Source organism: Sylvia atricapilla, chromosome 7 (assembly GCF_009819655.1).
Source record: "Sylvia atricapilla isolate bSylAtr1 chromosome 7, bSylAtr1.pri, whole genome shotgun sequence".
Classification (NCBI taxonomy): domain Eukaryota; kingdom Metazoa; phylum Chordata; class Aves; order Passeriformes; family Sylviidae; genus Sylvia; species Sylvia atricapilla.
The window spans coordinates 2,769,052-2,912,867 of NC_089146.1; the positions used below are offsets into that span (position 1 = coordinate 2,769,052).

A 143,816-nucleotide genomic window follows, 5' to 3' on the forward strand; every position below is an offset into this window, starting at 1 on the left:
TCAGTCAGAATTAGGAAGTTCCAGGAAGCTCCAGAGTTCCAGGTACTGGGTTTTCCATCCCTAACTACAAATGTGGTCATGTTTTCTTCAGACTGGGCCTTTGTCAGCCAAAGATCATGGGGAAGACAGCCTGAATTTTGAGATTTTGTTTCTCAGAGTTGTGCTGTTCAAAGCACCTTCTGTTCTTGATTTACATTGGCTCAGGGCTCAGGTTTGTGTCTTCTCCTTTACCTAGAACCACTTGTTTTCTGCAAATGAGGACTGCAAGGTTGGGACTTAGGAATAAGCTTTAAATGGTGCTGTTATAAACAGGTTTCATACTGGTTTTCATATGGATTATTGCCTTCTGCAGGAAATGGTTCAGGTTTCGTAGGAATCTCGCTGTTCCTGGATGAGGGGCAGTCCCAAACTGAACTTGTGTAGATTGGAGGGAGGCTTGTGTCCTGTGAGGTGTGCTCAAGGGAAAGCAGCTCTCAGGATCCATGGAGTGTGGTGAGCTGGGAGACTGTTACTCGTGCAGAGAAACTGTGGAAGGAAGCAAAAAGGCAGATCTCAGGGGTAGAAAGGACTTGGGGCTGAGGACCACTGAGCACTTTGTGTCTCAGGAAGGCACTGAGCTGGATGGAAAACAAGCTGCAGGCAAGAGTACAGTGGGCAGCTAGGAGCACTGTTCTGGCCTCGTCACTTGGAATTATTTCCATCTAAACAAAAAAAGTAATCTGAGTTTATATTGAATCATTCCTGGCACAATCATGTGAGTTAGTAAGATTGAATCAAAAAGCAGCACCTGAATCTGAAGATCTGCTAAGAACCTCTCCTGTTAAAATTTAAAATACCCTTTTCTCCAGACCTTCTCTAAAATAAAACAAACTCTGTGGAAAGACGCCCATTTTCTGGTTGTGACTTAATCAACAGAATTTAGGAGAGCTGAGGGGTAAGACTTGTACTTGGTTCTTATTCCTTTCAGTTTGTCTCTGTATACACAGGTGAAGATCATCCTTAGTTTTGAAATTCTCACCTTGTGTTGCTTTGCCATTTTTTAAACATTGTAGGGTTTTCTTGAAATGCTTCATTTGATCTGGGATTGGATCAAAGCAGCCTTCTCTCCTGCAGCAATCCAAGAGGACTGGGTGATGAGGGATGTCTGCATGCTGTTAGTTCATTTGCATGTGAACAAGAGAACTTTGTTTATTCCCCTGCTACATACTGCAGAAAAAGTAAATTATTGTCTCTGAGGTAATGGGGTTTGATCAGAAATTGCTACGTAGTTCTGCAGCGATCTCTCTTGATAAACTAATGCCTGATTAGGAAATACATGGGAAATCTCAATATTTTTAGGGTGCTTTTGAAACTCTTCATTATAAGTGTCTTGGGAAGCAAGTGGAGCTTGCCTTGAAATCGAAGAGAGGGCTTCAAAATAATTTTGAGGGATTTTGTGTGAGCTGTAGAGGTGGAGGAGAATATTTGTCTTCTTCTTAGTGGTGGCAGAGAATTGCAGTTTTTCTGGAACCTTCAACAATTCTGCTTTTCCAGTCAATATTTTTCAAATGTAATTTAGTGGAGACAAGACAGGCTGGTCAGAAATCAGGCACAATCTGACATATGGCAGGAGGGATTTCTAAAAGTATCTGAAGGACATATGGAGGGATAAAGCTTTTCTCTGATCTCACCCATAAGAAATAGAGTCCAATCAATTGATGTGGGCTGCTTGTTACACTTATCCCAATCAAGGGGAGGGTCTTATGCCACTTGAAGCTCCACTGAGCTGAAGGCAATTACTTGGGACTTGCACTGATGTGGATCTGGCCCAACAGCTTCACAAATTGGCCCTGATCTCTTGCCCCTTAAGCAAAATTGGAACTGTTTTGTGCATTTTTCAAGAAAACTTGAAAAACCTTGCATGGCTTGGTTGCTTAAAGCAGAGCTTTCCAGCTGTGACAAATGGCTTTTAGGTGCTTCCATTTTGGGGCACCACTTCTGAGGCATCTAAGCAGAGCCCCATCTGGTCTGAGCCCTTCTCTTCTTAAGACCAAACACTTTGTTTCAAACCTCTGAAAATGTGGGTACCTAGCATTCTTTCAATCTCTTTTCCCTGGGGATTTGCAAAGCCACAGATTACTGATTTTGTTTCATTTTTATGATCCAGTGGGGCTGTGTGATGAATTTTGTTTCTGGGGTTTTCCACTTGTAAATAGTAACAAAAGGTTCCTCCTTCTTCTCTCCTTCCCCCAGTTCCTCTCTCTGTACAACAGTGTAGCAGAATATGAAGCAAAAGTCACTCTGCCTTTCTGTAAACACCAAGACATGGTAAGGAAGGCAGAATTGCAATTTCCCACCTTTCTCCCCCAGTACGTGGACTGTTCTTGTCTTGAGTGAATCTTCTGCCATTCTCTGATTTCCTTCCTCCAGAGCTCTTGCTCAAACTTTCTGGAGGGATGCTACAGCTGGAAGTCATGTACCAGCTGGCAAGTTCTAAGCTTAGGCAGTGTGGTTACATTTTCATAAAGCCATGTGCCTCTGCTCTTTTCCCACCATTCTATGGTTGATTTCTTTTTCCTTATTGATTCCCTCTCTTTGAGATTCTGCTTTTTCTGGTCTTTATGTTAAGCGAAGAGCATACTTCAAATCTACCCAAACCACAGAAGGCCTGTTTGTGTGTTTACAGGTTTTTCAGAGCTGAGGCTTCTTTAGGGAGTACAATTTATATTTTCTGGCCTTAAGGTGTCAATAGTTTGTGACCTTTTCTTTAGCACGTTTGCAGTGAGACAAATAGCTTGGATTTTTTTTCTCCTGGTTTTGGCAGAGGGAAATTCCTTCATCTTGGGGGAGGCTTTAAGACTCTTATACTGAAGGTACAACGTTCCTAACCTCAGGAGGTCTGAGGTGGGCTTAATAAACTTTGATAATAAAACATGCATGAGAATAGGGAAGACAGCAGGGTCAAATATAAAGCAGTAGTCAGTGGAACATCCTTGCTCTGAAGGTGATAAAGGAAACTAATTTTTACCTGTGATTCACCCATTTAATCCTTACCAGACAGCTGCCACATTAGGTCTGTATGTGTGCAGCAGATCCCTGACACACTGAACACAGTGCCTATGTGCTAATGCAGCTGTTTGCACCTGCAAGATGCCACTCTGCCAAAAGGCATGGTCCATTTTTACCTTGTGTCCTGTCTTCATGGATGGCCTCCTGGTGGAAGGAAGGGGGTGAGTTTTTATGTGGATCCATCAGCTTCATGATGCTGGTAGAAGAGGGAAGTTAGGGACTAGCAGTTAGGGTGCTGAAACTGCCAGCATGGTTTGATTCTGGCTCAAACATGTATCCCAGGGCCCAAAGTCACTCCCTGATGTTGGCAGAGAGCAAAATGGAGCGTGGAATTTCCTGTTCAGTATGGCCATAACAAATAACTTTCCAAATGTTGTGTATTGAACTCATGGCAGTTTAAAACTAACATAATGTGAAATGTGACTTTGGAAGAAAGCTGTTTCCTGAGCTACATGTGTGAGCTCACATGTTTTTGTATATTAAGATGACCTTTCTTTTGCAGTCCAGTCACTTATAAGCATGGCTTTGGCTTCTGCATCACTACAGATTAGAGCCAAACAAATGGAGGAAGAACTAACAAAACCATTTTCCAGTCCCCTGTATTTATTTGGTTTTTGTTTGCTTGCGAAAAGCAACATCTGTGACTCTCAGGGTCCTTCAGTGGATCAGAATGATGGTCAGATATATTCTTGTAGGAAGAATGATTATGTCCTAAACCACAGTGAAGGTGTCAGGAACTGTTCTTGGCTTGCTTCTCCCACCTCTGCACACCTTGGTGCAGCAGTGAACTTCTCTAAACCCACTCTGTCTTCTACCCTGTCTCTGTCTGTCTCTTTCAGTCATCTGGATTTGGGCCTTTTCTATGTGTTTCTCATTCAAATATCCATAAAGCTTTTCATGTCATCCAGGGTAGCCAAACCCTTTGCCCTCTCTACTTTCAATCTTTTGTGATGTCCATGACTCTTCAACTTGGTGAATATATAATAAACTGCACAGGAAATATTTTTATGTGGTATTGTGAATTTAGGCTAGTCTCAAACCATGTATAAAAAGAAGTCATGACTGCTACTGCCACTGATTAAGTCATCTAAATCCTTTACAGCAGAATGTGTCCAGCTTCACAAAAAAAATCTCTGTGTACATTGCTTTAAGCTAATTAAAACTTTAATCCCCTGGGTTTCAAAAAGATGCCTCTTCTTTTTAGTTCTTGAGGAATAATAAATGGGCATAATTCTCCCCCAGCTTTTGTCTTAATGAGGTGTTTTCATCTCTGGGTAATGAGGAGTATTATTCTTTATGAAGACTGTAGTGTTATAGGCAAAATATTATGGTCACAAAGATCTGTAGTTAGGGAAAAATATCTGGAAATTTTCACCTTATTTCATGTGTTGACCATTGAAATGTTACCAAGAGATGTTCTTCTTTGGCAGCCTTTTTCTTGTTGTTGTTGTGAAAAATTTAATTTTTCATTTAGTTGAGGACAGACAGCACTTTGGAACCTGTGCTAGTGCATACTGTCCAAACACAGAATAAAGATTTCATCTTTCCATGGAGTTTGGTCTTCCTGCTTCACATCCTTTAGCACAATGTGCTTGTAGCAGCCACAGGCTTTCCCACCAGGCAGTGTGCAGACCCCACCTTTGATAGCTCTCAAAACCACACTGGGAACAGCCTGGCCCCTGTGCTGTTCAGAATCATAGAATGGTTTGGGTTGGGAAGGGATGTTGAGGGTCATCCAGTTTCACCCCCTGCCACAGGCAGGGACACCTTCCACTAGGTCACATTGCTCCAAGCCCTGTCCAATGTGTCCTTGAACTCTGCCAGGGGTGGGACAGCCACAGCTTCTCTGGGTAACCTGTGCCAGGGCCTCACCACCTTCCCAGGGAAGAACTTCTTCCGGATATTTAATCCAAACCTGCTCTCTTTCCCCCTTGTCCTGCCACTGCATGCCCTGGTATTCTTGGGGTGATTTCTCTTTCAGGCTTTGCATTCTTCCAGATGGGTCTGGCCTGTGTTAAAACCCCTGTGAGAGTGCTCAGAGACCAGCCTGAGGAGAAGTGTTGCAAGGGTGCCTAAGCAAGCACCCCTGAGGAGGGGTGGGAGGAGGTGGGGCTGCACCTGGGACTTTTAATGGCAGAATAAATGGGGAGGTGGAGGGCAGTGCTGTACAGTCAGTTCAGTGAGCCTGCTGTGCCTCTGTTCTCTCCCCTTGTGATCTCCAGGAGTATACTGTCAGCACCTAATCTTGAAGAAATACGTACAAGCAGATTTTTGTTTTCTCTTTTGTTCTTTAAACTTTAGTTACCCGTCGGCAGCTTTCGAGATGACGAGAATTTTGACAGCTTGCAAAGTGGTGAAGACTTTGAAAGGCAGATTGAAGTTTTGCAATGTGTCTGCTGATCACTGGAGTTGCTCAAGGACAGGCACCAGACTGTTGAGCATCAAGGTAATAGTGACTGAATACTGTTCTTTAAAGATGTGTTTGGCAGGCAGAGATAACTGGCTGCAGATAACAGGGCTTACCTGGAGACATGAACCAGAGGAAATTTGTCTGAACCCTAAGCAAGGGGGTTGCTTGTCTAAGTGGTTTTATTAGCTAAGCAAACATACTTTTTGTCTAGTCTGGAATGGAAGTTATAGGGTAAATTACACCAAAAGGTGGAAGTTCAGGGTTTCAGCTAATTATTATATGGTATTTTCTTTAGAAACACCTCACCCTTCTATAGGACTGATAGCTAACAGAACAGATCTTTCAGTCCATATGAAAATGAATTGGCTGAATATTTAAAATCATATATCACTTGAGGCATGTAATTAATCCTATCGAATCCATACAGAATCCATTTTTAGTATATTAGAAACTATAATGGCTCTGAGATTAACTGGAGAGGTAGACAACTCTTGTGGACACATCAGTGTTGCATCAAGATGCTCTTGATTTACTGGGGCTGGGCCACTCAGTTGATTTCCCCAGCTTTCTCGTTCTCTTTGCTACAGGAGCTGGAGTAAATGGGTGAAATGGGACTTTCTGTGGGAGTTCTGTAGCACTGAAGTGCTGTGGGAGTTCTGTCAGCACGCACTTTGGATTGAAAAGGCACTTTTGTATAGGTGTTGTGTTGAAGGAAGATGGAATAGAATAGCAGCTGGAGGAGTGGTGTTTCAGAGAGTGCTAGGGAAGAGAATTGAGATGCTTGGACTGCAGTTGCTGCCTAACCTGGCAGGGTGGTCTAGAAGGCTGATTTCTGTCCACTGAGGACTAGGGTAAATTGGGAAATGATTTTATTTTCACAGGGTTTCTCTTACCTGTCCCACAGCCGCTCATTTTTCAGAATTTCTCCTTGCAACAGTTACTTGACAGGACAAAGGGGCAATGGATTCCAACTGACAGAGAATAAATGGACTAGATATTAGCAAAATATTCTTTACTGTGAAGGTGGTGAGGCACTGGAAACAGGTTGCCCAGAGAAGCTGAGGCTGCCATGTCGCTGGAGGTGTTGAAGGCCAGGTTGGACAGGGCTCTGAGCAACCTTTGAGTGGAAGGTGTCTGTGTTCATGGCAAGGGGATTGGAACACAGTGATCTTTAAGGTCCCTTCCAACCCAAACAATTCTATGATACTATGATACTTTTAAACCAAACATTCCTCTGCAGAGGAATTCAGCATAAGGCAAGAAGTGTTCCAGTTTATTCTCCTTCCATCAGCACATGAGTCCCCAGTTTCTTTGCAGCAGAGTGTGGAAGTTCAGTCTGGCTGTGAGGCAAGTGACCAAGTAGCGAATGGCTGGCTTTGGTGTTCCAACCAGCACTAGTGGTAATGGGTATTTATGGGAAATTTGAGGAAAGAGTGAAATGCAACATAATTAAAGTCATGACCCCAAGCATGCTAGAATTCAAGAAACATTTGGACAATACTCTCAGGCACATGGTGGGATTCTTGGGGTTGTCCTGTGCAGGGACAGGAATTGGATGAATTTGATGAGCCTTGTGGATCCTTTCCAGCTCGGGACATTTTATGATCCATGATGCTGTGTGTGGAGTAATGGCAGTTTTAGGTAATGTTCTCATTCTTCTGTTATTGCAGGCTTAAATGAGCATTTAGTTGCCTTTAATTGCTTTTTCTCGCTGAGCTATTTTAGGAAACATAACAAAATGCAGTGGAAACATCTGACCTATGTATAATTAAAGTATTAGACAGCATGAGGAAGAGGTGGTAGTTTTAGAAGAAGGCCTAATAATGCTTCTCCCAAGTCTATATTCTGTCTAGTTAAACTTACCCTGTGTGGGGAAACAGCACTGTAGGTGAGTAGTGTTTGATGTGGGGACTCTCAGGTCCATATTTCCCTATTACATCTCACCCTTTCATTCTAGACAAGAGATGGGCATCCATGAGGGAAAGAGGGGCAGAGAGCAGACCCCTCAGGGCTCTCAGAAGGGATGTTTAGCATCACTGGTTTCAGGTTAATCAAGACTGTTAAAAATTCAGGAATAGGCAGAGAGACTGTGGTTTGAAGCTCTTCTTGTTTAATGCTCTTCCGAGGCCAATGTAATTAAATGGGTATGTAAAGGTAGTAGGAGCAATAAATAGTGGCTTGTAACATTATAGCTGGCTCAGTAAGGAGAGGTTTGGGAGAGCTATGAAAAACACCAAGAATGAGCTAAAAATGTAGTCAGAAATGAGAGGGAGATGAGGAGAATTTTGTAGAGTGCTGGCTTTAGAAGCTATTTCAGATTACTGTGAAAGGACTCTTCAAATTTATTTGAGGCAGGTGGAAAGAAATGGGACAGAGTACAGGGAGAGTAGAGAGATGGGTGAAGAAGTTAAAGATGAGTCACAAGGTACTCCACTCCTTGTTTTGGAGGTGAAGGGGATGTAAAATGGGGCCCATTCCCCTAGAGATGGAGGAACTTGGTGAACCGCTCCTGTGGTGGGGGAAGGGGTGCTCATTTCCATGATCCTCAGTGGCTTGTGCCAGGTGCCTCATCTGGCTTGGTTCACTCTTCTCCTTTGAGTTTTGTGATGGACAGATGTTTGTGGCATCATTGTGAACAGCCTTGAGAACAGTTCAAGCTGTAGGAACCATGACTTTTCTACCATAGTGCCTGTGTTGCTTTTCTTTGGGTTTGTCTTGGATGATAAAGGAATTAATCCAGTGCTTCTCCCCCCAAAATATCCTAAGTCTGAAGCTTCTTTGGTGTATCCCAAGACTCACCTTGACTCATTTTTTTTTCTTGCCCTGTGTTCTTCTCTCAATGTTTGCCAGAAGCAAATGTGCCAGAGCAAAATCAGATAGATAGATATATATATACGCAGGGTTGGCAAAGAAAGTCTTGACTGTCAGCCATGTCCAGATGGATTTCCAGCCTGTGAAGGTGTAGTGCTCACAAGAAGAGTAGGAATCAGTTTGATTTTTCTGTCATAGAGAAAGCTACTCCTTTGTTGCTGGCTGTTTGGTCTTGGGAGAGTGAAATGCAGCTCAGACCTGGCACCAGCGTTTTATTGTAGAAGGAATCTTGCAGCTTTTGGATTCTTCTCTGCTTCTGGTATGTCAGCTGTTCTGTGCCAGCCAGATGTGAGCCAAGAAATATGGTAGAGACTGTAGTGCTGTGTGGAATTAACTGCAGATCTTTTGAGGTTTTGCAGATCTTTATCATCCACTTTTTAGATGGGAATGGCTGCTACAGCAGGGAACTAACTGGATCCAATTTCATCTGCTTTCTTGCTGGGTTTAGGTTTGTTTTTCTTTTAACTTCCTAAGTGCTTTCTTTACTAGATGTGTGAAGATCTTAGTGAAGTGGGACCTGAACTGTTGACTCTTCAAGCTGCTTTGACAAAATACACAAAATCTGTCAACACGACATCAACAGCATGACCCTTTCTGTTAGCCATCTTCATCCTCAAAGCTCTTGAAGAGTACTGCAGCCTCTCTAGAGCACAGGGCCCTCTGCTAAAGGTGAAGCTACTGATGTGTAGGAAGAAGAAATCAGATTGCAAATGGAATATCTTACGTTGGGGGTGTGTGGCAGAAATAATTTAGTTGAGATTGCAACAGAGATTTATCTGAGGCTGTGTGAGGATGCTTTTGAGAAGGGTGAAGACAAAAGGACCTATGGAAGCTCTGGGGTGTTGTTTATTTCTTGCTTGTTCTTTTTTTGAAAGTAAGTATTTCTCCCACCTGATCCCTGATTGAGCCAACAGGCCTTCTCTGTAGCTGTAAATCACTTTTCACCTTAAAAACAAAACTGAAAAAACAAGGTACACTGGGAGCTTAGGGATATGGTAACACCTCCACTGGAAATGTAAGCAAGAATAATTGCTCTGAGAATGCTCAGTGAGCCAACCACTTAATTAAGAATAATAAATCAAGGAAGGGAGGGAAACATTTGAACATCTATCCCCTGCTACAGCTGAACTTGCAGGCAAGTTATGGCTGCTCAGGGACATTTTTCTGCATTACTTGAACACTGTGTAGGGGCTCTAATAGTATAATAAGGGCTTCTGTTCAACAGAAATGATTTCTGTGCTGTCTGGTATGGAAAGGAGGTGGGCTGTGGTGGGAGGAAGGCCATGCAGATCCCTGTCAAGTACTGTTGTGAGGGTGAGGCTCTGAACCTCACAGTGATTGCTCTGGGGTTTGGCCTTCAGCACTTGGACGAATCTTAAATTTTCTGGTCATTCCACCATTTTGGACTTTGTTTCCTGAAGGATTCTGCCAGGGTTGGTGGCAGTCAGGACCACGGTTCAGCCTGTGCCCAGTGGTGGGACATGGAGTTGCTGTTTGTGTGGCCTCCAATCTGTGTCCTGCTGGGGGAAGGCATCCCAGCCTTTAACACCGAGACTGGCAGAACTGTATCCAGCAGTCAGTGTTCCATGTGGGCAGAGTAGCTTGGGCTTTCACCAGGCTCTGGAAAGGGCAGAGGTCCTGTCCAAAGCCCAGCCAGAGGCACCCACACCACCTCTGTGCTGTGCAGTGCTTTGAGCATCTGGCAGTTCTTTGCAGTGAGAGGCACTGGGGCATGAGGGAGGCCCACCAACCTGGCATTTTAATTTGGTCTAAACCTAGGGGATTTAGCCATAAAAATTCTGTTTATACCTAAGGAGGGAGGAGATTTTGGTGGTGCTGACTGAATTGTCCAATGGTATGGGAAGGTTCCAAAACTTATGGTTAAATCTTTGGAGAATGATTGGGTGTTTGACATTATTGAGGAAAAAATGGCCAGGCTAAAATCATCCCAGATGCACAGAATTCAATTACTTGGCAGTGCAGTTTGATTTTTAGTGTATTTTGCAGTACATTAGTAATTGATCTGTGTGGTATTTGCAGCTACAGAGGGGCTCTAAATGAGTGTTTGTCATGATGGTTACAAAATGTTCAATACTGAGAATGAAATTTCTCCTTGCTGTGATTGTTCATCTGATTTACAGCTAATGGAAAGTAGCTCCCCAGCTCCTTTCTGCAGCAAATTGATCTTGATTTTTCTTTTAAAATTCCCAGTAAGAGGAATAGTTCTGTAAAAGATACCAGTATGAAGCTAAATCACGATGAGAGCTGCTTCCCGTGGACAAGCTTGGCACATTCCCTGTGGCACACACCACTGGGATTTTTGTGTTGGTGGTCACTCTGCCTTGTGCTTAGGAAACAGCACTGCTTGCCTTCCAGAAGTGGAGGTTTTTTCAGGGCCCTGGGAGTTTGTTGTCCAAATTCTTTTAAGCCCAGAAATTAATTGGTAAATCTATTTACAGCTTTGCTTACTCTTCCTCTGCGTGTCACCAGTGATCCTGCTCTCAGAGGGAATCTCCCAATTCATTCTGTCATTTCTGCTGTGCATGTTGTCATTATTTATTTATTAGAAAGTGGAGTTCTCTGGTGATTTCCCATCCAGTGCCTGGACAGGGTAGAGAAAGGTTCGGTTTCCAAGTGGGGCCAAAGAGGGTGGTACATTAGTCTTACATGTGCAGACACCCAGTTGTGACAATGAATCTCTTAAGGACTTCTGTAAAACTCACCCTGTCCCATTTGCCTTTGCTGTAAAATAGCAAATGAAGCCTGTAAGGCACCCCACAGTTAGTGTGGGACTCAGTTCTGCTAGACACTCTCTGGGAGAAGTATGGTTTCCTCTAGGCTGTTCTTTCACAGCAGCTTCCTCCAGGACAATTTATACCTATCCCTGAGGTCGCTGAGACCATGAGCATCCATCTGATCCATGAGTTCCTCTGCTCTGGTGTCCTACAGCAGAACAGATTGGTATTTTGAATTTTGCTGTCTGACACCAGTTCAGCTAAACACACTCTTGCTGTATGGTTGCACCAGAAGTTAAGCTCCTATCGAGGTCAGAGCTGGATGAGAGCCAGCAAAATCAGCAGCAGGCCTTGAGCAGACATTGAGGAGGCAACGATCCTTTCCCTACAGGCTTATGATGTTGGTAAATTCAAGATGTCATATGTGGAAAAATGAACTAAGGGATAGGGAAGGGTGATCCCACAGTAATAGCAGCACATGCTCTGCTTGCAGTGAGGTTTGCCAGCTCATTAGGATAACAATGTTTCTTAAATGTTAGAAAGAAAAAACCTATCAGACTATTCAGAGAGATGTCTTGGCAGCTGGGAGTGGGAGAAGGACAGGAATACTTACAGTGTTAGACATGCAAGGTATCCTAGGTGTTACCTGTATAAACATCACGCCTTTCCTCCTGTATGTGAGTCTCTTCATGTGCCTTTCTCCAGGTGCAGGCAGCTAACTTGGTGCTGGAAGATGGGATGAAGATGAAAGGCTATTCTTTTGGCTATCCGTCCTCCACAGCAGGGGAAGTCGTATTCAACACGGGCCTCTCTGGGTAAGGCAACAGCAAATGACATATAAGCATCAGTACTTCTCTGGAAGCTTGCTGATGTGTGAAAGCTGCTTTTTCCAAGCCCCTAGGGTCCTGATCCAAGCAGATAGTTTTCTGTATAAGGCTACATTGTAGTCCAGAGATACAGAGAGAGAGAGAGAAAATTAATGAAGATGTCTCAGGCAGACCTCTTGTGCCAAAGCATTTGTGGTGATAAGCATCTTTAAAGACTAATCTAATGATGATAATGAGATATAAAGGGTTCTGATCCTACTGAATTGCTGAGTCAGAACAGAGAAGCTCTGTTCTCCCTCCAGTGCCCAGATCAACTACAGAGGTTTGAAGCCTCTTCAGCCTTCTTGGTAACGGAACTTGGCTTCTGAGTGCAAAATTTTTAAACTCCAAGTTGGTCACCTTTATGACCCACCTCTTATGTAATTTGTTGGCTCATACCACAGGTAAGGACGCTTTTGCATTCTGTGTCCTTTCCAGCTAAAGGGCAGGATCAGGTTCCTGCCTAACCCAGCAGGATTCTCTGTCCTCTTGAGTGGTAGAAGCTATGGCTGACTTAGCTTGGCAGCCAAATGCTGCTGGTGCTTTTGTTGGACAGCTTAAGCAGAGGGAATCTGACCAGAGGAATGGGGATTTTGGTAAGGACAGGGGCATGTCCTTGGGGAGATAAAACATCCCTGAAGTTGTTGATACTTGAGCTTTTTCTGCAGTCATTCATAGCTGTCTCTGCTCATCTGCATTGTGTTCCACGAATTCTGCTCTCCTTTGGAGATCTCAGTACTCACAGGATGAATTTTTAAATTATATCATTGGTGAAAGTGTTAAATTGCTGCAGAGGGGAATCAGCTTGCAGTTTTGCATTAGGAGACAATTATTTAAGCATTTCAACAGCACTAATTACTGGCTGTGTTAATATACCTGCCAACAAGGCACTGTTTAATATAGATCAGAATGATGGAGGGCACCAGAGTTCTCTTCTCATTTATAGATTATGGGCCATAAATCTTGGCACATCACAAAAGTCAAGGAGGACCTGAAGGATTAATTTCCTCTCCACCTGTTACTGTGGCAGTAGAAGTTGTGTTTGTTCACTGTCTAATCATTTGGAGAGGATGCTGTGACAGAGATCTCTTCTATGCTGGGGAGCATATGGGCATGGAGAAAACATTCAAAATGTAAGGTGGTATCCTCAGAGCCCCCTGTACAGAACATGACCTGCTTGATTCAGAGAAATGGAAGACAAGGATTTGCAGCATTGTTGCAGAACATAAAAGGGGCAGATTTCCTAGCGGTCCTGGAGCTGCTGTCCATTGAAAGGAACCCTGTAGCTGTACACAGGGTTCTGATCGCAGAGCTCGAGATCTGTGTATCCAGAAGAACCCAGCTGTCCCTTTTCCATGACACAGGAGGAGGCTGTGCCAGGGTGAAGGAGGTGCCCAGGCTGCTGTTTGTCACAACAGGGAGCCAGAGGTTAGTGCAGGGGTGCTGATGAGCCTCAGACCTGCTTTCTGTGAAGTGGCTGTTCCTAGGTGCTGACTGGGGTCAGCATGGGCTGCCCTGGGGTGATTAACAGGCTGCTCTGCACCGTGTCTCCTCATCTGGACTCCCACGTTCTGATTAATGTTGGAGAAATGGGAGGCAGAGCACTTTATGTGCATACAGCTCTCAGGCTGGAAGCAGCTGAAGCTTGCTGAAATGTTGACATATTCCTCTGGAATAGGAGTATTCCAAAGAGCGCTCTTTTAGGGGTGAAATGTTGAATATTTGATAGAAAAGCGTGAGGATGAACTTTTCAGAAGCATTTGCTGAACAAAACCTACTGTTACAGCCACCTGTTTAGTAAAGGAACAAAAGGAGGGGATTTCCAATTAAGAAAGAAGAGTTACAATCCATAAAATGTCCTATGTTTGAAATGGCTCCAGAATGGTGTTTATCTCTAATAAATGTGTGTGTTTCCATGATATTCTAGTGAGAGAATGGGTTGACAGGAGTTTACTGAAATCAGGCAGACCTTTGGGCAGGCACAGCCAGGATTAGTCCTTGCAGCTCATTTGGAGCTGGTGTTTCTATCTGCTCCTCTGTGCTCCACACAGCATTGTTCCTGCTTCAAGAGCGTTGTCCAAGCTCTGCCTGCACACCCCACCCAGACCCAGTGGCTCTCTGTCCTTGTTTGCTGATGACAAATGACATGCTAAGGTTAATTACATTAGCTTTGTCAGTAACAAGGAGTCTTTTGGAAGCATAACCAATTAGCTGAGAAGGGGAGAACAATGCCAAGCATTCATGTGCCATGTGCCTGGTTCCTACTGCAATTCTGGGATCACACTGCGCTCTGTGTGGTTGGTTACCTGCAGCAGCAAATAAAGATTTGAACATCAGGAGAGGCTTACCTGAAAATATTTCCTGACTATTGTTTATTGGACCTGTCATTTCTCAGGGCTGGCTGGTGTGCTGCCTTGTCTGTATCTGCCGGCAACCAGTCCTGCTTTTGGGAAGAGTTTCCCAATATTTGACAATTATTCCTCTGGCAGTAAGTCTGGTGTTCCATAAAAATGTCTCTTGTCACTTGCTGATGTCTGCTAGATGGCTGGAGTTGCCAGCGAAGTATTGTTTAAACAATAATGACAATAATAAATTATGTTTTGTATAGGGCAGATTCATCCTGAAGTGTCTTTATGCATTTGGCTCAATATTCGTGGGGATAACTTCATCTGTAGCTAAATTGCAGCTGGTTTTGGGTTGAAATTGTAATTGTTTAAGGGATATTTGCAATAGTATACTACAGGATAAGGGCAAAAATGAAGGACTGTCTGTTAATTTGAAGCTGAAGAACAGGAGCATATAGACCATATTTACCCTGTCCCCCTGTATGTTGTTGAAAGTGAGACTGGATCTACTAGGTCCAGAGATGATGCTTTGTGGAATCCTAGGTTTGGTGCTCTGCTGCAGAATAATGTTCCAATGTGCTTTTAGATCTGTCCTTGCAGAGAAGGCCATTCAGGCAAGTGCTTAACAAACTGCCAGGGCTAATCACAGGACATGCTCTGGGGCCTTGTGACCAGAGCTGGAATGCTGAATCCCAAAGCACTGGCTGCAGCTTGCCTTCTTCAGGGGTACACAAACCAGCTTCCAAGTCTTGTCAGGTGAAATGAATGGTGCTCTGTGGGTGGGAATGTGGAGATTGCCTAGAAGAGACTCCAGGCCTCTGCTGGGAGAAACTACAGAAGTGAGACCGTGGCAGGGTTTGTTCACAGAGCAGGTGAGAGGGAAGGAGCCAGAGTAGTGATGAGGAATCCCAAGGACTTGTCTGTGTCCTCCCCCACAGAAACAGCAGTTACAGCCCTGAACATCCCAAGATGTGCAAGCTCCAGAGTGTGGAAGGGACAAAGCCTGGGCAAACAGCTCTGTTGTCTGCTGGCTTTTCAGCTGGAGCCTTCTGATGCCACTGAGAGGGAAAGCTCTTGCAGGGGTGGAGGGCAGGGCACAGCAAGGGCAAAGCACTGCCCAGGAGTGTGCCCAGGGACAGGCCAGGCCAAGCTGTTATCAGAGGCTGCAGGGCTGAGATCTCCCTGCCCTCTCTTCACTTGTTCTTGTGTTAAATCGAAGGACCCTGAGTTTGTTGGTGGTTTCTGTGCTTAAATGAAACATGAGCAGCCAAAGTCTTTCCTTGGCCTCCATGTCAAATGTTTAACCAAAAATAGCGAAGTCAGGGCATATTCACAGATGTGTTTGCTTTTATTCTGAGAATATCTTCATATGAATACCATTTCTATCTTTTTGTCCTATGGGAATTCAGGTCTGTCTGGTTTTCACTAGGTCTTTTGTTTTCCTTTTGACTCCAGACCAATGTACTTTTCTTCTACTGTTTCCTCACCTAGATACACCGAAGCCTTGACAGATCCCAGCTACAAAGGCCAGATTCTTGCCCTGGCTAACCCCATAGTTGGGAATGGTGGAGTTCCTGACACAGCTGCTTTGGATGAAATGGGCCTCAGGAGATTCCTGGAGTCTGATGGGATCAAGGTAACAGTGGGAGAAGCAGTGCTGATCAAAGGGTTGTACCCTGCAGCCTGAGAGTGTAAGAGTTTACTGCTCCCTCGTAGAAGGAATCAGTCATATTCAACCTTTCTTCTTCTTCTTCTGGATATTGTCTTTTGTAGGAATGGTGGCAAATATTACTCCATCTTGATTTCTGTACTAAGCCATGTGCCTTGTTGGAAGTGTCTGTTCTGAGGTGAAATGACTTTTATACACAAAATCCATTGAAAAATGGAGCTGACTTTTGAAACTAAATGTTACTTAAAAGTGAAAAGTTTTCTTACTATTAAAAAATAATCAAAATAAAACATTTGGTCTTGTCTTAAAATTCCATTTTTTTTCTTTTGACAAGAAGTGTTTTGTAGCTCAGTGCAATTTGCAGCTTTGGTTATCAGGCCACATTCTTCTGTGGATTTCCTGGTCAAAATGCCCAGTCATGAGCTAGCCTGAAGTCTGTCCATTATATGGTTTATGGTGAATGAATAGTGAAATTTGAAGGTGTCAGATAAGTACAAGGGTGATCCTACAGTGCAAAATGATGTTTCTTCTCTCTGCAGGTTTCAGGTTTACTGGTGCAGGATTACAGCAATGAGTACAGCCACTGGCAGGCTACTAGGAGCCTGGGAGAGTGGTTGCAAGAGGAACAGGTGAGCAGTTTAGATGTAATGACACAATGAGAACTGACCTGGATGGAAAGATGAGCTCTTTATTTTGTGCTTTTGGGAGCAGAAACTAGAGTGGAGCAACTCAGCTCTTTATGAGTGGGAATAAGGAGGAGCAGGGAAGAAGTGCAGTGAGGCAGCCTTGGTAAGACTGCTGCTGAGAGCCTGAGCTCCTAACTCAAGGCCAGGCTGGATGGGGCTGGGAGCAGCCCGGTCTATGGAAGGTGTCCCTGCTGTGGCAAGGGGTTGGCATGAGATGAGCTTTAAGATGTCTGCCAAACAAACCATTCTATGGTTCTGTGACATGTTCTCATGAAAGTGATCTGGCCGCTGTCTTCTTTCCATTTGTTTAGCTGCTTGTTCTCTAACTTATCCTTGGGTTTTCTTCAGGTGCCTGCACTGTATGGGATTGATACCAGAATGTTGTCCAAATTAATTCGTGACAAGGTATGATCTGCTTCCCTTGATCCAGTTGCATTAACCTTGCTGATGCTGGGCCCTTTCCTGGTTCAGCAAACCTGGGGTAGCATTGGGACTGCTGGGCTGCCTTGACTTCGGCTGCTGTTCAGATCCATATGCTCTTCCAAAGGCTTCTGTACTGCTGGGCAGTGCTCTGATTCCACGGATCCCTCTCTCCCTGGCTCTGCTCTGGGTTTCCCGTCCTACATAAGTGAGCCAGCACAAGGTGATGTGAATGAGAGGCCTCAGGCAGTGTCAGACACTACAGGTGCTAGTATCAAGTGCATATTAACTCAGAAACAGCCAATGAGATCAACAAGTCTGTGAGATATTGTGGATATTGGTTTGCAGACAGTGACACTTTTGGTCAGTGGAAATTCTCCTGCTGCTCTGAGACAAATGAATGCCTACAGTCATCTAAGATGGATTCCTAACCTGGTTTCCTTTGGCTGAAGCCTGGTATTGTTTTCAATAGTCATTACTTTCCTCTGTTTTCCAAGAGCTGACAGTTGAAGGTCATGGGTAGGATTATATTATAGAGTGAAGGTTAATGTGAAGGTACACTTCACTCTGGCTGAAACAGTGATCAAAGCCCATCTGAATGCAAATTTCCCTTGGAGGCTCTTCTTTTCTAATGGATTATTTGAAGCTGCTCTTTTCTTTAGGTGATCAATTTTCAGTCTGCTGCCCAACCCTATGCCCTCTTTCATTCCACCAAACAAAACAGGAATGGCCCAGGTTGAATAGAGGAATATTTGTAGAAATGAATTATTGTAGGAAGATTTGGCATTGTTCTGCTCTTAAAGGTAGCATACAAATACAACTTAATACAATAGAAAAATGGCAATATGTTCTCTGCTTTCTTAAGACATAAAAGATCACTGTTCCTTTTATCCAAAGTTAATGCTTTCAGTGTTTGTCCTATGACTTAGCAGTGTATGGTAGTGAGTCCCATTATACCATGCCTTTTAGTGGTATTGGTGTATGGCTTTTCAAAAAGTGCACAATATCATTTCTTCATCCAGAAAAAAACCTACTTAGTATTTATTACTCCCTATCTCTATAAAAATTGGGGTGAGAAGGGGGCTTCCTTATGATAAATGCAGAAACAAGCAATGACTTGTTAAACTGGACTAGAAGTAAAGGCAGGGCACCATTTGGCTGCAAGCAAGGGCTTTAAGAGCTTTGCCATCAGCATCTGTGGAACTCACTCCATGGTGGCACTCAGAACCATGGCTCTCAAGCACCACTCAAGACCCTTGTTTCCAAGAACAGGGCTCGTTGAAGATGATATTCTTCTGCTTCATGTGAGGCAGCTTGGAGCAGCTTCTGGTGTAAGGTGCTACTCAAGAAGACACAGGATGTCAGCCCCTGTTAGGGGCAGAACTCTGTCCTTAAAACTTGCTCTTATTAGTGTGCATGGCAGTGCAAGATATTGGCTGCTGCTTTCCCTAGGGAAATGGCAAGGATACTTCAGGTATGGCAAGCCAGGGAAGTGTCTCAGGGGAGAATCACTAAATCCAAGGAGCAATCCCAGTGTGAGTGCTGGGGTAATATCCACAGAGCAAGCTGAGTTTAACATTTTTGATCATGAAAATGGGATGTGATAAATTTACCACAAAACATTGTCTTCCTCTTTTTTACTTTCCCCTTCCATCCTTGAAAACTTCTGTGCTGCACTCCTTGTTCCCATGCTGAGAAGAGGTTAACCCTAGATTAATCCCACTTACTCCAGGAGTGAGGCAAACCAAAGCAGGGTTTTTTTTTTCCACTGAGAACTTCAATGAGAAGAAGGATATGCTGCTGGCAGAACAAGAGTGTCCTAGCTTCTGCCAGGTGGTAGCAGCAATATAGACTAGGGCTTGCTGGAGGTGATTTTTATTTTTAACAGCTTATTCAGAAAACAGCTGGGCTGACCTGCCTCCTACATAGCTTTGCCTTTTTGCCTTACACCAGTTCTGCTGCCTTGTAGCTATCCACAGGAGGCAGCTGAAAACCTCACAGTGGGTTTCCACAAACCAAAAGATCTTCAAACTGCTTTGTGGATTACTCCCAGATCTACATGACAGTTATATGGGGATCTGAATTCTGATCTTCTTGGAAGACAACTCAATTTATTGTCACAACACAGCTTGCCAGACTGCCTATTAACAAATATTACTGCTGATAATGTCTCTCCCTGAATGAAGGGGTTTAAATAGATCTTTTATATCAAGGAAGGCTCATAAACTTCTGAAAAGGCTAAAAATGGGTATAAACAGCCATAAAAACATCTTTAAACAGCTGTTGCAGTTGCTGGGCCTGTCAACACCTCGTCCCAGTGTTCACAGCTTCTCCTTTGCTCATGCTTTGTGTTTTGGTGTATTTCCACAGGGCACGGTTCTCGGGAAGATTGAATTTGAAGGTCAGCCTGTGGAGTTTGCAGACCCAAATAAGCAAAACTTAATTGCAGAAGTTTCAACAAAGGTGAGAAGTTCTTCTGTAGTATTAGGTCTGTTCACTCCAGGTAGTAACTGCTCCTCATTTGCTCTGGGGATCTAACAGTTTTTCTAAACAAACAAATTAGAGACATTTTCTAAACCATGCACCTTTCTAGACCTTTGGAGGACTGTTTTTTCTATACCCCCGTGGCTCCTTAGGTGCAGTGTTGGAGATAAAAAATTGTGTTGAGCTGAATGTGGTCTGAACCACACTCTGATTAGAGGATTGTGTGTTACAAAGACAGAGAAGTACTGGGGATACAGTTAGACCTGGTATATGTTGGATGTTTTCAAACATAAAAAGAATTAATAAAAAGAATGGTTGCTTTCCTTAAAAAAATTCTAGGAAACATCAGTATACCATTTGGTAATCTGTATTTAGGCTTGATTTTGTTGGGGTAATTCCAGAAGAGATTTCTAGATGACAAAATCAGAGCAAATTAGGAATCTCCTGCATTTAGTATTACTGGAATTGGCTGCTGTGCTCATGGATCTGAACAGACCAGCAGTGAAGTTTTTATACTGTTAGCTGGGCATGCAAACTATGTTCAACTACCACCTGAGAAGAATGCTAGAAATCATGTGCATGTAGGAAACCAGGCCCATACTAAAAATAGTAACTATTATTCCAATGCAAGGGTCAACGTCTTAAATTGTGGCCTCTTTGGGGATTTAACTGGGGGATAAAGAGTGCCCTGGGTGCTTAATCCCATTGACTGGAGTGAGAACAGAGTGTATGAGTCCCTTTTGCAAATTCCATGCTTGCTATGGTGTTTGCAGTTCCTTCAAGGTCAGTGAGGCTCTGGAAGAGCTCTGCAAATAGTTGTTTGTGTACTGTTCTGCACACAAGCTGGTATGTTCATGGCATGGGTGAAAAGCAGTCCTGAACAGACTAGTCAGCAAGCAAGGGGGAGTTTGGAGCACTCTCCATCCAGGCTTGGATTTTCAGTAGTAACTGGCACCTTGGGATGCCATTGCAGTACAAATGCCACCTTGCAAATCTCACTGTGGGGAATCTCCCCAGCTCATGCCAGCACTTCCACTGTGTTTGAGTCTTGTTGCCACACAGAAGGATGGCAATTGCTTGCTGAGGTTGTGATCTAGGATTGCAAGGTGCAGGTGGAGCCATTTCAAGTCAGTGTCTCAGAAACAGGTAAGATTGCTGATGCTAAACTTTGCAATTACTGAGACAGAATTACTGTAAAGATGCTGGAAATAGCTTCTTAAAGGGAGATATAATAAGATTAACAGCACTTTAGTGGCCTCGTTATGTTTATAACTTCATTTTATAGGCTTAAAAAACAACATCACATATAAAGCTGTAAATGAGGGAAGCTGTTTAATGTTGGTAATTACTGGACATGATAATCTATCTGTTGCCAAATGGTGATTTTCATGTAAATCAGCATACAGTATGATGTGGAATCTGCTTATCTATTGTACACTAGGAGTGATTGATTTTCTTATTATATTCTACCCACCCCCTGCCACCTTGATTAAACGCTGGTGATACAGACTGTGCTTGCTAATATTGCCTACCCAGGGCAAGGAATGTAGAAAACTGCAAGTGTTTTGCAAGCACTTTTGTTGGAGATTTTCTTTGGTGCGTGTGATTGCCAGGGTCACAGAGCAGATGAGAGATAATTCACCAGTCCAAGTTAAAAGGTCTCACCTCTTCACACATGTGCTGATTTTGTTGTCAGCACTCGTGCTAGCAGGAGCTTTTACTCTGCCTAACCACTGGTTTGCAGCCCTCCCACATAATCCTTTCGGACTGGGACCATTTTTTATGGGCTGTGCCATGAACAGCTGAGGGAAATAATCTGGCTTTAGAAGGAATGTGTGTTAACAGTTCTCTGATCCAGCTCCGAGTCTAGTTTCTGTCTAAACACACTCTTGCCCAGATGCAGGGGACAGGTCAAGTCTCCTTAGCACAGAGTGTGACAAGTGGGTTGTGAAGAGAGCAACGTCAAAAATCAGTCTTGCTGCTGAAGAAAGTGTTGTAACAAATCATACCTAATTAATTTGCGTGGGAAGATTTTTGAAAGTAAAGTTAATTTAAGTACCTTGAAGTAGTGTTGCCCCACAATTCCCTCTGGTCATGAGAACAGCTAAGGAGAACCTTCGAAGGAGGTCTTTGCTTTGTAATATTTTGTTATTTTTTCAAGTATGGATATTATGAGAAATTGAGGGATGTTCAAAAGCCCCTTTGGAAAAGGACAGTGAATTTTTCTTAGGAGTCTCTGACACAGGACAGTAAGGTAGTTTCTATGAGAACCAAACACCTTAATGTTCTTGGGATTTTTGAAACCCAGCCCCCAGAAGCTTGAAGGACAGCAGGTAGAAGACCCATAAAATTCCTGTGCAGTGATACAGTTCCACTATGGACTGTTGGAACCTGAGTCCACTTGTGTATCAGTAACTGTGAAGATACCATGATATGTTGTCAGGCATGGCTTCTTATCAGAAGCCTGGAGTGATCCGTCAAGATCCCAGTTCAGTATGATTCTACTCATTCTGAAAAAGGGTTCTGGGATACTTTGCCATCTGATTATGTAATGTGAACTACAAGATTCCTTCCCATACAAAAGCCTCCTTTCTTTATCACACACTAAGGGTCACAGCAGCAGTGGTAACACTACTGGCTCGGGCTGAGACACATCTTCAGATATGGGATAGGGATCACTGGTGATTCAAGTGCAGCAGCTTGAAGCTTTTTAGTGAATGGAGGTGCTCCTTGCACTCCATCTCTTGCACCCTTGCTCCTGACATGGAAGTAAGTCTCTCCTGATGATGATGATCAGAGCTGTCCTCACACAGGACACACTCTTGCATTCTAGTGATGCCTGAAACATTCTAGTGGCTATCTGAAACAGAGGCTAGACAAGATTAAAAAAATAAAAGCAGGTATTTATCAAAAGGCATCATTTACCTCCTAAATACACCTTGGGCAGTCAGAAGCCTCCAAGAGGCTACCCAAAATGGATAATGGTCTCGAGTTTTTTATACAGATATAAGTTTGGTCCATTTACATATCAGGGGTTAATTCTCCAATTAAAGCTTCAGGTACTGAAGTTGTATACCTCCAGTTTGCTCCCCAACTCACTTTTTTAAAAACCTTTTGGGGCCTGAGACAGTAAGGTGTCCTTGAGAGGAATTGTTTCATCTGAATAAAACGGGAGAACAGTAGCTGACAGGCTATGGAGTTTAGGTTTTGTATACTAAAGGAGTACAGGTTCTGAGAAATATAAAAGCTAAATCCTAAGGCATCACTAGAAACCTCTGCATTTCAATCTCTGCAAAGATAAAAGTTTAGACAAGAACTGAGCTAGGGTAACACACGGGGAGGAGTTGCAATATTCTGCTGACAAACTTTATCTTGAATTATCTGCTGAGGGAATGCCTTGCCTTCTGGCTGGCCATATTTCTCCTTTTAAAAAAATCAGTTTGTCACCCTGCACCAGCCATATTCGACATGGATTTTAGTATCTTTTCATAAGGAGGCCCAGATGTGAAATATGTATGCCAAGGAAGCTGATTAAAAGGGAGTTACTTAATCTAAAAGAGAAAAAAAAGAAAGAAAGAAAAAAAAGACTTGTTTTTTCCATGATGCCCAAGAGAAAAGCCACTTTGGGCAAAATACATTTGTCAATATCAGCTTTCAGAAGCTGAGTGAAACTGAAGGTAAGCCGAGTTTGTTTTTAGGAGGAAGAAGGCAGCCTTATTTGCTTATTGATGAATAACATCAATAACTGCTACCTGCAGTCATGTAGCAAGTAAAATAATACAGCAAACTTCATAAAGAAGCTGTCCATAAATAACCTTACATCAGTGCTGGAACTGTCTGACAGTGAGTCTGCAATGGCACAGTATCAAGGCCATAGAACATACAGAGGTTTGACCTCACTTTCTTCCATTCTGGCTGTGACCAGTAGATAACTGGGTGTACAAAGCATGATGATCCAGAGTTGGGACTGGTGACAATTTATTTTGTGGAATGGGTTAAGGAACAGCAGATGGAAGAGGAGAAGTTGTGAGATAAAGCTGCCATAGGAGCATGGGCCATGTTCAGTGACAGGCCTGTCCTGGTCTGTACTGCCATGGTGCGCAGCAGGTCACTCACAGGCTGTCCCCAGCTGTGCTGTGCTTTGTTCTTACTGGGACTGGAGGGTTGGTATGGTGTTTCATGTGATGGAGCTGTAGCTGCTGTGAAGCAGGCATCAGCAGGATGACTGCACTTCAGCTGAAAATCTCTCACTGGTTATCTGGCCTGTTTCTCTTGGGCTGCAATAACCTGTGAGAACTGGCTTTTTGCTTCATTGCTGATGGAGTGACGCACAGGAAAAAAGCTTGCCATTAGCTGCGGAAACAAGTGATTGCTTAGGAATTGCATTAGTGCTGTAATCAACAGTATATAAAAACAACATTATAACTTTTACTTCCACAGAAAGATGAAGGAAGCACTAATGTCTGCAGTATTCCTGGAGATTTCCACATAAATGGGTTGTTAAGTACCAGTTGCTGCACATTGGTGAAAAGTTATTCTGCTGCCCATCTTCTCTGTGCTTTGGGGACAGGGTGTGACCTGTCATTTACAACATGGATTGTCTTTTGATAGGAAGTCAAGATTTATGGCAGAGGGAATCCCATTAAAGTTGTAGCTGTTGACTGTGGGCTGAAGCACAACGTTATCCGTCTGCTGGTAAAGGTAGGTCAGTGCCTCATATCCCTTGTCACTTGTTTTGCTTTGGCAAGAGCTTCATCATTGTGAGGGACTCTAATTAATAGGAAGTCAGAGCAAACGACACATCTCAGCCAATGTGGCTGCCATGTTGTTCTCCAGTTTATATAACCGACAGTGAGTTATATAGATTCACCACACAGTTTACAATTACAGGGCACACAAAGAATGCAAACAAGCCTTATTTATCTTAGTCTTAAGGTGGCTGAAGTGTCAGAGCTACAATTCTATATTTAGAAACCCGTTGTTCCCTGGGGCACCTTAATGTGCAATGTGAATTTCTGCTGTGCCATAGCTGTGAATTTTTGCTGTGTCACTGCGGCCTGCAGGCCAAATGGCCCAGTCTGGAATTGCTCAACCCTCAATTAATCATGTCCTCACTCTCTGCAACAGGGATGTTTGTCTCAGTTTTGATGTGTAGGACTACTTCTGGCATGTCACAAAAGAAGGCTGTGAAGCCCTAATTTAGCAGTTAAGTTGAATGCATTCTGTAAAATAAACATACATTATGTCTGTATGTACACACTTATTTTGCTTTCCATTAGGAAGTTTTGATCTCATAAGTGAATTTCAGAGTAATTTTACAAACACTGGGGTGGCTCAAAGGAGCCAAGTCTACCAGGTCTGTGAAAGTAATATGGTCAGACAGAGGAGATAAGCTGCATCATGGGCAAAGGAGATAACTGATGACTGAAATACAAACTCAAGCTCTGGGACATGACAGCACAGGAAGAACCTCCTTACAAAAATTCATCTGTTTTCTTCTTCCCTTTATTTGGTTGGTTTTTTTTTTTTTTTTTTTTTTTTTTTTTGTTTTTTTGTTGTTGTTGTTTTTTTTGGTTTTTTTTTTTTTTTTTTAGCGAGGTGCAGAAGTCCATTTGGTTCCGTGGGACCATGATTTCACTGACATGGATTATGATGGACTCATAATTTCTGGAGGTCCAGGAGATCCCATGAAGGCCCAGGAAGTGATTCAGAATGTCAGAAAGGTACAGTGCAATGCCTATAGGTTGGTTATACTTTTTTTATGTGCCTTCTTTTCAAGTGCTTAAAGTAGCAGTTGGTTGTACTAACCTGTTATGTTATTCAGATGTTGTTCAGACATTTCAGCTGTCTGGAATATTCCTCATGTTGCTCTGATGGGATTTGTCTCCAGCCCAATAGTTACAGCAAGGCTCTATAGACATGGCAAACATGATGACCACAATTACCATACCCGTGCCTTGAAGTACCCTGTGCTCTTTCAGGTCCACTGTGACCTTGGGAAAGAACAGCACTGATTTCAGAGGTCCCACTTGGAATAATGTCACACACTAAATGGCTGTAATGCAGTGTCATTGCTTATTCCCTGTGACACCATAGCTGTGCTCTGAGGCGTCTTTCTGAACCAGAGGAAAGGAGGAAACTTTCCTTCACAGGCTGTTGCCACTCTGGCATTGAGCTTTCCCCCAAGTCTGTGAGGGGACTAGCATGGTTTGTGCTGGAATCGTTGGACAGAGGCACTCCAATATCTGTTGCAAACCTTTTCATTTTAGGTCCTGGAGAGCAATCGCCCAGAGCCCCTGTTTGGAATTAGCATGGGGCATCTAATCACTGGAATAGCAGCTGGAGCTACTTCTTACAAGATGCAGATGGCCAACAGGTGCGGCAGCTCTTCTTCCCAGGCAGAGCAGCTCAGTTTTGGAAAGGGCTATGGACAGCAGTGCTCTGCTGCTGAACTGCCTTAGGGGTGGCTGGCATCTCAGTAACATTGCTCCTTCATCCCAGCCATTCTCTCTGCCTTTGATTTAAACTGCCATGGCACACTCTACTTCTTTTGAGTGGTTTTTTGAAAATAATTTATGTCATTTATCCCTATCACGCTGAAGAATAGCAAAGTTTCACCTCGGATTTATCATTTTGAGATTGGCTGCAAGTATTTTACCGCTACTATTAAACTGTTAGGTGCAGCCCCACAGTTATCAGCTCCTCCTAACTGTGGCACTTGAACACATTTGGCACTTGTGTCCTCTGATCCCTTTTTCTTGCAGGGGTCAGAACCAGCCTGTCCTGAATGCAGTGAATGGACAGGCTGTCATCACTGCCCAGAACCACGGCTATGCCATTGATAGCTCTGCCCTCCCTCCTGGCTGGAAGCCTCTCTTTGTGAATGCCAATGACCAAACCAATGAGGTGAGCTCTGCACAGAGAAGCCTCTATTTCACCTCCTGTAGGCTTTATCTCACCTCCTGTAAGCCTTATTTCACCTCCTGTAAGCCTGCTCTCACATTACCAAGGCTAATGTTGATTTGACCATCTGCTTTGCTTGAAGCTCTGCCTTACAGCCAGGGTAGGATGGATACCCCACTGTACTAGCCCCATTGCAACAGTGACTTTATCCTTTCCCTGAACAGTGAAATAAACAGAAGCCTTATTAATTTCCATATTTCCCTACTGGTGGTGTTGTTCACTTAGCCACCACTCTCTTAGGGCTTGTGCTACAGCAGAGCAAGCCTGTGTCACCAGTTTGTTGTGTTGGTTCTGTGTTGCCCAGCAGGGAAAAGGGATGTCATTGCCATCTAGTATAGTCTGTTATTGTCAATATAATTCCAACAACCAAAGTCCAAAGATTAAAGTCATGAAGGAGTGGGGCTGCCCCTAGAGAATAACTTACATGATCTAAGATAGAAGTCCGGTGTTGAGTGACATCCATGTTAGAGATCTCAGGCCCATATCAAATCTTTTCCATGATGCCCAGTGTTGTGCAAGTTAGTGAAATCTTGTTAATTATCAGGAAATCGATGAAAAGAAGGTATTTTCAAAAGCAGTTTCCCTCATGGAAATATGCTTCTCTCTTGTTTTGTATGAATGCTCAATATCAAGTCTAGCAGATTGAACAGGGCTGTTCTGAGCTACCCATCTGATGATTTTAGAATAAGTGTGGTTTTTCATTTGCTGTTGTCTTTATCCTTACAGAAGGATAGCTAAGCACAGGAGGGTATCTAAATATAGACAAATTTTTCCAAACAAAACATTAATACAAAAAAAAAAAAATTACAGCTGTTCAGCTCAATTTTTGAAATGAGTTTATTTTCATTGTGTTGGCAAAATAAACCTGCTCATTCCCAGGCCTTTCATGTTTGCTTTAGCTGGAATTTGGAGACAAAAGTGATAACATGAGTCTTCTCATTGAAGACATGAGTCTTCTAGATCTAGTAGAATGATGTTCTTTCATGTGAGCTAAAAAACTATTTCTGTGAGCCCCAAAGCAGCAACAGTCTCCAAAACATTCCTAGATGGAGAGGGACAAGGACCATATTGGTTTAGCATGCACAAACAGGATCAGGGCTGGATAGTCTGTCCTGTGCAGGCTGTTGTATTCCTCTGCTTGAAAAAGACAAAAACATTTCTTGTGGCTGACCTGACCTATCACAGGGCTAGCACAGGTTTCCAAATACTGACAAGGCATGAAGTGAACATTTAAAAAATATATTTGTATGAAACTACAAGGAACATGAGCATTCAGGGAAAATGTGACATACTGATGGAACTCTTTGCTCTCAGAGCAGAAATTCATGCCGTAATATTGTGGTCAGTAGCTCATCTCTCATCCCTGTCTTGCCCTGACATCCCACCCTGAAGCTCTGGATGGCACTGTGGCTCTATGTGAGACTGTCTGGGCTCCTTTGTCCATTCCTAAGGGAAGAAGGTTGTATCAGGACTACTTTTCCCTGAATTTCCTCTTGAGGAGCTTCTTTCCCCCAATGTGGAGCTGGGGACCATAAGCAATGACATCTGTGAGGTAGTCACCCACTAGATCATGCTTCTTGGTGCTATCAGGCCACTCAAATGAGAAATCGTTTTTTCCTGGCTCCAACTGAAACTACAAACACTGTCTCTAAATTCAATTTAGGTCCTTCATAGCTGTTGTTTGTCCTTTCATCCCTCTGCCAACCCAGGGCAGAGATCAAGGCCCTGTGTCAGCATTTAAAGTGGATTATGGAAATCAAGAGTGTGACCAAAATCCAGTTTTTCTATGACAGAACCAATCAGCTTGGGATGATTAAACCATTCATTCCATAACGGCTTTGTCCCAGGTGATCTTTTCTTGCCAGGTATGTTTTTCTTCTTTGCCCTGTCACAGGACTGAGGGTTGCACAGACCCTGGAGAGTTAACAGCAGAGCAGGAGACTGGGAATGAAATGGGTGTCAATTTGACAGCCCCTGGAAGCACATCAGTCCTTTGGCCTTCAGTGCTTACAGAGATAAGGTGTGGTTTTCTGTTCACTGGCTTGTCAGGAGGTGTCTGAGAGAGTCTCTTTCATTCCTGCAGGGAATTATGCATGAGACCAGATCGATTTTCACAGTGCAGTTCTATCCAGATGCAAATCCTGGGCCGAGGGACACAGAGGTAAAGTATGAGGGCTTGCTTTCAGGTGGCCTTGTGAGTGCAGATGTTTATCAGCTGATGTACCACTTGGTGATGGTTCTAAATTTTGGGTCTGGGGGTGTCAGGATCCTAGCAAAGGGCCCAGTTATGCCTAGGTTCGTGTCTGATTAGCTTGATCTGGCGCTAATTACAATAAGCAGCAAGAGGTCTATTGACTTCTGAGTGCTTTGGGTGAGTGATTCCATTCATATGATGTGTGTGTGTTTGGTCCTGGTGTGATTACCTCTGCGTTGGAAGTTACTAAAGTGCTTAAGCCTTCACAGGATCAGGCTCAAATCTCTTGCAAAAGAGACTGCAAAAGGAATAGAATTTTATGGTAACAGGAAAAAATACTAGCCAGATGCTTTGTAATAAAATCATTAACTTTCTAATACACTTTAGTTCCACTTTCAAATTTTATAATTACTGTAGAGTTATGTAAATGGATTCATACTTCCTCACTCTGGTTCTCCTAAGTGAAATGAAATTTTAATCCCCCGTCTGTGACTTCACACAAATTCTGTAACAACTGGTTGCATAGTCACAGAATATGACTAAGCAGTGTCAGGGGATGTGCAAGGCAGAGGAAGCATGTCTGAACATAAATAAACTATTTAGCATTTCCTGAGAGACAAAGATGGAAGAATACCCAGAAATGCTTATTTTAATCTTAATTTGATGATGTTGATTAAATCTGCAAGTAAATCTCTTGATGTCAGGAACTTGCTTAGCATTCTGATTGACTGGTGTGTATCAGAGACCTCAAAAAACTCAGCTGATTATCTTTTCCAAGTCTGTGCACTCCCACTGCTGGGATAGTTTGGTAGCATAGTGCCTATCCTGAAAGGCTTGCAGGACCCATCCCTACTCCTCCCACAGGTAATTCCCAGCAATGAGCCCAGCTCAGAGGCTGTGTGGCAGAAGCCTGGCAGCCGTGGGTGGGTGGGAAGCCTGTCCCACTGCCTGGTTCCAATGAGGATCCTGCTGCCTGCCTGCTTGGAGAGCACTTTGCTGACAGCTGCCCGGGGACCTCCTCTGGAAGGACAACGCTGATTTTGCACAACTGATGTTTAGCTATCCCTGCTCAGAACCCTGCTCTGTAGCAGGAACCATTCCAGATGGTTGCCTGAGCTGGTTCAGTGAATGCTCTTCTGTGTTTTAGCTTTTGATGCACGTTCGCTCGTTGCACTGGCAGCCCCACAGAAACAGAGCACACAGACATGATTGATGTGTGTTTTCTTCCTGATTATGACCTCACTTTTTTGAATACAGCTTTGTCAGATATGTCGAAGTTGTTATATAAATTTCAAATAATGATCTTCTCTTCTGAGATTGTGTGCTGCTGAAGGCAGCAGAGCAGAGCTGATTGCATGAGTTCACAAATGCCCTGGTTTTTCCTTCTTTGCTTGGTTTATATTTAGTTCAATTTTGGCAGTAAATACACGTTTGGGTTTTTTTTTCCTAGTTCCTGTTTGACTCGTTTATTTCCCTGGTTAAGAGAGGGAAAGGCACCACCATTCCCTCAGTCCTTCCCAAGGCTGGAGTGACAGCTTCTAGAGTGGAGGTCAGTGTACAGATATTTTCATGCCTGTCAGTGAGGCTGGGAGCTACTTAATTCCTACTGAACCCATGGCACAAAATAGCACATGGAAGTCAAAGGAGGCTTCTTTTATAAAAGTCCTGACAGCTGCTTATCTCATAGTCATCTGGCCTCTCTTGTGTTATTAACTCTGTTTTCTTTAAAAGAGTTTTAGGTTCTGATGTTTCATGTATTTTCTTTGCAGATCTCCTGAGAAAGGTACTCTCATAGCAATATAATGAGGTGCTCTGGGATAATCTGGCCATGAGATTTCATGCCAGCAGGATAATGCTGGTGCTCAGTTGCTTAGCAAATAAGTCTGAAATTCCTAACGTGAGCTGAATTTCAGACAGTTTTGCTGTCCTAGAAGCAGCAGGATTTTGTGGGCAGCCAAAGTGAGACATGGTTGTCTATAAGCACATGATACAATGAACATGTTTATTGTATGTCCTATCCATGAGTCACATGTTTCTCTAAATGGAGATATGCAGGAGAATTCCAGTAGAAATACTCCAAGAAGTAAAACTGAGGTGATTTGGAAAGTGACTTCTCTTTTGAAAACTTATGTTCTGTAATTTAAGGCTGTTCAGTGCTGCACAGTCTCTGTTCATTTCAGCACCCACTGCACTGGGACTGATTGTTTTCATGCCATTTGACATTTGCAGGTCTCCAAGGTTCTCATTCTAGGATCTGGAGGTCTGTCAATTGGTCAGGCAGGGGAATTTGATTACTCTGGATCGCAGGCCGTGAAAGCCTTGAAGGTGAGGAGATACTGTGAAAATACTAACCTCATCTTTCCCTTCTTACAGCTAAACTGATCTTCCAACTAACTGGGGAGGATAAATGACCCTAGGGAAAATTAGCAATTTTTGTTGGTGAGCTTGCTGGTTGAGTGATGTGAGTTAACCACTCAGAATTATCATCCAAGGAGAGATGTTCTTGGGGTTTCCTTCAAGCAGTTTGTTGTTTGTGGTGTGTGGCTTGTTAAACTGAATGGAAATGGAGGAGGAGGAATATGGTCAAATGTACCTGAGCTGAAAACCTGGAACTTTTGTGATGTGTCAACAAAAGTAGACAACCAATAACAGCTGAAGGCTTGCCTACTGCTGTACTAAAGAACCCCTCATGAAGGCAGGTTTTCTAAATGGTATTTATTTGAAATGGGATGAACTTTTTAAAGGTCATATATGTCAAGTTTAGTTTCCAGGACAGGTCCTAGAAAGGTTACTAGGACATAAGTTCATGCTAGGAGAAGGTGTAGAAGGGTAGAATGTCCTGTGATGGGGTTATTACTGGTAATGTAAGAGTTACCTGGGCCCCAAGGTCATGTGAAGAAGCAAAGGAGAGCTTGCAGAGGCCTGACAGAGCAGAAGTAGCAGCTGCCTTCAGATGAGGTGATGGTTGTGAGTGGTTCTAAGACTGTCCTGATGTCATGAACATTCTATTCCTTTGCTGACTGTGGAGCGAAGGAATAAAAAAATCAGTTTTAGTGTTCAATATAATCTGAGGTGCTCTGGTTCGTCCCCATGTTGCAACACATCTTATATTGCATGTGTCTTGTTTGTGTGCTGTATTGCTGCTGCTGGCTACTGCTTCAAACTGACCACATCATCAAGGGCAAGCCAGAGATGGTGAGTGTTAGTAATGACCCATTTGGAAAGGAGATATCTCCAGGGAAAGGTGCAGAACATGGCTGGGAGAGAATGGACAGTTAATAGGAGACAGGAGAAATCTCTTTCCCCTTAGACTTCTTCCTTTTGTTCTATTTTTTTTGTTATGAATCAACACCGATTCTCAATGCTGATGTTCTGATTCATTCTGCCGTGTGCTGTTTGGCTCTTGGATGCTGATCCATTATAAAAAGGTGCTGATACTAATAGTCAGTCCTGGACAGTTAAATGGGTGCTTCTTTTAAAGACTAAAAGGTCTTGAGCAGATGGGACTTCCACAGTCAGTAAATCTGTATCTGAAAAAGTATTCATCAAAAGCAGAAGCATCCCCTGAAGAGCAAGGCCTGGAAGCATCTATGAACCACAGACTACCTTGTGGTCACCTGGAAAATCTTCTGGAATACTTTCTGTGGAGATTATCCCAACTCAGCTGAATCCAGGTGGATATTACACAAAAGGAGAAATGGGACCCTTCTGGAGTGTTACTAATTCATTGCTTTAATTAAGTTGTACCAAATGTCTTCATCAGAGTGGGTTGCCATTACACAGAGTTCTATAAAAAACTAAAAAAGGCAGAAGTTGAAGGAAAGGGTTGTAAGAGCAGACAGCATGTGAATTAAAACCCAACATACCAAGCAACTGGGCCAGAATGATGTGATCTCAATGAAACCTGTGTCTCAGCACAGAGAGCATTAATTCTCTCATTAATTATCCTCATCATCACTGCGAGTTGGTCCTTAAGACATCTTGTCCCAGATAAGCAGGGAAGAAAGAGCTGAGATGTGCAGATAATCCAGCTTGCTGAAAAGTGATAAACTTTTCCCTTTCCCATTTGTTTCAATAGAATTGTAGCCATGAGTTTCTGAATACATTTATTTGAGAAAAATGTCTTGATCTTTTCCCTCACCATCACCATGAAAACTACCCAGTTAACGATCATTTGTCTAAGTCCAAAGTATTTTCCATATGGATTTTGTACCTTCTTTCCCTCCCCTGTTCCACACATTTCCAAAGAAAACGTGCTTCAGTGAAAAAAAAATCCAACTTTTCATAGGGAAAAAAATGCAGCATAAATTACAGTCTTTAAGGCAGGATTTTAAGTTACCAAAGAAAGGAGAGGAAATGTTATCCAACACCTGAACGCTGAGAGCTCTGAGTGAAAATCCCACTGCTCCAGGTGAGCTATTTCTTTATTCCCCCAAAGCAGTGAGACAATCACAAATTTTAAACAAACACAGAAAAATCCTATGGCATTTTCATGCTTATTGTGAACTGAGGGAAAGTAGCACTTTTGTACTGATCCCAGCAACACTTCCATAGCATTTTCTCCAGTCTGTTTCTTTATAATATTTTAAAAATATTGTCACTGTTACCCTTTTAAATGGGAATTGTCGTTTTTTTAACCTTTTAACAACTTCCATATAGCAAATCTTTCTTTTGAAATATAAGTTGCATCTATAACTAACATTTTTTGCAAATGGTGTTTGTTAGTAGTTTTTAGCCTTTTATGAAGCTGATGAGGATTAGGATGAGTTCCTGTAAAAATGAGGCCCCAGACTTTGCACTTTTGAGTCCATCTTTTCAACAAAGCAGTAGAGCAGTTTCTGTATCTGCATTTCTACTGCATGTGGTTGATGCATTTTTTTTAAGCTCAGCTCATAATTTTTAGCAAAACTTGGTTGGTTTCCTCATTAGGTGCTGATGGTTCAAGAGTGAGGAGGATTGATCTGCTCAGCTCTAACTCAGAATTTTCTATTAATGAGCAAACTAGTGCATTTCTGTCTGTAGCTAAAGAGTGCCAAGAATTGTTATAACAGGGAACAGATAAACTTTATTATCTATTATCACTCCATTTAAGTTTCTCATCTGTGACAGAGAAAGAGCAGTGTAAAACTCTGGCTAACCTTCATCTGGCATAGAAGGGCAGAGTTTGTCTTTTAATATGTGCAATATCATATAAAAAAAGTTACGGGATGAAATTTTTAAACTGATAATACCAGGACAATAAAGTATTTCTATGGAAAATCAAAGAAAAAAAAAGTATTTTTGTTACTGTTACTAGTTGGTACAAGAATCTGAAAACTTCAAAGACCTCGTGCTTGGCAAGAAAAGATTAGCTTTTGATTAAATTTTTTTGCTTTGGCACCTTTAATCTGAGGTCCAAAGGAAGACAGACACGAGTATGCTGGAGTTTGTACCCGTCTCTCCTGTATGACTCCTAAATGTGTTAAACAATTTCAGTCAAATTTCTGAATCATGTGGGAATCTCCATTCCCTCAAGATTCACAGGCACAAAAGTAAAGAATGGTCAATAGCTCAGCTTTCAGACCAGAAGTCTCCTGTAGGACAGTACATAATTTTTTAAATTCTCCTGTTGGTAAACTGCCTGATGAGCTCCATCTCTTCTTGCTGGTGCTCCTGCTGTTGTTAATTTTTTGTCACACGTGTGCCTATTTTTAACACAGATTTTAATTTTTCAGGAAGAAAATGTGAAAATTGTCCTCATGAATCCCAATATTGCTTCAGTGCAGACCAATGAGACTGGCTTAAAGCAGGCTGATGCTGTCTACTTCCTGCCCATCACCCCACAGTTTGTCATGGAGGTCATCAAGGCAGAGCATCCTGATGGAATAATTCTGGGCATGGGTGGCCAGACTGCTCTCAACTGTGGTGAGTGTGACACAGCTGCCTTGGCACTCCATGCAGGCTCAGTCGTGGGTTTTACCAGATAACAAGTAAAGTGATAAGGGACAGGACCAGAGGAAATGACCTCCATTTGCACCAGGGGAGGTTTAGATTGGATATTAGGAAGAAATTCTGCACTGAAAGGAAGATTAGGCATTGAAATAGTCTGGAAGGGCTCAAAAGGTGTGTGGGTGTGGTACCTGGGGACGTGATTTAATGGTAACATTGGACTCATTGATCTTAAAGGTCTTTTCCAACCTGAATTATTTTATGATTCTACCAATGTTCTGCAGATTTTATTTGTGCAAGCATCCACGCCCCACATACCTCACACATTGGCCAGGTTACTGAGGGATAGGGGCAGAGATACCAGCCATGGGGGAGTGAGTCGTCCCTAAGTTGTGAACATAACATTGCTGGGTTTGTTTTGGTTTAATTTAACATCTCATTGCTGGGTTTGGTACTTTAAAGCAATTTATATGTTCTGCTTTTCATCTTAAATCTTAGTTACCATAGTTGGATTTGGGATATTTTGACGACCTTGAGGCAGAGATCAAAAGGAAAAGTTGCCTTCATATAACTTCTTGCACCAAAATTCATCTGTGCTGCTTTGCTCTGTGGTGGAGATGATGGCCAAGCAGTAGTTGTAGTATTATCCCAGGTTCATAGATTGGAGGATGGAAGTTTTCATGACATGGTTAGGAGTTCTGACAAAAGAATATTAAATTAGCTGTGGATGAGGCCAGGCAAGTTGTCAGCTAATCAGATGTCTTTTGAGTACTTTCTTTGTTCTAAGTTTTCTAAATTCTTCTCTGTGAGGGTGGGAAGGCCCTGGCACAGGGTGCCCAGAGAAGCTGTGGCTGCCCCTGGATCCCTGGGAGTGTCCAAAGCCAGGTTGGATGGGGCTTTGATCTAGTTGGAGCAGCCTGGTCTGGTGGAAGGTGTCCCTGGCCATGGCAGGGGGTTGGAACGAGATGAGCTTTATGGTTTCTTCCAACCCAAATAATTCTGTCATTCTCTACTTCTATGATTCTTCATCTGCTGTCAATCCTCAGGACTGTGTCTTTGTTCCCTCTGCAGGAGTGGAACTCTTCAAACAAGGAGTACTGCAGCAGCATGGTGTGAAGGTCCTTGGTACCTCAGTTGAATCCATCATGGCTACAGAGGACAGAAAGCTTTTTTCTGATAAACTAACTGAGCTAAATGAAAAGATTGCTCCCAGCCTTGCAGTGGAATCGGTAAATCAGATAAATTTGAAGATGTGATTGCTATTACTGTTGCCCGTTTGACTTAATAAAGATATTTCTTGTTTTGTAGAGGGAAAGCTGAATGCAAGTGTGGATGCTGCAGTGTGTGCAGCACTCCTTGGTGATTAACTCTGGGTCACCATGATTTAAAATGAGTGAAAATGCAATTAAGCACTGCGAAAACCTAACCTAATTTACCAGTTGACAAGAAAAGTAAATGATATTGGGGTGACTCCTGTGCTGCAGCACAAAAGCATGTGACGTGTCAGGGGTACATTTCTTAAATCAGATACAAGGCAATTAGAGTTAGCATTTGAGGTCCACAAAATCAGCAGCATTGGAATCTTTCTAGAGGATGAGAGTATGAAAACATAAAATTTGGTTTTCTGGAAAGGTCTGTTCAGTTTGGAGGAAATCAAACAGGCCTTAAACTGTGATGCCTTTAGGAGGGGTTATTTCATGCTGAAGTCCCTGAAGACAGATCATGTAAAAACATTGTCAGTGGCAGGTCAGCAAGGAAGCCCACGTACAGCTAAGGACAGAACTCACCTCCTTAAGTGCATGTTCCAGTTTTCTGCTGTTTGGTGGAAAAAGGGAATATTATGAAGTGAACTTCTATTATTTTCATTTTATCTTCAGACAGTTTAGTGTCTTACTGATGGGATTTCCAGTTAACCTTGTAACCAGAGTTGAAGACTTTATTCATCTGAATTGCTATCTATTTCTGCAATATATTCCCCTCTCCTTTAAGGTTGAAGATGCTCTGAAGGCAGCTGAAAAGATCTGCTACCCTGTCATGATACGTTCTGCCTATGCCCTTGGTGGCCTGGGCTCTGGCATATGTCCTGATAAGGAAACTTTGGTGGACCTTGGTACAAAGGTATGTCTGGAACTGCAAACTCAGGAAAATAGACCTGAACATCTGATTTTCTTAAATGCTGTTTAATGTCGTAGACACTGGAGTTGTGCGTACTTCACATTTCATTCTATCTGTAAAATGTTGCCCTGGTTAGGAACTGCCATCTTTTCATAATTCCTGCTGACAGATAATGAAAGTGGCTCGATGAAAGATCTTTTAAATCCATGACAAACAAGTAAAAATTTGAGCAAAATTTTCAGCACTTTCGGTCTGAACAGAAACATCTTGGCCTATATTCACCTACTTTCGAGAATAAATGATTATGAACAGTGTCAACGAAGTTGATACATTTAAATTGGTGAGTAATAATGTGGTCTTAGGGACAGAGGAGCTGGGAGTCCTGGACCTCTTCTGTGTTGTTGTCTAAAGATGGTAATCTTCCTAGGTCAAAAGCTCATTTAGCAGGATGACATTTCAGAATTTGACAACTATCAGCTGTCTCTGGCAAGAAGACAGTTTTTTTTCTATAGAAAATCCAGGATTGTTTAAACATTTGCTGTGAAAAGTAAACAGATAGTTGGGGAAAACAAATTAAAACCTTTTTCCCTTGTCAAAAATGCAGAACTTCAGGAAATAAAACTCTATCCCAATGGGTCTCTAGAATTCTTGGGTTGTTCTTTCCCTGGCTGGCTGAGCCTTTAAACCTTCCACTTATGTCTAGAAAGAAATACTGCAGATGCCACTAAGAGCTGTATGTGCAAATGACTTCTTTGTGTTCCCCACCTCTGCTGCCATGCAAACAGACTTTGGGTCTGCTGTGTCAGTGTCAGTGTCCTGTCAGGGGACAGGAGGGGGGCATGTGGGGGAGGCAGGGGGGGCAGGAATTCCATCTTACAGATCCACGGTGAGCTTGGAAATGTGTCACTTGCTCAGGCTCACTCCTGGGCTGTGTTTGGAGGATGCAGAAATTCACCCATAAACCCTGTGAGTGCAGCTGTCTGACAGGTTTATATCAAAGCATTTTTCAGTAGGAAAACCCTGGTTTTTTTCAGCAGGAGAACCTGATTTTGATCAGCACATTGTGTTTCTCTTTTTTTAAAGTAAGCCTGCTGCTTACCAGCACCCTCAGATTCCTGTCTACAGGGCTGTTCCCAGTCACTACTTCTGCCAGGTGTTACTTCATCCTAAGTTTGAAGTCTGGCATTTCTACTTGTTAAATGTCATCCCATTAATCATGGCTTAATGCTAAAATTGATCTGGATCTCTCTGCAAGGCCTCCTGTCCCTCAGAGAGTCTACAGCACCTCCCAGTTCAGTATTGCTATTTCAAAATTTACAGTGAAAACCAATTTGGGCCTTGTTGAATTAACTCAAATCTGGATGCTCATTTCCACAGCCCAGCAGTTATGAAGATGATCTGTAGTAATTCAGTGAACTGGCTTTTCAGGCACTGGACTGAGGTGTTTATAATTCAGAGAACTGAACACTGGGTGTTTGATAGCACAGCTAGTTCTGCTGACCTGGCCTTGAGTCGTGTCTCCTGAGTCTGCTCACTGAGTGAGAGAAGGCACCAGATACAGCCAGGACTGGTTTGCAGGAGTGGTTGGGTGTCCCTGCTACATCCCCAGCAAGTCAGTGCTTGCTTAGGCCAGGCACCAAGTGCCATTCCTCAAACCCTTTTTCCTTTTTTATGTGTGATTTTGGCAACTGAGCTAAGGGCAACAGTTTAAGTAGCAGCTTGAGTTAATGACAGATGGGACCAGGCTGAAGAGCCAGTTCATGGGCAGCATTATAACAAGAAGCTTTGCTAAAGGATGGATTGATAATGTGCCCATCACTTCCTAGGGTTTTAAGAGAGTATTGATCAATGTTTTCTATCTGTTAATATTAAGGCCATGTATTTGCTTAGATTATGCTCATTTACCAACAGACTGCATTTTTCATTTTTGCCTCATGTGCTGAGGAATACTTTCAGGATTAGTTTAAGAATAAATCATGCCAATGACAAGCAGCATTATTAATGCTATTAATTATGTAGTGTTTGCTGGCACTTACACTCCTATCACTCAGTCATTTTGCTTTTTGCAGCATTCTCCTATTGAAGTCCTTGGGGCTGCCCACATAAAAGCATGTCTGTTGCATGACTGAAGCCTTAGATGTTTTTATACTCCTGTTTTTTATTTATATACTGTTGCAAGCACACATGCCCAACCCTTTTTTCCCCTATTATATCACGTAAATATTTTCAAACTTGCATTTCAAATCACAGTAAAACGATTTTTAAGAAAGAATGAAAGAAAGAAAAAGTGCTTTTTATCAATGTAATGAACTTTACTTATTTTCATCTTTCATTTGGTCTGGGATGTCTGGAGATAGGTCACAGAAGTCTTAAATGTGCAATATTGTCTAATAAGGGGTTTGGTGAGGGGTTTTGGGGGTCTGTTGTGGGGGGTTTTGGTGTTTAATTTTCCTAACCTATTCCCAGGCATTTGCAATGACTAACCAAATTCTGGTGGAAAAGTCAGTCGTTGGCTGGAAGGAGATAGAGTATGAAGTGGTGAGAGATGCTGCTGATAACTGTATTGCTGTCTGCAACATGGAGAACATCGATGCTATGGGAGTCCACACAGGTAGGCTGCAGCACAGTGTGGCTCAGTGACTTTTTTTGTGCAGTGCCCTTCTGCCTGATGTTATTGACAGAGCTTTGTGATTGATGAAGTGGCCTAGAAAAATACTGTCCAGGTCCTGAATACAGCCAGATAGGGCGTGAAACAGACTAAACCTACACCTGTGGTTGTGTTTTCCATAAGATTCCCTAGCTTGTCTCCAACTCTGGGCTTCTGACTGTCTGTGGTTATCTGTGCTTTTCATGCGCTGTGCACACACACAAGTTGTAATCCCTGGTAATGTCATCACTAGTAGTGGGTTAGCACAGTGACTTGTGTGGCCACAATTTACTGCTGCTGAGCTGCTTCTCATTTCCCTTCTCTGCTACCTTGTGACCAACAGGAGATTCTGTTGTAGTGGCTCCAAGCCAGACACTCAGTAATGAGGAGTTTCAGATGCTGAGGGATCGTGCCATCAAAGTTGTCCGACATTTGGGCATTGTGGGAGAATGTAATATCCAGTTTGCTCTGCATCCAACTTCCTTGGAGTACTACATCATTGAAGTTAATGCAAGACTCTCCAGGAGTTCAGCTTTGGCCTCCAAGGCAACAGGGTAAGATTGTTAAAAAAAAAATTTGAAATGTTACAGGACAAACAAATGAATAAACAAAAAATTGATGAGAAGAAGGAATTTGAATCAATGTATTATTTAAATAAGTAGGTGACAGCTACAAGGAAAAAGAGTTCTGACATCTGCCTTCCATGTGGTATAACATGGAGTTGTAGACCATATTTTCACCAAGGAAGACTGAAGTTGGCTGTTAGAGAGAATTCTGGAGCAGTCAGGTCAGTAAGGTACAGATTTCTGCATGGGAAGCTTCTAAGAACAGCTCTTGTCAGCATCTGTTTGGTTTGACCCTTGGAGAGTTGGTCCTGCTGGGAGATGGAGGCTGGGGTTAGTGAGCCCTCCAGGTCATTCCAGCCTGCTGATGCTGTTACTACAAATGGAAAAACTCCCAGGAGGCACGTGTGTGGGAGCCTAATCCTTACAAAGCACATCCACTGTATCCATATGTTGGCTGCAAATCATCTCTGGGACCCAGAGGGCACAGTTATTAATGAGCTGTCTGTCAGATTGATGCAAATGGCATTGCTGGCTGCCTTTGTTTTGTTGGCTAATCATAAACTAATCAAGATAAGGATGGTCAAAGCAGGCTGTTTAAAAATTGGCTTCTTAATTGCACTTTGCAGATGCTGTTGAGAGGCACAAATTAATCTCTAATTTGCAGTTCTCAACAACTCTTACGGTTATTTAAGAGCCATAGCAGGCTGGAGATAAGCCATGTTGTTGGACAGTGGGTGTTTGATTGTTTTCTTTTTGGATGACAGACTTGCAGCTAAACGTATCTGTTATTGTGGGCTCACTGTGGATGTGACAGCTACTGAAAGGGGTGGCATGGTGGATGAAAAAGCAAGTCCCAGATCTAGGAAGGTAGCTCTGCAATGTGTTGAGGTAGGAGGCTTCATGGGTCCCGCTGTGCTTGAGCACAGGAGTCTTCCATTGTGTTGAGGAGGGAAGATCACCTCACATCTGTTTCATTGGATCCACTCCTGGGATTTGCAAACGCCGAGTTCTTTCCACTCTACTCCTCTCTACTTCTCCTCCATGACAGGTATCCACTAGCATTCATTGCTGCCAAAATTGCCTTGGGGATTCCCTTGCCAGAAATCAAGAATGTGGTGACAGGGCAAACCTCTGCTTGCTTTGAGCCCAGCCTGGATTACGTTGTGACCAAGATCCCCCGCTGGGATCTGGACCGCTTTCAGCACACCTCCAACCGCATTGGGAGCTCCATGAAGAGTGTGGGAGAGGTGGGTGCAAGACTCTCACCTTCCATTCCACCATCTCTCTTACTTGGAAACCCTCAGAATGTCTATCTTCAAGGACCTAATGAATCTCAGGATAGATATTAAGCTCAAATTACTTTTATCCAGTACTATAATTAATGGAAATTAGTTAGGACTGTGTAATCTTGAATATCACGGTGTGGATTCATAAATGGTTTGGCTTCTAAAGGAAGAAATCACTACAGACCACGTGGGGTTGACTTCATTCTTAACACTCACTCCAGGGCTCTCAGAGCTATTTTTTAGTTTGAGATTCTGGTTAATTACAGTATAATTTCACTAGTAGTAGTGTTGTTAAGCCTTTCAGCGGTGCCCAAGAGCCACAGCTTTCAGTTCTTCCCAAGTTATTTGTCCTCTGTGTTAAAACCATATGAAAGATCTCAGCCTATTTCTTATTTTGAAATCCAAACACAAATTGTCATCTTGCCCTCAAGTTTTGACTTCTTTTAGGGATGAAATCTCTTACATCAGATTTTAACATGTCTGGACAGTAACAGTATTTTCAGACCATGTTTTAAGAAGGGGAAAATGAAGCAAAATTAGTAAATTACCCACTTAATTAGTTAATTACGTATCAGCTACCAAAGCAAAATAATTATTTCTGTACTTTTTCAGTTGCCTTTTCAAATAGCTATTTTATTAAATTATTTTGATATGCAAGACGTTCCTAATATCACTGTTGTCATTGAACAAGAAGCCCTCACAGAACTGGAAAGATTAATTAGAATTTGATCTTCCATTGGCAGTTTTGGCTTTTAATGGTAATGAAGTGGGTTTTTTGTTTTCAGTGAGATGATGCTTCCTGACATTAACCCTCTCTGCTTAGGGGTTTTGGGACTGTTCTGTAGAACTGGAGTTCCTAAATACAGTTGCACCATCAGCTGTGAAACTTCCTGGCAGTACAAATTTGCAGAAGGAGATGTTGAGTCCTTCCAGTGTTCATATGTCACAGAAGTGCCTGAACTTGTGTCCTTTTCCAGGCAGGAGGCTGGGTAAAGGCAGGACAGAGACACAGGGAGAGGCAGTGCTCTAACAGTGCAGGTGAGCTGAAGCAGGGATGGAGAAGCCCAAGGGATGCAGTTTGCAGCTGGTGGGGGTACTGAGGAGGAAGGTTAATCTGCAGGATCTGTGAGTAGGAGACAGAGTCTTTGAAGCAAAGAGTTTCTTGCCCCTGTGTCTCTATTAGTATGGCACAGTCATCTCCCCAGGCCTGAACTCAAAGCCAGATTGCAGTGCCTACTGCATTTTTATTAATTGAACAGTCTGGCCTGGCCTGGCTTTTTCTGAGCTCTGTTGTGCTGGGCAGTGGGCCTGGAGCTGTGAGAAAAGAGAAAGCAATGCTATTTTTTCTTTTGACATTTTTCAATTGTGTGTTTGAGAAGATTTTTATGCTGTTAAGGTCTCACTGCTCTGGAAAATAAAAATGTAAAAGTTTGAGAAAGGGCTCTGTTACCTCACAGGTTTCTAGACAGAAAGGCTTGTTTTCTTATTAGATATGGTGTCAAGACTGAAGGAGGGAAACCCCAGTGCTGCTACACCAAGGAGGAGTAATCATTTAAGAGAACCCTCACAGGGGAGAGTTCCTGTTAACTGTAATTTAAAGGAAGAGGAGTAGATTTCTCATGAACCTTAAAATTCACGCTGTGAGTTTCTATCTCTAACAGGCTGTTATACAGAAATACTCTTTTATATTACTATACCCATGCTGCTGCATAATGTTTCCCTCTACCAGAGCGCTTCCCCTAAAGCAGTTTACAGAGGAGAGCAGCATCCCCCTGTGTGTTACAGACAGGGAGACGGAAACCAAAAGCAGCCACTTGTCCAGAACTCCCCACTGATACCATGAGCAGTCAGATCTAGGAGTGGGGCTCCCAAGGCACAGTCAGCTGCACCTCACAGCCAGCAGGGCTGTCTCAGGGAGGAGTCCCAAGGCTGCCATGTCCCTGTGTGCTTGTGGCTGTAATTCTTCCCTCTCTGTTGGTCAGTGTGGCTCACTGGGTGTGCTCTCTCTTACAGGTCATGGCTATCGGCCGCACGTTTGAAGAGAGCTTCCAGAAGGCCCTGAGGATGTGCCACCCCTCAGTAGATGGCTTTGTTTCACACCTGCCTATGAATAAAGCCTGGCCAGCCACTGTAGATCTGCACAAGGAGCTCTCTGAGCCATCCAGCACTCGGATATATGCGATAGCCAAGGTAACAAAAGATAGAAAGGCTTTGAATTACTTCCCTTCTATTGGAGCTACCGGATTGGGTCAACTGAGGTGACAAAGGCTGAGTATTCTTCATTCCCTTGCTTTCCTCTCTCAAGCTCTCTGGAAGTGCTTTGAGTAGGATTCTTGCTTATGCTTTCTGCATCTTCCACTCAGGTGAACTGGCCTTTTGGTGGTACAGTCTTAGCCTGTGCTCATTGCATTCAGCATCAGGTGCATTCTGGTGTCGTGTTACTTTAGTTTGTAGCTGAGTGTTGCTGGACACCTTGATTACTTTCCTCTCCTATGAGATTATATTTGTCTGCTAAACATTGGCTAGTGTTTAACCCTGATTTACACTAGTGTAAGTGCCAGTCAGAATTGGTCAGTTTTGCAGATTACAAAGAAATAAATGAAGATCCTTTGGAGAAAGAACTGAAAGAAAGCATGATAAAGAATGGCAAGCTGCAGTGTGTGAGAGCACTGTCTACTTGCAAATGGTCTTTCAACTAAAAGAACTACATAAGTCTATGTTAAATTTCAAAGAGAAGAAATCTCCTGTTCCTCAAAACCAGCTTAGCTTCCTGTACCTCTCTTTTGACCCCTCTTCTGTCACACTGGTCAAAATCACTTCAGCCTTGAAGGTATCTGTGTAACAGGGAGTGTTATTGTAAGGGGACTAGGGTGTGAATTTATTTCTTCTTTCATCTTCTCAGTGTTTGCCTGTGTATATCATGTGGTAAAAATGTGGGGTTAGTTACTTTAGAAGGTAGGTGCAATTTCACACTTTGGTTTTGCTGCAGGTAATGTCCATGTGTCCATACCCTCTATGAGCAGGAGGGCACAGCTGTCCTTTACAGCTCCTGCTTACCTGTTGGCTTGATTTTTTTTAGGATTGCAAACCTTCCTGGCAGGGAATGCCCAATTACTCTTTTTTGTGCCCGACTTTGTGTGGTGGAGTCTTTAAGCCCTTTGTGCTCATGTGTAGGTACATCTCATTACACCTCCACATGAGTGAGGAGCACAGCCTGTGCTGTGTTAGTTAAAAGGTTTTCACATAGCTGTTCCTCTTATAAATGGCCTGAAGAAAAATCACAAAGTGTTTTATAAACGTGTGGCTTGTCCAGCTGTTCTCTCTTGCTTTTCAAGCTGGGGAAGTGCATGTCTTCATCCTTCAGCAGCTGTGTTTGGTTTTTATTACAGCTTTTTCTTGTGACTGTGAGAAAAATCTTACTTCTTGAGTCTCTGAGTGGTTCAGAGAGATTTTATGAAAGATTAAAATTAGAGCCATGCTAACACAGGGAATCTGGGGATTTGAAGGGGAGTTTGGGTCCCACTGAGCATAGGGTGTTCCCAGCTGCTGGTGTTTTCACTGGTATCTGTTGGAAAAAGCAAGAACAAACTCTTAGTCCCTCCTTGTAAAGAGTTGCCTCTGCCCAGCACAGTGCACTAACTAATCCCCATTAATAACTGAGGCAAGCAGGATAAGTCAGAAGTGCTTCTGGCAGCTGGGGCTGTCTGCATGGAAATCCCTGCCCACCTTTTTGACATGTAAAAGCCAAGAGTAAGTCCCCGTTGGCCATCAGCTCAGTTTGAAACAGGATGGATCTTTGCTATATTTTATATATCTTCTCCCCCCTCCAATACCACTAGTCAGCCCTCCAAGGCTTTTTACTTTTTCTCTCTCTTTTGGCTGTTGGATGATGACAACAGCAACTGCTCAGGTGCAGGGAAGGGGAGTTCAGCTGCCATTCAGAGCTGCTGCTGTTGTACGGGGGCTCCCTGTTGTCATGTAGGAGAGGGCACAGGAGAGAGGCTGACATAGATGAGACTTGTTCCTTGGCTAGAGTGGGAGTGCTGCAAGGCTGGAACAGCCTGATGAGCAGGGATGCTCAGGTGGTGTCGGGTGTTTTCTGCTCCTCTTAGTGTTGTGTACAAGTGGCCTCAGAGGGCTTAGGCTGTGGAGTCGCTGCACGCTCTGTTTCACAGCAGGGCCCTGGTCTCCTCTCTGTCCACACTACAGATGTGTCATTGCACCTGTGTTGCTGTCCAGAGGCAGCTAAATACTTTCTTTGGTGTGGAGCCAGGATGGAACTGAGGGAACAAGGGTGCTGGCCTAGAGGAAACAAGGCAGCTGAGCTGTTCTCCATTGCTTGGGCTGGAGGGCAGGCTTGCTCCACAGCTCTTGGTGTGAAGGCAGTCCTGTAAACCCCTTGGCTGCCCAGTATGGGCCAGGCCCTAATGGATGGGATGCTCTTGAAGTTGAGCAGGGCTCTGAAGTCACACTGTCCTGCTGTGTCTGTCTCCTCCTGCTTCCATGGTGTGTTTTGGCTTTACTCCTTCATGTAGGTTTAAAGAGAGGAAAGCCATTGGAATTCAGAGCCTCTCTGAACAAATCTACATGATTGCCTGGAAAGCCTGGAAACTTTTGCCCCTGGAGTGTACTGATAGGGAGCAAGAAATGTCTGCAAACTCATTCTTCTCTCCCAGTCTCCAGATTTATGCATCAGGAATGAAGATGGTTGATTTTCTCCGCCCCTCCTCTGATGAATGAGTGGAAGGGAAAATTTTTTTTCAGTTTCCTTTGAAGTTCCCTGGCACTTTTTAAATAACCATCTTAAGAGTATGTGGTCATAAAGCTTGTTTGTGTGTATGTGTGGCTCGGGGACCACTGACTGAGACTTGGAGATCCTGAAGATGTGCAAGGCTGCATTTGTTTTGTAAAAATATATAGACAGAAATAAAATTACTTGCTTATGTCCCACTAATGTGGGATTTTCACCACTGCTTATGAGCACACTGGATATTCCAGTGAGCAGTTGTGACCTCTCAGAACAAGAGGATAATTGCAAGAGGGAGATACAGGCAAGCTGCCTGGGAATTCTTTGGAAAAGGCAGAAGGTGGTGTCAGTATTTTGTGGAGAGCTGCTGCCCATCCCTTGTCCATGTGGGTGGTGCCTCCCTGAAGTGTCCCATTTCTCTGAGCTGGCAGATCTCCCCACTGCTGAAGCCCATGGTGATGACACCAACGTTGTGCAAAAGTTTCATCTCTCGGGGTAATAATGCTGGGGTGCAGTGGACCATGCTCATTCCTGGATTAATTCTGGAATTTTCTTCAATGGCATTGCTCTGGCTTTGTTCCAGGGATGCTGCCCTGCAAGAAAACAATTAAGCATGGTAAGAAATTAATGAGCCTGATTGCTTTAGCTCAGCAAAGATACCGTGCTGGCATTATCATTATGGTTGATTATAGTTGCTTTGTCAGGAGAGTTGTAACTGTATACCACTGATGAGACCCAAGAAATTGCACCGATGGAAAATACATCATATTGAGGGCTCTCTGAGGTGCTGGGTTTTTTTAAATATTACCATGTTTTGTAACCCATTGTCTTATGAATAATACCTCTGTGGGGTTTCTTTTTATCCCATGCCTGTAAAGAATTGATTTTTAAAAAAACCCATCAATAAACCCCACAAGAGAAAGGAGGGAATTTGAATGGTCTTGACATTATCTGGAGGTAGAGTGAGAGAAGCTAAAGGTAATGCAAGGCCACATGCTTTGGTTCAGCTCTGTATTTCAAGGGTATATCAAGATTTATGCTCCAAAGGAAAACATTTCTTCACGGCTGAGAATCCAGAGCTTCCTGTTTTACATTTGCAGCTAGGAGGTTGGCAGTGGGCCTGAGATTTGGGCAACTTGAGTGGTAAGAGGTGCAGATGGAGGACTGGTCACTGCAGCCTGAATGTGGCTCCCTGTAGTTAGCTGAGCAGGCTCTCAGTGGCCACCCAGCCTAGTTGCCATGAGTTTGTCTGGCTGCTGGCTCTGTGGAAAACAAATTACGTCTCTCACTGAAACAGAAGCCAGCTTTTGGAACCAGAGCACAGGGAGAAGTGGCTGGTGCCTCCCTGCACTCCTTCTTGGTCACAGTTTCTACTGCTGCAGGAGACAGGGTCAGGAGGTAGATGAACATTCGATTTGTACAGCTTGATCTACAAAACATTTTTCTTTATGATACATACTTGCTGCTATCTGTTTGGAAACTGCATCTCTATTTGTGCAGATATTTGATATTTGCAGGTCTGTATTTGTGCTAAAGGGGCTGTTTGGTGCTGTCCTGTTTTTGGCAGGCCCTGGACAATGAGGTCCCCGTGGATGTCATTCACAAACTCACAGCCATTGACAAGTGGTTCCTGTATAAGATGCGCAGCATCAGGGACATGGAGAAGATCCTAAAGGATGTGAACAGGTAAAAAAGCCTTGTCCTAGGGCACAACAACTATTCTGGGAATCCTGCTCAAAAACTTAAGGTGAACACAGATGCTGTCAATGCTGAGAAGTTTATCCAAGTGCTTGGAATAAACAGTGTTGTCTAAAAACCCAGTTCACTGTCTCAGTCAGCAGAAATTTTTGAGCACACTCTTTTTGGTAAAATAACTCCCTGGGTTATGGAAGTTATGGTTTATTTTGGAAAACCCTCACTATCTCTGAGACTATGACTGGGAATGTGGATGGCCTGTGATGAGTAACTCACGTACCTAGGACAGAGTTACCTTTCAAACTCAGCACTGGACTTATCCTGACTTACTGCACCTGAGGGTCACATACACTGTATTTTATTTCCAGCCTGGACTATTGATTTTTAAGCTTTTCTGCTTTGTTATGATCATGCAGTATGTGTGAGTATTGCTTTTGTACCACGCTTTCAAACATCTATGGTTCCAGACATATTTAAATATAAATCTTCTTCCTTCAAGAAAAATGACCATATAAAAGCCAACAGGAAAGATAGCAGTAAATTAAAGGAATGGGCTGTATTTCAGTACAGACTCTTGCTGACTTGAGCTTTCCCTTCATGTTTTACGAGGCTGAGAGAGCCTCTTTGCTGAGTTATTGGCCGGGTGTTGCTGGCTTCTCTGCCCCTGGTCCCTGTTGTGGCCACACGTGTCACCACACGATGGCACTGGGAGCGCAGCAGAGGCAGCGAGCTCCGAGCTGCTCCTCGGTTCACCTGCGTCATCTCTGCCTTTTACCAGCTGCGAGCTTTTAATTGAGCAGCTCTTGCTCTCCCTTGCACCCGGAACAACCGGGGTCTGGAGCTAAACAAAAATAAATGAGGAGAGAGATGTGGAAGAGAAAGAGTAGCTTGATTATTTGCAGAAAGCTGTTGTTCGGCTGCAGGAGTTTTTGTCCTCTAACATCTGTGTCACGTTGCATTTGTATCTGACCTCTTAAACATCTATGTGCAGCTCCTGAGGGAAAAAAGCCACCATATCCAGAATCAGTTTGAGCTTGTCACTGTGGGAGTGGCATGCTCTGGAATGATGCCCTAGAGGATGGCTGCATCCCCAGCTGGTGTAAATCAGCATCACTCCACAGAGGCTTATCTTCCTGAACCCCGCTATATCCTTGAGGTTGCTTTCCCTCTCTCTGCAATGGGTGATTACACGACCAGTGATCAGGAGCTGGTACCACCCTACACAGTTTTTTATCCTTGTGGTGCCCAGGCAGCAGGCTGTACAGGAGCTTGCTACAGAGAGCCCTCACACAGTATCCAGCCTTGCATTTTTATCAGGCACAAGCAATGTCGTGTCCCTTGGGAGTGGATTCTTGCAATTCAGATCAGATTGTGGGTGGTATCACAGAGAGAATCACAAAATGGTTTGGGTTGGAAGAGTCTTTAAAGATTATCTAGTTCTAACCCTCAGCCAAGGGAAGGGACACCTTCCACTATCTCAGGTTGCTTCAAGCCCTGTCCTGGTCTTGGACAATTCCAGGGATCCAGGGGCAGACACAGCTTCTCTGGGCAACCTGTGCCAGGGCCTTACCACCCTCACAGGGAAGAATTTTTTCTTAATACCTAATCTAAATCTTCTGTCTGTAAGTGTGAACCTGTTCCCCCTCATCCTGCTGATGCCTTTTCACTGGTCCTAAAATCACAAGCCAGATACAGTTAGGGTGATAAAAAAGGGATACCTTAATAAGCATCCTTAGGTGCACAATTCACCAGGTGGAAAACACCAAAGATGCACATGTAGCATAACACATATACGATTTTTATATGTTTAGCAAATCAGCATATCTGACAAGAATCCCCAATTAGAGACACAAGTAGTGAGATTATTCCCCTCTTTGAATTCCCTCTCTTTCAAGAGGAACTAAACTTTTTTTATGAAGGTGCATCTCAGAGCTGGTTTCAACTGTGGCTTTGCAGACAATCTAATCTTGGACCCACAGCCTGGAGCTGCTGGGGAATTTATTTTGTCTTTCTGTCCAATGCCCTAGGTAAAATGATACCTACAAATACTATGCTGGGCTACAGAGCTACAAATATATGTGTAAAGAATATAGAAGATATATAGAAGAAAAAAAAAAGGCAAAAAATCAATTTGGCATCACTGTCACTCCATGCTCTTTAAAACAGTCTCTCTCCATCTTTCTTGTCATCTCCCCTCAGGTACTGGAAGGCTGCAGTTAGGTCACCCCAAAGCTGAACATACAAATTATCTCACCCTCATTCACTTACCAGTGCAGATTTTCACTCCACTATGACTGCTCACACTTTTGCAAGCAAACTGTCTTACCTTCCAGCCAGCACTGGAGGGAGGGGATGGACTGTCCAGCTGCATTACATTGAAGGCACAAAGGCAAAGAGCCAGGGAAAAACACTTGGGACTTGAATTAAGAGGCTAGTCCAGTGAGCCACAACAGGAAATGTATCTCTGCCACAGCCAAGGGAAAGCTAATTGAGTGATGCAGATGAGACTTGGCACACATGTGCTCTTCCTGCAGCCAGCTGTTTCCAGTCCCCAGCATGCCTGGCATGAGTTCTACCTGTGCTACAGGATAATTTCCAATTGAAAAGAATGAGAGGTGATGGCATCACTGCTTTAAATCCTTCTGTTGCTGGAGTACAGTTACCAGAACCAGAAGGAGTTGCCCTGATCCTGGGCACTGCTGCTGTTACAGGCTGTTTGCATGGATCCACCTCCTCTTTTTTGTCTCTGTGTCGGTTTAGGGGTTCTTTGCAGTGAGGTTTTGGATGCAGTTGGAGTAACAAGAGTCTTGATTTGGGCCCTGCAGAGCTGTTGTAGAGACTGGTAACAGGGAGATAGTCTCTGCCAAGAGGAAATGAAGAGCTAGAACAAGTGGGTGTGGCAGACAGATGGGGAAGGGGATCAGAGGCAGGTGGAGGCCTTTGAGAGCAGTTCAGGAAGCAGCTCTCACACACCACACACTGCCTTGCATCCTCGCAGTGTGCAGCAATTCAGGGCTGAGCACTGATACTTGCAAAGGATCTGCTTACGCGTGTGAAAAGCTGTGTGGGATAATGCAATGTTGAGGGGAAAACTTCCCTAGAAACGTCTGTGCATTCTCTGTGGTGAAGAGGCCAGGACAGCCATTTGCAGAGTCGGTAGGGACTGGGGAGAAGCACCCTCTGCCCCGTTTACCTTTGTCCCGCTGAACTTTTTTTTAAAGATTGGACTTCTTTTAAAGAAGGTGGGACTGTATAGTTTTGTCATGCTGCAGCAGTGCTTCCATTTGACTCTGCCTCTGGGCCCTCCAGGATGGAGAAGTTGTTTCAGAGATGTGATGTGGCTGCAGGAAAGCAAATGGCCTGAGTTGAATTGGGAAAAGAAAGCCATTTTGAGCATACTTGTGAGAATAACAAGTAATATCACAAACATGTCAAACATGTGCCTCTGCTGTTTCTCCTGTGACCTCACAATTTTTTATTTTGGAAACTTACATTTGAGAGGGTTATACTGTTGTGTGACCAATTACCTTTGTACCTGGAGTGTAATTTTAACTTCAACCTTCCCCACCACGCACATGCACCTAAACAAACAAAACCACTTGTACACACTCACATGGAAGGAGCAAGCACTATCCCATGCTGTCAGTCCATGAATAGGTGGTGGTGTATGAAGCAGTGGCTGTGCAATAGGATGTGCTGTTACCTGGGAATTATTTCCCTAGATTTGGCCTTGCCAGTCCGGTGAATGAAAATGGGAAGAAGGGCCTGGAGAGACCCCGCTGGCTTTTCATCACCCTGACAGCTCATGAAGGAGGTGGAAGTTTGGACAGACCATGTCCAGCTGTCTGAGGCACCACGCACTGAAATGTCCCTTTTAGCCCAGGACTATGGACCCAGTCCTCAGCGAGTCAGATTTGAAGCAGGGTCCAGAGATACCAAGCATCCCCAGGAGGACAGCTGAAACCCAGGCTTAGAAGTAACATCTAAGGCGTACTTGACTAGGCCTAGGTGCAAGGGAATTTTGGAATTTACATCTATTCTTTGACTGTTTGTAGTGAAGATTTGTTTGCCTGTAGCCATGATTATTTTTGTTTGTTCCTGATTTTGGGATCCCTGAAAACAGTGGCTGTATGCAAGGACAATGTACAATAAGTGTGATTATATAGAGGTAAAGAGGCAGGCAGGTGTGGTGAAATCATCACTTAGCCCAAGTGACATGGGGATAAAAACCTTGTTGAAAATCAATAGGATTTGTGTTCCTAAGTCACATAAGTATCTCTGTACCAATGGAACCTGCAGTTGACTGTATTTGCCATTACTTGGTAGATCACAGGGATGGGGGGAAAGTAGAGGTAGTGGGGTCAGGTTCACTGCTGGAGAAAGTCTGGGTAAAACCCAGGAAAGCCATCTTTCAGCAGACAGAAGTGTGAGTATATTGCTCAAAGAGGGACATTTCAATATTGATTAAAGGCTGTAAAGTAGAATTCAGTTGAGGAAAGAGGAGCATAATAAACCACCACTGTGAAGAGCAAAGCACAGAGATGGTGAGCTTGCCCAAAGTCTCAAAGCCAGTCTGTCAGTGCAGTGACTTGAACTCTGTCACTTGAAATCTCAACTCTTCAAATTAACCTTAATGGAAACAGCAGATCCTCTTTTTGGCAGATACTGAACTAGCCAGCCTGCTAACAGTAGGAAATGATGGCACCAATCATATTTTGATAATTTTATACTTTGGAGCTTTGTTTTGAAGGAAAATATGTCCTTGCTCTGTGGGTGTTGTGAGAAAACACCTCCTGGCTTGTGTGCTTGAAAGGAGTAAGGGCAGTCCTGACTATCACTCTTGCTGTTCCCAAAGAGATTCGGGTTAATAAAGGGGAAAAACAAAAGTGGGAGGGTGCAGACCCACTTTAGCCTAGCATTTGTAGCTGGGTGCTCTGCTCAGTTGCCCATGGGAGAAGTTGTTTATCACAAAGGCTTCTGGGAGCCCATATCCCTGGATACCTGACAGTTTGCTTGCAAAAGTGTGAGCAGTTACAGTGGAGTGAAAATCTGCACTGGTAAGTGAATGAGGGTGAGACAATTTGTATGTTCAGCTTTGGGGTGACCTAACTGCAGCCTTCCAGTACCTCAGGGGAGATGACAAGAAAGATGGAGAGAGACTGTTTTAAAGAGCATGGAGTGACAGTGATGCCAAATTGATTTTTTGCCTTTTTTTTTTTCTTTTATATATCTTCTATATTCTTTACACATATATTTGTAGCTCTGTAGCCCAGCATAGTATTTATAGGTATCATTTTACCTAGGCCATTGGACAGAAAGACAAAATAAATTCTCCAACAGCTCCAGGCTGTGGGTCCAAGATTAGATTGTCTGCAAAGCCACAGTTGAAACCAGCTCTGAGACACAACTTCATAAAAAAAGTTTAGTTCCTCTTGAAAGAGAGGGAATTCAAAGAGGAGAATAATCTCACTACTTGTGTCTCTAATTGGGGATTCTTGTCAGATATGCTGATTTGCTAAACATATAAAAATCGTATATGTGTTATGCTACGTGTGCATCTTTGGTGTTTTGTGCTTTGAAAACTATTTGTTGGATTGTGGTGGAATAGGCACAGAAATACAGGTGCTGGAATGAAAAGCTGGCACCAGCAGGTGAGCTGGGAAGCACTGCAGGGAGGGAAACTCAGACAGGCCATCAATAACCTGTGCTCTTCGACAGGGCCTGCTGCACCCCCTGTTTTCTCAGCAGCAGTTTCTGCTGACCCCTGTACTTTTGGGACAGGTTAAAATGTGTCACACAGGTGACAGGTCTTGTGTGGGCATCAAGCAGACCAGGTGCAGTGATAGTAAATCTGAGCTGATCTATGCTCTTTGAGGAGTTGTCACTGACATATTTGTAGTGCCCCTCTCTAGCTAATTGGCAAGATTACTTTTGTCTTCTTTTTTAACTGTAGGGCAGGAAAGGCTTGGGAACAAGTTTGGAATGCAGTACATGAGGAGAATAAAATACAAGCAGCTATTCAACACTGTTGTTTGTGCTTATCTGACATAAGATGCTTTCTATTTGCCTTGTAGAGCCACTGGTAATAATTTCACAGCTGTATTTTCTTTAAAAGCATCTGTACATTTGTGCAAATGCAATATGTATGTTTTTCCTTGATGCAGAGGATATAGAGACATTGCCTTTTAAAGCCATTGGGAAGTCTCTGTAACCAGTATGTACAATGCCAGGAGCAGGACAGTCTGTACCATGGCATCCCAGCAAAGATCTCAAAGCTCTCTTTTACCACGGGTAGAAAATAGGCTTTCAGGAAACATCTACAACCCATTTCTTGGCTGTGTTTTGGTGTGAGCTGCTGCTTTAGCTCACTTAATCTTGTGAGTGAGTCATTCAGGTCTTAGGGCACAGTGTGAGGTTCCTGTTACTTAAATCAAGATGTCCACAATGAGATTTATTAGTCCAGGAACCAGAATGTTCAAGGTGCAGAGAGCTGGAGTGACAATTGTTCTGTGAGTGATATTTGTTGGTTTACAGCTCCTGCTTCCTTAAGCGCTCCTTTTACAGCTTTTTGTCAGTCATCTCATGAGTTTCTCAGGAGGGGAAAACTAGTAACAATCTGTCTCCTTGAGAAGAGGAGCAGGGAGAGAATTTATACCATGATCTCATTATTTTAATTGTAGCATGTTCAAAATCTTGTAAAACATCAGAAGTAATCAAGGAAACCACTAGGAGCCTTGAAGCAGAGCAGGACAGCGAGGAAACGAGACAGAATACGCTTTTGTACATAACTCAGCCTGAAATTCAGCAGGTTTTTGAAACCCTGCAGGACTATGACTACTGAGAAATGAGCTCTCCCAGGACTGAGCATAATGCATTTTGCTTCCATCACTTCTCACTTTTGCTCCACTTTGCTTGCCATAGTGAAACCGGGCTTAAAGTTTAGTCTGGGCTTAAACCACTTCAGACTTGGGAGGAGCTGCATTCAGCACCCCTGGGCTGAGGCAGAATGTGCTCACCTTTGCAGCTCCTCTGTGCATGTCCAAGGCACGTTTGTAGCTTCTGAGATGAGCAGAGGTGAGGGTGCAGGGTGAGCTGGCAGGGCACATGTGAACTGAGACACGCACTAGCTGTGTCCCAAATGCTCCCAGCTCAGGCTATGGCTCTCAGTTCACAAAATATTCCTGATCATTTTGATCAAGACCTATTTACATGTGCCTAAGTAATATGTGGATAGGCATAAACTTAACAACACACCTAAAAAGCAGCAGAGCCTGATTTGGGAGACAAGAAAAAGAGTGTTTCTTCTGTTGGCATCTTTATTGGTCAGATGAAAGGGAGGGCTCTGCTGAAGCAGGGTCTCCTGATAATTTCCATGCTGTCACTGTTCCTCCAGTCAGTTAATACATTTACTTCCAGGTTCTCTGTCAGGTGAAAATGTCCTCATTAAGCAGAATTTGTTCCATTTTCTCTTATCATTTATTATCAATGTGAATGGACAGAGGTCCAAAGATGACAGGGTGGAATTTTAAACTAAAAGCAACTACAACTCAACACTGGAAGCTGAAACAGAATTGCAAGCAAGGTTGGGGAAAGGCTTTTTTATGTTTTGGCAAAAGTTTTGTTTATAAACTGCAAAATGAGCAGGGGACTTCAGCTTTCAGAGGAGAGGAACAACCATTTAATAATCATGGCAGTGTGCAAAAGTCTAATTGTTTGGGTTTGAAGGTCTAAAACTCCTGACTTTCACTTTGCAAAGGCCAATGTTAGGAAGAGGAGCATTAGAGAAGCCTGAAATCATGGTTGCTTAGTCTTCCTTTGTTTCAGAATTAATTCTAAGCTAGTGAGGGGGTTTAATTTTTGGAAGACTTTTTGCTCTGTGTAGGAAAAGTAAGTGATACTCCTGGGAAAAGTGGGAGGCAGTGATGTAAGACAGGGTCATGTGATTTTGTGTATCCAGGACTGAGAATTTTTGTCTTATCTTTTTGTGCTGGATTTCTGGTGAGCTTGAAGGGTTATTTGCTCTCAAATATTCTAAGAGATCAGCCTGATTCTGCTCCTGCTGGCTTTAGTGTCTCTAGCTTGTCTAAAGGGCTGTCTCTGAGCAAAGGCAGTGGGAATTGCCCCTTACAAATTGTCAGTTCTTAACCTCTGCATGTCTGCTTTGCTATCTGCAAGATAACATCACCCTACCATACTGTTTGCATGTTTCTTTATATTATTTCCATGAAGCTTGAGACATAAATGCTAAAAATTACCATGATTAATTGGAAATTATTCAGTTATGAAAATGTGTGTCCAGTACACGTAGAGAGGCAGCTTGATTTCCATACCAGTGCTGAGGATTTGCAATTCTCTGATTCAGTTCCCATGAAACATGGTGGACCAATTCTACTGATTTCTTCTATCAGGCTTTAGGAGTAGCAGAGGAAAAAATGCATAGAAAAAATGCACCGTTCCATTTCCCCTCTAGGAACTTGTCTTTTCTCTATTGCATGCTGGTTTTCCTGTAAAAAACTAGTTACCTTTCTGCATGGATTAGTAAGTGGCCTAACCTAATTTAAGCTGCTAGCCCAAGGCAAATGAATCATGGTGCAAAATAATCACTGCTTTTGTTCTACCCTTCCAGCTGGGAGGGAGGGTGACAGTGAATGATATTGTTATAATGAGATACAAGAAATGGAATGAAAACAAGCTGCAAATGAAGGCAATTTGCTGTCTCTGACAGTAATCAAATGACAGCCAGCGATGTGTGTTCCTGAGGCAGAAGGGAGGGAGGGCAAGGGAGTAAACGGCTCTGAAAGAGGCTCATTTTCTTGGGGTCATCAGGTCTACTCACTCATTCTAAGGAGGGTGAGTCCTTAATCGCCAGTGACTGCTAGCATCAGTTTTGACAGAGAATTGGTGGAGTTTGCTGCATTTGCTTCTGTAAAACACACATCCGTGCCTTCAGTTGTGGTGTTCGTGATTTGTGTAAGAAGTCCTGCCTCTGAGCTGAGATCAGAAAGCAGAACGGCCTGAAAGGAAGCAGAGGAGTTTCTGGTGGAGGTGTTGGAGCATGGAAACCATGAGTTTTAATAGAGTGTGGTGCCACAGAGTGGGTCCTGCTTTGGGAAATACAAAACCTGGGAAGCTCAACCTGCTGGATTAGGCAGGACTTTTTAATCAAATCAAAAATGGTTTGGGTTGAAAGAGATCTTAAAGCTCATCTCATTTCACCCTCTGCCATGGGCAGGGACACTTTCCACCTGCCCAGGTTACTCTGAGCCCTGTCCATCCTGGCCTTGAACACTTCCAGGGATGTGGCAGCCACAATTTCCCTTCTGACACTAAGGAAGAGGAAGCTTTGCTGGAGGGAGAAGGGTGATGTGGTGCAGATTGTAGAGAAGATCCAGGGTGTAGGAGGTGCTCTTGCCTGGAGTCCCCTGAGGGCAGAGCAGGCTGTTTGTGGGGCCAGGCTGAGACATGGAGCAGAGGAGGTACTGTGAGTGTTTCTACTGTGAGTGCAAATTCTCACCAGCTTTCCCTTTCTCCTGTGCTGTTGCAGGGAGGTGGAGGGCTCTCTGCGTACTCCAGGGCAAGGAGGGAGGTGGCATTGGGAAATTCCTCGGGCAAATCCTGTCTATCCAGGGATCTGAACCCAAGAGTTTCTGGTTCCCAGTTGTGTTCTCAGAACAGCTGGTTTAACACTTGTGTGGCTCTCACCTGTTTCACACTAGCCTGACTTTACTGAGGGCAGCAGATCTGCTCTGTGGCTAAGCCAGAGTGGAAAATCCAGTCCAATGACTCTTGCATGCTTCAGCTTCCTGAGACATTGCAATGAAATGGTCTTACCCCTCTTCTCCCATGCAAGTAAAATAATAAAATTTATTTTAAAATTCCATCAAGCAAAGGACATAATTCAAAAACTCTGATTTAGGAAAATTGCTTGTTTGTTAATCATTCCTTTTTCCTTATTCAGAGCTTGCTTGCTCATAAAATATTGATTTATTAGGCAGGCAGGAATGCTCTTGCCAATGAAGATGTAAAGCAGAAGTGCTGATAGAAATACAGGCTTTTTTATGTTTTGGCAAAAGGTAAGCTTAGAAAAGGTAGCTTAGAAAGAGAAGGAGGCCAAAACTATAAGGATGGAGTCAAAACAAAATGGGATGAAGAGTAGGAGAGAACAGCATAGAGTGAATGAAGAGGGAATGCAAAAGATGAAAAAAATGAAGAGCAAAATGGACAGGAAAATGTTATCTTCAGAAATAGTGGGGGGAAGCAATGTGTTTGAAATAAAGAGCAAAACTTCTGAAAAGCAAAACCAGGAGAACAAGAATGAATGGAAGTATTGAGAGACCCTGGCTGTAAATACGAATTCAAAAAGGTACCCCTGTTTTACCTGGTCAGTCCCCCCACTCCATTTTCCTAATACAAGAAACAACACTAAAATATGGAAAAGGTTCTATTGAGACTGTTACAAGAAAAAACCTACCTTGTGGGTGGGCCTCTAAAGCCTTGCTTCTGCTACGGATCTCTGAGGTGAGATGCTTTTCACAAAGACTGGTCATTTCAGAAAGTAGGCAGAACATCTTCAACAACAGAAAGAAAACTCAGGACAAATTGTAGGCATGTCTCCCAGCTGAGCACAGTGGTCACAGGGTCAGGGCAGAGTTATTCCTCTGAAAGGCTCATCCCAGAGCTCCAAGAATTTCATGCCTTTGGCTGGAGTGGGCAGTGCAGTGAGAGGCAGGAGATGGAAGCACATACATAATGATTGGTCCAGCCCAGTCTGGTGAGGCCTAGGTTTAAAATTTGGACTAAGAAGAAGAATGTAAGGGAGATATTAAATTAAAGTTTGGGCATGGAATTGTAGAGATACTGAATCCCAAAAAGGAAGCACTGTAGGTCCTCTGTGGAGGCTGCAATGGGAAATGATCATACAGTTGTTGTGGTGTTGGGGTTTGACACTGGCTAGAAGCTAGGCACCCATGAAAAACCATTCTCCTCTGCTATAGTTGAGCTGAGGAGGGGAAAAGAAAAACTAAAAGTCTCATGGGGTGAGATAAGGATTAGGAGAAAAACATTCTAAGGGCAAAAGAGGCTAAAAACTTAAAAGGTATAAAGAAAAAAAAAACCAAACCAGAATTAAAAGGGGATAATGAGAACCAAAATAAACCTTTAGAACATCTTTCTCTGCCTCCCCCAGCCCTTCTTTCTTTCTCACTGACAGCCCAAGGAGACAAAACATGGAGTTTTATTCAGTTTGTCACTTTAAAAAAATACCGTTCTTCAGTTTGATTAGGGAGGAGAGTCTCTTATGTTGTCATGGCGTTTTCCCTGCAGGAGACAGTTCTCTGGGAACTTCTGCAGCGTTGTTCTAATTTGTACAAGGTCCACCCTACCTGCATGGCTTGAATTCCTCCCACAAGGCAAAGCAGTCTTCCCAGCAGTTTTTTCCATGGATCCTTAGTTCATGGGATGTAGTCTTTCAAGGATGAGCTGTTCTAGTTTGGAAACAGGGTCTGCTCTTTCTGTTCAGGTTTCTCACTGGATTACAGCTTTTCAGCATCCACACACTCTAGTGTGAGTATTTCTCACGGGCTGTGGGTGGATTTCTACAGCCCCCCATGCACTATATGAGTTACAGGGAAAACCAGTTTGTTATATTTTAGTCCTGACCATGGCTTGCAGAAGAACCTCAGCTCCAATGCCTGGAGCACCTCCTCCTCTCCCATATCGTCATCATGTTGTTCTCCTCATTTTCATCTCCCTTTTTCCTTTTCTCTGACTCAGGAGAGAATTGCTGTCTGTAGATTTGTTTGTTCTCAGATTTTATCACCTGAGAAGTTTTTATAGAGTTCTGCAGCACTGAAAGGCTGATCCCCTCCAGGCTCCACATCGGGGAGTTGCTCGCCATGCCTCTCCCTGCTCGTGATGGATAATTCCCAGTTTTCCGTTGGTAAAAGGGGCAGATCTGAGGGTAAAGGGCCAATAAGGACAAGGCAAAACGGCGCGGGGGAGTGGCTAAGAGCTGGGAGAACCAATAGGGCAGCAGGGGTGGAGCAATGCCATAAAACTGGGCCAATGGGGATTAAGGGAGGGAAGAACATTCTGGGGAAGACAGATACATGGCCAACAGGGGCTGAACATGGGCGGCATCAGCTTAACCAACCAAGCAAAGCCTACCAGATATTAACAGACAGTTGCAAAAGCCCATGGGAGGGAGGCCTTTTCTCACCCTGTGCTGGAGGGGCGTTTCTGTCCTCTTGCTTTGGCCCCTCCAGGCTGAATTTCTTTGGTGGCAGCCCCTGGCCGCCACAGTTCATTGTGAGCCACGCTGAGATGGCAGCAGTGGCCATTCCCAGCACTGGGGTGGCCTCAGGGTGGCTCCCCCAGCAGCATGACCCCAGAGGTGGCACCGAGAAGGGGCCTGGTGGTCTCCTCACCACCCCTCAGAGGGGAGGAAGAAAGAGGATTTGCCCGCCTTTCCTCGTTCTTAATTATGTCATCACTGAGGTGTTGGTAACTTTTCTAATTGAGCCAGCCAGTATGCCAATAGTCAGAGCCTTCAGGGATTAGCTCTGCTGGCCGTAGTAGAAATTTGGGGGAATTTCTTTCTCAGAAGCAGCCTCTGTGGCTTACTCCACCCTCACTAAAAGCCAGGTTGTGTTAAACTAACACATAGGTTACAGTCAGCTTGTACTAGCCCAATGGATCTCATCATCAGTCACTGATTCCTGTCTCAAAAATGCAGGGAAGGTAAGTGTTTTACTTCCTACTGCTTTCCGTCTGCCTACAGACTTTACCACAGAGGTGTTTGTGTGGGGCACTAAGGGTAAAAAAGATGTTTTATGTTTGAGTCTTCTTCCTTTTCTTGCCGTCATGTGCATGATGCTGTAACAACTCTATGCCGTGCAGAGCCAAAAGCACTCATGTATCTTTTAGTTATTCCTGTAAAGCCTCATACAGAGGTGTTTTTCTTATTTAATCTCAGCAAAACAATTCCAGAAGAGACACTGAGGAGAGCCAAACAGATGGGGTTCTCTGACAAACAGATTGGGAAATGCCTGAAGCTGACTGAAGACCAGTGCCGTCAGCTGAGACTGAGGAAGAACATAGTGCCCTGGGTGAAACAGGTACGTGAGAAACATCACTGGGCCTGCTGAGGGCTTCCAAGAGTGGCAGGATACCTCTTTGTCTTTAGAAGCCCCTCAGTTAACATCCTCATGAGTTCAGATGTTGACGTGAGGAGGGCACAGTTCACCCATGTAGCTGTTCCTTCTGCACTGCAGGCATCAGTGTAATGCCATGAGCATCCCCAAAGAGAGGCTCAGAATATTCTTGTCCATGTTCTTTGTGGCTGAGGGGGAAACTCATGTGGCTTCAGGAAAAGGCTGAAGATGCTGGCCCACCATGGTAGGACCATGAAGAGCATATCTCTTCTCTCTTGGTAGTAAATTTTTACAGGCCAATACTTTATCTGGAGTGTGCTATTGTTATGGGTTCATTTGCTATTGATGGTGATAACGTGAGCTTAATGAGCTCATCTGGTATTCACAGCGGTGTCACTAGGTGCTCGATTGTTACATTTAAGGTATGTTGGTGTTAAACTGCCACCAGCTGGTTTTCTGTCCTTAAATAGGGTGAAAAACCCTACCCAAACTACTGAATGTTTCTAAAAGAGTTCATCTGTATCCTCAGGCCTAAGTCATCTTCTGTTCCCCAGCTGCTGTTTTTCTTCTGTGGCTCACCTGGCCACAGAAACGTGCCTGGTCTTGCACTGTGTTCTTTCAGCTGCCTGTGGCACTGCAGTGCTGGGTTGATTTGTGTGCCAAGGTACACTTAATAAGGTCATTCTACTTGTGCCTGCCTGTGTGCCTTCAAAGCATATGTTTCTTCTTGAGCCATGAAGTACAAGTCACAGTATCAGCAACAGTAATGAGCAGCAGACACACGGTGCTAATGATGTAAGGTCACATTCTCCATGATTCACAAGGATTTGGACAGTCAGTGGGGATTGCTGGAAGTGCTCGAAGTTCGGACAGATTTTTAAATGGTATTGCACATAAAAATTCATGTCAAGACTGCTTTCATATTGTTCAGTGTTCTCCGTAGAAGTGTTTCAGATGTTCATTCAGGAAACTTCAGCAGTCACTGGTGACACAGATGGACAGATTACTGAGTATAACATCCCATGAGTAGTTGACACAAATAGTTTGTGAAGAGCCCTCATGGGCAAATTATCCTTCTGGGCTCTCTGGTCACTAATGATGTAAGAAATTGTTGAAAACTAAATATAAAGGGAGGTTTAAAATCAATCTTGCTTTGTGTACCAATTAATTATCAAAGCATGAATTATATTGTAACATAAACACATAGTAATTTCGCTGTCACTCCACAAGATTCCTAAGTGATATTGTGTGTGTGTTTGTATTCAGTGTGGGAATAAGATGGGGTCAAGAATAGAGTCTGAGGGTTCTAGACAGCCTGGTTATAAAGGACACAAGACCTGGAGGAATCTGTGTAATCTGCTGAACAGACCAGAGAATGAGGGCCTTGGCAAGCAGGGGAAAGTTCCTGGGCTGTGTTTCACCAAAGAGGTGCAGAGCTACAACTGCAGCTTAGAAAGAGATGGCAGAGTGTGGTGTTGACTGAGCTGCAGGGTCAGGCATATGCTGCATTAACAGCACAGGACAGGTCAAGTTGCCTCCTAATGAGGAAAGATATATGATGGGAAAACAATGGGAGTGAAACAGCAATAGAAAGGGGAAGAGGCAAAAGAAAAGAACCCAAAAATCTGAATGTAGGAAAAATCTTGCACTGGCCAAGTCATAATCCCTCCTTTTTTCTTGTACAGATTGACACCCTGGCAGCAGAATACCCAGCAGTGACTAATTACCTCTACATCACCTACAATGGGCAGGTAGGCACCCTCAGAAAAAACAGTCTCATTGCTATCTGGTTTGATCTCTCTTCCCTATGCCATGTGATTTCTGGAAATCTTGCAGATGCCTCAGTCTCTGTAGCAATTCTTTTGGATGGTTTTACATATAATCCCCTTACTGCAGGCCTGGAACTTTCTCTCGCTCCAGTCCTGATCCAGTGCATTTACTGTTAATGCCTCAGCGTTGTTAAGAGCCTGTTATCTATCACCTGCACATGCACAGCTAGGTGCTGGGAATGCAGAAGTCATAGTTCCCTTATCTCATCCTAACATTATTTTTGTATGAAACTTCACAGGTCCTTAGGCAGCTTGAACAGCCACGTTAGAGGTGGCGTTTCTCTTCTGCTCTGGGTGCAGCACCACTAATTCCAGGAGAGCTGCACTTGATTTACACTGCAGTGAGCAAGATCAGACTGGAGCCCTGAAGGATCAGATTGGTGGATTTGGGCTGAACACCAGAAACTGTTTATTCTGAAAACCACAGAGCTGTGTGCTGTGGAGTACAGATCCTAATGACTTTTTTGTCTCCCTTCCCAGGAACATGATGTAAAATTTGATGACTGTGGAGTGATGGTGTTGGGCTGTGGACCATATCACATAGGTAAATCTTTCTTACAACTCCTCTGTTCTCCTTGTCCCCTCAAGCCTTCTTTGGGTATTCTTGTGGTTCCTTAATTCCTCTTCTCATACGATGAAAAAACCCTCCAGAGCACAGGGCACAGGACATCAATCCCTTACAGAAGGTTTGCATTTTATTTGCTTGGAGATTTCATTTCATGCCCTGGAAAAAACCAAGAGAATTTTATTACTTTTCACTTGGTATTTAGTTGTGATTTCCATAAAGTTTTACAGTTTTTTTTTAATCTTTTTTCACATGTTAAGGTCTTGAGAACACTCATACCTTATGTGGAGCTTTGTTGCTCCCATACCTATCTTATATATTTACTGCCAGCTCATGATGATATTGTCACTATGCATTTAACAGCTCTAGGTGTAGGTGACTCTGAAAATATTTTGATCTCTTCGGCTGCTTCTGTGTAAGCAATTCTCTATATGTTGTTTTTTTTCTTTCAACCCACTCAGATCATTATACAGAGTAACAGTTTCCTCGTGGCTGTGAGTATTGGGTAGACAGACTGCTGAAGTCTGTATGTGATGATTTTCACTTTCTCTTTCCATGGATCTCTCAAAATAGCTTGCAATTATTGACAAGGAAAAATTGTTGGGGTGGGTTTTATTTGCTTTTTTTTATCCTTTGAAGGCAAGTAAGCAGAGTGCTTTTCCTCTATGATTTCAATATTGTAATCAGAATTTAGTGGGATCACCTTCAGATTAGAAGAGGCTAAATGATTTGGATGGAAGTTAAACACGTGACATTATTTTTCTTTATTTCCTTTGTGAAAGCTAAAGTTTTATGTAAAAAAGAAACAGAACAACTCTTATTAGTTTTATTTGGAAATAGTTGAAAATATATTGCAGGAAAATGTTGAATATATTCACACTTCCGCAAAGAAATAAAAATATTTGAGGGAAGTGAAGCCATTTCAAAAGTCATATATTCTGTGTTTAGAAAGAAAATTATTCAAACCCAGGTGAGTTTCTTGAACTTTCTTGTAAACTAATATGCCAAATAGAAGCTTGATGTGAGTCAATGCTGTTACACAGTCTTTAACTTCAGTGCTTGCTTTGGCACATTTTTCCTGCACACACAAAGCCTTGGCAATCCTTGCTCTTCACCTGCTTCCAGGGATCCCCTGTCCTGGGAGGGACTTTGTTTGTGTGTCAACCCTAAAAGCAGTATAAATATATTTCCACCACTGGCATGGGCCAGCAGAGTGCTCTGTAAGTTTTCAGGTGTGCACATAGACTCGACGTGATTGGGACGTGAAAGTGAGTTCCAAACCATGCATGTATTGATGTAGTAATTGTCTCCTGAGGAGCACTGCCTGGTTATGTTATAACAGTCATTGCTAGTAATACTATTTATTTTTTGTCTCCCCTCTTCCCATGTTTGGATATGATCATTACTGCATGTGCCTGGAATCCATTTAACAGCTGTTCAGCTGTTTTCCCAGGTTGTATCTGAAGAATCAGATGAGGGCTCCAGATGACCATTGTGTTCCAAAGCTGAGGTTTCTTATGCATATAAAAATACCTGTGTACTGGAAGTGGAATACAAAAACTGAGTGAGCATCTGGTGTCCCTTCTGGGAAACATCCAGGTTCAGATTTGATTTTCCTCTCTTTCCTGTGGGGTTTTAACTGAAGTTTAGGCATGTTTGGGGGTTCTTGTTTGACAGAAGTGGGGAAACAACTTATGTGCCTGTCAGGGAGTGACCTGTGCCAGCCATCAGTTTGTGACTAGGTGGTAGGGGCAGCAATTAAGCACAGACTGAATTTCTAATGTTCTTGTCACACAATTATATATAAAAGTAATATCAGCGGTTCACAACCATGTAATGACTGCAAATGCAGCATAAGGCCAAGCTTTTCTTGTAAACTGTAAGCATAACCGTTTAATGATGTTCTTTATTGTGCACCATTCTCTGTTTGTGGTAGGTGTCTTAGATGTTTGAGCACAGAAATATATGGGGTAATAGCTGTTTGCACAAGTCTCCATTCAAGTGTTCCCTGGAGCCTGCAGCATTGCCCAAGGCCAGGCGGTGCTCACTCAAGCCCCTCTGTGCCTGTTCCCTTTCAAGATGGCCACAATGCTTACACAGGGTTTGGGACAGTAGGACATGCTTGTTCCACAGTATTGCCATAGTCACTGGAACCTTTAAAGCCACAGAGTGGCTGTAAAAAGTGTTGTTCTACTTATCTGCCTTACCTGGAATCAGTGTACAGGAATGTCAAACCCGCTGAGATGTCATTCTTCTGTCGTTGGTTTAGCTCTTCTGGAAGGTAAAAACCACCTCAGTCTTGTATTCTTCACACCACATCTATGCAAATGCTTTGTGTTTCCTGGAGTAAGCAGCATTGTGTTATAATAACAGGAGCTCAATTTAGTTTATCCCACTCTTCGGTTTATCGCAGAGTGCGTGGGTTGGGAGGCAGCAGTGATTAGATGGAAAGCAAGAGCACACTGGAGTGTTTATGAGCACAGGATGACAGACATGTTAGAGAGGTCTGTCACTCCTGAGCAGCTGAGCCAACTTACCTGTTGTGCTTGGAGGTTCACGTTTTGTGGTTGATTAATTTCCATGGGAGGACAATTACATTTCTGGCTCTGGGCTGACAGGAGGCTGTGCTGGCTTTTTTTTTTTTCCCTCCTTCTTTAAGCTCGAGTGCTGGGAATATCTATTTATGTTTTCTTCTCTGCATCCTTCCTTTCCTTGCCCACTTTTCTGTCTCCTGGCAGGCAGCAGTGTGGAGTTTGATTGGTGTGCTGTCTCCAGCATCCGCACGCTGCGTCAGCTTGGCAACAAGACCGTGGTCGTGAATTGCAACCCAGAGACGGTGAGCACGGATTTTGATGAGTGTGACAGACTGTACTTTGAGGAGCTGTCACTGGAAAGGATCCTGGACATCTACCAATATGAGGTAAAGAAAAGCAGAAGCACTATAAAAAGCCATGAAGCAACCCAAACTTCTCAAAATTCCTGTCACTAGCTTTCCAAGCAGCTGGGGCTGAGAGGAGAGAGCAAAAGCTGTTTGCTTTGGATCTCAATGTTGCATTTTACATGCCCCTGATGCTCCTAGCAGGCTGCTCAAGAAGGGATGCCAAATAAATATTAAATTATTTTGCAAGATGCCATATTGGGCAATATTTACAATCAGGCTTAATTTGCTGCGCAGACATTTATCCCACAAACCGTTCTGCCCTTGCACTGCTGGGCTTCAGCAGTTGAGCACACCCTTGATTTGAAGCACAAGTGCTCCACCTGGAGCAGCTGAAGGAGTTCTGTGCATCACTCCAACGTGTGCCCAAGGACTTACAGCCTTGCAGTACAGTTGGCGAGTGAGTGTGGCCCAGCACACAGGCAGGCAGATCAGGGAGGGGCGCTGGAATTGCCATCCAACCATAAAATATTCCAGCTCCTGATCCAGACATTGCACTGGTCTTACAGCAAATTTCAAGTGTTCAGAAGTGCTGATCTGGGAGATGGAGGAGAGCCCCAGACATATTTGATAATGAGGGGATATATAATGTAAGCAGTTGGCCCCAATATGGAAAATGTTGATTTCTAGTGGATAACATGCTCACCTTGGATTTGTCGCTGGGGCTTTTAAAGGTGGTTTCAGGAACTTCATCTACCCTGAGATTCAGCATGAGTTGGCCATGTAACTTGCTGAAGCAACTTTGCAGAGCCCAGATCATGTTAAACTTGAAATTTTTCTTGACTCCCTTTCCTGATATATGAGGATCTGAGCTCATCTCCTTTGTGAGTGGGTGCAAAATGGTTTTATAATCTGATATAATTTATAAATTTATATTTTGATCATTCCCAAATTTGGAACCAGGCCAAAACACATCAGAAATTAGATCCCAGACTCTAGGCTCTGTTCTTCAGCCATTTGCAAGATACTGTCTATGACCATTTTTAAATTCCATGTTCATCCTTTCCTGTTTGTACAGGTTGTTTTACTTTTTAAAATTCTTGTAAAAACAAAGACTACTACTGGAAAATGTAGATTTTCAAGAGGCCAAAAGACCTTGGTGGCTCTCTGGACTCTTAAAGGTTGATTTTAGAATGCTTTAGGATTTTCCACGAGGCTCAGTTCTAAAAGCACTGAAATCTTATTTACTTAACAGAACTGAACTTCTGAGCAGGGGCGTGGAGGAAACTGGTGTGACAGTTTGTCAGACAAATAACACTGATGAAATACAACATCTAATTACTGCAGGATCAAAGAGAAGGTAGAGATAGGTGATGAGGGAGCTCATTTCCACATGGAGTGCTAGTAATTAGCAAGTTGGGTAAGGAAAAATATGTGAAAAGAATACTGAATACAGATTGAGACTTGAATTATCCTGCTTGTCAAAGCAAGGCTTGGCCAGTTGGATAGGAGGCAATGCAGATCTCCAGGTCTAACAGCAGCATCCTATTGTACCCAGAGTTTGCAGAGAATCCTGCTACTCTGGTATGGGTGTGAAAACATCTAACTGGATGTTTGTGCTGGAGGTGTGAAAGCCGTCACAGTCTGAGCCTAAACTTCCAAAATCACTGTTGTACTGTCCAATAATTCCCAAGGTGAATACTAAATACAAATAGTAAAACCACTTTTCTTCAGCTGCGACGTAAGGTAATGGTATTATTATGTGTAATTTGCAAGTTGGGAGACTGAGGAGTAGATAGGAGTAGATAGGAGTAGATAGACCCGCACAGAGTAATGCAGAAGAACCTGGGCAGAGCTGGGGACAGAGCCCAGACCTCCAGCAAAGTGCAGTCTAAGATACATTATTTGTTATATATCGTTTCTTTAGAAAAATGAGTGAGCCAAATGCTAATGTCCTGTTAACAGAATAGTTCCTCAGGCAAATGCAGCTGGAAATCAGCCCCCGAAGAAAAAGACCAAGTTAAAAATGAATCCGATTCTGAGATCCTTCATGAGTCCTGTAGATAGCCATCTCTCCCAGCTTCAAATACAAAGCATGAACAGTGTCATGATTTCAGACTGTTCTTTTAACCTCTCCTGGTCATTTGCCCCCTCTGGTGTTTTAATAGACAATGGACTGCTGGAAATTACTGGAAAGTCATGCATCATTGGCAAACTGTATGTGAAAACATCAGCAAACAATGGACACAACCCTGAGCCCTTAGCAGAGATGATATTTCAGCTCTCTAAACATTTTTAGGATAAGCAGCAGAACTTGGGCAGCTGTTAAGCCCAAGTGAATAGGTGCACTGACTTGTCCCCGCTTTTCTGATTAGATAAATTGGGCTGCATCCAGGAGAGAGTTAACCAACAGGACTGGGACAGCTGGAAGCTGCCCACCAAGAAATGCACACAGCTTCACACAGCCCTCTGTCAGGGGTGTACTGAGCTGTCCCCCCCCCTTTCTGTTCCTTGTGTCCTCTTTAACCTTTAGCTGACATTCACACCTGCAGTGACTCACCAGAGTCTGAGCTCTGCCTAACAGAGCCGTTCATTGGAGGAAAGTTTAATTTACTGTGAATGTGCAGAGTTAGGTGGTAATCTGTGAGGACAATAATTAAAAAAAAAAATAAAATTCTTTCCCTCAGATTTATTGGCTTTTTGTTTTCAGAGAAGATGTTCCCTTTTTATTTTAATATCTATCTGCTTGAGGGCCTCTACTGATTCTTTTTTCTGTTTCGGAGATTATTCTGAAACAATTCATAAAAGTAAAGGAGGCTCCTAGGTACAATTTTAATGGTCTAATTTGTTTTCAAACTCGGGGAAAAAGAAACCCCAGCTCTATTACTAATGACATAACAGCAAGGTAGTAATAAAAGGAGCGATTTTTGTTATAAAGGGAAAAATAATTCTCTCTAGGCTTCTTTCACTAGATTATGTATTGTGTATATTTTAAAGATATCTAATGGCAAGGATGTAATTAATTTTCTTTATAATTAAAATATGGCTGATGACATAGTGCTATGCAGTGGGGTCCCTTTCTGCCTGCCCACATTTCTCAGTGGAGCAGTCGTGTTCCCTGTCAGGACAGTGGTTGCTCTTTGGGTGGGAGCATGCTTTGGGAAACAACAGCAGAATTTCAAATTAAAAAGTAGGCAGCAGCTACATTCAATTGATGGTTCTTCTTGAGTGAAAATGAGTCTATGATTCTTTGCTGTCTGCTCGAATAAGGAATCTCCTCTGTCTCCTTAGGGCTGAAGTCCCTAATTCTGTCCCAGTTTTGATGTAGGCAGTATTTGGATTTTAGATGTGCAGTAACTAGAATTGTTTTAAATGCAGAAATGAGCAGCAGCTGAGGAGAAGCTGTTAGCTGGGATACATCAACTTTCACATATGTCAAGGATGCCTAAAGATGTTGGTTGACCTTTGAAGCAAAGCTACTTTGACTTGTTAACCCTCCTTCCAAGCTGCAAGGAGGGGTTTGCTAATTCACACTCTGGTTCTTATCCATGTGAGGTGATAAAGGCCCAGGGACCAGAGGGAGCTGCTCTTGTTTGGATGGGTCTGGAAGCACTAAGGCATAGATTTCTCTTCCAAGGTGGCGATAGTGAGCTCTGGTGTCATGAGACAACTGATTTTGGGCACAAAACAGCTCCTGGCCTTTTTCGCTGCCTGTCCTCAGCTCTTCCAGGTGGTTGCTGCTGGCCAGCAGCACCGTGGCATCCCATAAGTGACTGCATAGTGAAAAGGAAAAAAATAATCATGTCATGCTATGTATTAGACTGCTGAGCAAATAATCGTGGGATAGTGAGTGCTGCTTAAATGCCAGACTGTTGGATCTTTGTTATGGTAGGAAATCACCACATCAAAGCTGAGTGGAGACTTTACTAGCCTTTATCATCTATTTTTGCCCAGTCACTTCCAGTCCATCCTGCTCTCAGTTTACAGTTTTGCCACTCCAAATCCCTTTAAGTCCATGATGAAGGAATTCCTCTTCCAGCAAGGCCAGTAAGGCTGACCTTCCTTAGGAAAAGCACACTTGTAATTAAAAGAACATTGCTCCTCTATCTTTTAGAGCCAAACCATGGATCACTTGATTCCTGTTTCTCGTTTGTTACAAGTGAGTAAAACTGTAAAACACATTTGGTTCAAAAGAGCCCTTCACTGGAGCTGTTCTGTGAGCCAGACTGTCCTTTGGGCAAAGTTTCACCATCTTTAATTTGAAAGTAAAGTGCTCTGTTGTAGGCACTCTAAGGCCTTTTCTTCTGTTGAAAATTTTCACACCTGACTGTACTTGAAAGCGTTAGGGGTTCTATGTAAAAAAAGAAGAAAAGCCCATATTGGCACCTGCAGAAAGGTGTGTGTTAGCAAGATCACCTGTCTCTTGTTATTTACTGTTTAGTTTTTTCTCACTTAAAATGCGATGCTGCCCCTGACAGACGTGAAATGCCCCACTGTGGCTGGAGGATGCTGTGCCACCTGTTCTGCCTCTGGAACTGGAGTGCTTACAGATACCTGTGTGGAAATGAACACCTATGACAGTTTGCTGAAATGCTTGCTGCCATCCAGGGCACTTCCAGAAACGACGAGCTAGTCAGGAATAAGGAGCATTGATTAAAATAAAGGCCTAAGTGTGTCCAGAGCTGTGTGATGTGTTGGGCTCTGTTGATTAGCTTTGTTACACCCCTTAAAGACTGGCTTCTGGGGCTAGGAAAGGTGGTTTGCTTATTGAGTAGCAGAGCTGGCAGAAAAAGAAACCCCATAAATTCCAGTTGTTTCCAATTGGCTCTCTGCTGGAGGTTACTGCCTTGCATCTCTGGAATAAAAAAGCTTTTGCATGAATGTCTGCTCCTCTGAAAATCTCTGACCATGAGCGTGGGAGAGGCTGTTTTCTCCAAGAACTAGACTGAAAAAGAAAGAAGACCTCAGCATCTTGTTTGTTTGTGCTGCTGGGTCCAAAGGGCACAGCAAGCAGGGGGCAGGCTCAGCTGTAGTGAGAGTCCCCCTGACATGTGTAGGAGCACATGGGAAGGAAACCTGGCCCCACAGGGCAGAGTGCTGAGGTTTGTTGGGGTGCAGTGCATGTTCCTGGTGCTGTGCCCTTCCTCTGGAAAGCAAAGCAACGTGTCAGCTCAGTGCTTTATCCTCTCTGGGAAAGCAGAAGCACCCAAACATGACATGCAAAGAAAGTAACAGTTCAAGCAGGACTTAGGGAATCATAGGTCGATGTGAAAGCTGCAAATTCTCTGATTTCCTAGGGAATTTGATCTCCAGTTATTGCTGGGTTTTGAGTGATATTGAGGAGGATATTGCTGGTTTAGGGAAGATACACACTGCCAATCACACTTTGCAGCCTGGGTGCCTCTGGATCAGCACAATTATGATAAAATCATAGAATGGCTTGAGTTGGAAGGGACCTTAAAGATCATCTAGTTCCACCCCCCTGCCATAGGCAGGGACACCTTCCACTATCCCAGGCTGCTCCAAGCCTGGCCTTGGACACTTCCAGGGATGGGGCAGCCACAGCTTCTCTGGGCACCCTGTGCCAGGGCCTCCCCACCCTCAGAATAAAGAATTTCTTTTTAATATCTAACCTAGATCTCTCCTCTTCCAGTTTAAAGCTGTTCATCCTTCTCCTATCCCCATCTGCCTGAGTAAGAAGTCGCTGTCCTCTTTTATAATGAATTTTCTTTAGGCTTTGGAAAACTGCAGTAAGGTCTTCCTGCAGCTTCTTTTCTCCAGGCTGAACAACCCCAGCTGCCTCAGCCTGTCTTCACAAGAGGTGCTCCAGATCTCTGATCATCTTTGTGGTCCTCTGATGTGTCTTTGTTCACAGCAACCTGAAAAGGGACATCATCTAAATACTGGATTTTTGTTGTGACAGCTCTTCCCATTAAGATAACTTGGACATGACCGTGCTCCTTTCTGTCTTCCAACAGGGATGCAGTGGCTGCATTATTTCTGTAGGGGGGCAGATTCCCAATAACCTGGCAGTGCCACTGCACCAGAGTGGAGTGAAGATTCTTGGCACAAGTCCTTTAAAGATTGACCAGGCAGAAGATCGTTCCGTATTCTCAGCTGTCCTGGATGAGCTGCATGTGGCCCAGGCTCCCTGGAAGGCAGTCAGCACCCTGGTGAGTTGGGATGTGCATCTGGGGAATGTTGGGATGTGCATCTGCTCAGGAAGGGCTGAGTCACTGATACATTTCAGCATTCTGAAGGCATTTGGCAGCTTTTTACTGCCCACGTTGAAGAACTTTTTGATCCCTGTAAAGTGATGCTACAGCGGCACTGGGCGCTGGTCAAACTGGAAGGGAAGTGTCTTTCAATCACCTCACACAGCCTGGGGTATGTATCCAGCAGAAGTTAGCCCCACTAACTAGATAGTCTAGATATCCTGCTGGGCTTGAGATCTGCTCTAGCAGGTGGAGATTGCAAAGGAATAGGGAAGTGTTGGCATTGCTCTTTTTTTCCCAGTGAAGCTTTATGGACAGGGGAGGTCTGAAGGTGACAGCTTTGAAACCAGAAGTTGTGTTATTTTCAGTGCAGGCTGCCATCTCCAACTTCTTTCCCCTCATCTTAGTTGCTAGTAAAGTGCAAATGCAGTTAGAATTGGAATTTTGGAATGACTTTAAATACTTTCTTGATCACAGCATGTATTTCCTCCCTTTCTTTAGAGAGATGCAGTTGAATTTGCAAGGACTGTGAGTTATCCATGTTTGCTGAGGCCCTCCTATGTTCTGAGGTAAGGCTCAGCTGTCAGGGTATGAACTCCAAAAACCTCTCTGAAACAAGGGGGAACAATTTCAGGGGATGTGTGGAAAACTCTGTGCTAGGTGTACCTGGCATTAGGCTGCCCATGAGAAAACTGCTCAAAACAATTAATAAACCCAATGGATCTCTGAAGTCCATCAGGCACAGATCAAAGGGAGAACATAATCATAAGAATGTCTGTTTGGCTGTATTACCTTTTGCATATCCCAAGGCCAAAACCATCTGGGATGCTCTTTCAGGTTCCTGAGATTGTTACCTGTGCAATTTAATCAGAAGATTGCTTGCCACCAGGAAAAAGAGACGGGAACTTGCTGAGGCTGTTTATTGAGATGGGCATCTGTTTTCAGAAAGTGCATCTTTTGAATTCAGCTTCTTGTTTGCCAAGCTTCTCTGCTTACAGGCATGTTTTATGTCCCTACACTGTGGCAGCTGCTTCTCATTAAACAGACATTGTACAGTCCCTCATTTCCAACAGCCAGCCAGACTTTTTGAGGAGGTTACACCAGCACATGCACACAGCAAGCCCATAAGTTCTGAATGATTGCTCTTCTCTGTGAGAAGTTTCTTCATAGCTGAGTGACTCAGCACGGAGAGGCAGTTTGCTGGGCACAGTTTACAAGTGAAAATAAATTGGAGACAGGGTCCTTTTCATATGAAAGACGTACATATCAAAATGAAGAAGCTCAATATCAGTTTTCAGGGCTCTAGGACAAGCACACTTTTTATTTTAAAAGAAGAAAAGAAGAAGAGTTTCTTCAGCCCTGAAGGAAACATCTTTTAGAAGATACTCCTGAATGTGACTTTTCTATCTGGTCTCCAAGACTTAGAATAGTGTTTCAAGCAAAGTTAGAAAACAGCCCTCCTGTCAGGAGTAAAATTGAGTAAAGTATAAGGTAAAAACTGCTCCTGATGTAATTTGCCAGATTGTTAGGGAACACTTCTTTTAGCCTGTTGTTTCCATCCTTATTAAAACCATTATAGGCCGTTTCCATGTTAAGTATTTGTTAGTGCAGGGTAAGGGGACTCCAGGGAGAAAGATGAAACTGGAGGAGGTAAGACTTGAGGAACAAGAGTGTGAAAAGCCCTAGCACAGCCCTTCCCTGGCCTCTGTCTCCAGAACAGCAGCAATCCATGGCTAGATTTCTTCATCCTTTGAGCAGGTATGATTTTTAATACTGGCCAGTTTCCCTGGAAAACTAAATGCCTTTCCCCAGCAGTTAGGTGCTGTGTACACCAGCTCACATCCTCAGTGGTACTGCTGACACAAGTTCATGGCTTTGTTGAACTCTATTGATGTACATCAGCTGAAGAGGTGAATGTAATCACCTAGGTAGCTGTGTCTATTTGTCTTAGGATAAAGTGCCTGATCTGTGGGATAGATCCTTCTTCCACTTTTCCCCACAGCCTCTTTGGGCTTGCCCAAAAAAGCAAAGGGGGAGCTGGGTATTAGTGGTAGAAATGGGAAATGTTACATTTTTTAAGTAAGATTCTTGTCTTTAAAAGGGACTTGAATCAGTTACTCTGGACCCAGGTTCTCCCAGATCCCCTTCTCTGATTACTGGCAGTTAAATTAAAGCAGCTTTCAGATATCTGCTGTCTGTGTGTTCTCCCTTAAGGAAAGAGGTGTTAGGGGAGGAACACAGTGAGATGGCCAGCAAAGAACCTGGATTTACACTACCACAACCATTGCCAGTGACCCATGCCAGCCTCACTTCATCTGTCCCTGAGGAGCAGTTGGGCTAAAGTGAGCCAAGTGTGTTTGTCCTGAGCTCCCAGCTCAACTGCCCTGGGGGACAGGCTGGGCCTTACTGGGCCTGGGTGGCTGAGGAGCCATCTCCTCCACCTTAGGGGGAAGGGGATTTGGCAGCAGTGCTAAGGCTATGAAAACACAGTTCTTTATTTCTCCACTGTGGTTCTGGAGGTTCTGTGGTTCTGTCTTTTCTGGGAAGGATAATGGAGAGTAAATTGGGTAGCACCTCTACCTCTCTGAGTCCAAAGCAGAGCAAGTGGCTGGAGTCAGGAGCTTCCTTGGCCAGCCTGTCATACAGACGTGGTTGGTGACCTTGTGAAGCCTGTGCCCTGGTGCCCAACACTGATCACTCCCTGGAATCCACAAGAGAAGCTGACCTCGGTTCTCTTCTTTCCTGTTCTCACAGTGGGTCTGCAATGAATGTAGTGTTCACTGAAGAAGAAATGAAGAAGTTCTTAGCAGAAGCCACCAGAGTCTCTCAGGTACCTCTTTGTGCTGCCACTTCCTTTTGTGTTCCCCTTACTTGTTCCATTTCTACTGTGTTTTCTACCTCTTTGTTTCCTTATTGTGTCTTCCTCACTCTTTTCCTTCCATGCCTGGGGAGGAGCTGCTGAGTTTGACTGCTCAGTTTGTTCCCTAAGAGGCTCCCCAACTTGGGAGCCTGTGCAAATATCCTTACTGCCCCCACCATGCCTGCATGGAGTAGGAACAGGCAGCTGTTTTACCTGCAAGTACATTTCTGCCCAGTTAATTATGGAACTAGATGCTGTCCACTGAGCTTGGACCTTTCAAAGCTTGCCAGTGGCAGGTTATGCCAACCAGCATAGAACTGGGAGCATCTTTCACTCACTTTCTCAATTGTTTTGCCTGGCTTCTTTGAACAACTAAATACTTCATCTTGGCATCTCTTCTGAAGGTTTCTTTCCTCTTTTTTTTTCTTTTTTTTCCCTTTTTTTTTTTTTAATAGTCACTGTTCAGAACAGGGCTGTGGCACCATAAACACCCAGGAATCCTGGAGTTAAAAAGAGATGAATCAAAGAGGAACTCTCTGAAAACACAACTGGCTGTGGAAGTCAGACATATTATTGCTTTCTCAGGATTCTTAGGTGGTTAAAGCTTGAACAAGAACAAAACACATGAGATTTTTAAGTTTATGTGGCAAATGGTGCAAGTTTAACTTTTCAGCAAGAAATGGTGGAATGAAAGGGAGATACTTTCAAAGTAATAATATCCTGAGGGATGGGTTAGTGTGGAGGCAAAGAGACCACTTATTACCATCTCTGAACAAGTTTTAGAGGGGTAGTGCAACTCTTATTTGCTTTAAGAGGAATTATTTAACCAATTCTCAGAAGACTGTAGGATCAGCCTCTGGTAGTGTGCCAGGTTCACAGCAGTGCTAGGCCTCCCAAAATGCCTCAGTTCCCTCTATACTTCATCTGAAGTGCTCTGCTTTGTGTTTACACTCACAGAAGCAGAGCAGGCAACAGCCTTAAGCCCCATTCAGTGGGGCAGACCACTTTGTCATGGCCTGGTGATGGCAGTGGATGCCCTATGGGAGGCTCTAGCCCAGAAAAGTCAACCCTGGCCAGCTTAATTTGTCACAGCTTGACTGACTTGAAAAGGGCAGTGCTGCTCTTTCTCATCCCTGGTACAGGAGGCCTCTCTGGGAGTTGCATTTGTAGAGGCTAGCCAAGGCATGACATATTCCATGGGGAAAGAGAGGGTGTTCCCATGGGATCCTTATGATTTCCAGTTCTGCTGCACACACAAGGCACTGCTGCTTGCTGCAAGAATGACCAGTTGCACACCATGAGGTTTTGGGTGCTCTGGTTCTTACCCTACAGACTTACCCTAGATTTACATGCTATTTTTTTTCTTAGTGTGGTCTGACTGCCAAGGGAAGAACTTCTTCCTTCATCCAGTATGGTGTGTTGGCAAAAGTTATGGTATAGGTGAAGCCAAGCTAGCAAAAAGCAAACCAGAACAGAAGTATAGTGTTCTGCTTCTACATTAGGGAGGATTTTTCAGTCTTGTCAAGGCTTTGTGGCCTGTGAGTGGTTCCACAGAAGCTCCCAGTATTAGTTGTGAGCATCTTTGTGGGACACAGGCTTAGTGTTCTGGTTCCAAAGCCTTCCCTAGCTCTGCTTCATCCAGCAGAACTTCTGCAGGTAAAGGCTCTGGCTCGTTCTTGTTCTGCTGTTTTATTGACTTTGCTGTTTCAGTGTTGTGCCATTATGGCGTTTATGTTGTCAATAATGTTCAAAACTTCTAATGCAGGTTGAGACAGATGGGAGTAAACAAGGTTGTGTGCACATATAAAATCTTCAGGTGAAAAACTGTTGCAAGACAGAAAGTAACAGGACACAAGCCACTAAATTTATGAAACAGTATAGGCTTCAGCATTGTCCTTGCCTGTGAATTTACCCTTGCACTGATAAATGGAAGGAATTGTGTCTTGTAACTTTTGCAGTTGCTTGGTTGCATTTTTTCAAGAGGAGCCTTTAAAACATGCACAAACTGTCATTTATTTCATTTTATTCTCTAATAAATAATAGGCAGTTAATAGTGGATGGGACAGGTAAAATGTTGAGACACAAAGGTGGCCAGGAAGAATGCAGATTAGAGTTTTTTTGGAGCAAGTGTCTGGAAGGAGAAAGTATTAGAAGAGAGTGGCAGTGTGTGCTAGCATCCCAGGGACAGGCAGGAAGAAAAAAGAAGGAAAACAATGGATACCAGGGAAGGGGGTGACAGTCAAGGACAGGTTGTTCCTGGCTAGCTCTAGTTAGTCCCTGGGAGACTTAGGAAACTAAGAAAAATCAGAAAGGAATGGATCAGTTGCATAAAATATATAACTTAAAAAACAACCACTCTGCAAAGTCCTTGAGAATGCCAAGGATCAGTTCCTTTATGGAGCACCATGTCCAGTGAGATGGCTGGAGGCTCAGACCAAGGAAGAATTGAAGGTTTTGGAGTTAGGACTGTCTTTAATGGGATTAGAGGTCATTGGATCCATGAATTTGTCACTAGCTTCTTTGTGCCATGACCTCTATGGTCTTACCCCAAATTTCCCTGTCCTGGCGTTGTTACGGAGAGCTCAAACTTTTTTTTGCATCAGTGGCTTTGGGGAAAGAGTGTCAAATTTCCCCCATTATATTTTTGCACAGTTCACTTATCTGTGGAAATGAGAGTATTAATAGATTGGTCTTCTGGTCTTTTGCTTCCAAAGGGTCCTAGGTCCTCTCTTACAAAAACTTTCTAATTTTTTCTTGTCTTGGTGGCAGGATTACCCTGTGGTGCTCACTAAATTTATTGAAGATGCCCGTGAGGTGGAAATGGATGCTGTAGCCAAGGCAGGAAGAGTAAGTACTTTGCTTTTCTTTATCATTAAACTTGTTTTTTCAGGACCTGAGATCTGCAAAGATGTGTAATTTGAATGATTTACTATAGAGCCATGGATTCATGCTGAGGAGAGTAAAGAAACAAGAAGAATTAATCTTAGGCTCAAAACCATTGTGCTTGAAAAGCTCCACCTCCTTTATTGTATACATCTAACCAGTTATTTTTTTAAGCATTGTTTATCCATGTAAATGAATCCTTTTGAATATAATTTTTACCAGATTTGCAAATCACTGGCTTCAAAAATGACTTTCATCAGAATTTTATCATGCGTGATGGAATTCGATCAGTTATTCCATTTTTTTTTCACAACTCCACCTTGCCTTTCCTTACTTGGAAAAGGCAAAAAACCCACAAAATCACAAACTTCACAATTAACAGAAATAGTCCTTTTTCATTCTAATTTTTAACCAGCGGACACAATCGCTTATTTGGTTGGTATTGAGGTTGTATGCCTTGATGCAGTTAATTCAATTTAAATCCTTAGGCCTGGATTTCCTCTGTTTGCTTGAGACACCACAAAAGAGAGGGAGTAAAGTTATGTACCAGTGATGCTAGTTCACACTTGTTCCTGTTGGGGAATGAAAACTTTTTTGTGTTGTGGCAAGCAGAACTTGGGAAGCTGGTTTAAAGCCTCCTTAGCTGGTACCTTGTGAACCCACATGTGTTAGAGAGAGGAAGGAAGCCTTAGGATCTCCAGGCTGTGGTAGGTTTTATCCTGTTTGGGGTTGGCTTAACCAGAGTAGCAAAGACACTGACGTGGTCTCCTCGTTCCTACGCCTGGTGTCTGCTTCAGGCACATTCTCCCCAAAATCTTGGGAAATTCCCTTTTTGTTCCTCTCCAGTCTGTATCCTTTTTTAGATCCAGTTCTGTTGAGGAGGCTGGGCTGTGCTGGGGAGGAAGGAGCAGTTTCTGAGAGGGTGAAATGACCGTGTGCTCTCTCCTTGCCATGCGCAGGTTATTTCACATGCTATTTCAGAGCATGTGGAGGATGCAGGTGTTCACTCAGGAGATGCCACCCTCATGTTCCCCACACAGACCATCAGCCAGGGAGCCTTGGAGAAGGTAGGTGTTGCACTAGCACCAGAAGGAACAAAGGAAATGAGAATTTGACTCTGCTTCCCCTCCACCCCCAGCAGAGAAATCAAATCACCCATGATTTTTTCAAGGCCAGTGTGGTATGTGCAAGTGAAGGATGTCAGAGTGCCCCTGTGATTGGCTTGATTATCTGAACTGTATCCCAGTAATTTAGGCAGTAGATGTGCACACTTTTAAACCCATAGGAATTTTTTTGTCTCCTTGGTTTAGAAGCAGCTTCTGTAGCAGCGGAGAATTGTCTAATTCATACGTATGCCATATGGTTGTCTTTCCACTTCCTTTTCTCCCACAATACTGGAATTATTATGTCAGATGTATGACTTTCTAGCTGCCTGCTTTTCCAAAAATAATGTCAGGATGAATGAACCTCATCTGATCCTGACTTTTTCCCCTTTCAAGGATAAACCTTGTGATACAGAGGTAGTTGTTAAGATGCATTTTTTTTTAATGAAATCTGCTATGCCTGTTTATGTCATCATGTTATGGGTTTGCTTGGAGCCAGCAAAAGCTGTAATGCAAGGATCTGGGCTCCAGCTCTGTTTCCAAGAATGTCCAAAGTCTTGTTTCTGAAAATAGTCATGTCCTCGAGCAAAGCTACTCAAATCCTTGTATTGACACACCTGGGAAATAAGACTTTCCTCCCAGTTTGTTCCAGAGTGCATCTGCTGAGACACCTCCCACTGCTCTGTGATGGGACAGGCATGTTGGTGAAAGACTTTTAGGACACTTACAAAGCTGATTAGTTATTCTCAAATAACAAAACGTTATTCATTATGTCACCAAGAAAGGTATAAAGACTCCAGTGTGCAGTGTTGGAATTACTACAGGGCAAGGCTTTGATTCTTTGTTTTTCTCCTCCCCTCTGCTTTCTCACATAAACAAAAACCCTGATTTTTACTTCTGCCCTCCAATGACACTTCAGGCTCTAGGTTACTAGGGAAATTAAACATGTTTGCTTCTGAAATAGTGCCATTGCCAAAACGTGGGTATAGAGAAAAAAACAAGACAAAGAGAGATGATGTTAAAAGAAATCCACAACTCTAGTGGTTTATTGCCATGATGCTCTTCATTTTGTGGAACTTAATTATTTATTCTATAAACACACATTTGCACTTCTTAAATTTGTTTTTTTATCAGGTAAAAGCTGCTACAAAAAAGATTGCAAAGGCTTTTGCCATTTCTGGTCCCTTCAATATCCAGTTCCTGGTGAAAGGCAAGAATGTGCTGGTAAGAGCTGCAGTGAGTGTGGCAGGGCCCGTGTTGTGCTGAGGGGTGTGGGTCCTGCATCTCTGCATCCCTGCATCTCTGCATCTCTGCATCCCTGCATCTCTGCATCTCTGCATCTCTGCATCTCTGCATCCCTGCATCTCTGCATCTCTGCATCTCTGCATGTCTGCTGGGGGCATTGTGGCAGTGAAATAACAGGACAAATAACTTGCCTTTTCAGAGGTGTGGGCTCACCCCTGCCACTCTGCATCTCACATCTCCCTTGCCTTCACACTGAGGGTGAAGAGAGTCTGCTTGCTGTGTCTGTCAGCTTCGTTTCACTGTGGGCTGCTGTCCTTTCCCAAAATGATCCGTTTGGAATAGGATGGACAGCACTGGGAGCTGCACCTCATCCCACGTGCTGGATAGCATGGCTTTTAGATCTCTGCTGTCTTCTCTCATCTTTAGTTGTTTTGATGTTAAATTAAGCCTTCAAAGGGATTGAAAAGCAAGCAAGACAATGGAAGTGTTTAAACCTTTACTATGAGCTCTTAGGATGGTTATCTGAATAGTCCCAGTAGCTATTAGCAACAGAAGCACAGCAGATGTCTGAGCCTTTCTGGGTAACAGTTGGCTTGCTGTTGCTAATGGAAGGAGGTCAGAGGAATGTGAGCAGAGTATGGCTGAGGAAACAGTGATTAGGAAGAAAACCTGACAGGAAACAGAAGAGATGCATTATTGGTGAAAATTCTTGTTTGGGCTATGAGTTGAGTAAAATGTACTTACTGTTCTTCACCTTTTCTCTGTTTCACTCATGGTTATTCAGAAACTCCGCAGAGGGAGAGAACAGAGTTTTTCCTTCCTTGTTTCCCACAGTAGTGCCTTTCTCTGTACAGCCCCTGCTTTTCAGTTGTACGTTAACTACTCCTAAACCCTTTCTCTCCACTCCATTCTCACTTATTGCACTTCCTCTTCCCCTCTGGAGCTCCAAGGTGGTTTCTCAGCACATTGCAGAACTTCTGTGTTACTTCCTTGCCTGGCTGAATGACTTCCACATATGGGTGAGGGAAGTCAGTAAAGGTAGTCCTGTCATTCAGGAAGTGCCATAACCATGGAAAAAGAAGAAGTTAGACTTCTAGAGGCTGTTCCTAGTGCTTCTGCTTATTTTTCCATGCCTCTTGCACATTAACTTAGCATTTAGTAAGGCATGTTTTCTGAGTGAAGTCTGGCTTCCCCTCTGTTCTAACATTCAGACAATAGAGATGGATCTCAGCTGAAGAACAAGCTGCTTGTGTCTCATTCTGGCCATTCCCCATCCCTCTTCCCTGTTTTAATAATGATCCCAATTTATGTATTTCTTATTTGACAATCTGAAGAGTGTATCTGCCAAGAGGACTCAGGGCTGATTTCAAAAAATGAGTCAATCTATTTCATCCCTGCACAGTGCCTGACCCTGATAATTCTGGTTTTTTTCATCCCACAGGTGATAGAGTGCAACTTGAGGGCTTCACGCTCCTTCCCCTTTGTATCCAAGACTCTGGGTGTGGACTTCATTGATGTGGCCACTAAAGTGATGATTGGAGAACAGGTTAACGAGTCCTCCCTCCCCACAATGGAACATCCCATTTTGCCATCCAGATATGTTGGGATTAAGGTATGGTTTCCAAAAGAACCACAGAAACCCTACCACTGAGCCAGCATGTAACACATTAATATACAATTAGTACTTTAATGTCCAGAAAGAACAATTTTCTCATTGACCAAAGGGCAAACTGTCCTTTTGTAGTTTCTGTCAAGATCATCTATTTGGAAACTTTAGAGAAAAATCAGAGGAGAATTACCCAGTGAAACCAAACCTTCCTTTGTTTTTAGCATGTAACCTGCTCTGAGTCCTGTTTGTGGACTGCATAATAAATTTACACTTGCAGAGCTGAACACTGAAGTTGAACACTGTGTAATACACATGTGGACTGTTATGAGTGCCTCCACATTTTATCTGCAGGATCTGGGACATGGGCTGTCAAATCCACATAATCCCCTTTAAATACACCACTACTTAAAATAGGGGTGAAAGTCTTGCATCCTCTGATTTCAGGCAAGGCCAGAGTTTTACTTTCCATAATTACTAAGCTTGTGTAGGACCAAACACAGTAAAGGGTATGGTAGATATTTTTGAATGCTTAGTGGAAGAAAAAACATGTAATTACAAAAAATCTAGAACAGTGGTGCAAAAAATCTAAAGTATGAGAACTGTTTATACAGAAGCTTTCAAGCTTTAATAGCTTCCATATCAAGTGAAAACGGAGTAAGCAGAAAACACCTAACGTCTTTCTACTAATAAAATGTTCAGAACATTAAAATTTTTTAAATGCAAGCCAAATTTGGGTCCCAAGCCAGTCAGTCTAGATACAGCTTTACATTTTATTTTGATACCACAGGTAGGTGTTATCTGAAATTCGAACTTGAGACTTTTTATTTCTTTTGGTGAGTCTAATTTATTGTTATAAATTTCTACTATTTAGACCTGGGGCTTCTGCACTGTTGTTAGCTGAACTGTCAAGAGTTTTGTCTCTCCTGGGAATGCTGGCTACAGAGCAGAAAACCCAGCTTTATTCTTGAAAACTTCCCTACAAAGCTTTTTATACTGCTTGTGTTCTGTGTGGATTTGTCAAATGTAAAAACCGGCTAACACCTTTGGAAATGCTAAACTTTGAAAAATATTCCAGTTTAGCCTGTTTGTTGTTATTTCATGCGTCATATTTTCTGTCCTCTTACAATTTATTGCTAGTGGTATTTGCATGGACACAGGATCTTGTTTCTTCAGCAGCTCTCAAAAGAAGACATGAAACTCTTTTCTTCTTTCTCAACATAGCTGCTCCTTTGTGGATTAGAGGGCCACAGTTTCAGCTTTAGTGACTGAAATATTTTCTCTCCATGTTTGCTTCCAGACTGGTGCAAGTGTCAGGACCTGACCAAGATTAAATCCTGGGTAGAGAATGGCTGACTAAGTTTTAAATTTGGGTTTAGTTGCAGTACAGAGTGTGCTCCTGATGATGCATTTTCATGTTCCTGGCAGATAAAAATTCGGGAGGTCTGGAAGGCTTTGCTGCTTGTTACCTTTCAAGACAATGTACATTAAAAGAATCCCTCTTGACTGCCATATCTCTGCATGAGTTGGCCACTTTAAAGTTTTTCTCTGTACTTGGAGTGGAAACAAAACTGATCCAAAAGTCACAAAGACACACCACGTTTTTTGAGAAACCTTTTGAGTCTCTCCTGTCCCGTTTTAACTGGTCATTGTTAGGTGTCATGAAGCAGCAGCTGCGTTATCTTCAGTGTTACTCTTGGGGACCTCCAGGGACAGAATTATGGCTTCAAATTTAAAAATAGATCTGTTTTTAGCAGAAATCTTGCTGCCTTTATGCAAATACCATTAGTAGTTCAAGATGTGGAGAAGCCCTACAGAAAATTACTTGGTTAATTTTCTATAGGAAATTTGTTCCATGTTTTCTAGATGTGGTCATTGGTTCTTTAACAGAGACTTTATTTTCCTCTCTCACCTCCGTGTTTCTTAGTTTAAGATCAAATTAGACAAGAGAACTCAGTGCTGTGATCTAAGTCTTCAGATAATAGTAATAATAATAATAAAAATAATGGTGGTAATAGTAGTAGTGATCAGGGGGCTTAACATTAGCATATAAAGAGAAAAAAAAAATAGAAATGTGTATTCGTGGATGGGGGGAAAGGGGAAATATGAAAATAATTTTCAAAGTTTCATCTTGTTTGCATATTTGTGGAATAGTTTTATTTCTGCAAACGAAACATTTCATGGAGAACAGCATTCTGTGAAAAACCAGCTGGATTCAGATAGTATCTCTCCTGGTTCCATGTATTAGGTGTCTCACAGCCTTTTTGTTTCAAAATATCTCCTTAAAATCATACTGATAATGGGCTACCACTGATAGAAAATCTACCACTGGTATGTGAGCAGGATGCAAATGATTGATTTATTGGTGAAATAAAGGTTATTTGTTCCAGTCCATCATCAAGATGCTGAGGGAACTGCTTTGCCAAATAGTCCTTTGCCTACCAGCCTTGACCACTGGTTTCTTGGGATAAATTAATGTCTCTTTCTGTCACTTCCAAGTGTAGCTGGAATTTTTATATATTTTTAAACGATCCAATTTTTAATCTTTCTCCTTTCTGCCTCTTTGTTTCACCAGGCCCCAATGTTTTCCTGGTCCAGGCTGAGAGATGCCGACCCTGTTCTCCGATGTGAAATGGCCTCTACTGGGGAGGTATCTTTTAGATTTGCCTTTTTTTTTTTTTAAACCAAGTTGACTTTAAACATAATGAATCTTTGAAAGTGATCTTATTACTGCCTGAATCATGATGGCATCTGTTGCTTCTTCAGAAAATTGAAAACATCTTTCTTAGCTGTAAAACCCACAATGTCCTGGCAAAGCCAGTTCTTTCAGCCACTGGATGTCCCTCTTTACCTGCATGTCAGTTCCCTGAGTTGGTGTGCCAGCCTGAAATGAGTTTATCTGGGAGCTGTTGGGTTCTGGGAGGCAGTTCTGTGACTCATGTGCTTCATACACGACAGACAAGTGGTGACAGCTCTCAAGCCCCATGGACCTTGCTGCAGCAGCCACGTGGAGACTCCCAGGCATGAGTGGTTGTTCTTGGGATGTGCCAGTTGCTTAAAGGCACCAAAAATGTGTGGTGTTTTCTTGTTTGCTGGTAACCATCAGGACACGTCCCAAGGTGCAAAACCAAAGGAGGAGACAATGAAATGTGGTGGCTGCAGGGTGAGCCTGGGCAGCTTTCCCCACTCCTTGTGCTGACAGGCTGTGAGGTGCTGCTGGAATGTCTCCTGGTGTGATGATGGCATGCTGGGAGGGCTCAGGGATGGGCATCTTCCTGCCCAGCCTCAGCACCCTCACAGGCACAGGTTCCCATCCATATCACCCGAAGTGACACTGATTCATGTGGAACAAAAGGTTTCTTTATGAGTTACTGTTGACTCATCAAGGGCGTCCAGAGATACACCCGAGTGGTCTTTAAATTTTGTGTGTTCTGTTACTTCTAGAATGAGCTGCTGTAGCAAAAACTTATTCTGGGCCAGAACACCCTCTTGGAAAGTGATTAAACGCTGAGGCAATTTGATCAGACTTAACCCTGCTGCACCATCCCTAGGCAGGTGGCAGAGGCTGTGTTGGATGTGAGCTTGGGCGTGTTGGAAGGAGCTGTTTTTATTAAGAAATGCTTTCCATTTTACTATGAAAAAGTACTCTGTCCAGATACAAACTAAGAACAGCCTTAGGTCTCCTACATCTCTCCGGAATTACTTTATTTTACTCTTCATAATGTATTGGAAATCAGTGTTGCAGAAGATTTCCTTTCAGTATAGTTAATGGGCAGAAAAAAGTCAAGTGGCTTCTGTGACTTCCTGATTTTCAGAACCAAATTGAATACACAGACAACCTCCTCACCAAAAAAAAGAATAAAAATGTAACTAGGGACAAGAATTATTTTTTTGGGCTTTATACAGAGTTAGAGATTACCATGGTCATAAAGGAGGGATTATTAACTTTTATGAGTTGGAAAGATCCATATTCACAAATGCCATAAAGTGTGACAGTTATGAAAGTCTTTCTTATAGTGAAGGAAGGATAATAACTTGCTTTGGGTAAAATGCTCAGTTATTCCTCACAGACATTTTTCACACACATGGCTTGATCTGGGCTTGAATTTGTCACATCTGTCTGGCAGAGATTTATTTTGCTGGAAGCCGTGGTTCCTGCAATAGGAGAAGACACATTGCTGGGGGCTCTTTGAGGACTGTGGCTGTGCACCATGCCATAATGATAAACCTCTTCTGGCAGGCTGGAGAGCCTTCAAGGCAGGCTCTGTCTGTCACCCTAAAAAGTTCAGCAATATAGAATTCATAGAAACACACAGAAAACATAGAAGATAGGTACAGTGTATCATGTTTTCATGACTTTTTTTTTTATCCCTTCCCTTGTTTAGTTGTTATTTTTTTCTTTTACTTCAGCAGATCTGGAAAATTGTCATTTATTTTTCATGAAATGAAAAATGAACTTTTTTCTGCTCACCGTGGTGAAGACATGAATGTGAGGGCTGGGATGGGAAGGACCATAAGAGGAAAATGGGAGAGCAATTCTCAATTATCTCCTTTATCCTGTCTGTATGTGTTGGTAGATTTGTTATTTCAAACAGGAAAATCAGTGACAGTTTCTGTTTCTGATTGTTTTTCAACAAGTGTGGAGCTGAGCAAAAAAACGTGAAGGTTGCTTGTTTGTTTGTTTTTTTCTTTTGAAACTTTCACACAAGCTCACACATTCCTCTTTTTGTTGCCAGAATTCCAAATTTTGGTTAGGAATGCAGTTCAGCTCTTTCAGAAGATTCTTGTCGTATGATAGTCTGTAAGCAGTCGAGCTCCACATCCAGTTCTGAATGCTGGAGAACTGCTCAATGATTCTTAATGATTTTTTCCTCAACTGTTTCCTTAAAATCATAATTTATTTAAAATAAATTATTATGAATTGGCCTAATTGCTTTGGTTTACGGTAAATACTGAAATTTTACTTGAATTTTGTTCATCTGTGGACTTTTAATGGAGAGGAATCTTTATATCTTGTGGTTTTCCTTCACAAGAAATGCCAAGAGTCCACCAGAGCACAAACACTGCCTTACCCTGGGCTGCAGGCACACAGAGGAACGTGCCTGTGTGCACAGCTCTCACTGGTGTCTAAGCCTTCTATAATGTTAAATAATTTGCAGTGCAATCCCAAACATTGGAGCAGAGGCTATGTACAGCATCCCAATAACTTAGCAGAATCAATTGTTACTCCTTGGTGAGCTGTTTGAAAATAAAGTGTTGCTGCTTCTTCCATTATTGCTTCATTAAAATGGCAAGATTTGTCTGCAATGATTTTCTGATTTATTCCCTTCCCCTTGCCTGCAGGCTCTGTGCAAAGCAGTCTGACTTCTTCACTCAAAACAAGAGATCCTCTTTGAAAATGTCATGCCTGCTTGTTTTTAAAGCAATGTTTTTGGGGTTGGTTTTGGTTTTTCCCTCATGCATTCTTTGTGCCTTTCTGCAGGTTGCATGCTTTGGGGAGGACGTGTACTCTGCCTTCCAGAAGGCTCTGCTCGCCACAGGGTTTACATTTCCCAAAGCAGGAATTTTGATTGGAATCCAGGTGAGTCCTAAAAATCAAAGCTAAGAAAGCACCAACACAGAGAAACTGATGTGATTCTGGCCACGTTTTTATTCTGGCTAGGATGTGCAATAGGAATCATTCCATCCACACTTGCCCAGGTTGTGCAGTGGAAATAATTCCATTACGTAGAGTTCTTTAGCAGACTTTTCACATATTTATACATAAAAACCCCCAAGAGATTCTTGTTCATTGGTTCTGCATTACACAATTCTTAGTATTCAGTCTTCTATTTGTCACTGATTCCTTCCCTTTTGATGCTAATCTGGTTCTCATTCTTTGGTCCTCTTATAAATCCCTTCCCAGACCAGGTGTCTCCAACCACACCGGGAGTAATGTCTATTAATGTCCACTTATCTCCTCTGTATCTTCTGGCTACTTCCAATCTGTAGGTATTAAACTCTCAGAACTTAGGAATCTTCTTTTTGAAGCCCATCAGATCTCACACAGTGAAACTCAACCCCCCCCAGTGAACAGTCTTTTGAAGAGAAACCCCAATTCCCTACTCCCTTGTCAAGGGCAGACAAACCCCTGACTAAAGTTCCTTAAAAACTTTAGAAGTTGTATCATTTCCAACAAGTCTTCACCCTGCTCCCCCCTTTTCTGCCATCCCTGTCTGATGACTGTGCACAGCCAGACTTGTTCCCTACCCTATAGCTGCTGTGAGCCAGAAGTAACTCAGACAGGAAGAGCCAACGCTGTGTTTTTGTAGTGATGTTCCTGGTTTCCACACTTGGCCAGAACTACCTCCTCTGAGGGATTGCCTCTCAGACACAGACTCTGCAGGTGCCCTGACTCCATGCTAGACTAGAGCTTGAACTTTGGGGTTTAACTCTTGCTGTCATCACTGGAAGTTGCTCTGTGTGACAGAAGGTTTGAATGATGCCATTATGGGAATGCTCTCCAGAGCAGTGGGTTCTGTGAAGAGCCTTGACGTGAGGAAGTTCCTGATGGGATTGCCTTAGGAACAGCCCTGCCCCTTTCACAGGCCTGGATCAGCAAGGAGGTTCTGTGTTTCAGGATGAACAGGGAGCTAGGCAGAGAAGGAAAAAAAGTCTTGGTTCTTTATCAAGGAATAGTTACTGACTCCACGAGGTGCTGAAATCAGAGACACTTGTCAACTTTGGGATGTTCTTCAAAAATTCGTACACTTCCAACACAACTAGAACATTCTTGGGCCCCATAAAACCATCTGATTTCTTCCTGCTATTTTCACATTGTGCTTGCAATAAGTTTATGCTCTACATGTTGCATAAAGCTGATAAAACAAAACCATAGAATAGATGAATTTTCCTGTCAGACAGCTGGGGTGTGAAAAATGTCTTTGGCTCTTTGTGCCAGCAGAGGATGTGAAGGAAGTGTGTGAAAAGTGGCCAGAAAAGAACATGACTTCTGCTAACAAGGATTACCACTGAGTCCTTAAATATCAATATATATACACACATCTGGGATGGAAGAAGCTGCTCTAAGTTACCTCTAATTAGCAGAAAAATTGCTTGCTACCTAGATAAAGTTTAAAAGTTTAGTATGAAGGAAGCTCTGGTACTGTATATATACTGTATATACTGCATATCTTAAAACAGCATTTTAAAAAGGAGAAAAGCAAAGCCAAGAGGAGAAAAAAGGAGAGAGACCAGTGTTTTAAATTAAAGTGTATTTTCTGGATGACAGCTAAAGGGGAATGGGCAGAAAAAAAGTAATTTTAGCTATAGAAAGCATTTATGTAAGTTCTGTGTCAGTGGCTGTTAAACTGAGACAGATGTTCTTTGTACAAAGGTGTTAAGAAAAAAAAGAAGGGAAAAAGAAAAGATAAAGCCAAAAGCTCAACTCCACAAACCTTTTAAAAGTAATAAGATTCTATCCTTTTAATTAGTGGTTTATGGTTTATTTTCTTGCAAAAGAAACTTAAAACCGACAGATCAACCACTTAAAGATCTCTCTGCATCTCAGCATATTTCTCCTACAATTAAACTCCAAATCAAGAGGTGTAAAGTTGATTCTGAGAACCAGAATTGTCCCCTGCCCAGTCTGGAGATTGTCACCTCTGTACTTTTCAATGGTCTGCTTTGAAGCAGGAGGGAAATGAAGCCCTGTGAGAAGGGAAGGTTGAAATGTTGACCTTCACTTACATGTAGATTGTAGGTGGTCTTTGAGTATTTGGCTGGAAAAAAGGGGAGCCCCTCACTGCAGAAAGAGGCACAAGGAATGAGGCATCAGGCAGGCTGTGAACACGTTCAGAAAACAAAACCATTCTCATTTCAATCACAAACATGAACCCACCTGCCTCATACAGATAAAACTGGGGTATCCTCACAGGGAAACAGTCTCAGAAAGACAGACAGCACATACCCTCTCTTGACCATCACTGAGTGTTTCCAAATGACAGGATGATGTCTGCAACCTGTTCTGGTGCTCTGGGGGCTGATCGTTGTCAGGAGTCCCCCTTGGTTGTCTCTGAGGAAGGTGCTGTGATTCACCTGCAGTGGATTTGAACTCAAAGCACACCCCAATTTTGAAGGCTTCATTGCTTCATGACTAGCTCCTTGCTGTGATTTTTGGATTGGATTCTTATCTATTGCAGAGAGAAAGAAATAAGAAGCAAAATGGTCTTGAATTCTGCTTCTCTCCAAAGCACCTAGGCTCATATTTCAGTGATTTGGTATGCTGCACATTTATACCTTTGCTATTAATCATGTTGAGGTAAAGGACACTGCCTTCTTGAAGGTAAAAGTCAAATGGATATAGTTAACAGAAGTGGAGAGGGAAATATGTTTCCTTGCAAGTGTTTCTGGGTTGTTTTCCAAATGGAAAGTCAAATGGTACTGCTGTGATCTGTGGTCCAAACTGAGCCCAGTATGGCCAGCAATGAACCCACCTTGTGGGAGCTTCCAGACTGGCGTGCAGGTCCAGAGGGAATCCTCCTGACACCAGGCTGAGCTGTGGATAACCAAGTTCTCACCCCCGAGGTCAGGCAGGTGAGAGCTCCTGTACATCGAGGGACAGCACAAGGCAGGTTGGGGATTGTGAGCCTGCTGGGCTGTCCCCAGCTGTGGGCACTCAGTGACACTGCACAGGTCAGTGATCCCCAGGATCTGAGAGCTCTGGTGCTCTCCCATGGTAGGTGGGGTATGACTTCTGTGTTAGACAAGTGAATCTCTTATGTGAGCTGATAACCTACCTCTTCCCACAAGCAGGAGAGAAGTGTGATGCTGAAATCGGCCATTAAATAATTTATACTTATGCAAAAGGAGTTGAAAGGCTAGGTTTTTTCTTTCCTGATTGGGCTATTCAATGATATCTCTGGGATGGAGTGCCTTACCTTCATCTGTCTTGCCTTTATGCTGGTGACCACTAGATGCAGAAAGCATTGACAGAGTATTTTATTTTCAAATCCTGGCACTCCAAGACTGTTGTTTGAAGGTAACCTTCTGCCTTGGTTCCTTACATAGCAGAGTTTTTGCATCCTCCACTGTGCATTTGGATACAGAATTCAGGATTATCACAGGAGATGGGTTGGCTTCATTTTGGGCTGGATCTCAGTGAGAACTGATGTAGCTGTATGGAACAGACTAAGGATGTAGCCCTTTACCAATAACAAGGCTTGCTGGAAAACATGAGGGGTTATAAGAAATGGAACTTTTCAGATAAAGGAAAAAAAAATTCAATTCTCCTACAATAAATACCTTCCACTAAGTAAATCTGCTTGTACTTTTCACCTTTAGTAACTTATGGTTTTTTACACAGGTTATTTCAGCCAGCTTGTAAATCTGAGGCTGCTCCAATGCAAGCTGACAGCTGTAATTTCTTTTTGTGGAGAGGCTGTTTTATGTGTCACAAGTGTTCAGTACATGTTTGGTAGAAGTTTATAATACTATTGTGAAAGCCAACACCCCTGACCAGAAGGCAGAACCATTCCCTCTGACTGGGAAGCTGCCAACCCTGTCACATTGTATATTTATGTTTTCCAGCTAATGTACAAAACGAGATGGCTTTCAGAATGAGTGCTCAGGAAAAAAACAACCCTGTTTAGTCCTTTTCTTCCTAGGAGATTGTTGGCCCTTCAGGATATTGCTCTCTCATCCATAAAGGTTAAGCTATCAGTAGCGCCAGCAGGAACAAGGGAGCTTGTAATAATCTTACTTGCAAATGTGCGTAAGCCCAGACCAGGCTAAGGTTAAAAGCAAGGTTTGGCTTGCCTTGGCAGTGAGAAGGGCATGTGTTGCATGTGATATTTGCATTGCTGTACCTTCAACATCCCAAAGACTCTTAGGGTGATAGTTTCTCTCGCTTGTTACTCTAAAACAGCTTGTTCAAGTTTCAGGTGTCTACAGGAGGTTGTCTTACCTTTCTAAAGGATGTTGAATCTGGATATGCATTACAACACAGTCTTTCAAAGGTGCTGTAAGTCAGGTCCTCATGGGACTATGGCATCCCAGTCTCCTGACTCCATTTCCATATGCCTAAGGACTTAGAAATGAACTCACACATGCACAAGCTCCTGTTTGTGTCAATGTGCAGAGCATTCAAAGGCAGGCCAAAGCCTGTCCATAAGTGTTATCTGCCAGGAGAGAAAGCAAATGTTAGAGCAATGATTGAAAATATATTTAATTAAGAACCGAGGAGGCTCCAGTTGGTGTATTTGAGAAGACAGTTCCCAGATATTTAATATACAATAGTAAATCTTTAGTGGTTGCAGTCTGACTTAGTATGGGAACGCTTACTCTGGTGTAACAAAATATGTCTGAGCTCAGAGTGACTTGGGCTTCAGGATCCAGACAGTTGTCCTGGGAATGGTGCTGCACAAAGCAGACATTTCTGTCCATGCACACACAGAGCACAGATTGGTGTATTTGCCTCTTAGCACAGTGTGGAGGAGCTTCATGCTGCCCAAAAACATACTGTTCCAAATCCTACCTTTGGTGCTGGACCTAAAAAATTTCCTTTTTCAGAAGTCCTTCCGCCCCAGGTTCCTCAGTGTGGCAGAACTACTACATGAGCAAGGCTTCAAGGTAGGTGGTTCCACTTAGTTAAAGCTGGAGAGCTTTCAAAATTTCAAATGTCCTCAGCCTGCTGCAGGAATGTTGGAGTCTCTTTGGAGATAGGAAGAAAAAAAGGTGTTTTCAGTGTATCCCAGGGAGTTTTAGCTGAGTGATCTGTAAAGCCAGCAGGTACCACCCAATTAAAAGTTTTTATGATTGTTTTACTGAGCATATGGGTCTGTTGTGAAGGCAAGAACAACCCTGGCTCTGCTATCAGCCTGCAGCCAAGATGGACATTTTACCCTCCCCCAGCTTTTCCAAGAAACAAAAATGCCAATAGGATGTCATGTATGGCAGGAGACAGGGAAGGAAAAGCCTTTTGTATGGAGTATACCTGTATAGTGCTACATTTTCAGCAATACAAGCTGCAGATACATGAACTTTGTAGTGTTTACATCACTTTGGTAACTCCTCTGTATTATTTTGCATCCAAATCTCTATGGAAAAGCAACACAGCCACAGAAGATTGGTGAGAGTCCTACTTTTCAAAACTTAGCACTAGGCAATAAAAAGAAAATAAACATGGCAAAAAAATATACAAGTGATTGAACTTAAGCCCTGTAGAAAGTCACAGGGATTTAGGTTTTCCTGAGTTACTTCACTGCTTCTGAAAGTGCTACTACCATTCATTGACTATCATCCATCAGGAAATCATCGATAACAGAAAGTTGGGAAGGTTTTTCTGTTCTCTGTGTGTCTCTCTTTGTGGAGAGCCACCCTTTTTATGAAAAATGCCCCACAAAATCAGCTCTGACAACAAGGCTATGTGTTAGGTCAGGCCCACATGAGTTCAATGACAAGTTTAGGTATTGTGAAGTATACAGTAAATAACCCTTTTTTCTCTGGGACAGCTTTATGCCACAGAAGCAACTTCAGCCTGGCTCAATGCTAATGACATCCCAGCAAATCCTGTGGCATGGCCATCACAAGAGAGCCAGAGCCCGGGCCTCCCTTCAGTCAGGAGGTAAGAGAACCACCCACCTTGGCAAATTTGTCCTTACAATCCAGGACAGCAGAGGAAAGGGAAAAATTGCTGCTCCTGTTGAGATCGATGGTAGGGATTTAATGGGACTTTGAATTCAGTCAAAAAGTTTTGGTTTATCTGATTCTATCTGGAACTGCCACAGCAGGGAGGTTTCAGCTTCATGAACATCTCATTGAACAGTCCTGTTTAGCATGGCTTAGATGTATTGCTGCATGTTATATTTTCCTTCAAGGATACATGAAATTTGAATATTTAGCCTTTTAATGACAGTCAGCCATGCCTTTAACAGAGTTGTGCTGAGCTGTGTCAAGGCTGAATATAGCTTTGCATTGCTGACTAGAACTGAAATAAGTCCAAACTCCTGAATAAAGCTTAGTGCCTTAGCCCTTCAACCCGTGTTTCTTGAGCAAAGACTGAGCTCAAATGACATTTTCCAGCATTGTTTAGCTGCTTGCCTGTGCTGTTCACCAGAGGTTTTTATTAGGAAGGACACACTGTCATACTGTCTTGTGCATTGTCTCTTCAGGCTGGTGAGGGATGGGAAAATAGATCTGGTGATTAACCTGCCCAACAGCAACACCAGGTTTGTCCATGATAATTATGTGATCCGGAGGATGGCCATTGACAGTGGGATTGCTCTGCTCACTGACTTCAAGGTACTTCCATCTTTTTCTTTCTCCTCTTAGACATAGGAGCCTTCAGAGCTCCCAAGCCCTTGTGATGACAGGATCCAGTCTGTTTGGACCCTCATTATCTCTGACAAATAATGCATCTGAAAATCATGACAACACAGTGGTTTAAATATATCTTCTTCTTGCTACTATACAAAATGACGTTGCTCTGAGTAAAACAAAACCAAATCAAACCAAACAAAAGAATATAAATTCTGAAGTCCTGAGTCCTGCACTGTGCAGCTGAAATTGTTGCTGCCTCATTTTCACTTCAGAGCAAACATCTCACACATGGTTGCACGTAACATCTTTAGATTGTGCATGGGAAGCATGTTTTAGTGGAATATTATCCTGGTATGGTCCTTAGACCTTACAGCAGGATGTAGCTGGGCTTTCTTGTGTGATTCTTGTGGCAGTCCAGTTGAGAAGTGCCATCTAAGTGGAACTGCTGGCTGTCCTGTTGTAGTCCCAGTTGCCAGTCATTATGGGTTTGTAGCTCCTGACAAACCCCTTTCACACACTGATGGGGAACAGATGTTAGGTGATGCAAAGTGGGACTCCTGCTGCCAGCAGGACCTTCCCATCCTTTGCAAGTGGCTTTGACTGGCACAAAAGAGCCACATCTGGTTCTCATCAAGCACAGCAGCCAAACTCTCACTGATTCTGGTGGACACTGACATGGAACCCAGTGACTTGAACTGGTGTCCAGCTGTTCAAAATCTTCTGCTGTGATTGGAGTGAGTGGAGAGCAGGGAGAATGACAAGCTGAAGGTTCACAGGATAATGGCCAGACATGATTAGCAGGAGTGGGGGATTGAAGACAATCCTTTGCCTGCTAGCAAAACACCTTCTGACAAGCACAACAAGGGTCCCCATCCAAAATTTATTACCATACCTGCTTGATGCCTTTCACTGACTGTAGAGTTTTAATCTCTGAGCTTGAGAGAGGAAAACAACCCTAGTTCTCTTTACATTTGGGCTGTGCTGGGAACAGCGGCTCTCATGGGACCGAGCTGTCCTGCAAAGGGCACATCTACATTTCTGCAGCTGGACACACAGGCTCCAGAGGGCTCGAGTCAGCTCCTTTGCACAGTCACCTTGAAATCGGCATGGATTTGGATGAACTCAAGGACTGGACCTGCCCCAGGAAGTTTCAGGGTGACAGAGCAGGAGTGTGGAGCCTGCTCTGTCACACAGCCTTTGCAATGCTCAGTCCTCTTTTTTCTATTGACAGGTGACAAAGCTTTTTGCTGAAGCTCTCAAATCCTCTGGGAAACTGGACTCCAGGAGTCTCTTCCACTACAGACAGACTGACAGTGGAAACACTGCATAGAACTCTCTCCAGCCTGCAATCTTACTGCTTCTGGTTCCTCAAAAGAGAGGGTTCCAGATCATCCACCTAACTATCTTTCCATTTATTTTGCTTTTGCTTGGTCTTTTTCAGCCTGCAGATTTGAAGGCAGAAGAAGGCTGCATGCATGTGTCCTAGAATTGCTTCCAAGTTCTGCTCAGTCCTTCAGGCTATTATCATTACTATTTTTTACATTCTCATTCAGTATTGTGAATCCAGGTGGCTCTCCCTGTGTCATAAAGACTCTCAGCCTTGTTTTGGGCTTCAAAAGGGGAGAACTCCCCGAAAACTTCCACATGTTGCTGTCCAACATTTTGTGCCATGATTGTGGGCATTAAAATCAAATCCTGTGAAAATAAAGTGGAAGTGTTGCAGTGCTTTACCCCCTCCCAGTTACATGTCCCTTTCATTTTCATTCCCACCTTCTCTGCTGCTTTTTCAGCTCTGGCAGCACCCTCAGCTGCTGTCTGTGGAGCAGATCCCCACTGTAGCATGTGGGGTCTGTCTGTCTGCATGGCAGAAGACTTCAGCAGCTCTGTGGCCAACAGCACTGTGTCCTGCAGCACATGCAGTGCCTCCTCTAAACCTGTACCAGCTAAGGAACACGTGTGTGTGTCTTGCTTTGCCTGTGCTGCAGCGTGAGCACAGCACACCCAGGAGCTGGGAGTATTTAGAGCTGGACAACTTCTCTGATACTTGCTGGAGTAAGCTGAAGTGGAATGTTTTCTTCCAGCCACACTCAGCCTGCCTGAGATTCCAAACCCAAGGCACTGCCAGCCTTAGGTACCTCTTATGATATCCCTAAATACCTGCAGGCCCTGCCAAGAAATGCTGCTGCCTCTGGTGGTGGAGCTGGCTACCACTTAGCAGCGCTTTTTGAAGCTATCTACACTGCAAATAGTGCACTTAGAGTGGTGTGAATGAGATGAGCAAACCTAGGCTGCTTCTTGTGTGTGCTCCCAAGTTCCCTTGAGTCCCACGAAGCTTTGAGTGTGGAGAGAGAATCACGGTGAAGAGGTTTTCTCTTTGATTTTTTTTAAATTAATGCTGAAACATATCAGGAAGGATATAAAATCTGATGAGAGCTGTTACTGATACTCAGCAAAAGTATTAGCAGAGTCTGTGATGCCTTTAGTTACCAAAGAACTTTCTGAACCGTAGGTGTTAACTGCCAAGACCAAATTTTGAGCCAGACTTTATTTCTAATTGCCATCCCAAGTGTTCTTTTCATGATATTTCTTCAGTACTATCTTTTGTGATGAACACAACCCTGCCTGCTGTGCCCAGGGAGAGGTTTGCACTTTTTGAGTAGAGACCTATTAAAAAAACGCACAACAACAACAAACCCCAAACCATGCAGAACTCCAGAAGAGCCCAAAGGCATCAATTGTTCACCCATTCAGTTGTGAAATGGGTGACTAATGGTGGTTAATGAAGCAGCACTCTAAAGGCAACGGCACGGGGTTTTTTTTTCAGTGGCAAAAACCCCATTAACAGCTGGTGTCATCTCACATCCACCCACCCTGCTTTCGCCTCTGGTAGAGAAAAAAGCAGTATCTTAAGACATCTGTGTTCTCTTGTTCTTTTATTTTGTCACTCATCTTATGGGTTGAAAATGAAATAAATGCCCAGATTGTGACAGTGACATTCTTAAATTCTGAATGGCCAGGATTCTGCCCTTCTTTTTTGAAGTCTTCTTTTTAAAGCATTGATGAACACTGGTCTGTTAGGAAACCATCATTCTTATATGTGACAGGGACCACATCATTTAGTGCAGAGCTGTTGAAATGCTTCAGAGGTGAGGAGATGCTGGGAAAAGACCAGTAGGACAACGTCTTCAGCTGTGTGTGTGCATTTAAGAGAAAGGAGAAGGCCTGATCCCCTGAGACAGACATGTGAAATACATGTGAGGAGGATACAAGAGGATAGAGCAGTGGGCTAACAAATATTGCAGAGATGGGCACTTTTTAAAAGGGGCTGTCAGTTCTGGAAAAATAGGAAACCTTTGCTATTAATTCAACGTAACCAATGCTCCTGTGCCAGTTAGCTGGCAGTGTGGGTGTATCTATACTTGTCTATACATTCCTGTTGCTGCAGCAGCTGCAGGTACTTCACCCACAGCTCGGATTCCACAGGCTCTCATACAGCTGGAGTGGAATCCTGTAGAGAAACAGCCAGGGCTGAATACACACTGAGTGCTCTGTCATTATGTAGCAATGTTAAGGTTTTGCTGCCGGTGCTGAACGCTGTCCCCCACCCTGTAAAGCGAGTGACAGGAATGTCCTTTCTCACTCAGTGCCATCTGTACACACACCATCCCCTGTGCTGCTTTCCCTCCGGCTCCTTTTGGTGTCTCTTCCTCTCCCTTCCCGTTGCTCTGACTCATGCAAGATGAAACTCCAACTTCTGTCATGGTCAGAAGGAGTCAGGAAACCATCCTCCAACTCACTTCAGGCTGACAGTGATGCTTGGCTGATTTTTTTTTTTTTTCTTGATATGCCTTTCTTTTTTTTTGTGCGGACACTATAGGAAAAGATTTTTAAGTATCTACAGCTGTTGGGATCAATGCAGAGCTAAAAAAAAGTTACAATTAGTATCCTTTGTACCAAGCTCATCTCTGCTCTCAACAGATTCTCTCTTACAAATGTCTTTTTCTTATTAATCTTGGGGAGGTTGACAATGACAGATGAAAGAGGAGGCTGTTCAGAGTTAAGAAATATCCTAATCTACAAGCACTCAAATAATTTTACTCCTTTTTACTGCCTTAAAAGAGAGCTGATAAAAGAGATTCATGAAGGTATAAGAGACAGTACAAAGCACAACTTTGGAGATAAGCACAAGAAATGGTGACAAGAGCCGTGATGAAATATAAAGGGGACTAATTTTTAGTAACTGTGGGGTTTTTTTTCTCAGTAGTCAGTCTGCTGAGCACACTTTGGAGGATAGCTCTCCAAGTGTCCTGAATGATGATGGGAAGCTCTGGAGGCTTGATTTCCCAGGAGACACTGTTGAATATTGAAGTCAGGCTCTTTCTCCAGTTGATCACCTTCCTGGCTTTACTGTTCAGAAGTTAGCACCCTTTAAATCACTTGGGGATTGTTCAGGCAGCCCCTGCACAGGTTAGGAACAGAGCTGGGATCGTTTGGCTTGTTGAAAGCAAAGAGAAAAGAATGTAAGAGATTGGACAACTTAGTGCTACCACTTTCTGCTTTCCTGATAGAGCTCTTAAAACACAGCAAGATGAAAGTGTATTCTTTAGATAAGTAAAAGAAAAAAAAAACCACTGTGAAAAACTTTAGGAAACTGTAGGAGAAGGGAATCCAGGTGACCTCATCCCTGATAATTAACAGCTGTGTTAATTACCCAACACAGCCTGGACCTGATGAGCCACAGCTGTAGCCAATAAAGGTTAGTGATAAAAGGGAGTGGGTTGGGTGCTGAGGGGAGGATCATCATGGAGGAGGAATCTTGAGAGAGAGAGAGAATCCCTGCAGTGAGGTCAGTGTGGGTGTGCAGCCAGAGCCTGTTGGTGGAACCTGCAGTCACAGTCTGGCTGGGGAAAAGCTGCAGTCAGAGGCTGCACACTGATCCCTGCAGGCAGAGTTCAGCAGGAAATAAGCAGCAGTCAGAGGCTGCAAGGGAAACCTCCAGCAGGAGCTTGGTGCAGGCAGAGGCAGGGAATGGTTGGAGTCAGGATGGCTGAGCTGTACAGAGGAACAAACCAGGGCCCTTTGCAGGCTGGGATAAACAAGGAGTCTGTGTCTGGGCTCATTTCTATCCTCTAACAAGAGGGCTGCTGGGAATGGAATGGGAGGGCAATGGGAAACCTCTTTGCTCTGAGGCCATTTAAAACAGTTGAAATCAGGTTTGTGACAGTCCTAGAATACAACCAAGTAGAAATGACTCTGTGATCTGAAAGAGCTCTTGCCAGTGAGCAGAGAAATGAGTCTTGCTTGACTTGCAGGTTGCTGGATCTCCAGGACTGGATGTTGCCACCAGCCTTTAAGGCTTCTTCTTTTCCTTCCCCCGCATACCATGTGTATTTTGCACTCTCAAAGTTTAAAAGTCTATTTGTGCCTTTTCTCTCTGTGCTTGTGTCAGAGGCATCCAGGACTGTGTCTGGGAGCTCAGCACCTCTGTATCTTTGTCATAAAGAGATCTATAAAAGTAGGGAAGGTCTGGAAGTTATCACTGTACTAAGACCCAGTGTGTGCTGTGCCAGGCCTTGATGCACACCCACTGCCTGTATCCCAGTCTGATGCCAACAAACACTAGCAGGAGGGTGGGCTCATGAGGAGGTAAATGAGAGAGGACCTCTGGCTCCTTCTGTTCAGAGTGTTTCTGATACAAGCCATAGTCAGAGCGTGCTGGGCCTTGGGAAGCTTCCATCACATGGTGCTGCTGCCATCTCTGCGTGGACAGCAGGTGCTGCCGTGCCGTATGAAGCATATGAACACTGCTGCATTAGCCATCTGCAGGACATGGAAATCTGCTTTGCTACAAGAGTCAGCTGCCAAACACTTCCCAAACCCTCTGTTTTTCTTCCTTCTGCAGCTCAGTGTTTACCACTGCATAATGTAATTTATAAGGAATAGCCTAGTTATGCTGTAACATTTGTTTCATCTTTGCATTGAAGAGAATTTAAATATGAACCTTTTGATGTGGTTAATTAAATAGAGAACGTTTTGTCACTATCTAGGTAGGCTAAACTCTCACTCATCCTCATAATTAAAATATATTGAATTCTGCAGGCTGATAATACCACTTGAGATAAAGCCTTTTAATTTAGGGAAGTTTGTAACGATGAAACTGAAAGACAAAAGCATTTGTTGCAAATCGTGTTCAAGCTTTATGATAATGAACTTTTGAGAAACAATGAATAATTGCTGGAGAGTAATGCTAGTGCTTTGGGATTACCGTAATCTTGGATGAATGCTCTGGATTGTCTGAAACAATATCCAAGGGTGGCAAGTGCAGCTGTTTTGCAAGGAGAATGCAAGGAGTGCCAAGGGTTTGTAGTTCTGTCAGAATTCATCCTCCCAGGGAAAGTTTCCTGTTATTAAAGGCCAGTTTTTTACTCATATGCCACAAAGTTTTTATGGATATAGGATTTTGGTAGTCTCTGTGAAGTTGCTTGCACTAGTGCAAAGCCAGCATAATGTTGCTGTGCTGATTTTACACTACTTTTAGCCTCTGGGGTAAATGATCACCCAAGATATTTATATGGAGAATCAGGTGCCTTTTCAGGAAAAATATTTGCTCTTCCAGCTCCAGATAATCTTGTTCTTTTTCCTGACTTCCTGAGCGTTACTAAATGCTGCCAATCTCTTCTCCTTCAAGATCTCTTCTACTAATGAGACCTCATTCTAGCCTAAAGTGTCCCTCTGCTGTTCAGTCTTTGAGAGGCATTACAATCCATCCCATTCTGATAGAAGCATTGGGAGCAACCCTTAGAAAAGTGGGTTTTGTTCTGACTAAGCATCACGGGGCGTGGGTTGAAGTGTTTGCTGCCTGTCAGGATTCATGGCAGACAAAATGGTGAAATGGTCAAAATGTGTCCTTTGCTGAGGGTCAAACCCGAGCCTTTAGTCAAATTTTGAATTTATTGATGTGGCCAGCTGAAAGAACATAAATAGTGTGCTCTTACTGCCAGCGGAGCTGACTTCTTCGTATATCCTGGAACAGGCATTGGAATTTTTTTTCCCTTCCTGAAGCTATAAAGATACCAGTATTTATCTGGCTTGCAGCTTAGCCTTGATCTGCTGCTCTGGAAATGAATGTCCCAGCAGTGCTGTGTCATTTATATCTCGTTTGGACCCCCAAGCATCTGGTGCCTCAGGAGCAGTGCTGTGTGAGGAGTGTCCCTGTGCACTTTTCATACAGATGACCAAACGTGGCTGTGAGCTCAGCATGGGTAAGCAAAGAAGTGGTGCTGAGGAGGGGGTGCATGACTGTGTTATCCTGGGCACCAGTGACACACAGGACAGCAATGCCATTCACCATCTGGAAACTGGGCAAACAGAGAGAACTCTGACCCCGAGGGCACTTGGGCAAGATGGATTGACATTAAACTCATTAGGGAGATTCTAAGGTGTTTTAGCTTATGTTTGCTAGCAAAGGCCTTTCAGTAACTCCTTGCAGACAGGCTTGCCTCACATCTTGTTAGATTTTGAAGAGGTTGGAAGATTTTTCAGGTGCAAGAGCAGTTGTGCTTTGTGGCTGGTTGGGAGAGAAACAGATGAGCGGGCCATCAAAATGAGAAATAGCAGAGATGGTCCTTCTCTGTCCTCATGTAGCTCAGGCTGGGTGAGACAGGCTGCTAGACTGGAGGAGAGTAGGTAATTTTCTGTCTGAAAGTGCAGCAGCACCTGGAGCAGGAAGGAAGTGGACACATGGACACAGAGCAGGAGTCACCTGCTTATGCTGGGATCTGGGCTGCACCACTGCTACTCCTCAGCTGAGCTCACAAACAGCACAGCGATGGTTGCATGGCAAAACAAACACTTGCAATTTCTGTTCTTGCTACTAGGAATGTACCTGAATTGAAGCTGGAGACACTCAGCTGTTCTGAGCTGAAAGCTGAACAGATAACAAACATCTGAGACCTCATCAGAGAGCAGAATGCTAATTATATAAAAGCATATTGAGGAGTTCCTTGAAGATTGTCTTTCTGTCCTGGGATCTCAGCTCAGCACAATAGCTCTGGTTTATATATTAATGTAAGCCTAGGCATCCTTAACTGAAAGCTGATTTTTTTAAAAAAATTAACTGCAAGAAAACCAGCCTCAACAAATTCCGCTCCCTATCTGCCATCAAGAAAAGCCTATTAAGAATAATTGTTGGGTTTTTTAGTTTTCAAAGAACCCATAATTAAATTTTATTGTCTGGTAAGTGATTAGAATTAATTGCTTTCACAATAGCTCTGGTGCTCATTATCTGCTTTAAATTGGGAGTGGCTTTTCAGCAGAATTCCTTCCTTTACCACAATTCCTTTCTGTTATGTTCCTCGCCAGAGAAAATCCATCACAAAGGCTGTTCCCTTTGAGAAATTACTGAAAACTGACAGTTGGTTTAATATATCATCTTCAGCAGATCACGATTAACTCAACAGAAGGGCTTCTCCCAGTGTTGAAACAGAAATGTGAGGCTAGAGAAAGCCACTTCCACACTGGTTAGATTTTCAAATCCATGTATTAATGGACAGTACTGTATATAATTTTTTAAAAATGGTTTTCTGGTGCTAACCCGAGAACTCATCCTATGTAGAGGGGAGGAGATATTACAGATTTACCCAATAATAATGGTAGTTGTCTGTAGCTGCTGTTATGCTGGTTGAAGACCCTTTTCTCACCCATTTGCTTGGCTTGAGTTTGATCTTCCAGTCATTTTAGCAGTGACTTATATTAAGCTTGAATTGGACACTAGGTTGGTGCTTGGAATTCCTACAGACTTTTTAAAGAGCCAGAGTACACCTTACTGTTGGAGACCAGGCACTCCTCATCCTCTGTCTACAGCCATCCCTTGGAGTGGCATCTCCCCAGCCAAACTCCTGATCTCTAGACTTGCAGTCTCATACCTCCCTTTAACAGCTGTTTTCTCCAAGGGCCTCTCTGAAGCTTCCAGGAGCTGCAGGCTGAAGGCTGTGCTCCTGGGGCTCAGCTGAAAAATAAGGCTCTTTGCCTCATGGTGTTTTGTGGGTCGTTCTCTGAAACAAATCTTGCAGCCTTTCCAGGCCATGCACAGTGTTTGGCTTTTCATCTCTGGTATTAACCCGGAGCAATGGGCAGCAGCATAAAATCCACTTAGGCAGAGAATCTGGTCCAAATCTGCCTGCATTTGCACTCATGTGGTTGTCCACTGGTGAGAGGATGACTTAGAGGATGCCTGAGTCCTTCAAGGGCACTGCCTAAAGCATCTGGTGAATGAGGTTGCATAAGTGCTGTATAAAATAGAAAACTACAGTACTAAACACAGTGTGACTTCACTCTTGGGCCATATTTTTAGATTGTTAGAGTGCTTCAGAGGATGTATTTATATTGAGATGTTTTCTCTCAATGCAGGATGCTGCTTTTAGAGAAAAGAATCCTATACCATTTTCATACCCTTGTCATTATATAAATTATATAGTGTATTAGGCCCTTTGTTATACGCTGTGAAAGTTTAGCTGACAAAGACTTCCTCCTTCTGAACTGTGATAACTTCTGGAATTGAATGGATTTAATTGAATTATCTGTCCCACAGAAAGTTATCACTGGCTATTTAGTTCCAGGACATAGCAGAAGGAAGAAGTGATTTGCCCTGTAGAAAAGGAAGAATTAAAATGTAAGGAGTGTAGTCACAGATGAGTTATGTGGACACTTTCCAGTCCAGCTGAATTACTTCCCATATGTGAAATTATTAATATAATGGGTTTCATTAAAATGTGCTCATGGCACAAGGAATGCCCTCAGTTGCTCAGTGCAGCAGCCAGTCTGTAAGAGGTGCTTGGGGAAGGAAGAGCCTCAGGAAGCCCAAGGTTTTGCTCTGTGGTGAATCTCAAAAGCTCCAGGATGGTAGAATCAGTAGTTACAGCGTTCTGTAATAAGCAGCAGCAGATATCACTGTGCTCTGGGCTGGAGGGGATGGCAGCCTGGAACAACTCCTCAAGGATTTGTTACCCTTCTCTCTAGAGCAGCCCTCAGGGCAGGCTGGGCCACCACCCTGGCCCTTATAACCAGAAGGGCTGCCAGCACACTTCTCACATGGCCCCTAAGCGCAGGGGCTGCTTTATACCCTGAAAAAAGATTATTTCTTTTTGTCAGGCATGTCAATCGTGCCACTAGCAGTGATTCACCTTCCCTGCAAACCCTGCCCTGGGCTAAGGACTGCTGGCAGTGTCTGAAGGAGTGATTTGCTGTAATCATACATTTCCTGCAGTAAGTGTACCCTGGGCTTGGGTGCTAACAAGGGATAATCCCTTTGATGATCTGCCTGCCTTAGCCAGGTCAATGGGCTGAATTAGTGCCTGAAGTCAAAGGGATTTTTGGTGCTCTAGATAAGGATCCCAGACTGAAGCTGCTGAGGATTTTTTCTGGCTGGTTTCCAGGTGCCCTGGGCACATCTCTTTACCTGTGGTACCTCCTCCAGGCTGCAGTGCTGCATTGCCACACTGGGGACTTGATAGGGAAAAGTATTTCCACAAAGAAACCTTATTCCTTTCTGTGGTTTTATTTAAGTGCCTTTTTTTTTTTTTTTTTTTTTTAATGAAGTAAGTAAAGATGGAAAATAATTTTGGTCATCTTTTTGGGATCAATTTTGTTTATGCTTGTGTTAAAAAACATAAAGAAAAAAAGCTCCTAAAGCCAGATTCTTCACAGTAAAATGAGTAGTGAATAGTGCCACTTCGGTAAATGTTACCATTCATTTCTCAATAAATTACCAATTTATACTTCTGAATGTAGCAATAAAAAGAGATAAAAGGACAGAGGAGGAGGAAAACTTAGGAGGTTTATGTTTACGGCCAAGCATTTGGTTTTATGTTTACTTCATGGAAAGTAACTCCATATATCATGAAAATTGACTTCACCAAGTACCTTTGAAAAAACAGACTTTGCTTCAAAAAAAGAATCTTGTTCTAGAGACACATGGTTTTCCACTAAGAAAAACATTCTCTTTTGAATCAATGGTTTAAACTTTTTACAATGTTCTTACCTAGTGGTTCATTTGCCCAGTTGGTGAGAACAAGCAAGATCATGGCATAAATATGAGCAAACTGCTTATAGTTTGTTTAAACCCTAAACAAATCACTTCTCCACCATCACTCCAGACTGATTCCTGAGAACTTCCTGGAGTGAAGGCTTCCCCCTACCCACTTTCAGATATTTGCTTGTTGCCATTTTAACACCAGTGGTTCACGGGCAGCTCTTCCACAGTCCTGGTCAGGGATTTTGATCCACCAGACTTTGGAGGAGTCACTGCATTTTTCCTTGGCATCCTGGCTCAGGAAGCAAGGACTCTGAAGCAGCTGAGCTGCTGAAATTTTCCATCATTTAACACAAGAAAAGCAAGTTTTGTCACTGGCCTATTTTGGAAACAATATTTGTGGCAGTTCCTGTCTGAGTCAGTCAGAGAGTGGAGGACTGGATTGTGGTGGGCAATAAAAAACCCTGGTGCTCTTATAAGGACTTTAATTACTCAGCTCATTACAAGTGAGACCAAGGGAGGCTGGTGGCAATGCCAGCTTCAGAACAGCTGCAAAGGAGTTATCTTTCCTCAATGATGAGAGGAAAAAGCTGTAAAAATACCGTACAAGGTTGGCTAATAAACTGTATTTTATTAGCCATTCTTATTATGAGTGTTTACAAGCTAGTGTGCTGATAGGCATTTTGATGAGATAGTATTCCTTAACTGTAATCATTCTGGAATTAAAAAGTAAAGGCTAGAAAGCTGAAAAGCGTGGCATACACATATGTCAGACCCTGATTTATAGCCAGACAGTGAGAAGCTGGCTTGGCAGCAGGCACTCTGAATGGTTCAGAGCTGGCCTGGCCAAGTCCTTTGTGGCTTGTTCAAAGTAGATAGATAGAGATCTGTGGAAACATCCACAAAGCACACCTTGGAACATCCCAGGCCCCTGAGGTGTGAAAACAGACCACCAAGCTGATGGCATCCCTGTCTTCTGCCCCTTGGCATCTGGGGTGGGCACAGAGAATGGACAAAAAGGCCTGGACAGTCTCCACAACCTGTCTCACAGAGCAAGTCCTTTGCAAGGACTTAATCCTGGGGAGTTTGAGTCCCATTCCAGCACCAAGGAGCTCCATCATGGTTTTCTTTGTGTGAAGTTATGATGCAATTTCCTGTTCCCAAAGTGGCCTCTTCCAGGCTGGAGCTGTTTTCTAGCTTCCAGTAAGAGCAGTGCACTTCCCAGGAATGCTGCCTGACCAGAGGTTGTGTGTTGGCAGTGTTACACCTCAGGCTATGATGCACCAACAGGAACAGGCCCCATAATCAAGGTAATGACAAGCTAGTGGGAAATTGAGTTTAACCTGAGAATAGGCTCTGTGAAAATGTCGTTGTGGTTATTGTCTCTGGCTCTCTGTTTATTGCTGTTTAGTCACTCGACCAAAAATGTGCTCTGCTTACAAGCAGAAAGGTTTTACTGACTATTTGTCCATTGTGCTTCTCTTCTGCCTTCCCCTTTTGCTGGCAATCCTGCAAATCTACCCTGGATTGTCAAAGTCCTGCTGGTTTCTTTACTTTTTATGCCTAATCTCCAATAATAAGTGTTCTGCAGGAAAGCCCCAGCCTTGGTGGCTACTGTGAGTCCACTTTGGGCAGCTGGGGTGCCCTGGGGCATCTGTGTGACCTTGATGCCTTAGCTATGGTGCTCTGCTGGTCCTGACACTTAAACAGGAAAAGGAGCAAGCAGCAATCACCTAGGATCAGATTTTTTTTTTAGGAAATTACACACATAAAGATGCAGGTCTGGCAAAGTTTCATGGCTGTGTTTTTGTGAGTCATACTTTGTGGTTATTTCAGGTCTTGATCAAATCCAAACCTTGCCTGTTATCTCAGTCCCACCCTGAAACAAAGGAAATATTCCTGCTCTTTTAGAGTACTGTAAGAATATACCTGTGAATATCCATGATGGGCATGGAGTTTCTGCCTTGAGGCCTCAATCCTCTTGGGAGACCTTCCATTACTTTCTTGGGAGTTATGGAGATCCCAGAGGATTATTGCCTCCGATATGAAAGGATCAAAGAGATTTGTGGTTTATCTTCATCTCTCCATGGGCTCATTCCCTTTTCACTGTTTTGCATCTGGGAAAAGAAGCAAGAATACATATATCCTAATATTTTAGGAAGCTAGCAGTGGCTGCCAGCTGTCATGGGAATATGATGCTTTCATGAGTGGCACAGTAGGTGTTCTGTGTGTTTTGCTAAGAGCCAAGTAGCACCAGTGAAGCAGACATCCAGTTAAAGGTGTGGCCATGCCACCGGATGTTTCTTTGCTAAGACAGGACAAACAGCACCAAATTTCTGGTTGAACTGGTGGAGAACTTTGTACAGAGTATAATTATGCCAAGCAGATTTTTACCAGTATGCTTCAGCATCCAAATGGCTGATAGATATGCTCTGTGTTGTGAAATTGGGGGCTTTTTTTTGGTCTAGTTTTGGCAACATCTTAGAAATTGCACACGACTATTCTTCTGTTTTGAAAAGAAATTGCTGATCTCATTTAACTTCAAGAAGGGTCTTCAAAATAGTTTTGGTTTTTTTCCAATACAGCAGAAAAGCCCTCAAATCTCTAAGTATGAGTGCTTAGTAAGAGTGTTTGTTAGGAAAAAAAAAAAGAAAAAAAAAAGAGAGACTATTTTGAAAGCTGATAAATTAAAGACAATTTCAAACAGCTTTATAAAGATAATTTCCTTTGTGCTCAGTGCTTTGGCATCAGACTGTCAAACATACAAATAGGCAGAAGAGCTGGACTGTGTCACTGTCACCTTTCCAAAACCAATCTCCTGCCAGCTGCAGAACTGGATGTTGCTCACCATTAACCCTGAAAGGAAAGGAGATGCTTTATTCAAAGCCCATCTTTTCCTTAAAGATCGCCTATCTAAATGCTGAGTAACTGCAATCTTATATAATTGTCAGAGAGCTGGAAGATTTTTTTTTTTAACAGAAAAAACCCATAAAGCATAACATAAAGCTTTGCTCATTTCCTAATAAGCAATCCATGTGCTTCTCTCTTTGGTTCAGGGAGTGCAGCGTTCAGCTGAAGGGAGAAGAAAAATAATCAGGGAAACTGGTGTAAGTTTTGCCAATCTGTGAGTACTGTAAAGCTCAAAGTTAGGAGCAAGTTGGTGTTGTGTGTTTGATGAGCATGATGAATGTAGTGGCCATATGTGTCAGCACCTGCACTGGAAGATGTGGAACTAAACATGCTGAAAGAACAAGGCTTGAACAAATACAACCATCTCCCTCCATATGCTCTGTGTAACGTTGCAGGTGACCATCGCCACGTGGGAAGGGATCTATGGCCTCTGATCTGTGGGGAAGAAATTTCTCAGACTTTAAATTTGAGCCTTGCATTTAAGAGTGGGAAAAGATTGAAATGGAACCCCAGAAGGTGTATACCATCCTGCATGCAGAAGTGGAAGCTCCACAGTCACTGCTGTCAGTACATAGCTGTGTTTGCAGAAAGTGCTTTACTGCCTCTTGTGGGTCTTTGCACTCTTAACAATGAGGGAGGAGAAGGGAAAGTCTGTGGAGATAAAGGACTGAAACTTCTGCTTTTTAAATCCTTCTCCAGTAGAATTGTAAAACTAACTCTGCTCTGCTCTTAGTTGCAGACCCACTTTTCTGACTGGTTATGTAGAGGGGCTTGACATCACAGACTCTTTCTTATGCCTTAGACCTTCATGAACTCAGGGATTAGAGCTCTGCAGTAGCATTCATCCTGCTTAGTTTTTGCTGTCTAGAAGTCACACATCTTGTGGAGAAAAAAGCTTCCACATTGTTTATCTGAAATGGCTGTCTTGGGAAGATAGCAGTCTGTCTTTGGAGGGACCTGTCTCTGCTCTGGTGGTATAGAGCTCGTCAGGGTAGGGCATGAAGCCTCTGAACATCTTCAGGAGAGGTAGTGACTGAGTAGTGAAGTGTGAGGTACAACACAGTGTAACATAATGCCTTTAAGAAAAAAGGAAACCTAAGATCTTATGGGAAATAGTGGGCTTTGACTTGTCCATTACCAGTGTAAAGATGAGGGCTGCAATGGAAAGTCTCATGAAAATTTGGGCCAGTGCTTGGCAGAAACCCCAAAATACTGTCAGGATTGGGAAAGCAAGAGGGGTCATCTCTCAGTGCAGCTGTACAAATCCATGGATGGCCCACACAGTGAAATCTGCAGGTAGTTCTCATCTCTACATCAGATAAAGCATGTAGCAGAAAGGAAAAGGAAACAAGGCTTTCATATCCTGAATGAGCTAGAAAGCTCTGATTCTCTGTGGTGGAGTCTAAAAACCTGCGTGGGAAAGAGAGAAGGAATGGGAATCAGATGGTCATACATACAAGTTCATACATATTCAAGGAGACTTGGAACATGCTCACAAAAAGGAAATCTGCTGCATTATAAATGCAGATTCCTTCCCTCAGGTGTGTATGACCTCCTTGGTGGCCAGTGTGTGAGGGTGAGATTTGCCTGTGTGAAATGGGCAGGGGATGCTCTACTGTAAACACTGGGTTTGCAGAAAGTCTAAATCGAGGCTGAACCTGACCCGTGGGCTGCAGCAGCCTTGTCCCTGTTTGTACTCCTAATTTCATACAAGGTTTGGGACTGCTGCAAAATTTTGAGAATGATGTTTTGGTTAGATTTGAAATACCCCTCCCCCCAGCACTATCTCTGCTTAAAATTCCCAGCTATCAAACAGCTACTTCCTCACAGATTATTGGCTTTTCATGTTGCTCAAGTGCAGCCTTTTCATCAGACCACATGTGTTCTGATCACTTTCTGGCAATTTTTCTTATTGTAAATAAAGCCCATTCAGGCACAGTTTATATAACCACTATCCAGATAATACCCTCCTAATGACCAACTTTCCCTGGAGAAACACAATCATATCTCTTTCCCCCTTTCTGCCAACCACATTTGAGTTTGCCACAGAGCCAAGCGTGGCCCTGCTATTGTATTAGTGCAGATGGGTGGGAGTCACAAAAGCCTGAATTGGAAGATTCCCAGCCTGTGGGCAAGAGCTTTGGTTTACCTCTTTCTGTTGTAGGGGTTCCCACTGATTGAGCTGGACAGAAGTTTTCTGTACTTTCAGACTTTCCCACAGGCTTGAAGGGACATGCTGTCAAAAAGTTTGTGGAAAATGAGAAGGTTGGTGTTTAGATAGGAAGTTGCCTTACATTATTGGGATCAATGCCCTTGTATCCAGGTATTGATCCCAAAGCTAATGTGTGCTGAGTAAAGACTTCCTTTTTCTCAGCTCTTTGTGTGAGTGATTTGGTTGCCCATGTTTGCCTGACCTTTTAAGCTGAGCCTGGCAGGGAAAAGGGCAAGAATGTCCTTGTTCCTGCTTTCCTTCAGGCTTCCCTGAGCTCTGTGACTGTGGGGATCTCAGGGAAAGGGTTACAAGACCCCAGATGCCAAATGAACTGTGTAGCTCCAAGCCAAGAGGCAAGTATCAACCCTCTCCACCCTCTCATCTTGTGCCTAGTGGGGCCAGTGAGGAATAGGTCTGATGTGTTTAGAATTTGTTTTGGGTTTAGGAAAGCAAGGCAAATTGTGCATTTTTTTCTCCTTCACAAATAACTTAAACACACCCCAGAAAGGAAACCAGCTGGTGAAATGCAAAGACATGCTTTCAGATCCAGCAGAACAGAAAGAAAATGGGGAAGCAAAACGTCTTTCGTGTGGCTTCATGTGAATCAGACAGACAAAGTTTATTATCCTTGTGCCTTTTCTGGTGAAAATAGCATCATTTATTGCCCTTTGTTGGGAAAACTCCAGCCCCCCTTGTTGTCCATGGTAGGAGAGCACAGTGACAAGGTGAAGCTCCTTGTCTCAGACTGGATGCACAGCCCAAGGCTCACAGTTTAGCCAGGGGACCACGTGTGCCACATGGACTGACAGCCTGGAAGTAATTAATGGCAGAGGGTTCCCTTGAGGCAGTGAAAGGGAGAAAGAGAATCAGTTCTTGATGTCTTCAGTAGCTTTTGCTCATAATGAAAGCCCACCCTTCCCTTGCTCTTTCTCATGTTTTTTTCCCAGCATCCTTTATCTGTAATAATCTCAATGACTAAGCATCAGGGGTGGGTTGTGGGCCAGGAATCTGTTGGACTTCATGCCATACATGGACCCCAAAGAAAGCAATTACTGCCCACCACACTTGGGCAATGGCACAAGTTGATAAATGTACCCCAAAACTGAGGAAAATTAATCAGCCATCAACTGCATTATGCTACATCAGGACGTTTGCAAACTGTTAGCAGAGAATTTGAATGTGAAATATTTATAAATTCTTTTATATTTTTAATATTCTGTGGAGATTTGGCTGATAGAGCAATTCTTTAAATGGCACAGAAGTATGATATATGGCATAGTGCAGAATATATCAGCATGTCTCTCCAAATCCCTGCCAGCATACAGGGGATGATTTCAAGGTATATCTATGAGAAAATCACTGCTGGCTCAGTGATTAAGCATCAATGCCAAGTCCTGTGACTTTGGATCTCAGCTTTCATTGCTTCCAAAAGGCCTGATTCTGCTCTGTTATATTGCCAGTGATGCTCCTGTGAGGTGAAATCAAGTCCAGGGCTCATACTTGGGCCAGATGGCCTCTTGAACCTGCTGATCAGGCTGCAATCTCACTGGCAGGAGGCTGGATCCACCTGAGTCACATCACCTTTCATCTTGCTGGAGTCACTCTGGTCTGATGTGGGTAAGGGGGCAGAGAGCCCTGGGTTTGGCTAAATGATCAACAAGGCCTTTGTGGCTAGCTGCAAATTTTTAAATGCCTCTGTGGGTCTTGCAGTGGATAAAACTGGCAGAAATTAGCTCCAAATGTGGCTGGCTCAGACAAAGGAGTTGGCAGTGCTCAGATTCAGAGAAACCAGCAGCAGCTTTTTGGCCCAGAAAAGAAAGGGAAAGCAAACCACAGGACTCAAAAGTCTGGCAGAGAAAATATATCCCAAAGTGCAATTGACTTAAGTGGATGAGCTGATTTTGCTGCTCTCTTGTGTTTGTGCCATCTACCTATTGCTTTTTAAAAATTTTTTTTTTATTTGTAAGGAAGGGATTTGCAAAATAACGGCTGAGCTGTAGAAGCTCCCACAGTCTGCAAAGCCTGCTCACAGCAGTGAGTCCCAGCAGCTGGATGAGACAGAGGAGCACTGGAGAGGTTGGAGCGGGATCTGCCCTTATGTTGGCTGCCTGCAGAGTGGCTCTAGGATGCAGGACAGACTCTCACTCCTTAATGCTCATTACTTGTGAAACCTTCGCACAGCATCGCTCACAGGATCTGTCCCAAGCTTTGGTTCTGAAAAGATTCAGTGAGAAGTTCTGAATCCTAATACTGGTGGAGAAACTCCCACTGGCCAGAGCTATCCCTGTGCAGGTGATTTGGACACAGCCATTGGTTAGCACAGTGGCACTCTGGGGCCAGGCAGAAGATCCCAGTGGAGTTTCCTGATCATCCCCAGAGATGTGAGAGCCTCTTCTGCACACACATATCCCCATGGCCAAGGAGGTGTATCCCTTTAGCATTGTCATGCCAGCTCTAAATTCCAAATTCAGCTGTTGCTGCAGGTTAACTCTGCAGCCCTGCAACTGCCTGAACGAGGGTTAACCTTGATTTACCCTTTATTTTACAAAGTTTAGCCCTTTTTCAGAGTACAGGTCCCTGAGTACAATACCTCCAATCAATCCTGTTTAAGGTAGGCACCTCTTCCGAGCCCAGCTCAGGCTGTAAGAGAAATGGGTAATGATGAAGCCTTGTGTTTGTTCAACTCTGTTTGGAATTTACAGCGCTTTGTAAATGATTTATTGCAGTCATAATAATTGATGCCTCTGCAAATGGATTCCTGTCAACAATACATTCAGACCCAGGCCTTCATTTCAGGCTCATGGGGACAATATGCATTTAATGGGAAAACTGGTCTGGTTGCTTTTGGTTCTTATTTATGTGCTATAATGAAGTGCTTATCTACCTGGTGGTGGTTCTTGTTTCTGTAAAAGGAAAACTGTGGAGGGAGCAGACCCAGCAGGTGCAAGAACTGTGATACACATCCTACCTGTGAACAGACAAGATAGATCAAAGATAGATCTTTACCTCTCACTCTTCACTTCCCCTCAGCCCATGATAGAAACTCCTCTACTTGCTGTTCTTGTCAAGACTTCTAGAAACCATGTAATTTTTCACTTTTACTCCTTTATGGCCATATACTTGATGCTAAAGAGATAGGGGAAATTTAATTAAAAACCTCAAACTGACCTGAACAGAGGAAGATGTTTCTCCTTTCTCTTTCACTGGCTGACTGTGAAAGCTTCTGGATGAGAGTCCTTGTTTTGCAGGTCCTGTTGCCTTTTTGTTAGGTCCATCTGCTTCCACCGGTGTAAACAGCTCTTCTACTGATGGGCACTAAGTGCTCTCTGCCTCTGGGAACACAGGGCACTTTGGGATTATGGAGAAACTGGCAGTTTCCAGTGTGGAAAACACTGCCTGGAAAATCTGGGGATGTTGCTGTTGCTCAGTAGTGTCTGTGAACATATCACCACCTCTTGAACTGACTTGGAAAGGAGAAATTCAAGGAAGGCAAGGTTCCTTAAGGAAGACCTGCTGGATAAGTTGTCTATGTTCACCAGTCCATTGACTCCACTCTTGGAGTTTTGATATCTCCAGTTCCAGCCACAGTGACCTCTGGTCTCACTGTGACAGGGAGTGTAATTCTCTGAAGCACACTACTATTTTTAAAGTAAGGATAAAAAGCTTGTATGGATTTGTGAATAAATGCAATAGAAAAATAATTCAACTTGTCGTTTAGAGTCAGTAATTCCAAATAGCCAGAGATTTGTGTTTCACCTAGTGCCTGATTACTCCTTTCAATAATCTCATTAAGTGCCTCCTTTCAGGGTGACTGCAGCATGGTATCTCTGTGGGGTTCAGCACAGTGGAGTAATTGAGACCTTGAGATCCTACTGTGACAAGTATCAACAGAAAGGAGGGAAAACTGGTAGTTTTATAAACAAGGTACTTCAAAGCAAGGAATCACCTTCCAAAAATAGTAGCCAGCACTTTCAGAAGTCACTTGTGATTTTAAGGTGTTAACTGCTCTTTGGTGTATGATTTGCTACATCTTTAGGACTGCAGGTTCTGGAGAGGTGATGTCTGTCTTCACTGTACTGAGTAGTGTATAAGGACTGAAGAACAGTAATAGGGAAAAGACTTCCAGCTCCTATTAGGAAGGCTGAGCTGGGAAGGGATGGAGTCTTTTCTAGGTATGACTCTTTAGTGTGTCCATGACTGAGGTGAGCTGGCCTAGTCCTCTAAGACAGCCCCGTATCATGGCTGGAGTTCCCTGAAACAAGGTGGGACAGACTTGATGTTCCTGATGGCTTTTTTGCTCTTATGTACTGCTGAAGTTTTTTTCCAGTTCTCTTTGATTGTGGCTCAGAGCAAAGACTCTTTAGAGCATATGGCATAAATGATAGAATAGTTTGGATTGGAAGGGACTTACCTATTTCCACACCTTCCATTGGTCGATCATCTGAGGTGTGTCTCATGGGGGCTCTTTTCCAAACTCTTAACTCTCTTTACCTTTGGGTAGCCTCCTGGTTGATCAAGATCCAATTTTCATTATTTTCTGTCACAAGCTGTGCTGGTGGGTTTTGTTGAGATTGCAAGGCAGTCCTTCTGATCCCACAAGGAAGAAAGGCTGAGAAAATTGGGATTGTTCAGCCTGGAGAAGAGAAGGCTCTGGGGTGTCCTAACTGTGGCCCTCCAGTACGTGGAGAAGCTACAAGAAAGATGGAAGGGGCCTGTTTACAGGAGCATGTAATCACAGTGCAAGTGGGAATGGATTCAAACTAAGAGTAGGTTTAGATTAGATATGAGGAGAAAATTCTTCCCAGAAAATTCTCCCCAGTTCCTCCCCAGGCCTCACCAGGCACTGGAACAGGTTACCTAGAGAAGCTGTGGATGCCTCATTCCTGGAAGGGTTTAAGGCCAGGTTGGAGGAGGCTCTGAGCAACCTGGTCCAGTGGAAGGTATCCCTGCCCATGGCTGGGGTTGGGACAAGATGAGCTTTATTTTCCCTTCCAGCCCCAACCATTCTCTGATTCTATGGCTGAGACGTCAAGATATGCTGCTAGTCTTGGGATGCACTCATATTTCAGAAACCACAGAGTAATTTAATTAGACTCCACCTCATGTGGTTTGGTTCTGTCTCTGCAGGCAGGGAATGTTGGGGGCATTGGCAAGGCAGTGCAGCAGTAATTCCAACCTGACGTTAGTAGGGATCCCCTTCCACACAGTGTCTTGGCACCAGCATCAGCTCTCCCCCTTAACTCTCTCCTTCCCAAGGAAAAAAAAAGGAGACATATTGGCTCCTCTCTCCTCCAGAAAACACCATGACAATGGAGAAAGGTTTTTCCTTCCCTTCCACTTTCCTATTCTTTTGCCTGGCATAAGAAGCACAGGCACATCCGATTTCTTTGTCCATTTTTCATTCCTGGTGGTGTGTTCGAAGCACTAACTGGTGCCATGGGAAATGAGCTGTGGTAGAAGCCCACAGGGAGCCAGGGTTCCACAGACACTGATGGATTGTGCAAGTCAAGAGAGTAAAGGAGCTTCTCTATTCATATTTAAGGCTACCACATAACAGACTGCCCAGGATGACTACACCCACTGGAGTTTCTTGGTGGAGACGTTTACCCATATTACCAATATTGACATCTCCTTGCTTTGAAAAAGTCTTGCAATTTATTTAAGAATGGGGTAAGAGAATTTCACCATTCATTCAAACACTTGTTTCATCCATATTAATTGAAGCACATTAGTTTAAAAGTTTGCTCTAAATCCACATTTTCCAACCCAGGACTGTACTTGGCTTTACCCACTTATAGGCCATGGTTGCATTATTGTTTTGTTTATTAATTTTTAGCCAATTAACCTCTTTCTTTTCCTTCTAGCCTGGAGATAATGACTTTGTATGATAGTCTTTTAATGTTGTTTGTTAAAACACTGCTGTCTTGGTTTGAAAGTGTCTGCCAAGGAAGGCAGGAGCCTCTCTTGGAATGGAAAATGTGATCCCCTTCCCTCCAAATTATTATCACTTTGAAATTGCAGGACTTTCATGCAAAGACATGAAAGAAATGACAGCTCATTGCTCGTGTGCACATGTGTAACAGGACGACCCAAGCCCCAGCAGCACCAAAGGGGATGAGGAGCCCCCAGCCGCCTCCTGCCGCCCTCCGCTGCAGTTCCGCTCCCGGCCGCCGGGGGCGCTGCCGGCTCCGGGCGGGGCGCTCATTCCTCCACGCCGCCAGGGGGCGCTGTGCCGCCGGCCCTGAGGGGACCCGTGATGGCGGCCTGGCCCCGGCGGGCGGTGACGGGCGGCGATTGCCGGGCTGCCGGGCCGAGCTGGGCCATGAGGGGACACCCAAACAGCAGGGAACAGAACCAAGGAGGACAGTGCAGGGACACCGCGGCAGGCCAGGAGCTCTGCGGTGGCACAGGGTCTGGCCAGAGCCGAGCCCGGCGCTTTGGCGCTGGAACTGAGCTCTGGGCAGGCGGATGGCAGGGGAGGAGGGAAACTGCTCCTTCATCCCCTGATCCCGAAACAGGACCCAGCAAAACCCAGCCAAGCCTCTGGGGCAGCCCCCTCACCTTTTTCTCTCAGTACTGCCCCAAATCTGCCCCCGGCCTACATTTAATTCCATTGAAATGTTGTGGCACCCAGCTACAGCTCCTGTTTCCTAATGGCCCCGTTTGTCTGTCAGCAGTGCCCCACACTCTCCCTCTTCCAGGCAGCAGATGGGAGAAAATCCTACTGGAAAGACCAAACCCAGAACAACTACTTTTGAAGCTTTACAAGCTAATGGCACGGGTTATTCAACCTCACACTTGAGTATATGAGATGATTGGTGGCAGGCCCTGGATGGTTTTGTTGCTCCCCAGGTCCATTCTCCCTGGCCATCATGGTGCGCAGGTTCCAAGGGCTGGTGTAAGGGCAGTGTCACCTCGCTCTGGAGCAGTGCACCTTTTAGGATGGACAAGGGCTATCGGGGACCAGGACACACCCCTGCTCTGTCCCCGTGTGCCAGACTTCTGGGATTCTCAGCAGGCTTGGGTTGCCTGAAATCTCAGTCTGAGTTCTCGTGTTTGAGATTATATGAAGTGAGAACTTTGGAAAAACCTCGTTCTGGAGCTTCCATATTCTATCCTAGATGATTCTATCCTAGATGAGAAAGAGGAGTTCATGTTTTAAAAATAATGTTTAATAAGTGAGTAGACATAAATTCTTATCCCACTAAAGGTGTAACTCCAGTGGAAGAAAACAGCAAGCTGTTCATTAGCTATTAAAGATATGGTGAGTTGCTTCCTGGAGAAAGCAATAAATTTGTTTTCTTGCACACTGGCATACTTTCCTCCTACCTTCTGCTCTCCTTCCTCACATAATTAAGATGATTTAAGGGCAGTTTCTGTCACCCAGACATGTCACTGCCCTTTGTTGGTGTGAGCTGATCAGCCCTCTGCAGCATATAATGCAATGGTTTATTTTTGCCAAGTTCAGAGCACCAGCACTCTACTTGTGGGCTACCTGTATAAAGAGGGCATTATCTATAGCATTATTTAATTTAATCATTGTTCAAAGCAAAGAGGAAAGCGGTGGAAGCAAAAAACAAGGGAAAAGATACACTGTAGATAAGCTTATGTTTTCTCAACAATAGATGAGAGACCTGATGTAACAACGACATCAGCATTTATTGTATCTCTGGCCCAAAAGCTGCCTGATGAATTCTACCTCATTTCAGACTTGGTTTAAAACAAAGTAGCAATCTCCTCTGAACCTCCTTTATATGCCCATTTTTATTGTAAAGCTATAGAGTGATTTTATTTTTTTTTTATGATTTGCCTTTTAATGTCCTCCAGCGTTGTGCCTTTGCTCATCCATCAGCCCCAGCCTGGGCTGGCATGTTGCTGCCCACGTCTCTTCACACTGAAAGGCAGCCCCAGTGAGTGGCTGGAGAGGCTCTGGGGCAAACTGTCCCACCTGAGTGTGCACAGCTTTGCTCTGCAGCTCCCTAGCAGCACTGATCTACAGACCTTCCTTGGCAAAGCCCTTCAGGCCACACCTCCAAAGGTACAGCCTGGAGTGGGAATTTATGTAGCCCGTGTAATGTGCATGCCTTGAACTGAGTCCTGCCCTCAAGCTGCTAGACACTGTCCTCATAAGGGCTCAATAATATTGTCTAATAAAAAGAGCTGCAGTTTTATCTTGTCATTATTTCATTACAAGTACTTGCAGCAAGTATTTTTAGACCATTTCCGTAGTTTGTTATAAATTTTTGCTTTTAAGTCTTGTAATGTATTTTATTTTGACTTTCACGTTTATATGACATACATATTTGGATTAATATTGTGATTTCAGCCAACAATTCTTTACCAAACCCCATGCCTTTATTGTGAGCCTTGCATCAATTCCCAGATTCAGGAGCCAAGTGACTTGGGGTGTTGCAGCATAAGTGATAAAATCCCAAAGTCCCAGAAGCTTCCAGTTTGGCATCCACCTGCTTTTTTCTGCTTTTCTCTGAGAAACCCCACCAGCAGAGACCACAAGGGGAACTTCCCTGGGAGCTTCACCATAGTGCTGACTTCCTTCAGGGAAAGGGTAGTGATTTGGCTGCCTAACAGTGCCCTCAAGAGTAGGAAATCCAGGGACAAACATTGGAACCACTGGAATGCACCAATGAATTATGGTCTTTCTAAATCCCAAGCCTGCAAGCTGGTTGTTGCCACTGTTATGTTCAACATTTCCAAAAAGCTGCTGTCTAAAAAGTAAAATATGTTCTCCTTCCTCCTACTCCCCCACAACCACCGAATACTTTCACAGGGGATTCTTCAACACTGGGGAAAAAACAGAAAAACCAAGATGAGCCCTTTCAAGGTCTCTGTTGATGTTCCAGGGACTGAGCTATATCCCAGGAGATGGAGCTGTCTGTCTTACACAAAAGCTGCAATGCCTGCTGGAAAAGCACATGCACCCAAGAACATGTTCATTATGATTCCATTAAGCTCCTCATTGATATGCTTAAAGATACAGACAGAGTCAGGCTCATCATGATCCCTCTCCCTTTCTTCCCTCCATCCTACATTTCAACAGCCTTGTGGCCAGGTCTTGCAAGTGAAAAGATATCTCTAAAAAACACTTTTTCTTCCTCTCATTGTGCTGCTGGTTAATATTCATAGCAAAGGGCGATGCAATTTGAAATCATTTAGGCTGCTATGCCATTATCAGTGGTGGCTATTTTAGGCTGGATATTAGGAAAGATTTCTTCACTGAAAGGATTATTGAGCCCTGGCACGGTGTTGGTGTAACCACCTATGTGTGGAGGGATTTAAAAGCTGTGTTGATGTGGCACCTGGGGTCATGCTTTGGTGGTGGACTTGGCAACACTGGGGGAACAGTTAGACTTAGAGGTCTTTTGCAACCTAAATGGTTCTGTGTTTCTACGACAGTAAAATGGCACGTGGTTGAGAACAGGGAAACGCTTTTGTGGCACGGGACTTTGGTCCTGAAGTTCAGGAAGATAAGGCCGCCTCTCTAGGCACCTCTGAGTCTTGTGTGCATTAGTAGGTGCAATCACTGGTGTGGGACTTCTGATGGAAGTCTTTGGCTGTGTGTAGGGAAGAAAGGGACAGGGTGAGGCCTCAGGTTTGGGGGAAGCAGTTCTGCTGCTGGCCAAAGCTTTGTGTGTTGTCTGAAGCAGTTACTTATAAAATGACCAAGTCTCACCCAACTGAAACCTCCCTGTGCCTTAGCAACCACCTTCCCCTCCTGGAAATGATGGATTAAGTAATCTGTGCTGTGGTGCTGCTGGCTAGAAGGTTGTAAATCGCAGGCATGTGCTTCCAGAAATATGAGACCCCACAGTGTCTCTTACAGAGCTGCTGCTGCAGCGCTGCTGATGGAAGGTGCCCCTCACAGGGGGTGAGCACTGAAGCGCAGCCCACGCTCAGACAGGCCCATGCATCACTGGGGATGAGCACAGCACCCAGCAGCAGATGCTTCCCTTCAGGGGCTGCTGAGCCCAGGGAAATAGCTCTTCCCAACGTGTTTTGTGGGAGCTTGGCATGTAACTGTACATGAGCTATTGCTGAAGCAGTTGCAGGAAACCAAGAGCCATTTAGAAACAAAATGAGAATGAAACAAATCATAGAAGCAAAACCTTTCTGATTTAAAAGGGTGCCTCTGTCCCTCAGCCCTGGCACCCCTGTGGACTGGGTCAGTAGCTGGTATTGTTGTCCATCTTTGAGCAGGTGATGCCAGTTTGTACCAGGTCAGATATTCACATCAGCAAAGTAACAGAAGTCACGATGCAAGAGCAGCAAACACACCATTATCATCTTCAGCAGTGACTTAGGGGACCTTGGCAACACCTGCCTGCCAAGGAGTGGGCTGTGGCTCTGAGTCTGTGCCTCGTGCTGATGCTGGCTTTCTCTGGCAGTAAAAGTGATGTTTGCTGCCTCCTGCTTGTTGTCACCTGAGGAATTGTAGGGGCTACACTCCCCAGTTGGTGCCATGAGAAGAGTTTCAGTGACTTTCACAGGCTGGGTGGTTTTGTGGTTGTTTTGTTTCAGTGTTCTGGCTAAAGCAAAGCTTTGCAAACTCTTGTACTGTTACAACTTGGGGGTGCAGGGATGGATGTGCCATGTCCTCCGCTGGCCTGATGCCAAGAAGAGGACAAATTACTGATTTGTGCCCAAAGGGTGTGCACAAAACCTATCTCTCCCTATGAGCCTGAGTCCTTGGATTGCACTGGCTGTGGATTGCCTTGCATTAACCCCATGAGAATGCTTGCGTTTGAAATAAGCTCCTCTTTCACAGTCTCCCGTTGGAGTTGCTAATTCATGGCTGTATCCTATGATATCCTTCTGCTCGGTCTCCTGTGTGCTACGCTCCATGTATTTCCCACCTGCTCAGAGATCACAGACTAGCCGGGGCCAAACCTCCTGTTTCAGAGGGAAACGCAGCAAGAAATCCAAAAGTGCATTTACAAGGTGGAACGTGATTGCACTCCTCTTGAGCTGATGGAACTGTGTCTGAGAGCTGCTCATCTCAAATAGAGCCAATTTTGGAGTAATGATTCTGATTTTGCTGGAGAAGGTGTTTAGGACTGACAGCTGTAGCACTGTCAGCTGTGTGACAGCAAGGGGAAAAGTCCCCTCCTGGCATTTATTTCTGAAGAAAATGCTGCAGGGCTCTTCAAAATGAAAAATAAAGTAGTAGCTTTAGCAGAGGTTGGCTCCGGTCTGGCTTGCAGTCACCCCAAAATTGTTTGGAACCGGGCTGCAGCTTAGGGAAGGCAGTAGGGCCTGGACGAAAGGGAGGAGGAGGTAACTGCATACTCTGGGGATCGGGACCATCGTTTCTCTCTGCTCAGTGAGGCTGAACCTCATTTCTCCCGTGGGAATGGCTGTGCTGGGAAGCAAGAGCTCCTGGTGGAGGCTGAGAGGTCTGCTGCTGCCGGCTCTGCTCTGCCCCCTCCTGCCCGCCAGTCCCGTGCGGAAAAGCCAAGCAGCCCGGCAAATACCGATACTGCAATACAGTCCAGAGGGGCTTGGAGGAGCCCAAGACATTCCCCGTTTGCATGAGCAGTGCAAGGGGAGCGTGGCACCAGCCCCACTGACCAGCGCTGCTGCCCTGCCCCTGGCTGTCCTGTGCGCTCACCGCCTGCTCCCTCCAGCCCAGAGAAGCTGCCAGAGCACTGCTGCAGGGAGAAGTGACAGAACTGCGATAGAAATGTGGCTTTTTGAAGCTCTGTGAATGACAGAGAACACCTGACACACTGTGTTGGGGAACGCTGGCTTTTTCTGGCTGTACTCTTGACAGGGGCATTAAAATGTATTTATATAACAGCTGGGGATGGCTTGCCCTGAGGAATGAACTTAATTCTTAGTCTGCCAGGCACTCCTTTGTGAGTGACAGTGATTTGTCCCCTGTGTGTTCATTCTCCTTTTTGCCCTCTTGCTTTCCCCTTGCATTTTATAGAGCTGTGTTTGACAGTCTAATTTCATATAACTAATAACATTATGCAGTGAAATGAGCTCAAATGTCCGTTTATGTCTCCAGTGCTGAGCTATTTGGTAAACACTCCTTTTGCCATCTCTCCTCTTGAGCCTCTGTCATGGTTCAGTTTTCTGATCTATCCTTAAAACAAACATTTTGATGAGAGAAGTGCTCCCACATCTATCTTCCATGCGACTAAGCCAGGGAAGTGCTTTGTACAGCCAAGAGATGCCCTTTGGTGACAGGATGCCACAAGTAACTAAACAAAAAGCTAACCTGAAACTGGCTATTTTAATTCCTCCGGTAAAAATCTTGACAACACATTTCTACACTTCCCCCTCATGTTGACATTGAAACAAAATGAATGCAGATATCCCAGCTCTGCCAAAATCAGGGAGAGTGTCAGTGCTGACTTTGACAGCCATCAGTCTTTGCTCCTGTTTTTTGCCATTCCCCCTCGATCTTTAGCCACAGAGACCTGTGCTCTTTTGCCCAGCTGAGAGGAACCTTTCAAGAAGAAGGGACTTGGGTACACATTTTACAGCCCCCTCTGTGGGGGCTGGTGAGTGGAAATGCAGAGCTGCAGGTCAGCACAGGACATGTGACATCTCCAGGTGCATGATTAGAGGGGTTTCCTTTGTAAGACTCACCTGAGGGTTTGTAGCTGAGGACATGTATTGCAGTGAGTGCACACAAGCTGCAGTCACCCGCTGAAGTGTCCAATAGGTTTCATCACAGCTTCCTAAAAAGTTTTTGCCGTTGGCCTCCAAAATATCTTGAGGCAATCCATTCCACTGGGTAAATCTACTGGGAGAATCTTTGGAGCAGGCAGATGCATCTGGGTGTTGGTTGAAAAAGGAACAAAGAAGAGCCTATGTGCCATCATCAACTTTTTTTTCTGCACTGGATCTTCAAAACCTTGTTATCCCCTTATTGTCCCCTTTGGACATCCCATCTGCATCCCCTGTTCCCACAAGGAAGAATCAGATGCAGATTGCTTTTGTAGAGTCAAAGTTCCCAGACCTGTTTCAAAGCTAATGCTTTTTAATCCTCTTTTTTTCCTGAATATTTGCCTTTTCCATCATATTACACCTACAAATAATATGGTTTAGTCAAATCTCCCACCAAATTCTTTTCTAGCCAGGTACAGCACACCTTTCTGATTGAAAATGTAATATTTTACACTGGAGCCCTGGCCCCTTGGCCTCATCTTTCCCATCCATGGCCCAGCCTTGGTTTCTGATTTTATTTTTCTTTGTGAAAAATAAAATTCTCGGTTGAGGGAAGGGTGGGGGGCAGGCACAGCTTAGAGCTGGCAGCTTCACATACCTCATCCATTCAACAGAGCTGTGCAAATGAATCTGCTTATTACCTGCTTTGCAGAAGATCACAGGGATCTCCTTCCAAAATGGGAGAAAGTGATGTTTTCCTACTCATTACCTCTACTTCCATGTCCCATGTGGGCATGTGACAGGCCAGGCTGGTGGTGGAGCAGCAGAGCTTGCCCTCTGCACATGCACTAATGCAGTTGTATCCCTAGAAAACATGTATGGATGAGGTGGAACAGCCCTAGGATTGCATCCAGCTCATAATAAAGCAAGTTAAGTGTGGAGGCACCTCCCCCAGGCAGTGGGGATCACCCCAGCAGCAAAACTGCTCATTCTCTGCCTTGGCCTTTGCTCTTCATTCGTGTGGGTTGAGACATCTACTCCTGGTGAATTGTAATTTCAGGATAAAAAGGAGAACACATTCCCTCAATTTATAGTGAGGAAGCGGAATGCTTGAGACAATAAATGAATATGGACAAAACAGTGGCTCAGTGACATATTTCGACTGAGCCTTTAGAGTGCTGGGTCTGGCCTTTAGATCTTTCAACTTGTGTTTTGCCTTTTCTGTTCCTTAATAAGCCATGGAAACAGAAACCAAGCCAGGAACTGTGATTTCCCTTCAGGATATAGGAGTGGGGAGAACATCACATGGATATCAAGTGTGCATTCCTCTATCTTTCAGCTCATATGGAGTGCAAACTCAGTTCTGAAGAAGCCAGAAAAGTATTTAATATTTTATTTTTAATAAGAAATATGGCTGTGTGGAATAATTAAAAAGATGGCAAGTGCTAGACTGTGCAGGAGTTGCTTTCTGATGTTTCCATTGACATCAGTTCTTCTGACTGGCCTCAATACCACAGTTGATATGCCCTAAATTAGCAGAACTGAGCTTCAAAACTGAACAAAGCTGCAGATCTTTCTTTTTTTCCTCCATTTTAACATTCTCTACAAAGTTGGCTCAATGGGTTTTTTCCTCTCATATTTATTAATATATATTTTGAATGCTTAATTTAGAAACGACCGCAGTCCTTGATCACCTTCCTGTTTACATTTTGATGTTGTACTCAGAGCAAAGGGACCCCTCTTGTACTTCTTCTCCCTCCTCCACTCTCCAAGCTTTGTCACTCTCCTTTGGGATCTCTTTTCAAAAGATCAAGAGGAGAGAAAAGGCTTCAGATGCCATAAATATTGCAGGAACCAGTGTTCATCAGAGAATGGCCTCATTTAAGATCAATATGTCTTCCTGAGGGGGCATTCAGTCCTTCAAAGTAAACAAGCTGGGAACATTAATTCAAATGCTTTTATACTAAATACATATACATGAATTAGACCGTGTGGCTGTGATAAATAAGCCTTATATAAGTAAGGTTTAAAGCAAACCACACATGCAAAAAAAAAAAAAGCAAACTCTGCAAATTTGCAAGGAATGAACCGATGCCTGCTGCTGATCTTGTGATGACCGAGATAATTTTGTTAAAGGGCTAAAAGGAAGTTCTCATCACCTTTGTGAATAGATTGATCTGGGCAATCAGAATCTTTTCCTGAGAGGAGGAGCACCATTATGCTGATGTGTAAGTCAAGATATATTGCAAAATATGCTGAATCTACATTATGCAGTCTGTCATTGCCTGGGTTTAGAAATGTGGTCTTTCCTTGGCAGAGACACAGACAGGGTTACCTCCATCTCAAGTGGGGAAGGTGAAAGCAGTGTGTCTTGACTTCTTTCTTTGTCAGATGTTTAAACCTGGGTTAGAGTGCTGTCAGGTGTTTTGAGTGGGTTTGTAACCTGCCATCCTCTCAGAAAAAGGGGAGTGGCAGAGGTGTCACTGCCCCACAGCGGGAGCAGGAGCCTGGCAAAGGTACAGCTTGTACTGGAGGTGGGAATACCCACCTCATCTTTCATGCCTTCTGATACCAGCTTCCCTCCTTCCAGTGCCACAGGGGGCCAGGACAAATCAAATATACTGGAGTAGGGAACCATGCAAATTGAGGATAATTGGGATAGTTGTGAATGAACTACTTTGGTCTGTTAATGTTCAGGATAGCCCCTCTCCCTCCGTGAAATCAGAATCTCTTGCAACGCTGCAGGAGGTAAATATTCATTAGAACATTTGTGTCTCTGGACAATAGTTCCAGGGAAAACCTTCCCTTATAAAGTATAACAAGGCAGAGAAGATAGCAACAAAAAAAAACCAAAAACAAACCCACCAAAAAAAAAAAAAAAAAAAAAAAATTGGTGGGAGCATAGGAGAGGTCAATCACAGAGAAAATGTTGCTAATTGTTACACATTTGAAAAACATATCAGAATAACAAGGGAATCAGCACAAAGATATCCTTATGGTGATTTTTTTCATGTCTGGCACAGATGGGCATTCAAAAGGATCTCTTCATATGTTAGCCAACTGGCTGGCTGGTGGCTAAAGCCTGGAGCAAGGTGGGTGGTTGTGTCTTCTTTTACACTGCTGTGGTCTGGGCCTTTTTTGTACTTAGACAACTGGAGGATCTCCTCTCAACCCAAAAGCTCCATAATTCAGGAGGACGGAAACAATCAGAGAATTCAGCATGATTTTGCCAAACCTCATGATTGTGCCAGCAAATCATGTCTTTGGGCCCTTGCAGACATGATACAGTACCAGCACTGTGATGCCAGTGAAAATAGGTATGTTTCATCCTTTAAAAGAGTTTAGGCTGCCTAAATAGTTGATCAATTAGCTTTTATACACTACTTAATTCGTTTTCTGCCAGGCACTTATGTCCAGGCTCTCTGATCTGGGGTGGTGGTGCTTGAAAGGATTTATGTTACAGCACGGTGTGTTGAGCTGCTCAGACACCAGGGCTTTTTTCTGAGCATTTTCCTTCTGAATCACAGGATCTTCATGTGGGTGAGACTTGTGAGGAGACCATCCCCAGGACTGTGTTCAGGGCAGGCAGTAGAGAGAGAGCTTGGTGAGGTGAGGGGCAGAGCAGGCAGCTGAAAGGTCACAGCTGGGAGGCAGTCCTGCTATTACCTGTGCTCTTGGAGTTGAAGGATGAAGTCTATTTTTTATTGCAGAAGGACAGGGCTGTAAATAATTTTGGCAAATGACATTGCCTGCTCGCAGGTCCTGAGGCACCCCCAGTTAGCCACTGAAAGGGAGCTTCCATTCATCTTACTCTCTGCCTTTAAACTAATGGGCTGAAATCTTCAAGCAGTTTCTTCTGATCTTCCCAGCTTGGGGCCATAATGGTCTGAAAGGAAGACTAAGTGAGTGCAAAACTACTGGTCAGGAGGGTAAGTTTTCACGTGGGCTGCCTGGTCCTGACATTCAGTAGATACAATTTAAAGGAATGTTATACAAGATGGATGGAGAAACACACAGTAAACCCAGCAAGTCTGGGAAGGCTCCTGTGAGTTATTCTCTGACCTTAGGTAGCTCCACAATATTTATGTTCATTTTGTTCATGGCCTTCCATCTCACAGATTCATCTTTGCTGCTGTAATGGGGATAATAAAGACTCCTGAGACATTCCTCAGGATCTCTGAAACAAAACATGTACAAAATCCTCTCCATTACCCTCATACAACACCGTTAGAATTCCTCTGCTTGTTTAGGACTCTGCTCACTCTGTGTCCCTCTCAAAGTGTTTGATATTGTATTGCTCTGAGGAGTGTGAAAACAGCCATGTGTGCAAAATACGTGGAGCATCATTTAAGACTAAAATCAGTATGAATGTATATATTGAACCAATATTTGTGGCATTGTAAAAAACTGGGAGGTGATGTTTGACTAGAATTTGGACTTACTGGCTGGACACATTTCCCACATATATAGATGGGCAGTTATGTTCTGAATTTATATTTGTCTACTTCAAATGAGTTTTGTCAGGAATCAGAATTAAACAAAAACATCCAAACTAGAAGAGAGGTGCCTCCTGCACAACACATTGTGCAGGGTAAATGTGTGCATCTCCTTGAGCAGTGCAGCATATTTTGTCCTTTCATTATGTCTAGCTCTAGAGCCCAAGCTAGAGGTAATGTTTCACTTCAGAGAAAAAAGTCTTGATCACTGCAATTCTCCTCCTTCTTCCCAAGTCAAACTGGGATTCAAAATCCCCTGTAGGCAGTGCAAAGACTCTCATTGACTACAAGTTTTTTGCAATCAGACTTTAATCTTTTTAAGCAGAGAGAAATGCAGTTATAACCTCTCCATCCTACTCTTCACCTATTTTTTCTGTGGGCATCTGCAGGTTCTTTGCTGGTGTGAATTTTTCTTTCTAAACGTGGGATTCCCTGTGCTCCATACCATATGGACCATATGTCCATATGGTCAGTGTCAACACAGGAAGCCAACTCTCTGCCTGAGGAATGGGCTAATGTAATAAAACCCACCTGTCTAGAAGTTGTGAAACAGGTTGGGGTGGGCTGTGCTCAAGTGATTTAATTTGCTGCTAAAAATCTGTTCCTCAGGCTTAGCAGAGCCGTGGGGTACTGGTGCCAGTCAAGCAGAGAGCACATCAGCTGACTGGAGTGATGCAAAATGAGCCTTTGGTGTACCTGGGAGCTTGATGACAGCAGATCAAATACCTGCCTGGGTTAGCTCTGTGCAATGCTTCCCTCAAACAGCTTTGTCTTCTACAATTTGGGATTTCCAAACTCCAGGGAGATGGGCTCACCAAACCCTCCGAGGCAATGCGAGTCAGGCTGCTGCTCCACAGACCAGGGAAATAAATTTCAGCAAAGGCTTTCTGGAACTTCTCATTCTGTTGTAGTTCTGGTTTATTTAATTTGTCTCCTGACACGTCTAAAGGTGGGGAAGACATGAGGCAAGCAGTATGAAAGGGTAGCTCCAGAGAGGCCTGAGGAGGGTGAACAAACAGAAGCTGACACTAAAAAAGGTCAGCTGTTTAAGTGGCCTGATTTAACCAAGGCACGTGTCAGGCAGCATGCCCCCAGAGGAGATTCCTTGTGTGCATTTATGAACTCTGGGAAAGGGGCCAACTTAGCCCTAATTATATTTTATTTAATCAGCTATTTAAATACTGAACTGTTTTCTTGGCTCTCTTCCCCATCGAGATCACATCTTTATACTCTTGACCTTTTTATTTTATGCAAGAGGCTCTCTCTTTGGTTTGGACTGAGGTAAGTCAGCTGCACTTAGCTTGTTCTTACATCACCTCTCGTCTTGGAAGACAGAAAGTCCAAGGTTATTTATTTCCCAGGTTTTCAATATGAAGGAAATACCGAAGTTAATTTTTTCCATTTTCACTATGCAAACTCAAGAAGACCCTCTGGAATAAGGGGAAGTATATTTAATGATGTAACGTAAGTAGATTTCTAGAGAATACCAGGAACATTTTGTAGTTTTGCTTTGAGAAATGTTTGGAGAAAAACACAGCTCAGCTATCTTGGACAGATCTATTACTCCTCTCTTCCAAAGCTTCATTTTCTGTAAAGAAATGACAGGAGTGCAGGGGAATTAACTGTCTGAGACAAGTATGCAGTGTGTTTCAGAGCAGTGTTCACCACAAATAATGAGCTCCCTTCAAATCCCACAGGATTTGCACATATATTGGTTGAAGAATAGAAGGCTGAAACGATACTCATGCCTTTCTGTGTTGGTTTAGCACAGCCTGGTTTTTGGTGCTGGGGGAGCCACAGAGGTGGCTTCTGTGAGAAGCTGCTGGAAGCTTCCCCCACGTCTGGCAGAGCCAGTCCCTGATGGCTCTGAAGATGGATCTGCTGCTGGCCAAAACTGGGCCAGTGAGAGAGGATGGTCATGCCTCTGTGAGAACAGAGTTAAGAAGACTTTTTATTTTTTTTTAAATGGGGCACATTTTTTTCTTTCAGTCAGAGAGGAGGAGGTGAGAAAATGTGAGGGAAACAACATGGCAACACCAAGGTCAGTGGAGAGGGAGGGCAGGAGGTGCTCCAGGTGCCAGAGCCGAGATTCCTCTGCAGGGTGTGGTGAGACCACGGGGAGGGAGCTGTGCCCCTGCAGCCCCTGGGGACCCACCCACAGCCCCTGGGGACCCACGGGGGATGCAGAGATCACCCACAGCCCCTGGGGACCCACGGGGGATGCAGAGATCACCCACAGCCCCTGGAGGTGCCCATGGCAGGGCAGGTGATGCCTGGCCCAGGCTGTGCTCCAGGGGCAGACCCTGTGCAGAGGGGGCCTTGGCTTCCAGGCTGCAGCAGCCTGTCCTTGGAGGGCTGCAGCCCGTGGGAGAGTGACCCAACCACAGCAGTTTGGGGAGGACTGTCTGCCTTAGGGAGGGACTCACACTGCAGCAGCTTTGGAGAACTGCTGCTCATGGGAGTGGATCCATGCGGGAGGAGTTCACAGAGAACTGTCTCCCACGGGATGGGGCCCCACAATGTAGCAGGGGATGGAATCCTCTCCCAGAGCAGCAGAAGAAAACCTGGGATTTCCTTGGACCATTTCTAAGTATTTTGGTTACTTTTCAAGAATTTAGAAAACAATTTAATTACAGTTGTGGATTTAAGATGAACAAGACACTCTCAAAGAGCAGCTTGTGGATTTTGATGAGGAACATGCTGAGTTTATCTTGTAGCTAGACTTTGGCTTCTCAAGTGGACATGGAAGTTTTAGCAGCAGTAGCCTCATTTGCCTTGGCTGGGAGTAGCTCTTTTGGCTTTCTCCCTTTAATTTAAAAGGAGCATCCTCACATTTCAGCCCCTGAACTAGCCCTCCCCAAGAAAGATCTCTGCTTTCTCACCTCCAGTGTTGTGTGTTCATGGCTACAGAAATTTTGAAAATAGGTTTGTCACAGAAAGTGCCATTGATGCTGTGGAAACCTCTCTGATTGGACCCTGCTCCCTCTCTCTCTGTTTCCCTGTCTGCACAGATCAGACATCAGGCTCCTCTCTGCAATGGGAACTGTTCACATTACCATGCTCCAGCTTTGAGCTCCTCTCTGGACTCAGCACATCCTGTGTATTTAATGATCCACTCTGGAGTGCTGGCAGGATGTTGAGGGGTTGGTTTTGTTATTCTCTTGTAGCAGGATGGGATTCTGCTTGCTCAGGAGCGGGAGCATTGGTCAGATGTGCACTGAGGTGATGCATGTGCTGAGAAATACCCAGGCTTTCAAAGATGCCTTCAAAGCATCACTTCACTGTTGACACACTGATGTGCAAATTCTGCTTTCTCCCTGCTCCTCCTCTTGTGCATCCAGGAGTGTCATTCCGAGGGAAGCTAATGTTTCTGCAGTGCTGGTAAAGACAGTTTTTATAAAGGGGGAGGCTATATTTTTTGCCTCCAAGTGCATCTATCCCCTCACCCTTACACAGATTATTTACTCTCTGGTCCAGAGGAAACAGGCAGACTGAATTTTAAATGGCAAATGGGCACCCAAATTTCCGTGGCACATCTTGGCCTTGGGAGGAACATCTGATAAAAAAGGGAACTTGTGTCGAAGATGTTCCTGGGCAGGGCAGGGAAATATCAGTAAAAATCATTTGTTTTTGAAAACAACAGAATTCCCCCTCTGCTGTGTATTTCCTTTCAATGCCTCTGTCTCCCAGAAGGAAACTGTTCCACACGTCCAAGACTGTGAGAGCCTAAATGAGTCAGATGTCCCTTTCCCTCTTGGTAAGGTAGGGCAGGCTCCAGGATTAGTTATGCATCTGATTGTGTCTCTAATAAACTAAATGTAATTAAAAAATAGAGCAGGGCCATTGCATTTTAACAGCTTGAAGCTTTCCCTGTGGAAGGATCATCAAACAGTGAAAGGATATGAAGATTCAGCTCCCCAGCACCTGCTGGGCAGCCTCTGTCAAGATTAACAGCATCTCACCAGGTTTATTAAAGTGAACATGAATACTTTGGGGGCTCTGTGGGTAGTTATGGTATCATGTTTTATTCTCTTCCACTGAAATGAAATTACTTATTGTAATTGCTTGTCAGTCACAGACCAACAAATCTGACAAAGAAAAGCTTTTTTTGCTGCTAATGGGGAGCAGGAACAGAAGGGAGTGGATGGACTGAGCAAAATTCTGCTTGGGTTCTTTTTGGGTGATGGTAGGGGAAAGATAACCAGAGAGGGAGGGAGAGAAAGGGCTTCAGCTTTGCACAGTGCCCTGAGACAACCAGTTCTGGCCAAATGACTAAACTGAGTGAGCATCTTTCAGAGCTGTGAAGGGAGCGAGCAGCTGATCCAGGGTGGTGTGTTAGGCTGTTAGGAAGTGACTGCTTTATGGGCAGTGTACCAGACACAGCAGCTCAGCAGTTTCCTGACAACATCAACTATTATATCTCTGGGAGACACTGCTGAGGATTTATGCCTGGGGTCCACCAGTCAGCAGGACGTGTGAGCTTTGCACAGTGCAAAGATCCAAGTCAGACAAGAAAATGAGCCATTTGGATTGTTTGCTTTTGGGCATCTCAGCCTTTTCTGTTGTATTTAAAGGAGGAAAAACAGCACCTAGGAATAAGGGTGCCGGGAGCAAAGGGCACAGCAAGGGATCCCTGCAGGAATTTGGAAGTGAAGATTGCTGTACCAGAGACAGACATGCTCCTTTGAGAGCACCTCCAGATGTGCAGCTGGCAGGACTCAGCAGTCAGAATTGCATAACCTGTCTAGTGGAGGGATGAGCTGTGCTGTTTTACCTGTGGGCAGGCAGCAGTTCCAGCCCTATGAGAACAGAGCTGGCTGCAGCTGTTGAGGCAGGGGTGCCTTTTTTCCATCTTAAGAGGATCTCTCCGCTTTGCAGCAGCAGAAGGCAAAGGGCTCAAGGTGTAATTAAAATGGAAACATGCCCCAGACAAGGCAACCAGCCCCAGTGTTTGCAATTTGACATGGAATTAGATGTGTCCACCAAGTAACCATGTTACTCAGCTGTTTGAAAACCCTATAGTGAGCCCCCTTAGCATTCACTGTAGAGGTCTCTATAGGTTCCTAACAGAGGAAGAAGAAAAAAAGACAGGTACAATCTCAGAATCTCCAAGTAAAAGGATGAATGTACAGCCATAGCCAGCCTCAGGCAACAGGAATGGGAAAGACTGCATGAAGAAGTGAATCATTCCCAGGTTTTATGCTGTTTTCTGACACTTTGCAGTTCCAATTTCCAACTCAGTAGACTGTTATTTCCTTTTGCATCCATGATGCTGATGTTTCTTCACTTTCGCAATCTCTGTACTTTGTAGCATCTGCAAGCTTTTTGCAGTATTTGAAGTTGGTAACTTCCTTCATGTATTCTGAACTTGTCACTTCCTGTCTTCATTTGATGCCACCTCACTGCTGCTTGAGAAGAGACTGTGAACAGCTGCTGTTTATGCTCTGGCTCGTTCTACTCCCAAAATGCTGACTCAGGGACCAGTTAAGCCAAACAAGTGATGAGAAAAGCTTGGGAAATAGCAGCCTCTAGCTTCACCAGGGGAAGAGGGGTAAACCACGACAGTGAACATCACGGGTCATATTGGAAGTCCCAGAGCTCACCAGAGGCTCAATGGCTCACCCATGTCACAGCTGAAGGATACAATCCTGTATTTACACACGTGTAAATGTACTAGAACTTGTTAGAGAACCAAATATGTTCAGGTATTTCATTATTATTTTGTCTACTGTGTCTAGTTTCCTAGTGCATGAATCCCTGTCTTAAATAGCTTTTGTTATGTAATTGTTATTAACGATTAGTGTTCAGCATTAATTAAACAGATTGGTTTTCATTATCAGACGTTTCACTTAAGATGCCTTCAGGCTACCAGACTGAGAGGGAGTTCTTTTTTTTTAAGCATGTCTTCATTAGTGCTTATGTCTCTTTTATCTGCAGATGAGGATTCTCTGCTTCCTTTGTACTGCAACATCAGCCAGGGTACTATCAGCTTTTCATCCTCTCAGCAGCAACTAGTATTTATTAGTACTTTATTAGAGCCACAAAGGATGCCTGGTGATACAGTTACAGCTCACACCTTTTGTTATTTTGGTTCCCGCCCTCCTGGCTGCTTTTTGAATCGTGAATGATAGATAGTATGATTTACATACCAATTTTACAACTTAATTTTAACACTAGCTGCATGCCATGTACTGGTGAGCTGAGCTCTAGGCTTTAACAATATAATTTCCTCTTTTAAAGTTTATTCTGTGATAAAGCATCCAAATGTGAACTGGTAACAACTGCAAATTTTGCTGACAGTAAAGGCAGGAGGAATCATTGCTGTTGTTCGGACATCATGTATAGCACAAAATGAAAAATGTCATTTAATAATTATTATTTTTCAACTGTCTCTTGTGTGAGCTACAGTAAACCATTGGGAAAGTCATACTGTCTTCACTTAGGAGGTGAATCTATCACCTTCCTATGTTCCTGTGGTTAATTGTTTTCATCACCAGAAGCGTGAATCCTGTTTGGCATTAGAGCCTATGCATTTTCAGGTTTTGGTCCCCGAATCCTGTAGTTTTTCTACCCCGTCTATGTAAAGTGTCCTAACCTAATGGAAATCTTCACTTCCATAAAGATAATTACAAGTGTTATATCTATTTTGAATTTCAAAATGGAAGTGGTTAAAACTCTGATAATCATCAGTGAGGATTATTAAACTGTTCTAGATTTTCATGGGTTTAGAAGGTGGGATGCTTCTGTAACAAGTTAATCAATATCCTTCCCTAAGAGGTAGGAGTTGGTTTGTGGGTCTCTGATCAGAAGATCTGACCAAATGAGCAGGGTCAGGCAGATACTTGTGACTCAATGCTGCTTAGTATGAAAGAAGTGCCATTCTTTTCCAGGAAGGGAGACTTTTGTTATTGCTGCTTGTTATCTTCATTTCCTACTTGTTTTTGGATTACAGATGGTGAAGTTTGATGAGTCATTTTGCACTGGGTAAAGTATACAGCAACAGAGACATCTTGTGAATGACAGCAGTCCTCCTTTCTGAGGTGGTCTGATCTCCACAGTACTGACTTCTCCACTGTGCTGTGCCTGCCATTTAGAGTCATGGGCTAAGTTCTCTCTTAAGAGCTTGGGTGGGACTGAGACTGTAGAAAAGGGTCCAGATTTTCTGCACTTAGCAGCAAAACTTCCCCAGCTGACACCCATTACCCCAAAAAAAGTGCCTTAGATCTTGAGGCTCGGAAGTTAATGAGGAGCAAATACTATGAAAGCAGCAATGAAGTATAACCTCGCCTTGGTTTTCTCCATATCAGGTGACAAGAGGCCACCAATGAAAATATAATGGAGCTGGCAAAATACTCCTGAATCCCACTGTCTAGCCATTTTCAAAGATGAAGATTTTTCCTCAGCATGGCATACTTGTAAGTGCTTCATATTCTCTTGGATCTCTGTAAATCCTATAACAAATTATTCCAGTTCTTTACTGTTCACTTAAGCATATCACCTAACACAAATTACAATCTCTCTCCTTTTAGTTTCAGCCTTGCTATGACACACACACACACACTTTGGTCACAGACTGAGATTCTGCTAAACACTTCTGTTTACTTGTAGCTGTTTGTAAGTTTGAGCCTTCTTTTTAACATCTCCTTGTGCTTCTGGTCCTGACCTCCTTGAGGAGATCATACTAGTCATGAGTTAAATGTGGCATAATGGGTTTGGTTTTGTGTACATGGGATAAATAAAAAGGCTGGGTTACAATTTCACCTCTTTCATAAATGCCACTCTTCATGTTCACACCTTCTTCTATTAGTAAACAAAGGTGTGATATAATAAAACAGAAAGATTTAGGCTGAGGTTCTGGTCCTTGCCATCCAGGGCAGCCTTCCCCATCACATCCAGCACCAGGGGCCTTTTCCAAGGCTCAGTTGAGTCAGCAGAGACCACTGATTTAAAATGATGAATTGACTTTTCATTGCTTATGTGGGTAAGGTGATTCATCTGCTTTGCAAAATAAAGTCCTCTGGATGAAGGAAATGGCCAGGAGACATAATGCTTTCCTGGTTCCCCAGTATATCTTTCCTAATTTGAAAATATTTATGTAATTTTTAAAATATAATTTCTCTCAGAAATGAAACTGTAACCAAGTATATTGTGGCACAGATTTCAAAGCTCATTTCCTTCGTGGATAATCTTAAATTTCTATTGGTCTAGTCTTTTAACACTTTCAGAGTCAGTGCATTACAATGTGGTGACAGCAGTTTTTGCTCAAATATTTTCCCTCTGTAAGGTGTCCTTCTAACAAGGAGTCTACAATAATATTATAATTGTGTGGGATTTTAAACTGTTTAAATGTGCTTTACCTCATATTAAAATAAGTTGATATGAAGAGTGTTCTTTCAAATGCTGCTTAAAAGGACATATATAAAACTCCTAGAAGTACAGCTGATTCATTTTTCCCTACCTAATCAGATTAAGTGTAATTTACAATGGCTTTCTGTAAAGGAAAATAGAAGACACTTTGCCTTAATTTAAAAGGAGCCTGTAGCAGTATTTAAAAAAAAAAATAATTAGAAGTTGTTCACTTTAGAGGAGCCAGCCTGAAGCATAGATCCTCCTACATGGGTTTACATTTCTAGAGCCTGCCTGGGAGACAAGAATGTACTTAAAAATGCTCCCGTCCAGCTCCTTCACTCTGGCAGTTTGTGGTGTTGGCAAAGCAGCCCACAAGAGCAGTGAGGGACTGGCCTTGACTGGGAACACTCCAGAGTTATTGGCTTGATATTTATTGTAAGGCTGCACCTGATTTTCCATCTTGGATCAGGAGATTTCATCTGGGAAAGCGTGAGCATTTGTAGATAAGGCTCTTTAATGCCACATATCGTGTGGGGCTTCAGGTGTTTGTGGTGTCATCACAGCAAATGCACAGCAGTGAGGCAGAGTGGAGAGGAAAAGGCCACAGCACAGAACAAGGTGAGCTGGACGTATCTGAAAACCCAGAGGGAATTTGAGGGCCTGCATTTCCCGTCTCAGGGCTTTTGGAGAGGGGCAGAGGATTTGCTCTCACTGCTTTGAGCGGTGCCTGCCTGTCTCCCTGAAGGTAATGAGGGAGTGCTGCTATCCTGTCAGCTGAGCATTTGCTGGCCGACAAAAAAGGGGAATAAAACAAAATACTCTTCTTGCAGGCAGCAGGTAGTGATTAAGAAACACAGCCTGCTTTCTTATAGGACTCAATGCTCTTTACTTGCCTGAAGACTTTCTTTCCTTTCTTTCTTTGTCTTTTTTTTCCTTTTCCTTCTTGCAGGGTGAGATTGTCTTGTTGAGAATGCGTGACATCTCACTGCTGGGCACGAGGGGCAAAAGCTGTGTCTGGGCCGTGTTTTTGAGCAGACAATGCAAAGAATGGATGAAATGAGAGAAATCAAATAGCTGCTCCATGAGAGAAAGGAGAGAAATGAGAGAAATCAAATAGCTGCTCCATCAAAACTCTATCAGTCTAGGGGAGGATCCTGCATAGATGTAAAGGAGCAAAGTAAGGGCCAAAGAAGTTGAGCAGCCTTGAAATTGCTCCATACTCCTCTTCCTGTTCCTGAGGCTGGGGACACTGCATTTACACCAAATGGTGTTCTCTCTATAGGGATACTAAATGGGCCATGAAGAGCAATTCAAGTCCCTGGGGAGATACAAGGAAACTAAATCAGATTGAGCATGTCAAAACCATCTCAGGTGATAGAGTTATGGGTGAACAAGGAAAGATGTAGACAAATATGGGAAGGAAAAATAGGTGCTGAGGGCTTTGGAGCCTCCTACCTCAATCCATCTGGGACCAAGGACATCCTGACCTGCCCAGGAAGCTGCTCAAGAGATTTGTCCTCAGGGTCTTCAAAAACCAAAGCTGGAAAAAAGCTAGACAGTAAAAATGAGAGCTGAGTTATTCTGACTGTGTACTAAATGGTGCTCCTAGCCCAGAATTTGGTGAAAAAGCAAATGTCACGTTCCACTGTGGGGAATGGTGATGAGTTCTTTTAAAAACAGATGATCTAGAATGTAATTAAGTCAACCGAGGTAACCTTGTATCTGAGAACCATTTGTTGGTAACAAAAACGAACCACAACAAAAAAAAAGAGGTTTTGCCCTGCTAAAGAGGGCTAGAAAAGACAGATAAATAGAAGGGGAATGGAAAGGGAATGCGGGGAGAAGGAGAGAGAGAAGAAAGGGGGAGACAGAGAGAGAAAAAGCAGGCATTACCACCAGCAGGACAGGGAATGCTGTCTGGAGGGTGTTCTCCTGCTGACTGCCTGTCCCATGTAAAATGTGAAATGGTTGCTGGGCAAAGTCTTCTCAGAGACAGGGCCTTCTCCCATCTTCTGGTTGACTCCTGCAAGTGGCTCATGTGCAATCTCTCCTCCACATGCCTCTGACCATCAGTGTTGAGGCAAATAGAAACTAAATTGGCTCCTCACAGCAGATCAACTATGTTCTTGTTACCTAGAGAAGGAGATGTTACATGATGTTACACTGTCCGTGGTCAGTGAGAGTGAGAGCTACCAGGTCAAGCAAACTCAGCTAAAACAATTCTCAAGCCCTAGCCATCATTTCTGGTTTATAATAGGGACTGTTTTGTGAGGCAGGCAAGAACCTCAGTTAAGGACTTCCTACTCATTAGCTGTTCACAAATCCAGAACTGAGATCACCATCATTTGTAGCCATGACTGGGAGCAGATGGAACAACTGTAAGAAATGCATTGTCAGCAGATTGTGTCCCCTTTTACTGGAGTGTCTCAAGATCTATGTATCTTTAAAATACCACTTCTTTTGTGGTCTTTGCACTGGTGGAAATTTTCTAAGACAGTCAGCTTTATTTAATTCAGAAAGAAATGTTTTCTGGGGAATGACACAGAAGCCAAATACCAGGAGTAAGAGACAGAGAAAATAGATGAAAATAATGCGGGAAGTCCATCCTAAGGTAATCCTGAAGTATCCCAAGGGACACTATTAATGGTATCTTTTGGAGAGATGAATGGAAGGAATAAAAAGAAGCTAGTCTCTCTTTGGGAAGCTACTTAGAGATGATATTTTGAAGATGATTGCCTATAATTGAAAGAGACATGCAGAGAAGGAGCGTGAACAAAAAGCACCCTGTATGTGTAAGCAAGCAGGTGTAAAATGAAAGTGGCAAATCTCCCAATCCCTCCTCAGTTTCCTCCAGCTGCAGATCAATTACATGATAAATTGTTTAGAAGGGAATTATAGACACGAGGTATTAAAATCAAGATAACAAATACTGGAAACACAAGGCATGGGACAGAAAATGAATCAAAAATAAACCTGACTCCTGTGGTGTGAAGACCAAGATCTGTCATTGAATTACACACCCAGTAATATGGATAAGGGATGGTACTGGAGGTGACTCCCCAAGTTTTCAGCCTGGTGTCTGTGTTCAGAGCTGGCTGCAAACTGATAATCATCTCTTGCAGCCAAGTCCATCTATGAGTGTATGTGGGACAGATAATCTTTCCTTTTCCATATGTATTTGAATAAATTATATGAACTATTATTGGAATAGGAGGGGATTCACAGAAAAGAGAAATAATTCAGCTTGAATTCCAGTGACAGTCCACAGCTTTTATGGCTCACTTTGTCTTGTGTGGCTCTAGACAGTGTAGGAGCAAACCTTCTCCAGATTCATCAAAAGGTTGCTACAGGAAAGTGAAAAATAATTTTAAGCAGTTATATTTGGAAAACAAGCAAACAAAAGAATAAATTGAAACCAGGCAGGAGAAGCTCGTCAGTTCCTGAGCAGTCTTGGCTGTTGTTTCTATTCAAACTCAGAGCAAGAGAATCTCAGAATCCAGAGAAGGAAAGATTGGTTTTCTCTGTTTAGGACAAAGCATGCAAAAGGTACAAAAAAAGGCAGAGAATATATATGTGATCCTTGCAGGATAAAGGTCTTGTCTCGATCAACATTTACTCTCTGGATGAAGGAGATGAAATCAACCCAAATGTACACAGTGCTGTTTCTCTTCTTCATACTCTTTACCTGAGGTGTAATCTGAGGTGTTCCAACCTGCATTAAATTACAGAGAACAAGAATTTCCCTGTGTTTCCTTCCTGAATACCAAGCCATCCATAGGTTCCTTCAAACCCACATGAGCTCTGTAGTATTCACAGGTAATGCTGCTGGAAAGGGGACTCAGAAGAAGGTGAATCCCTTTGCTTATATTCTTTGTCCCAGGTGGTTGATTGATATATGAACATGGGAAGTCACAAGTCCCCCAGTGACAGCCCAACAAGTAGTTTGTTTGGTTAAAAATAGAAGAAGCTCAAAATTACTAGTCTTCATGTTTACAGGGTTTTGGGGTTTTTTTTGGTAAATATTTTTGTCAAATATTGTATTCTCTTCAAGAAAAAAAAAATCAGCTGTCAGTGTGATTGAAAATAGCAGGGGACTCTTGCTTTTAGCTGTCAATTTGGTTAAGCAAATTCAGCAGTCATTTTTTTCTAGGATGTCAGCTTTTCATTAAAAATGGCAAGTAAAGGGCGATGAAATCCTGCAGAACTTGTCCCTGTCTTTGCTGCTGCATTGCTTTTTTCTGCAAATTGCAGCAGAATACTCCTTTGGAGCCCTCCAGCCAAAGTGCCTGTATGTTCCTCTGGAGCTCTTGGCTAGGAGAACTACTGGACTGAAAGCCACGAGGGCATGGCTGGAAGAAATTAAGTTTTATATGTTAGCCATAAATCAATGAACCAAACATCCTTTCAAGTGTTTCCAGGTGTTTTAATGCTCCTCCATTGCATTTGCAGGTGCAGGGCAGTACCTTGCAGCTTCTCTGTTGCTGTGCCTGGCCTGAAGGCAGGGTTAAATCCAGCACAACCCTTTGACAGTGAGTTAGCATGTTGCTTGTGTCTAAGAAGAGAGAGGAAACGTTGTTTTCAGAAAGGTTCCTGAGGCTGTGTTGATTACATTTATTTCAGGCCAGTTTCATGTTTTTGCAGCCAGTTTCCCGCCTGCTTTTCCTAAAGGCCCAAGGTACATGATGTCTGTAAAGCAGCCTGGGTATTTTCCATTTTTTGGGCTGTGACTCCAGCTGTGCCCACTCTGCTTCCCTGGTGCTTAAATAAGGAGTAGTTTAAATCATTGTACTACGGAGATAAAACGTATTTCAGCAAAGGCTACAGTTTTCTCAAGAGCCTTGGAAGTATGTGTTTAGTCCTTTCAAGTCTCAGTGAGACTTTGAATACTGGCAGACACATTTCAAAAACCCTCCAAAACCTCTGTCTGAATAATCCCCAGGTTTGCTGCTCCCCCTTGGTCTGTCCTCCTATATCTGCACCTGCCTGCACATCACTGTTTTTATTCCAGGAGGTCTCCAGGCTTTATCTTGAAGGAATTTGTCCAGAAAAAGCTGAAATATTTTGGAATATGTACTGAGACATTGAATTAGGATGAACCAGACCAGGCAATAGGAGCTACTTACAAAGGATGGCTGCTGTCTTTTGCTGAGATCACTCAAACAGTGAATTTGGAAGTAATGGGGTAATAACAAAATTTATACAGAATTAATGTGTTCATATAAATATTCTACAGTAAATTATTTGCCAAATAACATTCATTACTTTGCAGCAGAGGTCATATAATTGAGAAAACGTATTTGTGAATAAATTATTCAACAATTAATGTAAAATGTAGCTGCTAAATTATTCACAGAGACTAATTCACCCAGTTCTAATTGATTTGCACTCTGAAAGCATTTTTTGGGTCCATGTGCATTTGTCCCTGCCCATGGCAGGGCGTTGGACTAGAAGACCTTTTATGGTTCCCTCCAACCCAAACCTTTTAGGGCTTCTGTCATATGAGGGCATGTCTCCTGCAGCTGGTAGTAAACACCATTTACTGTCTCCCTCTGCAGCTGCAGTTACTGAATTTCATCCTGTGCGGAGCCTCACTTACAGAAATCCATAAAAATGCTTCTTTTTGTCTCAAATAACCTATTGTTTGTCTGGAACCTTTCTCCCAGTGTTGACTACATTGGTATTAGAAATAAAAATACCATAGATGCCAATTATTTTTAAATTAAATTTGATTTCAGGACCAGCGTCACTGGAAGTCATTATGCCACATTCCAGCAGCCCAAAGTTTTTTTTTTAAGAACCCAAACCCTCTAAGCTTACAGATCTTATCATTCTTTTTCCATGAAAGAAGTTGTTTGACCTCCATCAGTTTCAAGATCATTATGTGATCCCTCAAATCATAGACATGCAGAAGAGACTTGAACTCCAGTTTGTTGAGTATGTTCAGGGAGAAGGCAGGCCGAGCTCCATTTGATTGCTAGATTGACTAATAACAGGGACCTGGTGTAACAGCACTGCTTCTGCTCATCAGCAAGTTCTTCTCTTCTCTCTGAGGCAGAGAGGATCAGCACCAAAATCTGCCCCTTCACGGAGGGCCCCCATCTCAGGGTGGGCTTGAGGGGCTGCTGGACTCACACAGCATGTGCCAGACCTCCAGATGTTGTTTGCAGGACAGGGAGAAGGCTGGGGATTCTCCATGGCTGCTGTAGTGGCAGACAAGTTAATCAATGTGCAGGAGGGAGATAGGAATTACACGTGTATTAAGGAGGTTAAGACATGACAGAAAAGATGAGATTAAAAAATGTCATTTTTTATAGGTAATTGTAGTCTAGAGTAACAAAAAATAGTGTGCTTCCTGAAGTAAAATGTGACTGTAGAGAAATGCCAGAGACAAGCATAATAAATTCACACATGGGAAGCTCCCATGTTTCCTCTGTTTGAGTGAGGAACTGCCTTTGCTAGCCACGCTCACCAACTGCTCCAGAAATGAGGAGTGGGCTCCTTTAGGGAACAGCCAGGGCTCCTTCAGGTGACAGCCAGCTGGGGAGTGAAGCTTTCATCCTGGGCAGAGGCATCCCACAGCACACACGAGTCACTGATGTTCCCTGGCCATGTACCTTGGGGATGGCTTTTTCTTGGATTTCCTTGAAAGGAGGCAGGATTTCTGGGTGCCCGTGGAAGGGTATGAGGAGCAGCAAGTGCAGTGTCCTTGCCAATGGCCGTTTTGCCCAGGTGGTCTCAGGTGTGCTCCCCTCCTGCCCGGCCCTCAGCCCTTCCAGCAGCTCTTTCTCAGCCAGGATGCTTCCACTGAAAGAGGTAAAATTCTCTCACCTCGGGGCGGTGCCCTACCTGAAGCAGCAAGTGGTTGGTTTGCTATCAGCAAACTTCATTTCTCTTCCAGGCTCTGTTTGAATCAGTTTGTTTGCAAGTGGGGGGGAAGTGTCCTCCTGAAAAACCATTTTAACCCAGCCATTTTTCCTAAGAGCCAGATCTGCATGTTTGGGAATATTTGGGAATCAGACTCTTGGTAAATTTATGGCCCGTGATGAGGTGTTAGGGGCAATTTTTGAAAGCAGCTTCCAGTGCAAATGAGGCATGACAAGGCCCATCAAAAATACGTGGACTTTCAGAAGCTGAATCTGTGGTGTTGATTTAAGTCTATTTTTAGAAGTTTAACATAGTCTTTATTTGATAGAGTAGAAATCTTACCTAAAGTGAGCTAATAACTTTCTTTTATTCTCTATTTCAAGGACATACTATTTTAAGATTGCTGTTGTCTGTAATACTCTTTATTTTACATTTTCTCCCATACATCATAACCAGAAATTTGGAACAGATCACTTGTTCCATTGACACAATTTCTTATTCCCACTGAACCAGAATGCCCAAATTTGCAGTGTTCATTTACAATTTCATTCTGTGCTGCTGAAGTGTAATGAATACATGGATGCCTCAGTAGGAGACCCTGATGCCTTGCAAAATAATCATGAAATTTAACCAGCCCAAGCATAAAATGTACTCTTGCCCTTACCATGATCATATTGGTATTAATCAGAAGGAAAGGAAGCTATTAACTGAGTCACAAAGACTATGAAAGAAATTATTCATTTCCAGTGAGTGAGATGCTTGAGTTTTCACAACAAAACTCTTTCATGCTCTCTCACAGTGGTTGTAGCTGCCCAACCTCTGCCTGCCTGTGGAAGATTTTTGGCAGGCAGGGCTGGGCACAGTGGCTTGGTCCTCAGCAGGTCTGGGCCCCAGAACTGTCTCAGGATGTGCTGCTTTGCCCTGTGTTTTTGTGTGAAATTTAGCAACAAGTTCTGTGTGAAGAAAACACGTTAGGCTCTGAACGTTTCGCACGGCATCTCTCTGTGGTCTCC

At 43.5% G+C, this 143,816-nt stretch overlaps 1 protein-coding gene across 1 annotated transcript; it reads left to right on the forward strand.

Moving 5' to 3' along the window:
- Positions 1–5,371: 5,371 nt before the first annotated feature.
- On the forward strand, positions 5,372–95,999 carry CPS1 (carbamoyl-phosphate synthase 1). Its single transcript, XM_066322425.1, has 38 exons — positions 5,372–5,494; positions 11,770–11,879; positions 15,767–15,911; positions 16,484–16,573; positions 16,979–17,035; positions 19,421–19,513; positions 24,146–24,235; positions 25,129–25,257; positions 25,804–25,910; positions 26,299–26,440; positions 28,581–28,658; positions 30,142–30,240; positions 30,921–31,016; positions 34,406–34,595; positions 35,691–35,848; positions 36,609–36,737; positions 39,201–39,345; positions 39,725–39,935; positions 40,996–41,194; positions 43,247–43,423; positions 47,548–47,666; positions 60,649–60,790; positions 62,512–62,577; positions 63,136–63,199; positions 65,959–66,140; positions 72,077–72,271; positions 72,815–72,882; positions 75,068–75,143; positions 77,943–78,020; positions 79,016–79,123; positions 80,294–80,383; positions 81,846–82,016; positions 84,586–84,660; positions 87,493–87,591; positions 92,559–92,618; positions 93,500–93,612; positions 94,160–94,289; positions 95,539–95,999. The coding sequence occupies exons 1-38, from the start codon at positions 5,372–5,374 to the stop codon at positions 95,635–95,637; spliced, it is 4,503 nt and encodes a 1,500-aa protein (XP_066178522.1). The 3' UTR covers positions 95,638–95,999.
- The last annotated feature ends 47,817 nt before the right edge of the window (positions 96,000–143,816 follow it).

Coding starts and splice junctions, on each gene's coding strand:
- CPS1 (XM_066322425.1), top strand. CDS start 5,372: ATGACGAGAATTTTGACAGCTTGCAAAGTGGTGAAGACTTTGAAAGGC. Junction 63,200..65,958: donor CTGTGGACCATATCACATAG/GTAAATCTTTCT, acceptor GTCTCCTGGCAG/GCAGCAGTGTGGAGTTTGAT. Junction 94,290..95,538: donor CTCTGCTCACTGACTTCAAG/GTACTTCCATCT, acceptor TTCTATTGACAG/GTGACAAAGCTTTTTGCTGA.